The 138595-nt window shown below is 45.4% G+C and overlaps 9 protein-coding genes across 11 annotated transcripts; 6 read left to right on the top strand and 3 right to left on the bottom strand.

Annotated features, from left to right (window-relative positions):
• Positions 1-270: 270 nt before the first annotated feature.
• On the top strand, positions 271-42146 carry PHLPP2 (PH domain and leucine rich repeat protein phosphatase 2). Its single transcript, XM_086468866.1, has 19 exons — positions 271-420; positions 829-1073; positions 10622-10755; positions 14890-15080; positions 15523-15648; positions 16879-17033; positions 20771-20917; positions 23479-23709; positions 24417-24619; positions 25129-25189; positions 25933-26028; positions 28023-28178; positions 28944-29144; positions 32575-32737; positions 33238-33368; positions 33749-33859; positions 34326-34514; positions 34645-34876; positions 36551-42146. Exons 1-19 carry the CDS (start codon positions 271-273, stop codon positions 37688-37690), a joined length of 4062 nt encoding a protein of 1353 aa, XP_086324992.1. The 3' UTR covers positions 37691-42146.
• Positions 42147-43103: 957 nt separating this feature from the next.
• Positions 43104-44568, bottom strand: MARVELD3 (MARVEL domain containing 3). Its single transcript, XM_086468850.1, has 3 exons — positions 44517-44568; positions 43963-44115; positions 43104-43787 (listed from the first exon to the last, which is right to left on the bottom strand). Exons 1-3 carry the CDS (start codon positions 44551-44553, stop codon positions 43177-43179), a joined length of 801 nt encoding a protein of 266 aa, XP_086324976.1. The 5' UTR covers positions 44554-44568; the 3' UTR covers positions 43104-43176.
• Positions 44569-45284: 716 nt separating this feature from the next.
• On the top strand, positions 45285-61480 carry TAT (tyrosine aminotransferase). Its single transcript, XM_009955884.2, has 12 exons — positions 45285-45423; positions 54220-54462; positions 54640-54744; positions 55566-55633; positions 56017-56175; positions 56356-56494; positions 56989-57041; positions 57422-57574; positions 58496-58624; positions 59063-59146; positions 60545-60643; positions 61337-61480. Exons 1-12 carry the CDS (start codon positions 45285-45287, stop codon positions 61478-61480), a joined length of 1515 nt encoding a protein of 504 aa, XP_009954186.2.
• Positions 61481-74060: 12580 nt separating this feature from the next.
• On the top strand, positions 74061-79202 carry CHST4 (carbohydrate sulfotransferase 4). Its single transcript, XM_009955731.2, is given in 2 exon segments — positions 74061-74145; positions 78014-79202. A coding segment is annotated over 1 exon segment (1176 nt). The 5' UTR covers positions 74061-74145; positions 78014-78026.
• A 7182-nt stretch (positions 79203-86384) lies between these two features.
• Positions 86385-89233, bottom strand: TERF2IP (TERF2 interacting protein). The gene is made up of 3 exons (XM_086468851.1): positions 88735-89233; positions 88559-88635; positions 86385-87959 (listed from the first exon to the last, which is right to left on the bottom strand). The coding sequence occupies exons 1-3, from the start codon at positions 89231-89233 to the stop codon at positions 87516-87518; spliced, it is 1020 nt and encodes a 339-aa protein (XP_086324977.1). The 3' UTR covers positions 86385-87515.
• A 49-nt stretch (positions 89234-89282) lies between these two features.
• On the top strand, positions 89283-97159 carry KARS1 (lysyl-tRNA synthetase 1). Of its 2 annotated transcripts, none has more exons than XM_086468885.1 (14): positions 89283-89352; positions 90036-90186; positions 90393-90558; positions 90974-91067; positions 91338-91524; positions 91699-91824; positions 92189-92308; positions 92552-92714; positions 92815-92988; positions 93716-93801; positions 94447-94532; positions 94855-94981; positions 96602-96745; positions 97051-97159. In XM_086468885.1, the coding sequence occupies exons 1-14, from the start codon at positions 89291-89293 to the stop codon at positions 97132-97134; spliced, it is 1770 nt and encodes a 589-aa protein (XP_086325011.1). In that variant the 5' UTR covers positions 89283-89290; the 3' UTR covers positions 97135-97159. The 2 variants fall into 2 exon arrangements, with proteins under 2 accessions (XP_086325011.1, XP_086325010.1); XM_086468884.1 differs by lacking the exon at positions 89283-89352 and adding an exon at positions 89486-89577.
• Positions 97160-97598: 439 nt separating this feature from the next.
• ADAT1 (adenosine deaminase tRNA specific 1) lies at positions 97599-121381 on the top strand. Its single transcript, XM_009959312.2, has 9 exons — positions 97599-98001; positions 98759-98827; positions 100503-100557; positions 101310-101440; positions 102877-103492; positions 107117-107262; positions 110023-110122; positions 112760-112846; positions 120628-121381. Exons 1-9 carry the CDS (start codon positions 97719-97721, stop codon positions 120758-120760), a joined length of 1620 nt encoding a protein of 539 aa, XP_009957614.2. The 5' UTR covers positions 97599-97718; the 3' UTR covers positions 120761-121381.
• Positions 121382-125540: 4159 nt separating this feature from the next.
• GABARAPL2 (GABA type A receptor associated protein like 2) lies at positions 125541-132442 on the bottom strand. The gene is made up of 4 exons (XM_086469587.1): positions 132365-132442; positions 131994-132049; positions 128159-128331; positions 125541-126119 (listed from the first exon to the last, which is right to left on the bottom strand). The coding sequence occupies exons 1-4, from the start codon at positions 132396-132398 to the stop codon at positions 126029-126031; spliced, it is 354 nt and encodes a 117-aa protein (XP_086325713.1). The 5' UTR covers positions 132399-132442; the 3' UTR covers positions 125541-126028.
• A 505-nt stretch (positions 132443-132947) lies between these two features.
• TMEM231 (transmembrane protein 231) lies at positions 132948-137605 on the top strand. 2 transcript variants are annotated; one of them, XM_086469247.1, is made up of 8 exons: positions 132948-133089; positions 133166-133335; positions 134368-134496; positions 134751-134792; positions 135803-135946; positions 136237-136318; positions 136455-136560; positions 137199-137605. In XM_086469247.1, exons 1-8 carry the CDS (start codon positions 132948-132950, stop codon positions 137386-137388), a joined length of 1005 nt encoding a protein of 334 aa, XP_086325373.1. In that variant the 3' UTR covers positions 137389-137605. The 2 variants fall into 2 exon arrangements, with proteins under 2 accessions (XP_086325373.1, XP_086325374.1); XM_086469248.1 differs by lacking the exon at positions 134751-134792.
• Positions 137606-138595: the final 990 nt, after the last annotated feature.

Here is a 138595-nt window from a genome sequence, read left to right on the forward strand (position 1 = left end):
CCTGAAACGTCAACGACGCGCGGAAGGCGGGCGCTGAGGCCGCCCTGAGAACGAGCGACGCGCGCTCGCGGGGCCGCGCCTCCTTCGGCCGCGCGCCCCCCGCAGGGGCGGCCGCCACTCGCCGAGGAGGGCGGGGCTGCGCCGCTGCGCCGGGCCCCGAGGCGGGTGGGGAGCATATCGCGGGAGGTGGCAGTCGCGCGCTTCCGGGGCGGGGCCCACGCGAAGCCGGGCGGGGCCGCCGCTGCCGGGCTTCTCGCCGTCCGACCGGCCATGGGGGAGGCCGGGCCGGGGCCGGGGCCCGGGCCCGGGCCTGGGCCCAGGCCCAGGGAAGCGCCGGAGCCTGAGGAGGACGAAGCGGCGACGCTGAGCGGCGCGCGGGGGCGCCGGGCCGGGCCCCGCGGCGGCATCCGGGTCCTGAAGGTGAGGAGGGGACCGGGGCCTGCGCGGCCGGGGATCGTTCGGGACCGCTCGGTAGGGCAGGCGCGCATCGTCGCAGCGGGGCCGCCTCGGCTGCTCGGCACCGCGCCCGGGGCGCTGCCCGCCTCGACCTTGGCGGGACCGCCGGGCGGGGTTGGGGCCTTCCCGTGCCCGCGTCCGAGCGGGGCGGCTCGGCGCTCTGTCCAGCGGCGCGGGAACCCCCAGGCGAGCGGAGCGGCGGGGCCCCCTTGGGCCCGGCCGCCCCCCTGGGCCTGGCCGCGCCTGCGGCCTGTGCAGGGGTCTGCCGGCGGGGCCCGGTCGGACCGTCCAGCCGCGGCCTTCGAGGAAGGAGGGCAGTCAGACACCGACTTGAAGGCGGCTGCTGACGCTCTGGTTTGGGCTTCCTTGTAGAGAAATGTGAAGCGCAACGGGAGCAGGAGCTGTTTGAACAGGAGTCGGTTTGGTTCCCGTGAGAGGGACTGGCTGAAGGAGGACGTGGGACGAGGCTGTGTGTATGTTCATGGAAGAGATTCTGCAGCTGCTGCTTCTTCAGACTTGCGCCTGGTCCTCTGTGCGGTAGACACACCGGCATCCGAGATCTGCGATGGAGAAGGGAGGAAGAACCTCTTTTTGCAACTTCATGGAGACCTGGTCAGGTGAGGGCTGAGAGAGGATGCATCTGCTTGAGAAGTACTGACTGCTTGAGAAATACTCCCTTTAGCCTTGCGGGGCTCTGTTCACAGATGCCTGTGTACATTAGCAGGACAGATACGGAACAGACAGAAGTGGTGGGTAGCAGTTAGATGCAGCCTCGAGTAGTGCAATTCATAAAAATGAAGTAGTGGGGCACCTTTTACGCATCTGTTTCTCAAGCCATAGATGTTTTAGCTGGGAGGGTTTGGCTGGTGCTTCAACCACAAATATGGCCTCATTTTGTAGGGAGAGGCTACTGTTCATATGCTCCTTTGTTATTTCTCTGTTATGGACGTTGTTATATCCAGAAAACTTAAGTTATCCAAGAGTCTGTAAATAGCTATTCTGAGCCAGTGAAACATGTAAGGTCCTTTCACAGTTACATCATGTGGTATTTATGTGTTAGTAATTTTTTTGTAAAGAAGAGTTGCCAGGTAAATAATTAAAGGTAGACAGAAAGGTAGTGTAGCAAGGATTATATAAAGAAGGCTTAAGCATCAGGTTATATGTTTTATGCCTGCAGTTGATTTAGGCTGAAAATAGACAGCTCAGGGTTTAATATGCATGAACTTTATGCTGTGGGTGTGTTATGGACTCCTCTAGGTTTACAAGCTCACATGAGCTTTGGTAGGGTTTAGACTTTGCGTTGAACCTTCTGAACTTAAGTTGCCACTTCTTGTTCTTGCTGTGATCTCCTTACTTGAAAGCTAAGCTGTAGAGGCAACACACGGTGAACAGGGCTAGTAGCTGTTTTTCTGATAGTGAAATGAAAGTCCTAAGTTGCATGTGTCCACATTTGAAAAACATGGCATGTGCTTGATTGGATAGGAGGCGGCAGTGCTAGTGTTGAGAGATGCAGACAATAGGATGTCATTAAAACTGGTTGTTGAAAAAAGTAATTTAGACCTGTTTTCCCTTGCCCAGCCTGCATTATTGGAGCCAGGGACAGTTTAGTTAGAAACACTGTACGAGGACAGGCGAACGCTTGAACATAGTCATCGAGGCAGCTGAAAATCTCTTATTTGTTGCTTGAAGAATTTATGAGGAAATTGGCTTATTTTGAACCCTAACAGTGAGCAGATTTTCTAGCATTTAGAAAGAAGAGCAGACCCTTTACTGCAGGTCATGAAAAAGGCTAGGTAAAGCCTGTGGATGTGTTCAGAGAGTAACATTTTTATTTTTTAGCTTTTGAAATTTCTTTTGTGTTTGAGTTGTTTTCAGTATCTGTGTCTCTTCTTGTGCTAGGTAGCCTTGCCTGTCTTTGATTGCAGGAGGCTTTGCACTAGATTAGCAAATTGGTCCTGCTGCCAGTGTTTTGGAAGCAAGTACCGAGTTGCAAACGTTTGCTTCCCACTCTTGTTGCCTCTTGGTGTGTGTAGCACTTTGTCAAGCTTTGTCTTAAGTTTCATGAAGCATTTTTGGTTACGGTGTGTCCATTCTTTGTAGTTCTCAGAACATGTTTGCCACAGGAGAGATCCCTGAATTGCTGCCCGCTGCAGGTGTCCTCAGTAGGGAAATGGGAGTTGCCAGTATTGCTTCGTTAGCATCTGTGTTGGTAACAGGAAGTAGGCCCAGGTACCTGCCTGCGCATCCACAGGAAGATGACAGAATGCTTAAGATATCCCCGTGCCCTGTTGAGATAATTCCTTCCTTGGACAAAGTTTGCTGATTACTTTAATAATGTGTTCGTGAATACAAATTGCTCTGTTAAGCATCTGATTGCGTTTTACTGTAGGTGCATTTGTTTCCCAAACGACTTCTGAATTCTTTACCCTTTTAGTATCAGTAGGTGACTTCCTTTCAGAGGCTGGGTATGGCTAAGGTTGATTTGGCACCTGACTCAGAACACTGAGAGCTGGACAGTAAATGGAAGAATAACAGAAACCTTTTTTGTGTATTCACTTTAAATATTCAGTGGTTTCCTTGTGATCATTCTGTGTGTCAAGTCTGCACAGGGGAGTCAGTTTCTGTCAGAACGTTCTTTTCTCCTCAACAGTGCACCACAAGGATCTTTAGAGTTCTTCTAGCTAGAATCTTTCCTCATGTTAGCACCCTTTCAAATTCAGAAATTACACCTTCCCACAGAGGGGGGGGGGGGGGGGGGGGGGGTGTTAAACTAAAATAGCAGAGATATCTTCTTTGGTCTGGGCACCACTCACAACAAGAATTTAACCACAAAGATTAGAAAACTTTACTGTTTCTTATGAAGAAGAGCTACAGTTGCAGCAGGAGTTGTGGAACTGTTGCTACTCTTTGTTGGCTTTTCTGTCTCCTTACCTGTTGCACCTTCACTTAACGGAGCTGCGTCTCTGACTAGTGGAAGCGTCCAGTACTTGATAGCGATACTGATGTGGATGTAACGGGCTGTTTGTGTCAAATGGCAGCCGCTGTGGCAGCCAGGACGTTCTCCACGTGCGCTAGCATTCAGCGTGTCTCGCCCTGGGTGCAAGATGAAGTTTTACATTTCTGATGTGATCGCATGCTAGTTTGGGTTTCACACCATATTAGTTTCTCTCAAAGGGAAAGCACACTTGACTGCCTCCAGCTTTAACTGTCGCCTCTGGAGCCTGTCGGCCTTGATCGTGTTAGTAAAGAAATTCGGTGTAGAAACTGCCGTTCCAGTTTTTTTTGGGTTTGCCTTTCCTGGCCTATCCCATGTTTTGTTAGTGGATCACATGGCTCTTGACAAGAACTTCCAGTGATCCATTCAGTCAGGTTTCCAGAATGCCTTCAAAGGCATCCAATGAATTGCTCCCTTTCCTGGTTTGAATATGGTCCGTAGGTAATGAGCTGGTTTGTTCTTTGCTTGATTTACAAAGCCCCGTGCCGGACCCGTGAGTGTCATTAGCCACATCCCTGGACTCGGCGCTGGTGTTTCCTGGGTCACGGACCCAGCTTACGGCCCGTGCGAGGAGAGCAGCTCGGCTGCGGGCTGGGAGTCGAATGCCCTTCCTACCAGGTATTCGCGCTTGGAGCGCATGACACCAAGCCGTGCTTCATCTGCAGAGTGGCCAGTCATTGCATCCTGCACGCGTGCGGCTTCTTAGGTATGGATTTTTCTGTAAACTCAGGCTGTTTTGCCAGGTAGTGAGCTTTGAACTACTTGTGGTGTTTTGCAGATGACATGAAGAATTCAGAAGACTTAACTTTTTGGCAAGGCTTTTGTCTTCCAGCCAGTGGCAAGCAAACCTCGTTGGTACAATAGTACGGACTGCTCTTTTGATGGGTTTTCAGATAGTAATGGTACTATGCCAAGAGAGATACGTTTGTTAGGGGATTAGATGTTACTGCCAGAGCTCCCTTGGTGCATGGCTTTTTTAGAAAAGAAACAAAACAAAGGCGTTGTGTTTGATATCTTCGAGAAACGTAACAGTTCGATTTATGCAGACAAGAAAGAAAACTAAGGGGTTTTTAAATTAGCATTTTGAAACCCTTCACTTCTCGCTGAAATGAAAGATGAGAAGAAAAATAATGAAAAAATTGTATCTCATCTCCAGAAGGGGCAAGTATGGTGGGACAGAGTATCTAGCTTTTTCAGTATGGTACTTTGTTGAGCAACCTGCAGAACTGTGATTTAATTTGTGTGATGTGAAAAGCCCTTATTAAAGTTCTTCCTGAATTCTGACGTGCAAGTATATTGTGCTCTCAAAAGCTTCAGTCCATTCAGCAACTAAATTGTAGTGTTTGAGTGCTTGGGGTTTTTTTCCGAGGAAATCTAGACGCAGACTACTTGAAAGTGTTCTTTTTGTGAGTGACGCTCAAGCATTTATTGTTCCTGAGCCATGGGTCACATGCTGGAAAAGCTGTTTTCTGGCAAGCGTAAGGCTTTAGTAGCAGAAAAAGTGGAAGCTAGAGGTAGTCAAGGGAAACTTGAGCAAGGTATTTGGAGATCCAGTCAAATGTCTCATATTCTTCTTGGATTCTGTACTGAAGGGTATAGAATACATCAGGGTCTACTGTATTGAAAGTCAGCATTGTTTGGTGCAATCTATTATTTATTCCAGTTTCTAGTAGCTTGCCTGTTGTAGGAGACAGATACACAGGTTTGTCATTTCCAAGATTACCTCAGAAAGCTCTTTTGAAAGTTTGCTGTTATGTTCACTGCTATCTGTTTCTTTAGCAAAAAAAATGAAGTGATAATGTAAACCTCAGTTATGTATTTGCAGAAGTGCTTGGCTCTAAACTTCTAGGTCTTGACAGGAGGTCCTAAAAAGGCTGAGGGCCTGTATTTGAACTGAAGAAATCTCTGCAAAGAGAGCAGTATTGATGGCGTTACACTCTTTTGAACCAACGCCTTGCCCCGTGTCCATCTCACAAAGCAGGGAAAGAAAAAGCATTTCATAAATTAGCTTTTCATGCTGATTGTACAAAGAGCGCTGTTGTAGCTGGACTAGGATCTTTTTCCAGGAGTTCCAAGATGATGAGCAGTGTCAGAGTGATTGGTAGTGGTTCAGGTGACCAGCACTGTTTGGATTTCCATTCTTGACAGCTGTTTCCCTTTTTGGAGGTTTTTGTTTGTTTTGGGAGCTATTTTACATTTTATTTTGAAAAGCATGGTGTCTGATCCTTGCTTGTAGGCTCTTAAAGTTACTTCAGAAGACTTCTTGTCTCACTGAAGGTGTAAAGTGGATGGCATCATCAACAGTGAAGTCATCCCAGTTACAGAGGCAAGTTACGCTTTGTGTGATACTGAGTCAGATTCGGATTCTGCTTCTAGGACACATGGAATGGCACCCTATAATTGCCATGTGGTCCTGAGATTAAAATTTGATGCAATTAGAGCTAAACAGCTAAACCTGGACAGGCAGACAGGAGCCTCACGAAATTCAGCAAAATGAAAAGCCAGGTCTTGCACCTGGGCAGGGACAACCCCAGGCGTTAATACACACTGGGGGCTGTCTAGCTGGAGAGCAGCTTTGTGAAGGACCTGGGCATCCTGGTGAGCAACAGGCTGAACATGAGCCAGCAACGTGCCCTTGCGGTAAAGGCCAGCAGCAGCCTGGGCTGCATTAGGAGGAGTGTTGCCAGCAGGTCCAGAGGGGGGATTCTTCCCCTCTGCTGCTCCTGGTGAGGCCACGCCAGTTTTGGGAGTACAAGAGAGACAAGGACTTAATGGAACAAGTCCAGCAAAGAACTTCCAAGGTGATTAAGGGCTGGAGCATCTTTCAGCTGGGAGACCTGGGGCTGTTCAGCCTGGAGAAGGCTCAGGGGAATCTTACCAGTGTGTATAAACACTTGATGGAAAAAGATGAAGACGACGGAGCCAGACTTATTTTGGTGGTGCCCAGTGACTGGGCCAGAGGCAGTGGGCACAAACAGAAACACAGGAGGTTGCCTCTGAAAATCAGGAAACACTTTTCACTGAGGGTGACTGAGCATGGGCACAGGTTCCCGGAAGGTTGTGGAGGCTCTGTCCTTCAAGATATTGAAAACCCAACTGGACAAGGTCCTGGACAACAGGCTGTAGGTGGCCCTGCTTGAGCAGAGGGTTGGACTAGATGATCACTCCAGATACTTGTTCCAACCACATTGAGTTGGTGATTAAAAAAAGATTTTATTTTTCTTTTAAAGTTCAGAAATCTGATTTCCATTTTACGAATGCTAATGGATGGACTGACTTTGGAAAAAGTATGTATTTTAAGTCATAAATATTTGCATTAGTGTTTTGTATGATTTAATGCTGTACTTGCCATGGAGATTAAACTCACTTTCTACTCAGTGTAACAGGGCACAGAAATATCTGTACTGAACTTTTGGCAAGTTGAAGAGCAGTAGTCATCTGAGCTCAGTAATTTGGCATTACTTACCTTAAATTCCTGTAGATTCTGAGCATTCATTGAATTTGTTTTGGAAAGTTTAGGTGCATTTGACTTTCACAAAATTTTTTCTTCAAAAAAGGCATTACAAATAATTGGGAACGTGGCAGAAACTGTGTCTCTGTCATACGTGTATGTCATAGCATCTGATTTAGATTCAAGAGGAGACTAGTTAGGCCTGGGGAGGGCAGAGTGGGGAGGGATTGTGCTTTCTGCTGAAATTTATCTAACTTTGCATTAAACTACACTAGTTAGCTCTTTATTTCCTTTTCTTTACTGATTTAAAGAAAGGGCAGAAAGAAAAGGCAGTTTTCCACATGTTTTTTCAATTTAAAAAAAGCACTGGTACAAAACAATCCCAGTGAACCATCAGTAGCAGCAGCAATGGCATGCATTGCTGACAGTCACTTGATTACATCTTGAACTTTAAATTAAATTGATGCATGGGTATTACTCTCATGTATGAGTTTTGGTGTATACTTATAGTGCATATCAAATTGTAATCTCTGACGTTGCTTTTGGTCACATTGGAAGCTTCATAAAACTAGGGTAACTCCTAAAAATCAAGAAAAATTATGACCGGTGACGGACAGTGGGTGAATAAATGTTTTCTACTGGTTAAGGCAGCTGACATTTCGTAAACTAAAATTTAAATCCTAGTAGTCCATTTAAGGAAGGATTAAAAGCTCATTTCCGGGCAAACCAGCTCTATCAGGAAGTGATCCTTTGGGTGGATTTGAAGACACAGATTAAGGTTTTCCTCCTTTGTCTGTTAAATAAAGCCTATTTATGAGTTGAAATTTGCCAGTAACTTTCTGATTATATTTGGGACTGACTAGAGTCTGCAAGGCCTGACATCAGTAGAAGCTCCAGGAGACAATTGCTGAAGTGAGAGGAAGGGGGTTGGGGAGGAGTAGCTGGAGAGCTGCCTGGCGGGAAAGAAGCTGGGGGTGCTGGTCGACAGCCGGCTGAACATGAGCCAGCAGTGTGCCCAGGTGGCCGAGAAGGCCAACAGCATCCTGGCCTGTGTCAGGAATAGCATGGCCAGCAGGAGCAGGGAGGTGATCATTCCCCTGCACTCGGCTTTGGTGAGGCCGCGCCTCGAGTACTGTGTCCAGTTTTGGGTCCCTCTCTACAAGAAGGACATGGAGGTGCTGGAGAGGGTGCAGAGGTGGGCTACCAAGCTAGGAAAGGATTTGGAGCATGTCTCGTAGGAGGAACGGCTGAGGGATCTGGGGCTGTTCAGCCTGGAGAAGAGAAGGCTGAGGGCAGACCTTATCGCTCTCTACAGCTGCCTGAAAGGAAGCTGTAGCAAGGTGGGGGTCAGTCTGTTCTCCCTAGCAATGAGCGCTAGAACAAGGGGAAATTACCTTAAGCTGCACCAGGGGAGGTTCAGGATGGATATTAGGAAGAATTTCTTTACTGAAAGTGTTGTCAGGCATTGGAACAGCTGCCCAGGGAGGTGGTGGACTCACCATCCCTGGAGGTGTTTAAGAGACAGGTAAGTGTTGTACTTAGGGACATGGTTTAGTGGTGTTGGTAGAGCTAGGACAAAGGTTGGACTTGATGATCTTGAAGGTCTCTTCCAACTGAAACTGTTCTATGATTCTCTATACAGCCTTCTGGCTAGCAAGGTGATGTGTTTCTGTGTAAAACAAAAGCGGGGGGAACAGAGTTGCCCTAGTCAGGCTTAGCAAACATTGAGCGGTAAGAACTGGTTTTCTGCATCAGCTGCATATCGACTACATTGACTTTTCAGGCTAGGAACTTTGTTGTTTTGGCACTTAACTTTGAGAGTAATCCTGTTTCTGGTCCAGAGGTCCTATGGTGAAGTGAAAGGGTTGCAATGCATGTGTTTGAAATACCTGAGGTCATTTTACTTCTTGAGGTGTGTCTTGCTGACTACAAAGGAAGTCGGGATGACTAGACAGTTGTAAATGGTGCATGTTTTATGAAATCAGTCCTGGCTTAATTATGAGATGGCATTTGTAAACCTGTCAGTAATAGTGGAAATACTATAGTATAATCATGAAAAAGAATCAGAAATATTTTTGTTCTTCAGTTGAGAAGAGGTGGAAAGGTTTGGTGCATACAGTAATAAAATATTTCACGTTAAAACATGCAGTATAGATGATGTATGCAAGTCAACAAAGTTTAGTAGAAAACAGGTCTTACTGAACAAACTTGATCTTGATACTTTGAAATTTCAAGCTTGGTCACCAAAGGCCTTAGTCATTTGTTGCAGCGTATGATGTTGGACGGGGCTCTGAGCAACCTGATCGAGTTGAAGATGTCCCTGCCCATGGGATGGCCTTTAAAGGTCCCTTCCAACTCATTCGGTGATCTGGTGTCACTGGTAGAAAAGCAATGCACAAACCAATAAAATGCCTTGACTGGTATCTTACAAATTGGAAACTGTTGTTCAGTGTAAGCTTTTTTTTTTTTTTTGGATGAAGGATCAGTGTATGTCTGAACAAAGAAGGGTAAACTGGTTCAGTTGCTCTGTTAATAATCTATGGCTAAAAGAAAGGCATAGGTGGAGGGAGTGATGAGTACTGAGAAGTCAATGCAACAGGTTGATCTAGATGGTTTAGCACACAGTATTCTCTGGAAAACACTGCTTTTCAACATTGCTGGATATATTTGTGTGAAAGCCAGGTGTACTAAATAATAAAGAGGAGAGAAAGGAGGCTATAACTTGCAAAAACTGCAGTTCAGGAGGACTCACAATTTATAAACACTTGTTTGAAGAACAGGTGACAAGTTCAGGTCCAGTGACTAATCTAAAGCTGGGCACTTTTAGATTAAAAATTAGGGTCTTTATTGGCCTAATTGGTGAGTGGACCGCTGGAGCAACTTATTTAAACTCCCATCTTACATTTTCAGTGCTTAATCTCGTACGCTAATGTTTTTTTTTTTCCTAAAGTAAAACTTCTAATTTAGTGAGAAACTGTTATTTTTGTTGCAGAAAATAACAGTTTATCATCTCTGGAAGGAGTGAGATGAGAGGATCAGAAAATGTCTTTGTGTTCTGAATATATTAAAACTTGATGTTTCAGGAGAACTTTCTCTTACTGCCATTTATTCAAGTTAGCCATTGAATCCTTCCTGTGATCTGTTGTAGTTCTAAAAATGTCTTTTCTTCAAGTGTACCATTTGAGTTAATTTACCAAAGCACGAGAATCTTGCACTGATGAGAGCTAAAGAGAATGGGAAATTTCTTTTTTCTTTCTTTTTAGAAGTCATTCTTCAGGAGGATTCTCATACACTTTGCTCCCAGCTGCATTTGGAAGAGAAATTTAAGTAGAGTTCTTTTATATCTTCCAGTCATTATACATAGGTTTTTAAAATTCTTTGGCGTCCGCTTTTTGTGCAGTATTTCTGGTTTTGGTTCTTGTCATCGTTTCCTCCTGGTGCTCCTTAAATCATGGAATGGAAATGATCACCGTGGATTGTATGGCTTATGCCTATTGCTTTTCCTCTCTGTTTCCCTTCTGCAATGTAATTCTTCAAGTGCTACAGTTCTTAAGTGCTGCTTGACAAGCAGGAAGCACAGACCCCAAGGATGCGTGCTTGACAGACCTTTTCAGAGGAGCAGAACAACCAGTATGTCAGTATTCCTTACATTTTAGCTGCAGTGAGACTTGTTTAATCTTTTTTGCATTCTCAAACTACTTTCTTGTATGTTTTGACAGGAGGCTGGAGCCCACAGAAAAACCCCTTCAGATTGTGTATGACTACTTGGCTGGGTTGGGTTTTGATGATCCTGTCAGAATGCAGGAGGAAGCAGCAAACTCTGATCTCAGCTGTATGATTCGCTTTTGCAGTGGTAAGAAATTGTGTGTGTGCATGCTGTTGCTGTTCCTGCAGCTTTAACTATGAGGTGGAGCTCAGCTGAAGCCCGTGTCATTGACCCATTGTGTAAGAGTTTTCAAGATTAATGGAAAAAAAAACATAATCCTGTAGTTCTCTTGATCCTATCTATGGCTTGAAAAAAGGCAGCTCCACAGAAAGACACAAGATGGGTCTGTTGTCTTTAGTTTCCGGCATTACAACAAATGCCTTAGAGCTCCTAACGGGGTCAGAAACGTGTTGCAGTTCAGTCTAGATGTGCCTGAAGACTGCATTTCCGAAAGGTGTGTGTGGATATGGGGCAAGGAAGGCCCTGGTCAAATACCTCCACAGCCTGTAAATAGAGAGTGAAAGTGCCAGCTCGTTAATAATAGCAGGCTGCCATTAGAAACCCAGTGCATTTCATTGCAGAAGCAACACTTCTGAGCGAGTGGCCTCTTGAATCAGTTTGGGCAGGAGACCATGTGCATAAGGAGCAAGAGAATGATAGTCATAGGTCCATCGGCATATGATGCTAGCAGTCAGAAAAGGAATTAACTGAAGAAGAAATAGAAAAGAAACAAGGGGGAGGAAAGCTGATAATGAAATTAGTTAATTACTTTTAAATAGTCCACCTGCATATTTTTGGCATTTCAGAAAAAAAATCTTAAGTGCTTTTAACAGTAAGTTGTTCTTGCATAGTAGAGCTGGGTAGCCTGACTAAGCTATTTGCCATTGTTTGTTTATTCAGTGTCAAAAAATGGAATCGTAAGAAATCAGCTTCTCCACCCCTTCACCTGAGACCAACCCTTTCTGTCTGGGAGCTGCATGCAGAACAGGCAAAACAGTGTGGAAGCACACTAGAGATGGAAAGAAGTGTGATCTGCATACAGTCTGGATTTATAGGGTGAGGAGTAGGGAGTCAGAAGTTACTTCAGCGGGAACTTCAGCTGGAAGGAGGAGAGGCATCAAGCATAGGGCTGTGGAGGACTTCTGAGGGAAAAAATGAGCAGTTCAGTTTGGGTATGTCAAGCAGGAACTGCCGACGATTCAGAACAGTGGCACAACCTCATGGAAGCAGGCAGGTAGAAAATGGAGGTGAGTAGTGTCGGTCAGCATGGGAGGGTAGTGCTGCTTAGAAAGAGGTTGTGCAGGAAGAATTATAAGTATTGAGGAGTGTTCAGGAGACCTGTTTTAAGAAAGTTAAAGCAAATGGTGGCAAAGCGGTTCTTAAAGGTAGGGGAGGAATTACAGGGAGTGGTATGGAGGATTATGTGATTATTTTGCAAAGCCTGCAGCTGAGAACATAAGGGACAAAGTAATGCATTTTAGCCAGAGAAACATTACTTAGAATCATAGAATCACTGCATGGTTTGGGTTGTAAGGGACCTTTAGAGACCATCTAGTCCAAACTCCCTGCCATGGGCAGGGACACCTTCCACCAGACCAGGTTGCTCCAAGCCCCATCCAGCCTGGCCTTGAGCACTGCCAGGGAGGGGGCAGCCACAGCTGCTCTGGGCAGCCTCTGCCAGTGCCTCACCACCTAATCCTAAAATATTTCTTCCTTATGACCAATCTGAATCTACTCTCTTTCAGTTTAAAACCTTTGCCCCTTGTCCGGTCACCACAGGCCTCAGTAAAAAGTCTCTCTGCGCCTTTCTTCTCCCTTTATATACTGAAAGGCTGCAAGAGGGTCTCCCTGGAGCCTTCTCTTCTCAAGGCTGAACAAGCCCAACTCTCTCAGCCTGTTCTCACAGGGGAGGTGCTCCAGCCCCCTGCCCATTTCTGTGGCCCCCCTCTGGACCTGCTGGAGTGCTGAGAGCAGCCTTCATATTTCTTTCACTTCTTGGGGATGTCTCTTGGATTTCTCTGCTCTCTTCCCACATTTGTCTGCCTTTCTCATGTGCTACATCGTGTTTGTTTCCTTCCCTCGTGCATGGTGAGTACTTATGCCCAGTTGGGGTGATGGGACTACAAGTGGATTAATAGAAATCTCACCTTAAACAGCAGTAAGAGGGAAGCATGCTTCCTGAAGTCTGGCTGTTGAGATACTTGTAGGAGCCCAAGAGTTTTATGTGGGGAGAGGGTGTCTTAGATTTGCTGGGAGCATGGAGGGAGGCTTCCTTTCAGTGGAAGCTGCTTGGAGAATGGAAGCCAGGGACCCAGCTCAGAAACCAAATGTTACAGAGCCTTTACAGGCTTCAACAGCAGATCAAATGGAAGAAGCGCTTCAAACTGTTCATCTGTGTCAGCTGTGAATTGTAGAGGGTCACACACTTTCTCTGGTGGGGAATTGTCTTGATTCCTTGCATTGCTATAGCTGGAATTGTGTGACTTCCAAGGTGCTCTTAGAGGTGCTAGCTCTGTCTGTTGATGACCTGTATCCTTGCTCTCCATGGGAAAGCCTGTGCTCACTAATTGGAGCATGGAGTTAAGCATGATCGTGGTGACATTCAAGGCCAAGCTCAAGAGCTGCCAAGAGTGACAGGAACTTGCCTATCCCTAGAGGGTAAGACTATTCTTACACATAGCTTGAGGAGTTGTGAAATAGCTGGGATTCAGAGTAAAGTCCTTGAACGTTGCCCCTGGTTGTTTCCTTAGCACTAGTACATAGGTGTCTTGGATGTTTCAGAGCAGAGAGGGGAACTGGAGGGCTGGTGTAGCTTCTCAGTAGTATCCGGTGCTTGGAACGATGCCGCTGTGGCAGTCAGTAGGCTACCACTTTTGGTCCTATAATACTGTTTGCACTTACAAGTCTGGGGCTGATCTTTTCAGCTGGATGAAATCCAAGCAACTCTTTCTGTGGGTGATTAGAGTTTCTCACCATTAAAGAACACCTTATGCCAAACTTCATGTCCCTGAAAACAAAGCTACTGTTGTAAATAAACAGCTAAATGTTTCAGCTAAATTCAGCCTGGTGTAGACATCAAGATAATGCTTTAAATTTGGCAAGCTGAAGATCTTGTTTTCTGACTGAGAAATAGTGTAACAACTTTAGTCAGTGGTTAACTTTTTGCTTTTAATAAAAGTTTGGAGTATGGTATGTGTCTGGAAGTGGAGCATGCATAACCAGAACTGAGAATGTTTTTTCCAGCTGATCTTGCATTAGAGTTTTTGTCATTGTCTGGCATACATGTTGGCTACTCAGTTCCTCTGACCTCAGGGAGGAATACAAATACCTGCAGGTTCATGCTGCTTATGGATGTCAGGACAATTGCAGGACAGTTCACGATAAAGCAGCATGTCAGCAGCAACTTAAAAAAAAAAAAAAAATCCTTTCCTAAGTAAAACAAAGGACCTGTTGCCAGGACCTGTCTTAGGGATTATTTAGGATAAAATTAGGTATATAAATTTAATATGAGGAGATTCTTAACACTTGAAACTCATAGGCCATCAGGTCAGGCTTATTCCTCCTCTTTAAAGTATTTAATTAAGTGACTATTTGGAAAATTTTCCTTGCCAGTAAGATAGTATAAACAGTGGGCAGAATCTTGAAAAGCATCTGGGAGATCTGTCATTATCTTGGGGAAAAAAAAAAAAAATAAATAAAAGGGACAAGGAGGTAGGATGACCTGAAAGTAAGTGTACGTGGATTAGAAGGCTGAAGTAGAATTCTACTTTGCTGGTTAGTCGTAGCTAGCGGTGCACACAGCACAGCTATAACAGTCAGTGCTGGAGTCCTTTCACTTGAATCATCTTCAGGGAAATAAGTTTCTTCTGTAGCTGATTTTCCAGGCCTTCCTTTAAAGCCCAGTAGAAGCTACTTACTTGATGGTTTCTGTGACTTTAGCTGGCGCAACAAGAATTTGAAATTGCTTTTCTATTGCATCTGAATGAAGGATGTTTGGCAAGTGCATACGTTTGCTAAGGTCTGCAATTACCTGTGGAATAAAGACACACTACATGGCAGCCGTTATAACATTGTAGTGAAAGGCGTACACAGCGGTTGCTTATCAGACACTACTGCACTGGGGAAGTTGCTTGTTCTTTGCATGAGGTTTTTTTTAAAGTGCAATTTGTCTTGTCTTGTTCTTTAACTGATTTTGCACTTTACAGTTGTGTTGCTGTTTGTATTCACAGCTGAGACTGAGGAACAAATGGAAGTAAATGTTGATGTCTGCTTTTTCTTCAGAGAAGCCATGTCAAGTGGAGCAGTTAGATCGCATCCTGCTCTCTGGAGTCTATAACGTACGCAAAGGAAAGACCCAGTTGCACAAGTGGGGAGAGCGCTTGGTAGTTCTCTGTGGCACATGCCTCATTGTGTCCTCTGTGAAAGACAGCCACACAGGGAAGATGCACATCTTGCCTCTTGTTGGAGGGAAGGTAAGACTTTTTTTGGATAGCTTTCTGTGGCTCAGAAAGGAAGAAGGGATTGTAAGGATGGGTATTATCCACAAGAGGTTAATCTAGGCTTTTGTAACAAATTACTGCATTAACATGTGCAAAGAGTTGTACGACCCCTTTGACTTGCTTTGCTTAGATAGTAGTCTTGAGGCTGATAAAACAAGAGGCACTAGTTCTGCTTTCCTGTTAGTAGCCGTTGTTGTGAATGGACGTTCTGGAAAGTATTACTTCTTGGATCTACTTCAGCAGAAGGATGTTAAGAAGGATTTACTTCTGTGTTTCTCTCCAATAACTTTACATTTTGCTGAAAACACAGCATGTAATGTTCCTGGCAGTCAGTAATACCTCACCCTAGACTTCGGGTCCGTTGTCTGCCTAAGCTCCAGCAGTCACTGTTTTGTTTTCAATTCTCCCTTTGCAGGTGGAAGAGATGAAGCGTCGGCAGTACACACTTGCTTTCACATCTGCTGGAGCACAAGCTCAAACCTACCACGTTTCCTTTGAAACGCTGGCAGAGTGCCAGCGGTGGCACCGACAGGCGTCCACGGTGAGGCCCTGGCGACTCCAGTAGTCCAGGTGGTGGGTGCAGGGGCAAGAAGGGTTTTCTGATGCAGGCTTGGTATGCAGGCGGAGATGAAGCCAGAGTGCTGGAGAAAGTACCCAGGACGCTTTCTGGCTTGCTCAATTTCTTATGTGCTCAGAACTAAAGAGATTCTCTTTTAGCCTCCTCTTCTCTCTGCCTGGGCAACAGTCTTGAGTAGTAGTTCTGCGTTTTTTTCACCCCTGCTGCACATATTGCGACTAGCTAATCACAGGTCACTAGAGCAAACCCCAGGGACTGGCTGACTTTACAGCCTTAGAAACCTATAAACTGCACCGGTTGCCATACTTGAGTCTGCTTTGAACTGTGGCCTGAACTGGCATGGGGCTACCCTGATAGGTTTGAGTGAATACAGAGATCATAGGTCAGCGAGGGAAGTGTAGTTTGTTCAGAGCTGTGTCCTTGTTCCCCATTAAAGTAGAGGTAGATGGCGATAGCTTAATGCTGAGCCACACTACGACCTCATATGTATATGTGTGTGTATATATAGGTATATTATTTCACAGTATGTATAGATATTTATTACATGAGTTCAGGATAAAGCAGGTCATAAAATCTGGAATGAAGCACCAAAGACCTCAAAACAAAGCATACTTAATGAAAGGAGATTTGATATTTGCAAAGACTTTGTTTTGCAAACCATAATTTATGAAGCCTTTTCATCGTAACAGGTTACTTTTCTGATATTATACCCCAGACAAGGTAACAAAAGAAGGTCAGAAGAAGTAGCTAGGTCAAGCAGAGGTTCTGTAGACCTTAAATGACTGAACTGGAAAGTCAGCTGTTGCCTGTTGCTGCTTGCAGCTTTGGAAGGCACTTGGAGATTATACTTTTGCAGCAGTTTCCTCAGCCAGAGATATGGTTTTCTTCTTTAAGTTGGCTCTCTTACAGCCTAGCTTTTAGCAGCGCCTGTTGCACATACGGAGCAGGGCTTTCTGTGTCTCCTAGCTGTTATTCAGATACACATTCTTGTCAGAGGGCTTGCAGAAACAATAGCAGCAAATGGCATAAATTCATACTCCGTGGACTCAGTTTCCTGCATGGACGTTACCTGGTGGATACAAGGGGGTTCTTTCATGTTCTTGCAAATCGTTTACTGCTTGCATTCTTTGGCCTTCCATTAGACTTCCAGAGAAAAATTGTTGCAGAGCTGCAGTTCTTCCTTCTTCTTTTCAGGTTGTGTCTATGCGACTTAGCATGGTTGATCTTTCATGCTACAGCCTTGAGGAAGTGCCCGAGCACCTCTTCTACAGTCAAGACATCATCTACCTCAACCTACGACACAATTTTATGAGATCCAGTGGAGCAGGGAGTCTTGACTCTCTTTGCAGGTCTGCAAAGAATTATTTTTCTTCTACATTTGGAGTTCCTGATGTGTACATCCAGGGATATTGAGGAGGGGGACTGTGTTGCCTGTTCTTGGGGGGCTGGTAAAAAGATTGATCTTCAGGAAGCTCTAACAAATGAAGGGACTAGGAAGCAGAACTGAACAGTGCAGGCAGGCATAAGCTGACAGCATTTTACAGTATTCACTGACTCCCTTCTACAGACTCTTTGTGCTGTTTGATCTCAGGTGAGCCTTGTGGAGCAATATGCCATTTGTAGGGACAAGATGCAGTAGTAGTAAAAGGCTGCTTGCTAAACAGAACATTTTAAGGTATAAAATAAAAGATGAGGGAAAGAAGCCTAATGCTGCTGTTGTGGGTAAGTGTAGAAAGAACTGCAGATCTGAAAAAGTGGTGTTTGGAAGTTCTTAATGTGTGTTTGGGATTGGCAGAGGGCCTGTGAGACTCCAGCTTTGTTTTGGGAACTTCTAATGATGTGCTTTTAAGAGAGTAGCAATTCTATGATGGTGTGGAAGCATGATGTAGTCATCTTAAGGTAAGTGAAGGAGTCTTACAAAAATACTTCAAAATTAGTTCCTGAAAACCTTAAAAATCTATTCAAAAGAGTCGCTCTATGAAATCAAAAGCCATTAGGAAGCCTGTAGTAATATTGTCAAATGGCTCTGTTTGTAACACATTGTGCCTTAAGAAAATTTGTTTGGAGAAACTTTGCAAAACTGCAGGGTTTTGTTTTGGTTTGTTTTTTGTTTTTGTTGTGGTTTGGGTTTGGTTTTGGTTTGTTTAGTGGCCTATTACCAGGTTATTTCATTGTTCATCCTACAGAGTAATGAGATACCTAGGTATCCTTGAGAGTATATGGGGTGGGGGTGTGGGCGGAATTGCTCACCTGTGAGAATTCTTTGCAGTTTCATTGAGAGCCACAGTCTAGTCTGGCTTTGTTGTAATTCCAAACTTGTTTAAATGTTTCCTGACTGCTAATTATAATAGATTCTGTTATTGGAAAAGCTGCTTAAAATAATTCAGGATTTTGCTTTCCACTTCTCTCTTCAAATATGTTGTATGATGTTGAAAACCATATCAGAACTTTATTTTCTAAAATGCGGTATCCTTGGTTCACAGGATCAGCAAAGGGGCTTGAAATTTCTTTTGACCTTGCATGTAGTCAACAAGAGATCTGACATGTCAGAAACTCGACTCTTTTCCTGGCAGTGACTATGTCTGATGAAGCTGAAATCCTCAAACAAACAAAAGCCATAAAAGAAGCCCTCACTTCACACAGTCTTGAATGAACAGGTAGCATTAGGTAGCCCACATAAGGCTGCTCATTGGCTTTTGAAAAGATTTTCTTCATGAGGTTTTTAGAATGTTTATCAGGTCACAGCCCCAAATGAAGAAACTTGCTCGCTTGCAGTAGGTGTTATTAGTGCCTAGAGAGTGACAATTTCAAAGAACAGAGTTTTTTGCGGTGATCAGATCTCTTCCTCTGAGGAAATCTTTGAAGCTCTAGGAGTCTAATTAGCCAATGGAACAAAAATAATTAACTAAAAGGGAAATGTTAAGCAAAGGAAACTACATAACTCCACCTGTTTTGTTACATCTAGATTATTTTTTATGTACTGTACTGCCTTTCAGCTACCTTTTTCTGGAAAACATTATTAAGTCTGATCTTTGTGGATAAGTGTCTGTGCACACACGCATACATATGCATGTCTATTACCGCTGTTCTGGCCAGGTGATACGTCGTTGTACTGGGATGCTTTGGCGTCAGAGCAGGATGTTGTGTTAAATCAGGAATATTTCAGCCCAGCACCAGTTTGGGCTGCCGAACAGGGGATGGTTATCCCATTGAGGATTTGTTACTGTGTTTCCATACCTCTGTGCTGTAATCTCAGTATGCCCTGTGAGAGTGCAGACCAAAACTTGAGGAGCCATAATGATTTCAGGATCCATATTCGCTATAATACATGGTTCATGTGTACAACTTCAATGAGAGTTGGGTTTGCGTTCCATTGCTACATCCCTGCTGCTTGACAATATTGGTGCAAAGGAGAAGGAGCAGAAGGGGAACTGAAAAGGCTTTTGGGTATCGTTCTCCCCATTGAATGTGGCAGTCTGCTGAAGGAGCCTCAGACCGTGCTGTGTCATGTACCAGTTTCCCTCCAGCTTTTGGAAACTTTTTTTTTTTGTGTTTCCTTTGATATTGTTGGCAGAGGGATGAATACTAAAAACTGGTTATGCTGTTGTGTTTAATGCCATGCTCTTAGGGCAGCTTCTCACCATATGCTGCTAACGACAGAGAAGGAGCTGCTGGGTGTTAAGGGCAGGTGCCATAGAAAAAGCCATTGTAGAACTCCAGAGAAAGCAGTTTCATTAAAGCATTTTGTGATTCCGAAACCCAAGACCCATGATCCATCCTAAGTCCTGTATCGTTGTTAGATCTTTGCATCGTACAATATGTTCCCTTTGGGAAGGCTATTACCAATATGGCATCTTTGTCTTTGGCTTTCAGTTGCATTGCAAGAGTCTTGTTTGTAAAATGCCTGTGCCCTTGTTTATATGACAGGGTGCTTTCTCAAAGCAAACAACCCATGTCCAAGTTTCAGACTCCCTCTTTTAAAAAACAAACAAACAAAAAAACACCACCACCCCCCTGCCAGGTTATAAAGCAAAATGGAGAAATATAATGCATGGTTCTTACACAGATCATTGCAAGTATTCTGAATCTGAAAAAGGAGTTGCTATAAAGAAGAAAAAATTTCAAAACCTTTCGGTCTTATACTTCAAGACATCCCAAGCTAGAAGTAATATTCTCCCTCAAGCCAATTAACCATGTTTTTGTTACCTATATTAAAACGTTTGCTTCAAAATAAGAGTTATTCACCGTTGCCTAGCAAAAAGTGTGGTACAGATGAATGAACTGTATGTTTCCAAGAAGTACTTCTCTGGTACCTTACATTAGATTTGCAATTGCCTCACAAAAGTGTGATATTAATTTCCCCACTGAATTAATTTCTGATAGTTTCAGTTTGGGATGAGGAGGTTATTACTTGGGGAAAAATACTTTTATTTCTTGTAGAAAGAGGTAGGAACCCTTTGAGAAGAATCTCTTGCATATTACCCCAGCCCATGCTCAGTTTCTTCTCTCTATTTGGACCCAGCACAGAGGTAGGAGCTGGAGTAGGCAACCGGCTGTTGAGGACAGGTGGGACCGTAGTGATTGTGCGGGCTGTGTCAGTACTTGTGTGGCTGTACCTGCGGTACAGTGTGCCAAGAAAGTGGCACTTTAGACACGGAATCTCTTCCAGGGACCTCTGGGTGCAGGTTTCTGGGCTTCCCAGCATGAAGCTGGTGCTTTCCTGGTTTTTCCTTTTACAGCTCTGCTAGGCCTTCTGTTGTGCCTAGCTTGAAAAGGGTATTCCCCTCTTCTGTTTTGTTCTTAGAATAGTTCCAGTAGCAGTCACTAGGAGGAAGCCTGTCAAGAGTCAGGGTAGAAGGCTGTTACCAGTGTCTGCAGTAAAACCAGGGTGCTTGATCACTTTCAGCCTTACCACTGAGACACAAAGTGTCACTGACTTAAAACCAAATTTGTGCAGAAACTCCCGTATTGTTAGCTGACTGTATAGACAGTGTGCAAAGACTTACAAATTCTTTGTGACTCATTTCGTACGTTTTTGCTTTGAGACCATGGAGGTTTGTAAATTAACTAGTATTCTTGCCAATAGGTTTTCTCAGTTGAAGAGCCTGAACCTGTCTCATAATAGACTGGGAGAGTTTCCTGTGTCACTGTGTGAGATCTCTACCCTGACAGAGCTTAATATTTCCTGTAATGGACTTCATTACTTGCCAAGCCAGATTGGCAGGCTGTTGAAGTGAGTATATTCTTTTTATCTGTGGTCATAAACATCCTTGGTGCTTTGGTTGAGCACAGCTGATAAGAAGGTACTATTTAGGAAAGTACGAGTGCTGGGGCAGCCTGTTCTGCCTGGGAAGATTGATTGATGGATGTGACTTGAGCAGAATGATGAGAACCAACATGTCCATTAAGGCTTGTTTTTCCTTGAAAATGAAGATATCACAGTATGTTTATACAGTTGCCGTTTTCAGTCACTGGTATATAGCAAATTATTGTTCATCATTTGTGACTTCCTGCCTATTCTACTAGCTGTGTAAAATATATTAGCATGAATCAGTTTTCTAATAGAGGAGCTTAATGGATTTTGCCTATTTTGGAGCGGCCTAGGCAGGCACTTAACGGTCAGTTATGATGCCTTGAATCACAGGCGCCACCTTGCTGAACTAGAGTAAGTGTGAAGGCTTCCAAGCATGTGAACACACTCTCACTTAAAATTTAGTAAACTTGAAGCTTTTTAGGATCTCTGTGGGCTGTGTGTTTTGGGGTTTTTTTGATTGTTTTTACTTTGGGGTGAGTTGTATGATTTCTTGCGGGTTTATGTCCAATTCTTAGTAAATTTGAATGCATCTTGTTCTCCGTCTGCTGCCGTCTTGTATTCCCTTGCCTGCTTTCTTGTTGTTTCCTTCCTGTGTTCTCATCTAAATTTTTTTTTAACTACTGTTACGGTGGTGCCTTATTGGTAAAACATAAATGTTATGTTTACATAAAAACACAGAAGAGTTTCTAAATACCATGCTGTCAGGGGCATTTCCAGAAGCTGCAGATTAGTACAGTGAAACCTCTGGAGATCAGCCAGGCTTTGTAGAACTAGGGAAGAATATACGTGCCTCCCAAATTCTGAGGCCTAGCCTGTGGACCGTATTTATACGAGCAGGAGCATGCTGGTTACATTGCTGCAGTGTTCATATATGTCTTACACAAAACGGACTGCAGGTTTCGTAACTGTATGCACGTTTAAAGTGCAAGCGTACCTTATAGGACCAAAGACCGTCTCGGGTGCAATTCCTTAATCGCTGCTGTTAAAACATTACAGCTGCTGATGTAGAAAAGATGAGGAAACATGATGCAGATGAAGCGTTGTCTGAAGACAATTGTATTGTTTCTCTAATAAGTTAATGAACATTTTTTGTGCAGCTGCGGAGGTGTGTGGCTTTCTGAATTTGTTTGCTGTTTCTATTTATTTTCAATACTGATGCAGTTTCTGTTAAAGTTTTAATTTATTGTACAAAACTTTTCTGTGGTACCATCTCACAGAGGTCTAGTGATTTTTGTCAGCACTAGTATGTTTGATAGCTTTCTACAGAACTGGTTGCTTTTTGTTTTGGAAAGAGGAGTGTAACATAGAAATACTTGGGTGATCCCCTCTGAAAATTTTGTCTTAAAGTGTTTGCTGGAGGAAAAACCTCCGTTTTCCCCAGCAGCTACCCAGAATCCATAAAAGCTTAAGCTTAGGTAAATTTGTTTGCAAGATTATTATTGCATTTGTTTAGATAAACATTTATATTGCGTTTTTGGTTCATTGCGGCCTGCTTTTCCTCCAGCTTATATCTTTAAAAAAGGAGGGTCTGCAGCTACATTGGATGTAGGCAAGTAATTTCCAGAGTGATCTTTTAGCCATATGCAAACTATAAGGAAAAAGCTGTATGTAGGCTTACAGTTGTCAGAGGTTTACAACTTATTGTAGGTACAGTCATCTTTATGACCCCTTGAGCCCTTATTCATAAGAACTTTTTATGGCCTGAGATTGCATTTCTGCTGCTGCTAAACACGGTTCAGAAAGTCCTTTGTTGGAAAATAATCATAATGAGGGAATTTTATTTTGGGGGTTTGAGTCTCAAAAGCCACCTGAACTTTGAAACAATTCATCTTGCAGCAGAGGGCTACCCTGTTCTTCTCTGAGCATCTGAAAGGACAACTAGAATGTGAAAATCTGTTACCAGTGCACTAGTGTGGTAGGAACTGTGATTAGACTGTGCCATAAGTGCCATAGAAGTGACTAAGTGCCACAATAGTGGTATGAGATTCCAGCAACTGGATGGTGAAGGTGCAGTTGGTTTTTATTGTTTCTTACAAGCCAGGTCTGTTCTGTTATCGCTGTAATTTTTGGGTTTAGTTTGTCATAAGTGTTTTAAAGATTGTCCAAAATGTTAAGTGAGAAGTTATCAATTTGTAGAAAACAAAGTGATTACAATATATCTTTAATTTACGACCTAAGTACTGATTTGTATTTTGCTTATGTTACCTTAGAATCTGTGGCACAATGGGAAGTTTTCCTTCAAAATAATTTGGGAACTAATTGGTGTTGGTATTGCATACATGCATTCCAAGCCCGTTACCTGTGTGATAAAAGTACTCCAGTAACTTTATGTGCATAAGAATAAAATTAGCTCTTAGGTACTTCTTAAAAATAGCCACACTGAGACCAGCTAGCTATACAAGGAAATTCACTGAAAATGCTAAATGTGATGTTCACTACTCTTTGCTGAATTATTTTCTTTCTCTTTTTCACTGCTACAGTCTCCAGACCTTCTGGCTTGATGGGAATTTCCTCACGTCCTTACCAGAAGAACTGGGAAGTCTGCAACAGCTCAGCTGTCTTGGGCTTTCCTTCAATAACTTCTGTGAACTGCCAGCAATTTGTGAGAAACTTGTCGTCTTGGACAAACTAGCCCTGGCAGGGAACTTGCTGGAGACCCTGGACCTTGGAGCGCTGAACCGTATGAGTCACATCAAAAGCGTGGACCTGAGGTGAGGGGGCGAAACTCACGTACATTTATAAACCAGATTGCTACTTTCCACTTACAGCGTAAGAGCTGCGTAACTTCTAGTACATTTTGCAATAAATTGTGTAATTTTTTTCTCTTACAAATTCTTTGGCTTTTAGGGAGTTCTGTTTCTGACGGTTTGTAGAGGGTCACTTAGAGAAGCAAGGTTAACTGAGTAATGACTCAGGCCACTGAACTCAGCCCTCTCATTCCCTCTTTTGATATGCTGTTACCATAGGGTTTCTTTGATCTCTCCTACTCTTGTTTTGCCGCCCCATCCCTGCCCTAGAGATGTGATCCCGATTCTGCGGGCTGCTGACTGCAGAGCTCTCGGAAAGGGACAAAGAACTTCTTGTCTGTGGCAAGGCAGTCCCTGCATTAGCGTGCTGTGTTTGTGCAAAGTAGCTGTCCCTTGGCGTGGCTTCTAATTCCTAAGCTGGTCTTCAGAATCTCTTAAACATTGGGAAATGAGTAATGGCTTCACATAGCAGTGCAGACAAAAGAAATGTTTTTCTTTGTATTCGCTGCCTGAAATCCAGCATTGCTCCTCACACGTTTCACTGTGCTCACCTTTGGTGTTAGCCATCACCAGCACTCTTCCTTTCCTCTCCTTTCTTCTCTCTTCTTACTGATGTCCGGTGTTCAGTGTCCTATTTTATGACTTTGTAACTTGCGTCTCTGAGTGTTTAGGCTGAACAACCTGAAGAGAGCAGCAGCTGACACTCTGGAGGGGAACAAATCTGTGACTTACATGGATTTACGAGACAATCAGATGACAGATCTGGATCTGAGCTCCTTGGGCAGCCTGGAGCAGCTGCACTGCGAGCGAAATAAGCTGAAAGAGTTGACACTGAGTGGCTTCTCCCTTCGGGCCCTCTATGCCAGCAGTAACCGTATGTCTCTTTGTCTTCTCAACCTGCCTTCTTCCTTCAAGCCCTGGGAACAAAGGAAAAAGCCTTTTACCCTCTCCCACATACAAAAAAATACTTCTGCTGATGTTACAGTAGTGAGACCTGATGTGATGGGTCTGCTGAGGTCAGCTTCTAGGGGTCACGTGTGTATGTGCGCAGGCTGTGTAACAGTGGGGAGGTTGTGGAGTTGAGAGTTACTGTCCAAGGAATTCATCTTCCAGTGAGATCTCTTTGGGAGTCCACAAGTGAAAATACAGTTCTCCCTTGTTCCAGTGCCCCGCATGCCAGTTGGAGAAATGGGATAGTGAGAAGCTGTAGTGCTATATGGCAGATGTATGAAGTGTGAACTCTGTCTTGGGAAGGATGAGTAGAGACCTTGAATATCTATAAAGTAAGGCTGTGAGTCTTGCTTGCTAGCTAGTCTGTCTGCTTCTCTGTCCTGTTTTCCCTCTGAAGCTCTGCAGTCATAATTATTTTCTTTACTTCATCAGGTCTGACTGCCATCAATATTTATCCAGTTCCTGGTCAACTGACATGTCTAGAACTCTCTCAGTAAGTGACTGTACACCACAGAATATAAAGCAAGTGTCTGGACACCTTTGCTGTTTTCTGCAGAAATTTTGTGGAGCTTTTAAGCTTTTGAAAGAGTTGAGAGCAACTGAGGGAAGGCACTCCATCTTCACAAGGGAACTGGAAAGCCCAGCACTAAAGAATGATGAAAGTGTCCCAGACCAGAAGCCCCTCTGAACCAGTGTGACCTGTCTAGGTGACTGGCTGTCCTTCAGCAGCAGGCCGTAATCAGCAAAAAAGCCATACAGGGACCGCTGAACTTGTGGCAGCTTACTGAGCTGGATGGTGGGGATCTGTGGAGCAAACATTTAGAGTAGCTGCCAGTGGTCTCTACTGTTGGCTTCGTTGCCTATGTTTGCCCTTGGAGCAGCATTGTGAGACTTGTGAGAGAGGATAGGATGCCCAGAGGACCTGATCATCTTTTGCTTCAGGTCTAGGTTGAAGCACAGGAGCAGGATAGTGTAGGGTGGCCTGTTCTGCTGATGTCACTGCTGCAAACAAAAGTCTGATCATCAGAGCCTCGCATCGGTACTTTCTACCAGTCGTGCACCGGCTCAGTTTGCGTTACACAGCTAGCCAGGAGATAAATTCCACATGACTAGCTTGGATACTGTTGTTCATTTTCTGCCTATTGTTTTGGCTGTCACTAATGTTGTGCAGCGTTCAAACAGGGTATGTTCCATATAGAGTGCTGGTGTCTAGCTTTTTCCCCTTGCTTTTCTCAGCAATCAACTGCAGTGTGTCCCAGACTGGGCCTGTGAAGCAAAGAAACTGGAAGTTTTGGATGTGAGCTACAACCTCCTTGTGGAGCTTCCATCGAGGTCAGCAAACCTTCTTATATAGAGCTGAGCTTTATTCTGTGGAGAGCTGACAGGGGAGAGAGAAGCAGTGCTGTTGCAGTTGCTTTATTCCTTGTTGTGCAGAGATATAATCCACTTGATTTGTCTGTGCAGCGTCAAAAATTCTCAGTTCTTTCCAGAATTTGAACACAGACTTCTAAATCAGCTTCTTGAGTAACAGAGGCCAGGTAATTTCATCCTATGCCCCTGGCTTCTACTGCAGCTGTTTGCACCTGAAGTAGAACACACTGCCGTAATTTATTTGTGTTACCACAGTGCCTGTGAACAGTGGTCATAGGTGAGGCCCTAACAGGCCTTGCATCGCCCCACAGAGATTTCGTCTGTTACCTTCCATAGGGAGACGTTGCAGAGATGTGGTATAGCTGATCCCAAAGGTAGCTTTCACAGCACATCAACAGCCAGCTCCTTTCTCCCTGTTTCCCATTCAGTTTCTGCAGAAATGCAGTGAAGGGGAGCCCAGAACTAATGTAATTTTGCAGATATTTATAATGATTTCTCCATGGTACCAGGGATATCATGGGAAGAAGCAAAGCACAAATATTCTTAGCCTAACAAGTGTGTTTGGTGGGGGTGTGATTGTGATCAATGAGACGCTGTCCAGGGTAAGCTGTACTGAAAGTGAACAGAAGGGTGGGTTACAGTGAAGAAATGCAGAGGAGGTTGAAGTAATTAAAGCAGCGGGCGTAGGAAGTGATCTTAGCAGTGACATCCTGATGGTTGTCGGAGACAAGACTATATACACATCAAAAGCAAGAAAAGTGAGTAATAAGGATGTGGTAATGAGAACTTAGAAAAGAATTTTAGCCATGCCAATGGATGAAAAAGACCAAATTTTATAAGTATGTTATGCAAAAACAACCTGCAGAATTTAGTCACAGAAATACATATTCTAAAAAGAAATTTAATCATTTTTAAAGATTCCTAAGTGCTGGAATTTGCTGTATGCATTGGGGATCTCTCCCAGTATGTGTTTGTCGTCAACACTGTATGTCTTGTGAACGTCACCAGTGTTGACTTTCAGCCGTTGATCAGGTTAATCCAGCAGACTAAAGCTTAAAAGAGCCTTGCGTGAGGGGATATAGTTCACCATGAAGTTGTCTTTTACACTTAGTAGTCCGAAAACAGAATTGTATCAAAGTGGTGCACAGCAGTTTTGAGTGGAGATACCCAAGCCAGCTCTGGATGAATCAGCTTGAATATGGAAATTGGTGTATCTGCGTTTGAATGTGTTTTTTTTTTTTTTCCCCCAGTATAATTCGCTTTGAGAAGCCACAGCATACAGAAAGAAACTGAATTAATTGGCCCGCATGGTGCAATGCACTAATGCAGCTTTAGTATTTCATGCTTCTGTACAGGGCTCTTGTAATGTAGTCCCAAATTATCGCCTCATGCAAATGGGCAGGATGGTTCTAGGCTATGTCCGGATATGTTCAGGTACCCTTTCTCAAAATTCCTGCAAGCAATTCTCTGCAGTTCACGGGGATAGAGGCCTTTTCCTTCAGTAAGCACTGCAATTCTGGAGAACATAACAGCCTCAGAAGTAATACACGAGTGCTGAGCAGCCTGTTAAAGCTCTGAATTTAAGTTGGCACAGGGGAAACACTTCTTTCTGCATACGAGTGAAAACAGGCATTTAAATCCATCCTTTGTGACTTCTCTCTTTTTGTCTGCCTGAGAGAATGCCAGGCCTGTGCACAGGGATGGACTCACACAAGTTACTGATCTGCAGTAGCCTAGAGGGAAACGTAGATACACTTCCAAGTATTCAGAGTGACTGAGGCACCCTACCATGTGTTTTTCCTGCTTTGTCATTGTTTATGTTTTATGGATCAGTGTATTTTGTTTTTTCTCTGCTGTACAGTCAAATTATAATGTGTTAAATACTACCTTTTCCCACTTTGTGGATGTGAAGAGGAATGAACCAAGCTGATAGAGAAAACCCTGTGTCTTTCTAGGATCCTCAGCAGCTTGAGCCTTCGGAAGTTGATGGCGGGGCACAACCGACTGCAGAGTCTTCCACCTCTTTTAGAACACATTCCACTGGAGGTGCTGGACCTCCAGCACAACCTGTTGACCCAACTCCCAGAGATGCTCTTTGTCAAGGCTCTGAAGTGAGTGGCAGTAGCGAGCAGCTTTTGTCTGTGTTAACCTTTGGAGCTGTAAAGACTGATAGTGGCCTCTGCGTGACTGTCCTTGCAAGGTGCCGTTTGCATAAGAGATAATGAGGCGAGCACTTTACAAGGAGGTAATTTGGGTGCCATAAGGGAAGTCATCAAGCTGATTGGAGGGAGTCAGTCCGTATTACTGTTTACTACCAGGAAAACAGAGGCTTGCCTAACACAACAGACAAGTGAAGAATTAGCTTAAGTTGCAACTGTTTCTAAGACAGTGTTACTGCCTGAAGAGCTTTGTATCTAAGAGTAGTGCATAAATTCAGGTGCAAAGGAAAGAAGCCATATAGATTTTCAGATATTACGGCAGAAAGTGCATCAGGTCATTGGAGAGCAGCAAGAGACCTGTACAAATGAACAACCCTTCATAACTGTCTATTCAGACATGAGTCAACCCCTCTGTTAAAGACTCTGAGTAAGAGTTTATGTAGTCTGCTTCCACCAGTATTACTCACCCCCTCCACAGGCTCTTCAGTACTTGCTGTTTACTGTACAATGCTGTGTGCATCCGCAGTGCTATATAGCTAATAAGTCGTTAGTAGACTCACAAATCTTAATGTGAGCAGGGATGTTACACTCTGTTGTCTGGCCTTCTGTCTAATGCTGTTACTCTGTCCACACTGGAGTTTGTATACCTCCTTTTCCTGCTGTTCATGTAGTGGTTTCAGTGATGTGAAGTCTGATTTTTGCACTTGCTGTGGTTAGCCTCAGGTACCTGAATGCATCTGCAAACAGCCTGGAGTCCTTGCCCTCTGCCTGTACAGGGGAAGAGAGTCTGAGCATGCTACAGCTGCTTTACTTGACCAATAATAACCTCACAGATCAATGCATCCCCGTCTTGGTGGGACACCCAAGCCTACGGATCCTGCATCTAGCAAACAACAACCTACAGACTTTCCCAGCAAGGTAAGGAAGGCTGGTGGGCAAGAGAGTGCTCCCCAGGAGGATGTTGCCTGCCTTACTGCAATTGTGTGTGAATGGGTGTCAAATCAAGCTGCTGTCCCTGCAGCGTCATGACAAAGCCTGCCATTCCTACACACACACACTGAAGAGTAGCACGTCAAGGGGGTTTGGCACAGGGTGCTGTTAGCTGCAATCGTTCCTGTCCTAGTTGTGATGGACAGGGGCGGGAGATGGGGACAGTATTTCTTTGCAGCCTCAGTGCCACTGGCATGCAGCTTGCTGTGCTGAATTTCTTCACCTTTCAGTTTTGCCAGAAGACCCTCAGACTTGTCTAAACTCCTCCCCGATGCAGGTCATATAATTTCATCCATTAATGCACCAGGCTTATGATTTGGAGTTGAAATAGAGATCAATCTATGCTCACTGTAGAAACTTAAGAGGCTGGAGACTCCCATGTGTTCCTACTAAGTTATTCCAGTTGCTCCCAGTTACATAAGTGTGCATCTTACTTTTCAGTGAGAATTACTTACCTGCTTCTTGAGTAACAGAGGCCAGGTAATTTCACGCTGCCTTTCTAGTATGAAAACTGCGTAGTATCAGATTTTTTTTGTGGTGCAGTTGATTGGCTAGAGGGAAGAAATGTCATCCAGAGGGACCTTGTCCAGCTTGAGGAGTGGGTCCATGCGAACCTCATGGGATTCAACAAGGCCAAGTGCAAGCTCCTGCACCTGGGTCAGGGCAATCCCCAATTTCAGTACTCAAGAAGAGTATAGGGAACTTGTTAGGTCATGCAGAGGGAAAATTAGAGAGGCAAAAGCCCAGCTGGAACTCAGGCTGGCCACTGCCGTGAGAGACAACAAAAAATGTTTCTACAAATACATTAATAACAAAAAGAGAGCCAAGGAGAGTCTCCATCCTCTGTTGTATGCGGAGGGGAACATTGTCACCAAGGATGAGGAAAAGGCTGAAGTAGTTACTGCCTTCCTTGCCTCAGTCTTTATTAGGCAGGCAAGCAATCTGCATGGTAATCAGCCCCCTGAGCTGGAAGACGGGGACCGAGAGCAGAATAAACACCCCGTAATTCAGGAGGAAGAAGCTGATGACCTGCTTTGCCACCTGGACATCCACAAGTCTATGGGGATGGATGGAATCTACCCGAGAGTGCTGAGGGAGCTGGCAGAGGAGCTGGCCAAACCACTCTCCATCATTTACTAGAAGCCCTGGTCAACAGGGGAGGTCCCAGATGACTGGAGGCTTGCTAATGTGATGCCCATCTACAAGGAGGGCCGGAAAGAGGATCCGTGGAACTACAGGCCTGTCAGCCTGACCTTGGTGCCAGGGAAGGTTATGGAGCAGTTCATCTTGAGGGCGCTCACATGGCACGTGCAGGACAACCAGGGACTCAGGCCCAGCCAGCCTGGGTTCATGAAGGGCAGGTCCTGCTTGACCAACCTGATCTCCTTCTATGACCAGGTGACCCACCTAATCGATGAGGGGAAGGCTGTGGGATGTCATCTACCTGGGCTTTAGTAAGGCCTTCAACACAGTCTCCCACAGCATCCTCCTGGGAAAGCTGGCAGCTCATGGCTTAGGCAGCTGCACACTGAGCTGGGTTAGAAACTGTCTGGATGGCCGAGCACAGAGTGGTGGGGAACGGAGTTCGGTCCAGCTGGCAGCTGGTCACAAGTGGTGTCCCCCAGGGCTCAGTGGTGGGACCGGTCTTGTTTAACATCTTTATTGCTGATCTGGATGAGGGGATCGAGTGCTCCCTGGCGACACTAAACTCTGTGGGAGTGTTGATCTGCTCGAGGGCAGGAAGGCTTGGCAGAGGGATCTCGCCAGGCTGGACTGATGGGCTGAGGCCAATGCTATGAGGTTCAACAAGGCCAAGTGCCGGGTCCTGCCCTTGGGTCACAACAGCGCCCAGCAGCGCTGCAGGCTGGGGATGAGTGGCTGGAGAGCTGCCCGGCGGGAAAGGAGCTGGGGCTGCTGGTCGACAGCCGGCTGGACGTGAGCCAGCAGTGAGCTCAGCTGGCCGAGAAGGCCAACAGCCTTCTGGCCTGTATCCGAAATGGTGTGGCCAGCAGGAGCAGGGAGGTGATCGTGCCCCTGTACTCAGCACTGGTGAGGCCGCCCCTCGAACACTGTGTGCGGTTTTGGGCCCCTCACTGCAAGAGAACACTGAGGAGCTGGAGCGTGTCCAGAGAAGGGCAGCGAAGCTGGTGAAGGATCTGGAGAACAGGTCTGTGAGGAGCGGTTGAGGGATTTGGGGGTGCTTAGTCTGAAGAAGAGGAGGCTGAGGGGAGACCTTATCGCTCTACAACTACCTGAAAGGAGGCTGTAGTGAGGTGGGGGTCGGTCTCTTCTCCCAAGTAACAAGTGATAGGACAAGAGGAAATGGCCTCAAGTTGTGCCAGGGAAGATTTAGATTGGACATGAGGAAAAGTTTCTTTACTGAAAAGAGTGGTAAAACATTGGAACAGGCTGCCCAGGGAAGTGGTGGAGTCGCCATCCCTGGAGGTGTTCAAAAAAAGTGTTGATGTGGCACTTGGAGACGTGGTTTATTGGGCACAATGGTATTAGGTCAATGGTTGGACTTGAACTCAGAGGTCTATTCCAACCTTATGATTCTATGATTCTGTCTTTCTTATTAATCACTGATCTACTGACTGTCATTGAATCAAAAGTGCCTCCCCACAGAACCCTGTAGAATTCAGTGCTCCCTAAGGTGACAGAGTGGGCACAGCCTGGTCTTCTGAACATGAAGTTTCAGTGAGACACTAGAAAGATTCCTTTTTTTGCTTTGTTGCAGAATGATGAGTCTAAAATATATTTGTCAATATATTTGTCTGAATTCTTAATTCATTATTACATTTCAGTATCTTCTGCAATCCACTTTTGGGGTATTAAATATATTTTCTTTGGAATATAGTACTAGTACTATATTGGTAGACTTCTGTGTCAGCTTAATTTGTAGTCACATGGAAACCAGTACATTCAGTTACATTAGCACAAAAATCCTAAGGATTTTTGTTGTATTAATGATGTCAGCACAATTAATTCGATATTGATTGCATCTGTGCAAGCTTTGCCATGATTCTTCCTGGTGCTGGTCAGGCTAAACACTGCTTTCATGTAAATCTGTTTATTCCTACAAAGTACACTGACACAGCTTAGGGGTTTTTTTACCGTTTTTAAAATCAAGACACTACAGTCTTTTGCTTTAGTGTTCTAGAAGTCAGGGGTGAAGGGATCCGTCTGTTGTATAAATCCAAGCCAGGCTTGGGGATGCTGAGCTCTTATTAGAGCATTTGGTTTTAGGACATTTGGTCTCCTATCGCTCAATTAGAAATGTAGCTCATAAAGTGTGGTATCTGTAGATACCTTATCTGCACATTCAGAAAGTGACAATATTCTGTTGTTTCCCTTTCAGCAAACTTAGTAAGCTGGAGCACTTGGAAGAGCTGAATCTGAGTGGCAACAGACTGAAAACAATTCCCACAACAGTGGCAAACTGCAAGCTACTTCATACACTTATTGCACACTCTAATGAAATCAGCATCTTTCCAGAGATCCTACATTTGCCATGTATTCAGGTATTTGTATGGAGAAGGTAAAGAGATATCAGGAAAGTTGGGTTGCAGAACGAAGAGTAATTGCTAGGAGAGGAACTGGAGATGGCAGCGTTTTGCTTGATCACGTGAAGAGGGCATGGAATATGTGTTCTAGATCTGTCGCCTTTCTGAGTTGATCAAAAATGGCTCATCTGTCATTCGTCTTTACCATCTGTCTCTGACTTGGAGTATTTCTAGTTTACCATTTAGACAGTAGGGAGCGTTGTATAGCTAGGCAGGTTTCTATATATAGGCCTTCTATTATCTTTAGTGTGACCTATTCTTTTCAGTATTGGAGTCCTGGCTATTGCAGATTATAAGTATTTGCTGCCTATAAATCATTCTTCTACTGATAAGTCAGACCCATTTTCATGACCTGTTTGTAGGGTACAATCAGTAGTGGAAGGAGCATTGGAGTAACTGATCACATGACAGAACAGAGAATATTTTCTTTGTCATTGTGCTTCTTTTTGATACTGCAGTTTGTGGACTTGAGCTGCAATGAATTAACGGAAATCCTAATCCCTGAGGCGCTGCCAGGTGCCTTACAAGAGTTGGACCTGAGCGGAAACACAAACCTGGTGCTAGAACACAAGACACTGGACATCTTCAGGTGAGCCATGGAGATGTCAGCCCAGTAGTGACCTGCACAGGGAAGGGTAACCCTTCCCAGAGGGCAAATGGGGTAGTAAAGTGAGTATCATGGCACTGCATAATCTTACCATGTTCCTTGCCCGAGGCAGCTGAAGCTTTCTATCTTGTAGGAAGGGAAAAGTCTGGGTCCAGAGCAAGCAGACAGTGTCTCAGGTGGTGAGGTTCTCCCAGCTGTCTCTGGCATAAGAAGCCAGACATCTCCAGAAGGCCAAGACCTTAAACTCCTCTCCTTGGTGCAGTTCTTTCAACAGGCTGCTGTCTAAAACTCTAGACTGGGCAAGGTGCTTTGGCCACAAAATGGGGTCTAGGAGAGAGTGATTCCTGTTCTTCTCTCTGTAGTCACATTACCACACTGAAGATTGATGCTAAGCCCTCCCTCATGGCAGACTCGGCACTCACTTCTACCTTCTGGAGGCATGGAGTAGCTGAGATGGCAGGCCAAAGAAATAAGTGAGTATTGTGGTCTGCTGGATGCTGACGCTTTGTCTTCTCAGGCTGCTAGGTGGAGTGCACTACAAAGTACCCAAGCAGACCTGTTTTGCTCAAGAGCTCATCCGTCCCTTTGAGCAAGAGATCTGGAGAGACAGTCTTGGTAACTCAGGCCTCCGCATTGACCTTTCACTGAGCTTTCACACTTGTCCTGGGACGCTTGGACTTTGCTTCCCACCCTAGCAGAGATGCTTTTTCTTTCTCTTGCTGGCTCTGCTCACTGCCCTCTCTGGAGTTTGATCAAGGAGTGTGGGGGAGTTCCAATAATAAAATGCAGCTGTACACCTCCTGGGGTAGAGAATGTAGGCGCAGTGGCTTTGCTGCCCTGTGAGAACAGCACTCATGGCAAGGTGCCTGATGGCTATGGTTTTGGGCACCATAAAACCTTTTGAGACATGTTAACTTTGCTTGTATGCTTTTGTGACAGGTTGTGTGTGTCATCCCTGGCACTGGGGAGCTTCGCGGAGGGGATGGAGGCTGTGTATGGCATGTTTGATGGTGACAAGAACGAGGAGCTGCCACGCTTGCTGCAGTGCACCATGGCCGATGTGCTCCTGGAGGAGGTACAGCAGTCAGACACCATGTTCATGTCCAACACCTTCTTGGTCTCCCACAGGTAGGACAGTGAGCAAGCTGGTCCTGGTGGGACCTGCATAGGTATATCACTGTGTTAGGTGGGGTGAGGTGGCCCTCCAGAATGCCTGTCACTGGAGTCTGGAGCCTTCCTACACCTTCTCCTCCAACAGGAAGCTGGGCATGGCTGGGCAGAAGCTGGGTTCCTCTGCTGTCCTTTGCTATATTCGTCATGATGTGGCTGATCCAGCCAGCAGCTTTTCTCTGACGGTGGCCAATGTGGGGACGTGCCAAGCCATTCTGTGCCGAAGTGGAAAACCACTGCCTCTCTCCAAAGTCTTCAGCCTTGAACAATGTTCAGAAGAAGCCAAGAGAATCAAGGAGCAAAAAGCCATTATAACAGAGGTTGGTTTGGACCTTCTTCACTTCAGCTTCCACCCTACTATAGAAGTTTGGTACAAACACATGAGCTCTGCTGCCTGTACCATACTACAGAGGGGAGGATGGCATGAAGGTGTTCGAGTGACTTGTTTGTTGCTTCCTGCTCTGCTTCTCTTGCTGATTAGCTATTTAGAATGACGTGTTCATGAAACACCATTATGGGCTGAAAACTGCAGGTATAGGATGCCAAGGATGGCTTGGGGAGAGAGGGAAGAAAGATAATGGGTGTGGAGCTAAAGGGGGGGGGGGTCTGCAATACTGTGCATGACTTGGGTGAGTGTGGAGAGGAGCCACTGAAGAGCAGAGCAGGGCCTGGGAAGTCGTCTTGAAACCCACAAAGTATCTTTGGTGTTTATTGAAAAGTATGACTCAAGTTATCTCTCTCTGGATTTCTTCCATGTTTTACTCGGTAAAGGTATAGGATTAGTGGCCCTTGAGATATGCAGAACATGGATATAAAGTATATCACAGGTAAAAATTTTAACACAAAAAGACAGAAATGTTCATTGGTTTTATGTGAAAGTATTAAAATGATTTCTGGAAAACTGTAAAGGTTAACTTTCTGAAAACTTGGAAATAACAGGGAAGTTCCAAAGAACTGGAAAATAAGTCATCAGTGAAGATCTGAGAAATTAGTGCCAGTCATATTAGTTTTAGGCTCAGCAGGTCTTTTAGAAAGTGTTGGGTTGTTTGATTAAAGTGTCTCTGACAGGGATAATCTGTAACGTGTTATAGCTCTGCAAGGTGCTATATTCCATAGCACTCTGGCTAAAAGTAACTGTGAATCAATGTAGCAAGTTAAATGGTTTAAAAAATGGATGATGAATGGATTCTGAAAAATAAAGATGAAATCACTGTCTAAGGAGACTTCACTGCACACGTCTTCTGCTGGTTTTTAATACTTAGCAGCAGCAGCAACATTTAACACCCAGAGGATGCAGAAATCGAGAACACTAGAACTAAATTCAGAACACTGGGGAAGCTATGTGCTCTGTATGCACTGACTTGGAAAAGGAGCTGAGGGCTGTAGGCAACTTTTCTATCCAGGAGACTAGTGCCAGGCTGGCCAGGGGACTATCTAGCAGCCACAAGAAGGAGGTAATACCTCTGGGTTACAGCAGTAGTCTGAGATAGCTACTTGTTCTTTTCTTCCTCAGGATGTAGTGTCCATGCTTCAGAATGCAGTTATATGTTAATAAAGAGGGAAGTAGTTCAGTAAGTACACAGAAATTATTTAATGTCTGGATAATCTGTCTTGCAATGAGAAAGTAAAAAGTCACAATCTCGCTCGTACTGAAAAAGTAAGTTTCATGTAAGACTCATGAGTGAGATTCTCTGATCAATGCGCTGCAGATAGTCTAGCTGTGCATTTCAGAATAGTTTGCCACAATTTTTCAGAATGTGACAAAAAGTTGTGTGGGATAAAAGTGTCTTATTGCCAACATGGGTGATGGGCTATACCTGATGATCAGGTGTAGTGAATGTCCGCGCTGTGCTACCTGGACCCGGATTCCTTTCTTCTGTACTGTAGCTGTGTACTGGCATTTCTCAAGGCTCCAAACCAGTATATGGGCAGGGGAAAGACTGCTCTCCAGATGATCTAATAGCAGATCTAATGCTTGATTCTCTTGTCTGCAGGACAATAAGGTCAATGGTGTGACTTGCTGTACTCGGATGCTGGGCTGCACATACTTGCATCCTTGGATCCTGCCCAAACCACATGTCAATTCCATTCCACTGACGGTACAAGACGAGCTGCTGCTTCTAGGGAACAAAGCTCTCTGGGAACATCTCTCTTACACAGAGGCTGTCTCGGCTGTGCGCCACCTGCATGACCCACTAGCTGCTGCGAAGAAACTCTGCACTTTAGCCCAAAGTTATGGTTGCCAAGACAATGTAGGGGCGATGGTGGTGTGTCTGAACATCAGTGAGGACAGCTGCACATGTGAGATGAATGGCCTCACTCTGCCAGGTCCTGGGGGATTTAGTTCCGCCATCACCAAGCCAGCAACACCTTCCTCTAGCAGTGGAATTGCTTCAGAGTTCAGCAGTGAACTGTCTGCTTCTGAGGTTAGCAGTGAGGTGGGCTCTACTGCTTCAGATGAACACAATGCTGTTGGTCTTGATGGCGGTTTGCTGCCACGACAAGAGCGACGTTGCAGCCTACATCCTGTGCCCCCTTCAAGCATCTTTCAGCGCCAACCTTCCAGTGCCACCTTCTCTAGCAACCAGTCTGACAATGGTCTCGATAGCGATGATGAGCAGCCTGTGGAAGGTGTGATGACAAATGGCAGCAAGGTGGAGGTAGAGGTGGACATCCACTGCTGTAAAGGAAAGGGCCTGGAGTTTGAACCTCCTGCTGCAGAGTACAGCTCCTCTGCTCCAGGGCCAGAGGATGACTCTGGGCTCGTCCTCATCATTAGGAGACAGAACAGTGTAAACAGCAACACTGTGCAGAGGGGGGTCAAGGAAAAGTGTGAACTGCAAAAATCTCTTTCCACGTGCTGTCTCTATGGGAAGAAGCTTTCCAATGGCTCCATAGTGCCCTTGGAGGAGAGCCTCAACCTCATCGAAGTAGCCACAGAGGCACCCAAGAAGAAGACAGGCTATTTTGCTGCTCCATCCCAGGTGGAGCCAGAAGATCAATTTGTGGTGCCACCTGATCTGGAGGAGGAAGTGAAGAAACAAATGAAGCAGCAGCAGGAGAGTGGAGCAGATCAGGAGCAGAAAGAGGAACATGCAGTGACTCTGCCAGGGGAGTTTGACACAGCTTTGTAACCCTACAAGTACTGCTCCCACATTGTCTGTCCCAGAAAGCTCTGTCCTGTAAGGGCTGCCTTCCCCTCCAAGGGGAGCTGGGATCTGCAAGGAGTACAGGCATCTGCTGCTTCCTTAATGGAGTCGAGGAAGAATTGGGAGCGCTGAGGTCTCAGCTGTCCACTTTGCACTGTAGAGTCTCAGCTGTTCTGTGAGCACTCAGACCAGCAGCTGAGCTCTGTGTTAGGGACTGTCTGGAAATTGTGCAAGCACTAGGAAGAAGGCAGGTGTTCCAACACCTGCCTGTAACTCCTTGAACCCTGAGGTTCTGCCAGCTCTGCAGGAAAGGGGCTGGCATATGTGTTTGGGGGGTGAGGAGGCTGCTGAGGGGGCAATGTTTAGTGTTTGGAGTCCTGTGAATATTTCTGACGCAGCCCCCCTGCCTCCAGCACCTGACTTTGTTACTCATTGAAAGAATACAGCCAGTTGCAATGAAACTGACCCAAGAATGGTTTCCTACATTAATTGCAAGCACTTTTATTGATTGCACTTAAGCTGTTCTGCTCCCCTTCAGCCCAGCACTTTATTATTTAGGGTTAGGGGAGAGATCACTCCACAGTAGGTGTGGTGGGGGCTTTTCCTAATGGATATTGTTAGGGCAGTGGAGGACTCAGGGTAACAGTGTTCTGATGAGCGCTGGCGTAGGGTAGAGAGCCTATGCAGGATGAGAACATACACGGCTGAGTGAGAAGGAGGTGCCTGCTGATGCATTTTACATGGAGCATAGGACAGATCAGCTTTGGACTGGTGGATTAAGATAGCTTGTAGAGCTAGTTCTATCTGCAGAGCACAGCCTCAGCTCAGCAGCAACTTGGCCACCTCCATCGTGGATACTTCACAGTAGAGGCTTCCTGTATCCAGAAGACATGGGATGAAACCAGGAGCTCACGCTTGTTTCAGTGAGGTACTCTGTCTAAGAGGAAGCCACGTTGTAAGTGGTATGCTGCTCTAAGGCTAATGAGCAGTGGAGCTGCCTGTCATGTGCTGGAGAAGCATTCAGAGCTCTGTTCCACCAACACAAACCTCTGCACTGTCAGCTACAGCATCTTTGCTTGCCTCTGAAAACAGGAGTCGTATTCCAAATGCACAGCAACCTGCATTTCATGGTACGTGCCCAATTTGGCCACAAACAAGGTGAAAGCATACTTGTTTCTGCTTAGCTTTCAATGCAAAAGGAAGAATAGAATGTTTCACCTTAACATCTTTATCAGCACTGGAAAAGATGTTTACAACAGTCCCACTAATGGTGAACTGGCCAGTTTGTGCTTGGCAGATGCATTGTGTTTCCATGAGGATTTTTGGTGCAGGGTAAGTTGGCTGCCTATGTCGTCATCCTGTGTAAGGGCTGTGAAAAGCCCACTGCCCCTGTAGCGTGCAGATCTGTCTTCCTTAACTGGCAGAGAGCTGGACAGCAGCTGCCCCGGTCATGTCAGTGGTGCAATAATCCTGGCTGTGATGTGGGCTAGTGCCTTTTCTTCTTTATTAATAGTGTTTATGAGGAAAACTTGAAAGTTTCTTCTCAAGAGCTCTGAGGAGCTTAAGTTGTGTATTTTTGGATCAAATTCAGGCCTTGCTCAGAAGGAAATACTGTGCAGACTACTTGTGGGATTCTGTCAATATAGATCTTTTGACAAAATCTAATGAAGTTTTACTGGTATTTCAAAGCACCTTGAATTTCTTCTCACTAGGAAAAAAACCATATTTTTACCATGCATGAGAGCGCAACATTTTAGGATATGCCTTCTGCTAGTTACAGCATAATCAGGAAACAACCCAACTTTTTCCAAATTTTAAACTCAGACAAATTTTGGCTGTTTAAATGCCTGTTTCATTTGGAAATGGAGAGAAAAGCTAATTCTCAGAATCACGGAAACAGCAGCATTTTAATCCCTTAGGCAGAGATTCAGAAACTAAAGAAAAGATTCAAAAACTAAACCCCAAACCTCTTTCATGTTCTCTTCCTATAGCTATGCAGAAGAGGCTCATCCCAATGTATTTGACTGTAACTTTTAACTCTGTCACTGGTGATAATTTTACCAAATATCTGCCCAGCCCAACACGTTCTGATACCTGACAGGCCTGGAAAGCAGCCTCTGTTCAGTGTGGGACTGATGCAGAAACAGATTCTTCTGAGTAGGACTTTGACAAACCTTGCACTAGGAGAGTGGCAGATGTTAGTGCAGATCAGGTCTACTTCTTGCACTGATGTGGAAAATCCAGCGTGTACTTGCCAGTCTGATCCAGTAGCATTGCACAGAGGGCTGGCATTGCCACAGGCAGTTAGTCCAGAGTGGCTCTACCTGGCTCTGGGGAAGGACTAAGTGAAATAAAGCTCTGCAATGGAGCATGCAGATTGCTGAGCTGCTCCTCTTTGATAGTGGCAGAATGGAATGCAATGAATTCCTACTTAGCCTTTTTCTCCAGTGCTGTTTATGATTTTGAAGCAAAAAAGGGAGTTTAATGTAGACAGCTCCTGTTTTCTATGGGTGTGAACTGTCATGGTAGAACATGGCTCGTTCTCTTACACTAGGCAGAGTCCACAGCTTTCTCTGCTTAAGCTGATACTATGAACTGTTTGTCCTACTCTGGGCAGCACAGCCTGAGTGCTTCCCTCCAGCAAGACCCTTTCTTTTCCTGCTTTCTTAGAGGCAGCAAGCTTCTCCTTTGTCTTCCTTACCTTACTTATTAACACCACCTTAGATGTCAAGCTCCCTAGGAGCACTGCTGTAGGTGGAACAGGTATGAGTGGGCAGGTCTTGTGAAGGACTCATAGCAGGGGATAGAAAGTGTTTTCCCAGTTCTTTTCCTGTTCTCCAGCCTCTTCCCTGAATTTTGTATGTGGTTCTTGCACAGATACATCATCTCCACAGAGCCACATCACTAAGAATGTCCCATTCGTTAACAGACTTGCTATTAGAGAGAGGTTCTCAGCTTGGGATCATCAGGCTCTCTTGTCCCTGGTGAGCAAGGCCAGACCTGCCGTGCTCCAGGCGGCCACACTCAAGTTAGGCTGGTGAGTTGGTTTGTCTGTCTCTTCAGTAATTCTGGCTCCGCTGATGAGCGTGCTTGCTGACAACAGGTACTCTAATGACACTGACCTGTCTGCCCTGTCCTGTCCAGAAAGGCTTCTGCAAAAGGAACCCATACAGGTTATATTCGGTGGCGAGTAGTTGGGGCCCAAGTATTAAGGATAAGGGATAGCCTCCAAGTTGCTCCCAGCACCAGAAACAGGCCTGGTGGAAGCAGCACCACAAATTGTGGGGACCTGATCAGAATCCTCAACTAGATGGGAGGATAAAATCCTGTTCCAAGAAGGAGCAAGTATTTCCCTTTCTTGGAGACTGGCTGCTGTGAGGCCGGAAATCCTTCTCGTAGTGCACAGGACATTCAGCCACACCTACGGCCCCTGGGCTTCAGGAGTTTCTGCACTCCTTCCGGATGGTGATGGCTTTCCTGTCACTTTGCCAAAGGCCTTCTTGGGGCAGTAGGTTCACCTCTTTGTTTTGTGCAATCGTTGTCTGCTGTTTCATTGCTGTCTGAAGACTCTCGTGTATTTTTTCCTCTTTTTCCACATTTTTAAAATGTTACCTTTTTTTAACTTGACTCATATGACCCAGCGCATGTTAAAGAAATATTGCAGCGCACCAGTTGTTTACTAAATAATCTTTTTTCATGTGTTTTGTTTTAAAAAGGAATATATTTTCTGTATCCTGCTCTAGCATGCACCTGTGATAATCCCCATTTCTATCATTTATGGGAGTAGATTGTCCAATGAATGCACCTTCAGCACTGTGGCCTACGTTTGTATTGCTTTGAGGAGGCAAATAACATGAGATTGCTGGAAAACACTATTCCATTGATGCTTTATTCCAATGTATAGAGCAGTCCAGGAAGGAGGAATATTTTTGCATCAACTTTTCAGCTGACTTAGCAATAAAGATTTTTACTTTCATCTAACTATATATTCTGATTCCATTACTGTGCTGGAGGGAATTTGTGCAGTACCGCAGTCAAGCATAGCTGTGCTGTAGGTTCTTCACTGAGCTCTGTGTGCTGCTTCACTCATCAGCCTTCTGTACAAAAGCTGCGTGCAGAACACTCTGAGGGTGGCAATCGTAATACCAGTTACTAGGCATCTTTCTGTATCCTGCCAGAGGAATCCTGCCCTGCAAGCTTGCTCTTAGTAGTACCATACAGCTCTAGAAGTAGCTGCAGCAAGCAGGAAAGACAGAATCATTAAAGGAAACAGGACCACAGTGGCCTGTCCACATAAATCCCTGTGCTGAGACACTCAAGGCATCTAGCTACTGAAAAGGAGGAGAAACCAACCCAACCCTAGAGTACCTGGTGTGTTCCTCTTCAGCATTTGTGAAACCAGAGGTAATATCGGAGACAAAGAACATTTCCTTTATTTTTAGTTTGGTGTTTGGGGTTTGTTTTTTGGGGCAGAACTGGTTTGTGAGACCAGTGGTGGTTCCATCTTCATATGGACAATGCACACAGCGGGTACTGCTCTGAAGTGACATTTCATTCTGAGGCATGAATTTGTGATTCTAGTGCAACTTTCCCTGTTAAATTTCCTATAAAAGGGGGGGGTTTTAAGAAGTAAATTTCACCCTTTTTTATAAATAATACAAGAACAGCATCTCATTTCTCCAAGTTGTACATTAAAAATTTATTTTGAAAACAATATACATCTTTCTTAAACCACCTGTTCGAGCTCTTAAAACTTTTGTCTGATTATCCCAACTCAGGGCATCTTTTTAAGCCAAACTGTTGTATACAAGTTATATAAAAGACCATTTCATACAAAAGTGTGCCCTCTCCAGGAGTTTGAAAAGGCATTGTGTCACTAATTAGGCTGAGTGTATTCATAATTTTGCAAGTTCATTTCAGGATTCCCTGAGGGCTGTATAAATGCCATGTTCAAACTACCCTGTTAGTTCTGAGAGACCTACAAGAAAGCAGTAATTAGCGGCCGCAGCTATGGGCCTCTGTCAGCCAGGAGCTGTGTTCTCGCTCAACAGTCACTTGCCCTTCGTAAAAACAGCTTCAGCTACAGAAGCTGCTCCTCAGCAGACACATGTAGTAGCAGCGCTTGTAGCAAGATCTCACAGGAGGAGCACAAGATGCCCGATGTGGGGGGTGGAAAGGCAGCCGGAGAAGCAGGCAGCTTGCTCATGAACTACACTAGGACGGTCATTCTCTACTGGGACGGCCACCGCATGAAGACAAGCCCTCGGACTACCTTTGTGTCCGCTAATAATTCAGTAATACAAGTTCAAATTGGGAACAGCTCGACTCTACCCTATTGAGAGCTGTACACTCAATGTGTGTTCTGCTGCGGCCTTGAGGAAGCACTGCACAGAAACAAGGAAAAACATACTGCTTCATCTCAATAGGGAGGCTGGCAAAAATCATGACCTTACTGGAGTGGAGGAATCGCTCTAACGCTCACAGTGTTGTACTGGCTTCTGTTTCAGCTTGTGCACTGTTCTGTACCCCCTGACAGCTAGGCCTGCGCTAAGCAGGTATGCCAGGACAGCTATGCAGCCTGAGAGGCCAACAGCAATCTCTGCCCCATGTGGACTGCACCCAAAGCCCGGATAGCCTTTGCTTTGATAAAGCTGCACTCTCTCTTTGCACACTGATGAATTATAGACCCCCAGCAGAAAATGGAAGAAATAGTACAGAGCAGGCACTATGCCAACTGCAATAACTACGTCCAGGATGCACTCGAGTAGCAGCCATGCTGGGAAATGCCATGGTAACCGCAGAACGCCAACCACAATACGAATGCAAGAGAAGGCCAGGAGCCCCCCTCCCACGGCCATTGCTGCCCTTGCAATCGGCAGCTTTAGGAGGTAGAAGCGCTGGTCAAGCTGCCGGGCGTTTTCCGCGTCGGCTCCACTAAAGCCGCTGTAAGCCCCGCCGTACTGGTAGTAGTAGACGCCCCCGAGGCCGGGAAGGCCCGTGTAGCCGCCAGCGGCGCCGCAGGACACGGAGCTGCAGACCAGGGTCAGCACGGCGAGCAGCGCCTCCACCGCCTGGCACCAGGCTGGAAGGGAAGCGCGGGACGCGTCGGCGGCCGGAACCCCCGGCCGCCGAGCCCCGGCGTCTGGCGGCCGGGAGGGAGGGAGCCTCTCCCGGGAGCGGTGAGGGGGTCCCGGCGGGAAGCCGAGCCGGGCAGCCTGCTCCGGCGGGACGAAGGGAGCGGCTCCCGCCCCGCTCACCCCTGCCCGTGCGTAGGTACCGGCAGCGACGGCACTCCAGCAGCCCCGGCGGGGCGGCGCGGCTCCCCGGCGGCCCTGCCCCGGGCACGGCGCTGAGGGGAGACGGCGGCGGGGATAGCAGCGACTGCCCCAGCCCCTCCGCCGCCCGGGCCCCTCACGGCCGCCCTCCCCGCCGGACCCCGTCCAGTCCCGGCCCCTCGCCCGCCCCTCCCCGCCGGACCCCGCCCGACCCCTCACGGCCGCCCTCCCCGCCGGACCCCGTCCAGTCCCGGCCCCCGCCCGAGCCCCTCACGCCCGCCCTGCCGAGCCCCGTCCAGTCCCGGCCCCTCGCTCGGGCCCCTCCCGCCCTCCCCGCCGGGCCCCAACCCGTCCTATCCCGGCCCCCGCCCGGGCCCCTCACGCCCGCCCTGCCGAGCCCCGTCCTGTCCCGGCCCCCGTCCAGTCCCGGCCCCTCGCTCGGGCCCCTCCCGCCCTCCCCGCAGGGCCCCGTCCCGTCCTCCGCCCGGGCCCCACAAGGCCGCCCGCCGCCCCTCCCCCCCCCCCTCACCGCTCGCCCGGCCGCGGGGCGCGGGAGCTGCTCCGCTCCGCCATGGCCCGGCGCGGCCCCGCTCCGCCGGCGCTAGGAGCGGAGGGCCGGGCCGGGCCGCGGGTCGCCCGACGCGGGGCTAGTGCCGGCGCGGTGTGGGGTCGCGCTGCGGGCCGGGGCGACCCCCGTCCCTTCCGCCCGGGGCTCGCCTCAGCCCTGCCGCGGTCCTCCCGAGGGCGGTGAACGGCTCCGGCCGCGGCCTGTCCCTGCCCCGCCCGAGGGAGGTGTCGGAGGCCGCGTCGCCCGCTCCCTGCGGCGCCGATTCCCGGAGCTGTGGTCCACGCGTGTGCCCGCTGCCTCTCCCTTCGCAGGGACACTGTCCCCAAAGCCCTTGTGGCAACAAGGTCGTGCAGTTCCCACCTGCCACAGAACAAGTACCTATTCGTACCTGTTGAAGACTGAGCACTGGCTAATTTTCACAAGTGCCCCTTTTTCTTGTGCTGTGAGTTTTGGTGCGCGTTCTGCAGTCAGCTTGTCTGCCACCTCGTGCCTCTGCAAACCTCAGTCCTGCCCCTCTGTTCCCTGCTCAAACCCACGTCCCAGGCTTTTTCATCTCTCCTCACACAGCAGTGCCACCATTCCCCTTCTATCAGCTGCCCTTCTCTGGACCTTCCCTAACTCCTTAAAATCCATCTTGTGATGTGGTGACTAGACCTCCGTGCAGCACTCGAATGCACCAGGGTTCTATATCACAGCAGAAAGACTGCCTCTGCCATGTCCTGTGCTTCCGCTGGCAATGCGTAGAATTCTGTGGCTTCTCAGGCTGCCCTGGCACGCGGGGCCTGTGTCTCCAGACAAGAGTCATCAACACCTTGGGATCTGTCCTGATGTGCAGCTGCCCAGCTCCCGTTCAGCACTCTGCAGGCCACATCCAGGTAATTTTCTTTAGATATATTACCTTATATTTATCCATACAGGACCAATTAGACCTCTTCTGTGTCTGTCTGCTGGAGGCCACTTCAGACAATATGATGTGATGTTTTTACTGGCTGCCCCATTTCCATACACAATAACGTCCTGGTGCCCAGCAGGATTGGCTGCCATCCCATCCCAGGATGCTGCTGAGCACAGCCATCACCTCTCAGCAGAGAAGGTGACAAATTTATTGGTCCTTTGTTGATCGGTGGTTGCTGGAGTGAAGACAAGTGCCCAAGACCTCACCCATGCGCAAGCGTCAGCCTTTCCCAAGGCTGGTAAGGTCAGAGCTGCAGGAAAGGTGGGGAGGAAAGGACAGGACAAGGGCTGATGGTTTCAAACTGAAAGAGGTAGATTTAGATGAGCTATTAGGAAGAAACTCTTCATTGTGAGGGCGGTGAGGCCCTGGCACAGGCTGTCCAGAGAGGCTGTGGCTGCCCCCTCCCTGGCAGTGCTCAAGGCCAGGATGGATGGGGCTGGGAGCAACCTGGTCTGGTGGGAGGTGTCCCTGCCCATAGCAGGGGGTGGAACGGGGTGATCTTTAAAGGTCCCTTCCAGCCCAAATCATTCTGTGGTTCTGTGATTCATCCTTCTGTCCTTGCAGAAGCAACAGCAACAACCCTATAGATTGATACCATGAGAAGCCTATAAACTGCAGTACTTCTGCGCCTCAGCAGGAAAACACTCTCCTCAACATGTCACCTGTCCCCATGAAGGACAAGACATCTGAAAACTTGTCTTAAAATTTACTTAGTTTGAGGATAAGAGAGAAGCAAAATGAAAGAACTCTTTGTTCAACCCCCAGCTTAGATAGAGGGACAGGAGTTGTATGATGACAACAAGTTCGGACATGGGGAGACCATGAGGGCTCTAGAAATAGTGCAGATGCTCAGCAGCAAGGCTGTTGCGCACACCTTTTGGTATGCGTATGTTGCATCACACATGTTCACGTGCCAGAACCCAGGCCTTGCTGCCATGCATAGGATGAGCTCAAAAGCTTTAGCAACACCTTATACACTTCTAGGGCCATGGGTGGTGCAATTTTGCTTAGTAGAGCTTTTAACTGCTGTGAGGGAGAGAGGGACGTGAACAACCAAGTTGAATAATCATTAGTCACAAGAAGGGATGAAGTAAGAGTTTCTTATGCAGACTGTTGCTGCTGGTCATCCAGTAACATAAGCCGAAGGTTTCTTTGGAATTTGTGATGTGCTGGAATTACTTGTTCAAAGGCAGAGCTGGGAAGCACTGCTCTGTTGATTTGGTGATGCATTCAGTGTTTACTAGAGTGTTTGCTGCTAACATGTGAGGTACAAACTTCAAGGCATTGTAGAACAGAGTCAATCTCATTCCATTTCTGTTGCTGTATTGAGAACTGTTAAAAAATGCTTTGTGTCACTTCACCTTTGCTCAAAGTACCACAGCTGAACTTGGTCAGCATCTTCTTGGTTCCTATTCTCACTGCAACAAGTAGCAGTCAGCAGAAAAGAGCAACAGGAAGCTGAGGACCCCAATATTAATCTTCACCTCTGCTTTGGCTTCTCTCTTTTTTTTTTTTTTTTTTAAATTTTTGGCTCTTCTGTTTCTGGCTGCTACCGATGTCGTTGCTGCACTAAGCGAAGTGGCTGGCCTGGCTTGCCATGGGCAAAAAAGCTCTGACCTGGTTCAGTGCTCTCCCTGGGAACTTGGAGGGTGAAGTGGAAGGAGCAAGTCACAGACTGCCTCATATTTCTGCAGTGTGAGGCAGCTGGGAGCTGCAGCACAATCACTGCTTAACACTGCAGCCGGATTTATTTACTGTCCCACATAAAAAAATAATCATGGGAACAATATGAGCAGCACGATGACGATGCAGCAGCGCTGCAGAAAAGAACTGGAGGTTATTGTGAATGACAAACTGAACTCATGTCCACAATGTTATCCTGTTGCGAAAAAAACTAACATTGCTAGGGTGTATAAACAGGAATGTCACATGTAGGACACGTGAAGAAATTCTCCTGCCCCCCCCCCCCCCCCTTCAGCGCTGGTTAGGCCTCCAGCTTGCACGCTCTGTTTCCAGAGGCGAATGGATCAGCTGGAGGGGATCCAGAGGAAAGCAAAAGAAAGCTCTAGAAATACAACCTATGAGAAAAAGATTGATCCCAGTCCTCTCATTTGACAAAACAGGTGTCTGTTAAAAACTTGCAAGCTTGTAAAAATCTGCTGTCAAGAAGAGGGGAATATTTTGTTCTCCCTATCTGCTGTTGGCACGGTCAGGAAGCAGTGAGCTTTGCTTGAAGCAAAAGGGATGTGACTTAGGCACCCCAGAAAAAGACAATACTTCTCCCACACACACCGACTGCACCACTTTGTAAGGAGACGAGCAGTTGTTGCTGGAGCAGATTAGTTGGGAGGATGATGGGTTTCCATCACGGGCTCAAATTCAGTCATAAGAGGGGCTGGCCTGTCTGTGCTCTGAAAGAAGGAGGTGCCTGGTGCTGCCCACCCCACTCACTGGAAGCTCACGGCGTCACCTCACCCTGCGAAGCCACCATGCCCCTTTCCATCCCGTCCCCATTGGCTGGTCACTGTTCCGTGGCTTCAAAGCCACCAAGGGGGCAGCTGCCACAACAAAGCATGCAACAGCTTAAGTCTCTGAAGTCATAACCCAAGCACAGGGTGTGCACTTACATAATGTTTACCTGGATGTAAGCAAAACACAAGGCTGGACAAAGTGTTTCTTTTCACTGTGCCTGTACCCAGGAGCCACCGACGCTCACACTTTGTGGAGCACTCCTTTCTGTAACAGGGCTTGCAAGTCTTTCACTGTGGCTGTTGGGCCTCTGGCTCACCAGTGCTTCCAACTCTCCACATACCTGGAGCGCACTCTGTGTCTCTCACTATGCCTGCAAGGAATTTGGTGCCCAGGCTGTGCGTGGAAGGGCTCTCATAGCTGCTGGACTCCTTCCCCTCCCCAGGGCTGCCACTGGCCCGTGGCTGGGGAGAGCAGTCTGGACTGCCCAGCACGGCTGGGATCAGGCTGCAGCACTGCGTTTGCAGACACTGGTGCTGTGGGAGGCTCACAAGATGCCATGGTCATGAAAGCATTTGTTTTTTACACTTGCTAGTGTTCTTAACAGAGGGAAATTGCAATTGTAGGAGAGAGCGCTCATTAAGGCAGGTGTTTTAACGCAGCTGCTCTCAGCCTGGCCCAGGGCCTGCAGAAGAGAGCTCTACCAGGAGCCTAGGCAGAGTATCACTGTCACTACTGCAACACCCTGCATTCATGCGCCCTGTGAGACACCTTGTTCCACTTTTAGACTGCAGAGATCAGACAGGCCCCAGATGCCAGTACACCTCTTTCCGAAGCCCAGCTCACACAGGTGGCAAGAGCACACTGCAAACCACCTGCTGTACACGGGCTGCTTTTCCAGAATGAGACATCTCTAGCTAGACTGCACAATTTGCCTTTTAATGTCTTTCAGATTTTTATTTCTGAGACCAAATCAAAATTGAGCCTAAGTACAGGCAAATAGATAAAGTAGCTACTATGTATTTTTGAGTCACTGTTACTGGCTTTGAGTCATTCAGTGTGGATTGTGCCATCTTTCTGGCTCTGAAATACAATGTTTGCCCAGATTTGTACAACCTAGCTGGGGGGTTTTTTGAGCTGATTTTCTGCTCTGATTATGCAAAGAGATAACAGGTGATATGCTCAATTCAGGTGAATGTTGGACAATTAAGGTTGCTGGAGGCACAACCATCATCATGGTTTGATCAGAGACTTGTACAGGTATATGTAGATTTGGCACAGCAGCCCTATCCACACCGCAAGGCAGATTTAACTGTGAATATATGCATTTCCAGAGTGCCTATGTGACCTGACCTGTAACAGACAAGGTTTGTCCTTTGCATTTCAGGAAACCTACTGCAGTGTTATAAAGATAAATATGCTGTGGGAATCGATAAACAGCCACAAAATTCATGAGAGCCAAGGAGGCTTCATGGCTGTTTGCTCATCTAAATGAGAGATTAACAATAAAATGACTTAAAGAAAGAGGAAGAAAAATCATATATTTGGTTATTAAAAGCTGATTCAACTGGAAGTGCAGAGACCAAACAGAGATTACGCTAGATGCATATTCGTGGAAACCAGCCCTGAAATGGTTGGGGCTGTACTAGTGTCAGAAAGGAGCAGACAGAACTGTTGAAAATAGAAGCAAAATGTGAAGATGTAACTAGTAAAGTGATTTGTTGTTGACCCTGGTGGATTTTTGTGCAGAGTACCAGTTGGTTGCCTGTCCCTGGAGCAGTACACCCTGAATGGGGGTACAGGGCACACAGGCAAAACTCTACTGGTGCACGTCCTGCCTGCAGCATGACAGAGACACAGGTTTGTCAGCGCAGTGATGCTTGAGCCTGTGCTCCACTCGAGAGAGTCCTGCTTTGTAACTGTGGTGGTCCTGGAAGAGGCAACTGCTTGCTCTTGCTGGCTTGGCCTCCCTTCACAGAAACGGGGCTCTGGGCAGTCCTGGTACCAGAACAAGGCAGTACGAAAAAATACTGAAACCATCACCAGTTTCTCCTTCTGTTGGAAAGAGCAAAAATCAATTGGTCAAGCCACACAAGAAAGAGGGAGCTGAAGAGGTATGCAACAAGGTACCTGGGGGGGAGAGCTGCTGAGACAGAGGAGCAAGCTGCAGCAGGGAGGCTAGTAGGGCTACTGGGGTACAGAGGTCCTGACAGTCAAGCCAGCCAGCTGCCTTGCTGGCAGAAATGCATCCTGCAGGGTATGGCCACCTCTTTCACTGTACCATACAAGGGGTTGCTTGGCCATATTTGTACGATATGAAGTGCTGAGCTGTGTGCTCATGCTGTGGTTTTAAGTTAATTAAAAACATTAGACAAGATTCCGATTGGTCTGATTTTCTTTCTCAAGACTTGATCTGCACATCAGAATTTCTGTCACATCCCCCTAAATAAGCAATATGTCACATCCCTGTTGCCATGCTGCATCTGTGGGACTAAGTAGCCTTTCAGTTTCAAAGGGAAGCCTGCACCATGAATTTCTAGTTCTACCTATAACAATCCTACTTGATTTACCAAAGGCTGCTCCCTTAGATATCTGCTCAACTTGTCTGAACTGGCTCACTGGAAACATAGTTCTTGGCATATGTATTAGAAAAAAAAAAAAAAAGGAAAGAGCAGGAGAGTGGAAGGAAGGTGATCAGAGAAAAGGCAAAATCACTGTTCTGTACCAGTTAATTTCCAAGAGCTTTCTTTTATCTTGCATTTTGTCACTGTATACCTCTCAAATACTTAATAACATGAAGCTCTCTGACCACAGGGTGGTGGTGGACTGCAGACCCCATGTGAGAGCATCCAGAGAAGGACTGGAGTCATGCAGAGCTGGGAGAAAGGCACAGTAATAGCATGAGAAACCAGCTGACCCAATTGTACACCACTGTTCTCCCCCGCTTCTGGGCAGGTTCTCAGCCTTATGTAAGTGGGTCTACCTCTGTCTCCAGAGCCACATTTTTTCCCCTCTTGGCAGCAGGCTTCCACTGTGCCCTCCCCTGAACCCCACTGCAGTGTGGTAGAGCTCTGGTTGCATCAGCTTTGGGGTAGTTGCTAGGCAGACCATGCAGAGTTGTCCTTGAGGCCTCCCAGTGCTGTGTTTAACCCTGGCAGGGCTGCAGCATGGCAAAGGATGGGGCCAGCGGGGGAAAGTGAGAAAATAACTCACAGGTGCTTGGAGAGGGCCTGCATGACCTTCTCGTGTCAGGCTTCAGTAAAAAGAAGCGAGAAATAGTCTGTAACTGTGCAGCTCTCAACAGAAGAGAGTCCAAGCAGCTTCAATACAAGATGTTTCTCTGTGAAGCGTTTTTGAAAGGTGCTATTCCTTGTCTAAAGCCTCCGGGGGGTGGCTGCTGTGGGAGGCCTGCCATCCAGCCTGGGGCTGGGGACCCTGGCCAGACCCACTGCCTGCACCCCGCTGCCTCCCAGTCTGCCTCCAGCCCCAAGTCCCTGGCCCCCATTGTGGCCTCAGCTGTGCAATTACAGCACTGTGATCAACAGCAGGTCGAGATACCCCAGCAGTATCACCCCAGCCCCAATGCTGGGTGAACGGGCCACTGCTTGCACATGGGGAGGTGCAGCCTTATTGCTGACGGTGTAATGAGCATGGGTTGAGCACAAGTGTCCTTCCTCCTCCCACACAGGAGCAGGTGTAAACAGGCAAAAATCACAGCAGCCCTTGGAAGACAGGGAGGATGCAGATGCCTCTCTTATTTATCCCAGGCCTGCAGGAGTCAAGGGACAGGAAGGCATAGATTTCACATCAGTTAGCAAAAAAAGGGCCTTCTGGGAATGATGTCATCTGTGCTTTGCAGTATGATCAGAGCGGGAAGAATTGCATCATTTCAGTTAGCTGCCAAAATTATGAGTTTGCTTGGGCCTTGCAGCAACCAAAAAAAAACCCCAAAACCCGCCCCAAAACAAGCAAACAAACAAAACAAACAAAAACCCCAAACCTGTGGCAACCTGACCTTCCTTTAACCCTTCAGGTCCTGGTGCCTCCAAGACACTGGCTAGGGAGGTGCCTGCCTCCCTTCAGCCTGTGAAGGAACATGCCCCCTGATTGTAAAGGTGCCACAAACTGTTGTTTCTCAGCTGGTGCATTGGGAGCCCAGAGCCTTTGAGGTCAGGACAGAATGCTGCTTTCGGCAGGCTTTGGGGTCCATCAGCCCACTGTTGGTGCATTACAAGGTGCTAGGGCTAGAACACCTGCACTTTCTGCAGATTTGCACCCCCGCAGTCTTCGAGGACTGAGGGAAGCCGTGCCAAAGGGTGGCAGTCCAGGGCCTCCAAGAAGCCAAGCTGCGTCCCTCTGTAAGCTGCCCCCAGAAAGAGTTAATGAGCAGACATGTTCCAGGTGTTTGAAGTGAACACAGTTGCAATGGGGAGGAGAGGGCGGTTTTGGGTGGGGAGAGCAGCCCTCTCTGTGAGCCAATGGGTAAATGATTTGGTCCCAACGCCCAGTTTTGGGGCTTATTTCATGGGCAAGGATTTGCAGGGATTTCTTCTCAAGGGGATTTGTCCTGGATGAAAAGTAGGGACTGGACCCCCAAGCTTGTCAGTGTCTCCCTCTCTGTGCTCTAGAAGGTAAAGTGCTGTGCTCTGGTACCTTGCTTTTTTCAGGGGGAGAGGTGGGGAGGTCTTCCCTGGCTGCCTACATTGAAGGCATTCATTGGGCCTGTGTGTGCAGCTCCCTTTTGTGTGAGAACCATGTTGCAGGGTGGTGTGAAGGCTCTGCTGGGATATACTCTACCTTGTGCATTTGGGACTCAGCTCTGCTGTTGAACTGAGATATGAGACTCACGGCCCTGCTCAGTTCTTATGCAGCCCTGCTGCATGTTTCTTCAGCTGCATTTCTTTTGCCAGAAAGGAGACCCAGAAGGTCTTAGCAGCAGAGAAGCCAAGGTCTTGCTTTGTGACCCTGTTAAATCAGCCTGAGTTGCTATAAACAGGCTAATGAGGCGCTGCTGGCAGAGTAAATGCAGCAGCATGGGGCGTCTCTAGGCACAAACTTCACTGAAACAGTGAGAAGTTTTTTCAGATGGCAAATCCTGCCTGAACCAGGCAACGCTACAACTCTTCCAGCTCAGCCTCTGCAGCAAGGAAGAGGTAGCTGTTTGTGAATATCTGCAAGAATGGGGCTACCGTTCACCGAATTTTCCTTTCAATGGAGCAGAGAAATAGGGCAATACAGAGAGCATAAGCAGTTTGTGGCAGGATTAAAAGATAGTGTGCCAACATCAGCAAGAATGGGCTTGCTGGTTCAGGAGGTCTCTGCCTGCCCTGTGCCTGACCTACAGGTGGAAAGCCCTGAGTCAGCATCAGTTCACAAGTAAGGCTTTTGCTGGCTGGGTATGGCTTATGCTCTGTGAATACAAGTCACTTCTGTGTGCATTTTGGGGCCTTGAAGGCAGCTGTTCCTCTGCTGTGCCTTGCTTGTTACCCAGCCTCAGGCAGGACTATGTGCCCTTTGCTTAGGGCAGTGCCACCTCTGTGGTTTTCCTCTTGGCCATACCAGTCTTGCTCCATTTTCTAAGCACTGTCTTTTGACCTAGGGTCTCTGGGCTGGGCTGTTGCTTCCTGTTGCTCTGCTGACGGAGGCAAGTGTCTGTAACCTATACCCTGACACTGCCTGGTGCATTTTGATAACATTGGACCAGAACTACCTTTTTGGCATCTGGGATTTGATTTGAACAGTGCTATGTTTCTGTCTGCAGACTGGAGGGACATTCTGGATGTGAACACACGTAGCGGGCTGATCCTTGTGGTTGTGGCTTGAGGTGTGCTGGTTGATAGTTGGGCAAGAGGAGGGGGTGACCTGACCCTTCTGTCAGAGGAACATTTAATCTGCAGTCAAGCAATGACTACAACATGCTGCTAACTCTTGACTACTGGCTTTATTGGGGACTGCTCCTTCTCAGCACAGCAAGTCCATGCTAGGCAGTGGTGCAGCTAGTACAGAAAGGTGCCTTTTTTCTTTCCCACTGCATTGTGCTCTCACTTATGTGTGGGGTTTCACCCCATCCTGGCCCTGAATACAGCCCTACTTGCTGCTGCTGACCGAGTTGTCCGTAGGCAGTATGTAGGGTCTACAGCTTTCAAAAGTTTTACTTTTGGAGAGTCGTGGGCTGTGTTCCCAAGTGGGCAGATCACTTATTTGGCACGTGTTAACTAAGCCCAGGAAATCCACTTCACACTGACAGCTCTCAGGATGGACTCGTACCTGATCCAAGTGAATGGCTGCGGAGATCATGCCCCTATGCTGGATGTTCATCTCAAGACCAATGGGAACAGCATATCGCTGGGGAAGGTGAAGGGCCGGAAGCCAAGATGGGCTGTCAGGGCTTCTGAAATGTCAAAGAAGACTTTCAATCCTGTCCGAGCCATCGTAGACAGCATGAAGGTGGAGCCCAACCCAAAGAAAACTATGATCTCTTTGTCCTTAGGTGAGCATAGCGCTGTGGCTGAAACCTCCAGGCAGTGGGGTTAACTGTGTGGCTGGCAGATTGCAGGGCTCTGAAGCACAGAGCTTGTGCGAACACCCAGGATAGGCCAGACAACCACACAGCTCTGTGCATGCCACAGGTCATTGAGAACTTTACTATTTTTCAATCTTTGAAAAGGAGACCCAACGGTCTTTGGAAACCTTCCCACAAATGATGAGGTCACACGGGCTGTGAAGGAGGTTTTGGACTCAGGACGTTACAATGGTTATGCTCCATCTGTTGGTAAGTTGACAAAGCTCTTTGTATAAGGGTAGAATGAAAGCATGTGACCGCTCCTACCCCACAGCAGGTATATGGAGCCCACTGACATCCTTCCAGTAGCACCCTGCAGCTGCCCTCACCAACAGTCCCATGACCACACAAGCATGTGTATCCCCCAGATACACCTGAGTGGCCTTCCCTGCATGACCTGTTTGAGGCCCAGAGTCCCCTGCAGATGCTGTGTTTGTTCCTCCAGCCATTAGACCAGGCAGGGCTTCAGGCACCCAGAAGGGCTCAGGGCGATGTCTCCCTGCTGTGGGTTGCAGCCAAGTTCCTTTCTGATCTGCCTTGACCAAGAACTCCTGTTGGGCTCCTGACTTCTCAGACAACATGAGGCTTGCTTGCAGTTAGTACAAAAAGCATGCAGAGAGTGTAGATCGTGCCTGCCTCACAGGATGCTTCATGTGGTGACAGCAAGGTCTGCCCCTGTGCCATCACTATACAGTGACAGTGAAGGCCATGTAATAGCACTTGGCCTCCTACTGGGTCAGAGCAGATCCCTGGCCGCCCTCCACCCTGCCTCTGTCAGTTCTGTGTCCAGGACATGCTGGGGCCAGAGCCGCCTCCCTGCCCAGGGTCTGTCCCTGCTCTTGGCCTGCCTGGCCCAGCCTTGGGGCTGCACAATGCTTGGCCTGAGGCAGGATAGTCTCTCCCACCTTGGGACAGTGTCGCTAACTAATGGGCTTCCCTTAGCTGGGTGGCAGCTATGACCCTTGTACTGGCAAGAAAAATTAAATAGTCTGCAAAAACCTCCCTTCCATGTTTGGCTCCTCTTTCCTCAGGCTACCAGTCCTGCCGGGAAGCGGTGGCCGCATACTACAACTGCCCAGAGGCACCACTGGAGGCCCAGGTACTGGTGCCCAGCTGAGGCACTCCTGCTGCAGTGCAGGCAGGGTGCTGCTCCCCATGCCTAGACCACACGGCATGGGGGCCCTGCCCTAGCTCTCTCCCTCCCACACCTGGCTGTGGGACTGAAGGCTAGCCCGTGGCCTTGTCCCACAGTGGCCTTTTGCTGCTCTTATCCCTTGCCCCGAGCCCTTCAGCCTTCTTCTGAGGAGGGTGTAGGAGAGCACTCCAGCTGTTGGAGGTTTCCTGCTTTCAGTCAAGCTCTGGACTTGTCTTTTTGGCCGAGAAGCTCTCGCCTGGCAGAGCCTGGATGTTATGTCACTCCCACGTGGCCAGGGCACTTCAGAGGAGCCGTGCTTTCTGCTGACTCCTGTGTGCTCTTTGCAGGATGTCATCTTAACGAGCGGCTGCAGCCAGGCCATAGAGCTTGCCTTGGCAGTGCTGGCCAACCCAGGCCAGAATATCCTTGTGCCTCGGCCTGGCTTCTCCCTCTACAAGACTCTGGCATTGTCTATGGGGATTGAGGTCAAACTCTACAACCTCTTGGTAAGTGGTGGCAGGCCTGGAAGGGGCAGTCCTGACATTTCTGCCTCTCAGAAATACCCAGGCCCTGCCTGGAAAGTAGGTGAAGATGACCTGAGCAACCCTGGGCACTCTGTCACACCTCACCCTTTGTGGCAAGTCTGGTTTCTTAGCTGTTACTTCCCATTCTCTTCACTTCACTAGCCAGAGAAGGCCTGGGAAATTGATTTGGAGCACTTGGAGTCTCTGGTGGATGAGAAGACAGCTTGCATCATTGTGAACAACCCATCGAACCCCTGTGGCTCTGTGTTCAGCAAGAGCCATCTCCAGAAGATCCTGGCAGGTGAGCCTGCCTCCGTGTATCTGTGACATGGTTGCCCACATTTCCCACGTCTCGATCGCTGCAGCACCATGGCCCAGGGCTCTGCTTCTCTCATTATGACTGACTCCAGCTCAGGAAGCAGAGCTTGCTCAGTGTGAAGGTGTTGCCTTATCTGGGCAAGAACATGCCAAGCGTGTGTCTTGCCCTTCCTCAAACACTCCATGTGGCTTGGGCTGCTCATTGCTCTGGCTCCACAGAGGGACAGTGTTCACAGGGAGCCCTGGCTTGTCAGTGGGAGGGCTGTGCTGCCTGCCCCCACAGGTGAGAGCAGAACTAGGCTCAGCCAGTGCAGGGATCTCCAATGCTTGGGCTCTCAGAACCAACAGTCTGTATGAGGAAGATAGGAACCTTCTGCCCTGGGACAGAGCTTCTCTCAGAGCCCTGCCAAGCCTGACAGCAAAGGGCAAGTCTGCTGCCGTGCAGGGTGGCCAGGCTGAATGCCCTCTCTCCCACAGTGGCATCAAGACAGTGTGTGCCCATCCTTGCTGACGAGATCTATGGAGACATGGTGAGTGTCAGCTGAAGTCCCTTGCACCCCCACACTGCCTGTTCTTTCTGATGCACTTGCCCTTTGGCCATGGCAGCCAGGTCTCCAGAGGTGAGTGACAGCTCCACTCTCCTATACTGTGCCTGGGTCCATGCCTGGACCTCCCAGTCCTCTGGTGTGCAGTCCTGGGGCTACCTTTCACGTCTAGCTCCTTTCCTCTTCCCAAATGACTGGCTTTCATGTGAGTGTGCTTACCATTTCATACCTTGAAGCTGGGAGCTTTCAGTGTCAATTTCCCATCGCTTCTGTGCCTCATGCACATACCACCACCACTACCACCCCCCCCCCCCAGTTCTTGCAACAAGAGGCAGGGACAGCGCTAACACAGCCTTCTGTTGCAGGTGTTTACTGACTGCAAATATGAACCCATTGCAACTCTCAGCACCAACGTGCCAATCTTGTCCTGTGGTGGCTTGGCAAAGCGGTGGCTAGTCCCTGGCTGGCGGATGGGCTGGATCCTAATTCATGACAGAAGAGACATCTTTGGTAATGAGGTGAGAACTGCTGAGTGTTGCTGTCAACAGACCTACAGTGTCTTCAGTGTGTAGATCACCAGGGCTTTAATTGATACAGGCATGTACTTCTCTTTTGTTCTCTCACAGGTGTCACCCAATTGCTTACATGCTTTTCTGCACCTCGAGGCTTTTCACGTCCCTTCCTTACTCCATCTGCTCCCATGGGCCTTCTACCCGCATCTACACTGTAACACACTCCTTGTCTCTGCTGCTCCTTCATACATGCCTTGTCCTTTTTTTGTGTGCTTCTAATTCCTTCTGTTCTCAAATAGCTCCAGTGTGTATGGAAGGTGTTGCATGGCTTATCCAGCGTGTGGAGGCCGTGTGCGGTCTCTATGTGCTCTTATATGGTTTCTGTTAAAAGTAAGAACAAAGCACCTTTGCAGTGCTGCCAGTGCCTTATCTTGCTATTTGTTCAGCTCTGTTACAAGAACAACCATCTACCATCTACTGCAGTGACCTTTCCACCTAGAGGGCTTTCTGCAGAGGAAGAGGGAGAAGAGAGGACTAGCTAAGTGAGCAAAAGAGCTAATGTTGGTTGTCCCTACCTGGCTTTGAAAGTGTGGATTGTGAGCCAAAACCTAAGGGAAATGCAAAATGGTATTTAGAACAGCCCGGCTTTCTTTGTGTTATATTCCAGACTGGTTTGAGTCAGACTGGGAAGCTGCAAAGGTTGTCTCTGTCGGCATTAGAATCTGCAACTGAGGAACAGAGAATGACACCGTAAATAGTCTGCAAATACCTGGTATATAGTCAAGCCAAATATTCTTTAGTACTCTGTATGCTCACTGAAGAGAGGGGTGTGAACAGCTGTAGAAATACACAGAGTAGGCCTTGGAGCTATCCCTTTCCTTCAGTGATGCACAGTCTGAGATGCAAATATCACCACCTATTTTTCAGATCAGGGATGGCCTTCTAAGACTGAGTCAGAGGATCCTAGGACCCTGTACAATTGTCCAAGGAGCACTGGAACGTATATTGCACCAAACGCCTCCTGAGTTCTACCACAACACCCTCAGCATCCTCAAGGTAAATGGGCTGTAACAGGTCAGCATGGTTTGTTCATGGATTGTTTGATGGGAGTCCTATCTCTCTAGCTCATTGTATCTTCCCACCCCACTACAAGGTGCAGTTCTGTTTGTGACTAGGAGAGCTCAACAAACCCAGTTCCAGCAGGAGACATGGTAACTGGGGCAGAGATACTGACTGTGATAAGTTTCGGGCAGCCCAGCCCTGCAGCTGGAGCTGGTGACCCAGGGATGGGAGGTTTGGCACTGACTTGCCGAGCTCAGTTCAGTCACACCTGATGTCCTCAAGGCCATGATCACCCATGCTGTTTGCATTCGTTGACCCTTTATTTGCAGTGGGCGAACCTGTTTGTAGTCCTGGTCCAGAGCTTGGCTTCTATTTGCTGAGCTTCTTCCTGGAATTTCTCCTGTTTTGAAATTTCTCCTTTCTGCTTTTCAGTCCAATGCTGACCTTTGTTATGCTGCCTTATCAGCTATCCCTGGCCTCCAGCCTGTGCGGCCCGCCGGAGCCATGTACCTCATGGTAAGCAAGGGCACCAACATTCCATTTCCAGATCATCAATGCTCACCCTATGTCTTGTGGCCAGTGCTTGTCAAAGGTTCCAGTTATCCATTACCATGCATTTTCACATTGCCCTGTGTGGCAGACACATCCCTTGGTCACTTTTGAAGGCCTGAATATGTTGATCACTTCTCACATAGCAGAGGCGGGTACACTTCACCTGCTTGCTCCTGCACAGAAGTCAATGAATGACATGTACTTTGCAAGACAATGCTGTTTTACCTGGATTTGAAGCCAGCTGGCAACGGGAAGCCCCTACACAAGTCAGATTATCATACTTCCTGTTAAAGATGTAGCCGCCGTCCTACCAGCATGTCTGTCTCCTGCCTATGCTGTTGCATCTTTTTCTGCTTTTTCCCATACCTGTATTTTTTTTCAAACTTTATGATGTGGTTAAATTTCCTTTTTCATCTCAACAAACTCAATTGAGACATTTATTATTTTTTTTTTTCCTCTGTGTCTCCAGTTTTTCTTGAGCTTTTAAAAATGTGGGCCCAGAACTGGAGAACACTGCAACAAACAATCTCACCTGTGTTCTGTAGATAAATCTTTATCAGTTGACCCTGGTTCCAGTCTTATCCAGAGCTTACACAGGTCATTCTGCTTATGTTCTTTGTGTGGAGGTGCAACTCTTAAGATTCTTTCACACCTATAGTATTTCTGCAGTATCTGAACATTTGTTTCAAATTAAATAATCTGATAAAATTTTTTTCTTCCACTGGCTTCACCTGGTTTTTAAGAGTATTTTCATGAGATGTATAAAATATTTGGTTATAAACAAATGACCAGGATATCACTGTCTTTATGTGATAAACGGACAGCCTCTTTCTTTCCAAATACAGAACAGAAATATTTGCTGAACCTTTCAGCATTTCTGTGTCGTTTTCCCAATTATATCCTCCTACAATGATTTATTTTGTTTGTGATATTCTAAACCTTGCTATCTTTTTTTTTTTTTTAGAACCCAAACCATCAGTTTGTCTTTTTCTTACCATATGGATTTCTTGCATGACAGCTTTATTAGTGCATAGTGACTAGAGTTCTCTCCCAAGCTCTTTTTTTCATTATTTATTGCTTTTCACTTCTGATTGGTTACTATATCTTTGCCATCAGCTTTTTTTACCAAAGTCGCCCTTAACTGCAATTCCAGCTTTAGGTAGTTAATTACTTCTTAAAGAAGTCCCAATTTTCATTTATATGTTTCTGTTTGTGTCTTACATTCCAGTAAGCACAAATCATGAGCAAAAATTGAGGGCAGACAGCTGCACTTGACTGAAGTTGTTGGGCCATGTGGGTAAGCAGGGACAGTGCAGAGAGTTTTGGTGCCCTTGGTTGCCATGTTACATCCCTCTGCTGCAGGTTGAGATTGAGATGGAGCATTTCCCTGAGTTTGAAAACGATGTGGAGTTCACAGAACGACTCATCTCGGAGCAGTCTGTGTTCTGCTTGCCAGCCACGGTGAGCCTACCAGGGAGCTATGGGGCTGAAGCATGGGGAGAGAAGCAACAGGGGTTTGCAGCCCTGAGCTCTGGGGACAGGTTGGGAGTTATGTGTGCAGTGTCCATGGTGTGAATGTGCTGGCTGTGAGCTCCAAGTGCTGTGTGTAGGGATGGGGACTGGCCGCCTCTGGCTCATTAACAGCCCTCAGTCAGCCTGCCAGGCTCTTCCCAGCTCCAGGCTTGCTCTGTATTTCTCGAGTTGGCCGAGCTGTATCCCTGAACCCTATGTACCTGCACACCTCCTTGCTGAAGCTGCTTGCTGAGAGTGGGACTGCTCCCACCTATGGCACAGGGACAGACTACAGGCTGAGAACATCTGTGCCCGCCTCCTTCCAGCTCCACTTACAGCCTTGGATACTCTCCGGTCCTCCTTCCCTAGCTCCTTCCAGCCCATTTCCTGAGTCCTGCATAGTCCATGCAGAGTCCTGTGGCCTGTGACCCTCATAACATCTTGTCTACACAGATGGAGAATGGAGATTTGCTTCGAACAGAAAAAACAGTCTAAGGGAGCAAGAGCCCTGCCCTGCTGTCCTCCAGTCTGTCCTACATTGACCCTTTTCACTTGCTAATACAGCACATGGCCCCAGGGCAGGGCTTTAAAACTACAGCACTGTCCGGTGTAATCTGCCAGCCTCATCCTTTCTCATTTCAGTGCTTTGAGTACCCAAACTTCTTCCGTGTGGTGATCACTGTGCCTGAGGAGATGATCTTAGAGGCCTGCAGTCGCATTCAGGAGTTCTGTGAGATGCACTACCAGGGTACTGAGGGGGCCCAGGATCTGGAGTGTGACAAGTAGCCACAGCTGGCCTCCTGCCTCTGCCAGGCTAGACCTTGTGTGTGAGGCAGCAGCCGAGCAGGCAGGGCTGCTTCCAGCCATTCCCACATCCCCCTGCCTGCAAGCAGCCATTGTCCTGCTGCTTCAGCTTTGTGCTCCACAGACCCCTCAGCACTATGGGAAGAAGCAGCCACTTCTCTCTCCTCCTCCACTGCAGCTTGCACACCCTCTGGCATCCAGTACCCGTGGTCTCCATATACTCTGCATTTGCACCCTGTGTTGGTCTGTGCTGCCTGTGAATCGGCCGCAGGCAGGGGCACATGGCTGCTCCTGTGCCCAGGCCCCATGTGGCCAGTAGCTCCCATGCAGTCAGGAGCTCACATGCTGGCTGCATTTCCCCATTTCCCCTTGGGGACAGAAGGCCACTGTCTTGAGGACAAGAGAAAAGTACCCACCTCTCACTTAGCTGTGTTACCTTAGGAGGCCAGAGCTCTTTATACTGAGCCCTTTGTGTGACAAAGGGAGTAAGTTATTGTGACTTTTTTTTTTTTATTATTAATAAACATTCTGACATGCTAATCCCTGTGCTGTGCTCCTGTTGTGCCAGGTCTGGCTTGGCCACTGCGTGGGTCACCCTTGCTTGTCCCTGGTGTTGCAGTGCCCCAGGCCTGCCTCTGCCTTGCAGGTGGCTGTCCAGGGCCTGCCCTCTCCCCAGCAGGTGCCTTAGCACCTGAGGGCAGGATAGGCCCTGCAAGCCTGGCACAGACCTGAGCTGGCTGCTAATGCCAGAGGCTTGCTGTGGCAGCTTGGCCCCTCCCCACAGAACATTCCTGTCCGCCCTCACCCCCGCCCCTCCCCCCGCCTGTAGCCCCCGACAGAGCGGCAGGTCTGGGCCCACTGCTGGGGGGAGATGCTGCCCCCAGACTGGAACCAGCCATGCCAGGCGCTGGTGCCTAAGCGTGTGAGGCCAGGGCAGCTGGGCAGTTCCTGCTGCAGTGGTGAAGAAGGGGTGGCACCCTGAGAAATGCTTGTACTGTATGGGGTGTTTGTGACGTGCCAGGGTTACTGATTGCTGAATATGTCAACTCTGTAAAGTAATAAGGAACTGGTGGCTGATGTCTGTTCGTTCTGTGGAAACAGGAGCAGTGCCTGTGCAGTCAAAAGCTGATAATGCCCATCAGATCACCTGTTCTGGTGAGCTGCTCAGGGGCTTGGGGAGCTGGCTCTGAGCCTGACAGAGGAGCAGCTTGTGTAGTGCCTCACATCGTCACCTACAGCTCTGTTCACCTCTCCTCCTGCAGAATTGGGATCGATGGTCAACCCTGCCTCCCCAATGATGGGGGAAAGTGAGCTAACTCTAGATTACATGCTGACAGACCTCCAGTCAGGTTCTGTAGATATCTCTTGCCTCCCCTTCCGCTGCCCAGGACAAAGCTGGGTACTCCATTAGAGGGGAGGTATCTATATGAGAAAGATAGCAGTGTATGAAGAGGTCATTGACACATCAGGTGAGTGTCCATGCTATAAACTTTCCCTTCAAAGAAAGCAATCTCAGAACAAAAAGAATGAGAGAGAAGCTGGGGCTATGGGTGAATGGTAGATGGCTTCAGAGATTTCATGCCATTTGACCTCCAAATAGAGCCAAAAAAAATGAGCTGCTTAAGACAAAACTTTGACAAATAACAAGTAGGGTGGTGTGTGAGGGGTCTGTTGAGTCAGGAGACCTTTACAGCATGACATTGATGTATTGTTATGCTGTCTTGTGTCTACTACAGCTGGCAAGTTTTATCTGTTGCCTTGAACTCTTCTCCATGCACCTTGGGTTCTGTAATTCCCATTACTAATGAACAGATCCTGGTTTTAGAGTAAGCTGCTCCTTTCAGACTCCTCTCCTTTCATGGACCCCTTTTCTTTCAGAGCTCCCTCAGAGATGCCTGTTAACATGCAAACATTCTGCAATGATTAACACCGTTCTGTTTCTTTTTAGCCCAGCAGTATTTGGCTGAGGACGCTGAGAGAGCCAGAGACACAGGCATATACATAGCTCATAAATCTTAAGATATTTAGATTTCTCAAGGCCACATCCTCTATTGCCATCTTTTGCAAACATAACACTGCCTTTTGACCACACCTAGGTTTTCCCTGATGCAATAGTAAACTAGCATTAAACCACAAATGTGCTAGTGTCGTTTTTCAGGCATTATAGTCACAGATGTTTTGCGTCACAGTGTGGGTGTAGCCTCAAGCACCCTGCCAGCCATACAAATTAGCCAAAGCTGGTGTTTGGGAGTGCTTTGTGACAAAAAAAGCCCCTTCAGGACTGAGACAAAGAAAGAAGCCAAGACACAGGTCTGGAGCTGCTCTTTGTCAGATGCTCAGACAAGGTCCGCAGTGCTTTGATAGAAGTCCCTCTGTGGTTTTATGGCTGATCCACACACTGTCCTCCCTGTCTTAGCTGGGGAGCACTAGTTGTATATCCTGGAGCAGGCTTGCAGTGTGCTTCTGCTCTTCTCTGCACTGTCTGGACTGGCTGTGTTCAGGGGGAGGGTGAACCACCCCAGACATGGGGACATAGGCAGTGCGGCAACCTTGTGTCTAGTGTTTTCCTTGGGAAAGGAAGGAACTTCTCAGCTCATGGGCAAATGAAGGGGAAATGTACAAGTCCTCAGCTTCCAACAGGGGTGGCAGGAAGGCCTAGCTCAGCAGGGAAAACTGGCACTGTGGGCAGCTTGGGCCAGGCCAGATCACACCTGCCAGCAATGAGGCCATCACCTCCCCCAGGTGCCTCAGGAACATAAATGCAGCCCAGGCCCTGGCCTTGGCCTCACCCACTCTCTTCCAGCATCCCTGGCTGCCCCCTCAGTGGGGCTGCCGACTGGAACAGTCCCTGAGTGTCTTCCCGACATGGGGCTAAGGCTCTTGGCCTCAAGAGCCTGTCTGAAGCAGCCTGCTCTCCACCAGCGTGTAGCCACCCTGTACACCTGCAGTGCGAAGATGTGGTCTGCTCTGAGCTGGACCCAGAGTGGCTGCAGGGAGGCAATCTGGGGATAATCGGGGAGGCCCTGGTGAACCAGGGCCCAGCCAGCCAGGGAGTGCAGGTGAGGCTTGAGCGTCGAGGGGGAGGAGGACGCCCAGGGAAGATGTCTGTGCAAAACTTCTTTGTATACGGGGCCTGGCTCGTAACCTCATTTTTCCAGGCTGTGCAGGCCTGTCAAAGGCCAGATGAGCTGACCTGCTCTGGTGGCATTACCCGTGAAGCCTGGAGGAAGGAAATACTCGGAGCATGGCAAAGGGAGGCACAGATGGGTTTCCACAAGGAGGAGAAGCAGCCAGAGAGAGACTGTGGATCTAAGAGGAGGTGGCAGCAGTGGGATAGGAGACAATACCTCCTTGAGGTGACTGGAAGGGATTTTTGCAAACCAGACTGTGAGAGGGTACAGGAGCTCTGGAGGAGAAGGAAGGCTCAGCACGGGCAAAGTCTTGCTATTGACAGGACAGCCACAAAAGACACAGCCTCAGCAGACTTCTGGTAACTGGAAGGCACCTAAAAGCTGGCTAGGTAAGCTTCACAACTGGTCAGAACAAGGTTTGGGTTATATCTTCTATATTGACCTGCAGCCTGGGATCCCAGCACTGGGGAAGCCTTCTGAGGGGCAGAAGTCCTGGATCTTCCTCATGGTTTGGCTGTCTGGCATGGGTTCTCTTACAGTGCTGGCAGCCCAGACTTATACCACCCCATTGCTTTGTCATGTATTGTCTTCCATTAGTTTATTTGACTTGAGTCAGTGTTCCCTGAAGCCTTGCCAGAGCAAACGGGTGCTGTCAATAGGTCTGAATTACTTGTTTCCTGGGTACCTGGCAGAAGTAGCTGGTGCTAGCATAGGGTCTTCTGCACTCTAGTGCATTGTGTGGACTATGCATTCTTCTGCTTATTACTGCTATTCCTCTCAACTCCAGCTATTTTACACCAAGCTTCAGTGCATGTGCTGGTTTCTGGTTTTAGACTGCCTATGGGTGTAAAGAAAGCAGAAGCTGACCAGTGAAATGAATTCAAAAGCTGAATAAATACAATTTTTTTTTTACTATTTTTCTCTTTTCTGTAATGTGTTGGTAAAGTATTATGTGACCTCATTCTTAGAGCCTTATTTACGTAAGCTTCTTTCTTTCTCTCCTGTTTTCCCATTCCCCCACCACTTGAGATATTAGAGCACTGTAGCGCAATGAAGCCAATAGATGAATGTTGCCATTGCATTATTTTGTAAGACGGGGAACATGGTCCAGTAAGCTTCTTCCTGGGTTATGGATCGCTACTTCCTGCTGTTGAACAGACAGCTCTAGGGCAGAGCTGTCTTACTTGTCTGGCCATGGTAGACTACCTTCTATGTCATTCTGTAAGAAAATGAAAAGGCAGATAAACAAAAATAAAATCAGTTAGTACATGGGTTGGTAGTAAGAAGAAAATACTAATATTATCTCAAGTAATGGAAATGTAGGTGATATTGGAGGCCAGCCAGGAAATGGAATAATGTCAGGCAGATGTGGCCAGGTTTTGTTCACTAATGCAAGGAATCAGCAGTAAAATAGAGGAACTACAACTCCTGATGCTGGTCATAGAGTAGTGGAAACTTAGAGACTGCCATAGACTGGTAATTGTGAATGGAACATAGGTATTCAAGGATGTGTATTGTTCATGAAGGGTAGACAAACAAGTAAAAGCAATGTGACAAGTAAGTAACGATGGGGGTAAAAACCACAACTTCTTGTCTGAAAAATCTCTTTGTAGACAACTTAGTAGAAAGCATGATGGAAGGGGTCTTATTGGCCCTGTGTGAATACATACACTTCTCCGTGGTATCAGACTAATAAATACAGTGAGGGACTGTGTGATGGTGGAAGGCTTTCGGCTTTTCAGGTAGAGACTGGAAAACAAACATCACTATTAATAGTAAGAGTCAGTTTTTCCTGATGTGATGGGGAGAATTGTTCTCTGAATTAGTGAGCTAATAAGAAGTGACACTACTTTAAAATTGTTTTGGCAAACAGTCATCATCTTGTAGAAGACAGTCATGGGAAATAACCTCCAACCATGTGAACACAAATTGGATCAGTTTAAATTATAGGGAAACAAAGGTCAGGTGAAGTGAGGAGCACAAATATTAGCATGTGGATAAGGCTTCTAACTTTCCTAGACTATAATGTATCTTCACGTTCAACTCTGTAGTCTGGAACAAAGGGAACAGTTGTTCACACTCAGCAGTGGTGATTTAATGATACTTGCTAATGTCTTGTGATCTACTTAAATGTCTTCTGCTGGTCCAGACTGCTACCTCCTCAATAGCAACAGACATTGGCTCTATTTTTCTTTCTTTTCTTTCTACAGAACTAGGGCAAAATTGTTCCGTTAAAAACTATGCTCTGTTGCCTGGAGGTTAAGCATGTCTCATTATTGGAGTCTATAGATCTTAGAAAGAGGGGACGGCCACTTGTGAGGACTATAAGACTGTTGTCGGAGGATGTAGGGAGGCAACTAGGAAAGCTAAGGCCTCCTTGGAGTTAAACCTTAAAGGGAGGTCAAGGACAGACGAAAGGGCTTCTTCAAATACGTCGCAGACAAAACTAACACCAGAGGCAATGTAGACCCACTGTTGAATGAGGCGGATGCTCTGGTGACGGAGGATACTATGAAGGCAGGGTTACTGAATGCTGCCTTTGCCTCTGTCTGTACTGCTGCAGACTGTCCCAGTCCCAGACTCCTGAGGCCCTAGAGGAAGTCAGGATAAAGTAGGAGTTTGACTTGGTTGATGAGGGCTGGGTTAGGGATCAATTAAGCAAGCTGGACATACATAAATTCATGGGCCCTGATGGGTGCTGAGGGAGCTGGTGAAAGTCATTGCTAGACCACTCTCCATCATCTTTGGTAAGTCATAGGGAACAGGAGAGGTGCCTGAGGACCGGAGGAAAGCAAATGTCACTCCAGTCTTCAAAAAGGGCAAGAAGGAGGACCCAAGCAACTACAGAGGGGTAACTTAAGGGTAACTTAGCTCTTTTGTAAAAGAATTGTTTACAAAGATACTGTAACTGCATGCGTGGCGGGGAGGGAGAGAGTCGGCCACAATCCTTACTGTAGCCTACTACAACTTTGGGTCCTCCTGTGCAAATTCAGACAAGTCTACTTATCTCAAACTGCTTCTAAATCTTTGACTAATACAACTTTAAAACTTATCTCAAACACAAGGGAAAGGCCATAGCAACACAAGTGCAGGAGCACACCAGCCTGCCCTTGGAGAGGTGTCTCATATAGGACACCGTATCAGTCATTTGTCTCATCTTTCCTTGATCTGGAAGTCACATGGGGCAAGATCTCCTCTGGGTCAGGAGGAACCTGCTCTGATTGGAATTTAGCATAGACATTGCACATCTGCTCCTAAGCATTCTGGTGCTTGCCTTACTGCTGCATTTCACAGAATGGAAGGGACCTCTGGAGATCATCTAGGCCAATCCCCCTGCTGAAGCAGGTTCACCTAGAGCAGGTTACCCAGGGCTCCATCCAGGTGGGTTTTGAATATCTCCAGGGAAGGAGACTCCACAACCTCTCTGGGCAGCTTGTTCCAGTGCTCTGTCCCCTTTAATGTAAAGAAGGTTTTCCTCATGTTGAGGCAGAACTTCCTGTGCTCCAGTTTGTGCCCGTTGCCCCTTGTCTTGTCACTGGGCACCATTGAGAAGAGCCTGGCCCCATCCTCTTGACCCCCACCCTTTAGGTATTTATAAGTGTTGATAAGGTCCCCTCTGAGTCTCCTCTTCTCCAGGCTACAGAGCCCCAGGTCTCTCAGCCTTTCCTTGTAGGAGAGATGCTCCAGCCCCCTCATCATCTTAGTAGCCCTCCACTGGACTCTCTCCAGTAGTTCCCTGTCCCTCTTGAACTGGGGGCCCCACAACTGGATACAGTACTCCAGATGTGGCCTCACCAGGGCAGAGTAGAGGGGGTGAATAGCCTCCCTTGACCTGCTGGCCACACTCTTCTTAGTGCACCCCAGGATACCATTGGCCTTCTTGGCCACAAGGGCACATTGCTGGCTCATGGGTAACTTTCTGTCTGCCAGAACTCCCAAGTCCTTCTCTGCAGAGCTGCTCTCTAGCAGGTCGGCCCCCAGCCTGTAATGGTGCGTGGGGTTATTCCTCCCCAAGTGCAGGACCCTACACTTGCCCTTATTGAATCTCACCAGGTTCCTCTTTGCCCAGCTCTCCAGCCTGCCCAGGTCTCACTGGCATGTCAGCCACTCCTCCCAGTTTAGTATCATCAGCAAACTTGCTGAGGATACGCTCTGTCCTTTCCTTTCATCCAGGTCGTTGATGAATATGTTGAATAGGACAGGAGCCGGTACTGACCCCTGGAGAACACCGCTAGTCACAGGCCTCCAACTAGACTCAGCACCACTGATCACAACTCTCTGAGCAATGTCCTTCAGCCAGTTGTCAATCCACCTCGCTGTCCACTCGTCTATCCCACACTTTCTAATCTTATGAGGAAGTGGTGGGAGACAGTGTCAAAAGCTTTGCTAAAATCGAGGTGGACAACATCCACTGCTTTCCCCTCATCCACCCAGCCAATCATGCCATCATAGAAGGCCATCAGGTTGGTCAGGTAAGATTTCCCCCTGGTGAATCCATACTGACTACTTCTGTTAATCTTTTCCTCCACTTGTTTAGAGAGAACAGCCAGAATGAGCTGTTCCATCACCTTTCCAGGGATGGAGGTGAGGCAGACTGGTCTGTAGTTCCCTGGATGCTCCTTCTTGCCCTTTTTGAAGACTGGAGTGACATTCCTTGCCATACTCTAGGAATGATGATTTCTAAAGCAACCAGAGTGACTGTATACAGCATCCCTACCAAAAAAAAGCTCTTTCCAAAAGCCATAGTTCTGCTCTGTTGCCTTCATCCCTATGAAAGTGATGAGCAATTGACATAGACTTCCTCTTTTTTGAAATTTACTGCGACTTTCTTTTCTTCAAGGAGCAGAGTTCTACCTGTACATTTCAAAACACAAAAATGCAGCAGTATCTCAAAATATAGAGATTAGTACAGGAGATCATGCATGGCCCTCGTGTGAGCAGCCACATTGTTGCCTTCTGTCACACTCAGTCTTGCAGAGCTGTAAACTTCCGTCTTTCCTCTACAGCTTTAGTGGTGCCAGCTAGAAAACACCTAAACTCCCCCTGCTTTGAAAGGGAGATCTCCTTCTGCAGGAAGCATTCATCAGTGCATAGTCACCACACTGACTCTTAGGGCAGCTCCCCATGTCATGCCTTTGAGATGCAAGAAATGCGAGACATCCTATCACACACCTCTTTCAGGTGTATTGTGACACTAAGTGATCCCTCTAAATAGTAACAAACACACGAGACAGACTTGTAGTCTCCTAAGTCTGCCTTTCTGCCAGGAAGGTGAGAAAAAGCAGCAGCATATCAATCATTGTGTTTGAAAGTCTAAATGTTTTTCTAAGGTCAGAGTTGTGATCTGAGACAGACAGGATGTTGCAAGATAGCAAACTTCCCTTCAAATTTTAGAAGACAATGCCTCTCTCATCTTTGCCTGGAATCCTGTCGGTGAACAAACATTGCTGCCTCCAAAGGAGGGTGCTCCCAAGGGCAGGGCTCATGAGACAGGTGAGTTAATGTGTTAAAGAAGAGGGGAGAAGGATGCAGAACGTACGAAGGACTTTCATCAGTCTGAGTCCCCTTGTATGTTGCACAAGGTAGTGTTCTATCTTGCATGTGACAGATGGCTCCAGGCTTAGTAAGACTGTGAATAGGGAGAAATTAATCATTGTCTCTCTTGATTAAAAAAAATGGTGGTATTACCAAACACAGTTTTTATATGCCAGTTTCAAAATAGAGGGAAGTAGTTCTCACAACATGTAGCCAAACATACTCTCACTGCCATGGAATACTGTTGATGCCAAAAGTATCTGTAAGTTCAAAACATGATTGGACAAGTAAATAGAAAAAAAACCTTGTGCTGTGAAATGCAAAGACAAGCTTGATCTCAACTGATTTTAGGTAGCTTCAGTGCAGATGTTTACTCACATTTTGTCACACCCCCACTCTTGTCACAGCCAGCAGAAAGAAACAGGAATTTCTAGAGCATCACTCACTCGTTTATTTTGGACACCTACATTCAGAGGGGTGAATCGTGTGCTCCAGAGCCCACTGCAGGCCAGGAGAGCACCTACAGAGGAAACGTGTTTCTTCTCTTCCCTTGGCATCTGCTCTTGATGATGGCAGAAGACAGGGCATGGCGTTGGTCAAACCTTTCTGCTGAGCTGGTTCCACTGCTCTAGGTGTGCCTGTTTCTCTCATCAGACTATCGAAGACATGCCCTTATGGAGTGAGTCTCCTCCAGCGTCAGCACTGAGGAGTTACCTCTAGTCCATACCTCTGATGTTACCCTCAGCCTACTCCCGTTGCTGCTGCACTGGGCCAGGTGTGTTCTCTGTGTGTGCTGGGGAGCACAGCACATGATGCTTGCTTCTTCAGGGTATAAGAAATGGAAAGTCTGGATGCATGGGCAGTTCACAGGGCTCGCTAGTCTCAGAGTCCCCAGGAAACACCTCTAATCATGAAAGGAGGGTAGAAAGCAGAAAAGTGATCAGCCATTGTGTGAGGTGGAAGCAAGGTGTGCAAGGCCACGGGGTATGGGGCTGACTGCCATATACTTCTGCTTTGCTTCGCTTCATAAAACTTCTGAGTCAGACATAGAGGGAGAATGATACCCATTGTTCAGGAGCCAGAGGATCCCTCCTTGACATGTGCAGGTCTCAGGAAATGCAGAGTGTCAGAACAGTGTGCCCTCTCAAACCTGGCTTCCACAGAAGAGTACATTCTCCCGGTCAGCCTCACCTCGATCCCTGGAAAAGTGATGGAACAACTTATCCTCGGTGCTGTCTCTAGGCATATCAAGGATAAGAGGGTCATTAGGAGCAGTCAACATGGCTTCACCAAGGGGAAGTCATGTTTGACCAACCTGATAGCCTTTTATGAAGACATAACCAGGTGGATAGATGATGGTAGTGCAGTGGATGTGGTTTATCTTGATTTCAGTAAAGCATTTGACACAGTCTCCCACAGCATCCTTGCAGCTAAACTGAGGAGGTGTGGTCTGGATGATTGGGTAGTGAGATGGATTGTGGATTGGTTGAACGAAAGATGTCAGAGAGTTGTGGTCAATGGGACAGAGTCTAGTTGGAGTCCTATACCTAGTGGAGCGCCCAGGGGTCGGTACTGGGACCAGTACTATTCAATATATTCATCGATGACCTGGACGAGGGAACAGAGTGTACTGTCAGCAACTTTGCTGATGACACAAAACTGGGAGGAGTGGCTGACACCCCAGCAGGCTGTGCTGCCATTCAGAGAGACCTGGACAGGCTGGAGAGCTGGGGAGGGAGAAATTTAATGAAATACAACAAGGGCAAGTGTAGAGTCTTGCATCTGGGAAAGAATAAACCTATGTACCAGTCTAGGTTGGGGACTGAGCTGTTAGAGAGTACCGCAGGGGAAAGCGTCCTGGGGGACAGCAGGATGACCATGAGCCAGAAATGTGCGCTCACGGCCAAGAAGGCCAATGGCATCCTGGGGTGTATTAGAAGGGCTGTGGTCAGTAGGTTGAGAGAGGTTCTCCTCCCCCTCTGTTTTGCCCTGGTGAGACTGCATCTGGAACAGTGTGTCCAGTTCTGGGCCCCTCAGTTCAAGAAGGACAGGGAACTGCTGGAAAGAGTCGAGCGCAGAGCCGCAAAGGTGGTTAAGGGGGTGGAACATCTCCCTTATGATGAATGGCTGAGGGAGCTGGGTCTCTTTAGCTTGGAGAAGAAGAGACTAAGGGGTGACCTCATTAATATTTAGAAATACATGAAGGGTGAGTGTCAGGAGGATGGAGCCGGGCTCTTCTCGGTGATGTCCAATGATAGGACAAGGGACAACTGGTGCAAGTTGGAGCATAGGAGGTTCCGCGTTAACATAAGGCAAAACTTTTTCACTGTGAGGGTGACAGAGCACTGGAACAGGCTGCCCAGAGAGGTTGTGGAGTCTCCTCTGGAGATATTCAAAGCCCGACTGGTTGCGTCCTGTGTGACCTACTCTAGGTGGTCCTGCTCTGGCCTCTGGACTAGATGATCTTTTGAGGTCACTTCCAGCCCCTGAAATTCTGTGATTCTGTGCAACTGCTTGTGCCACGGAGGCTGCCTTCTGGAAAGCTCAGACAAGTAATTAGAACTTGGGATCTGTGCAACTGAAAAAAATCTGCTCAACCCTGTGACTAGAGGATTGTATGGCACTGCTCAGTGCTGTCATGAAGCCTGACTATCAGTGTCAAAGGACCAGCATGTCTTGAGCAAACTACGTACAGGTGGAACAGGAGCTTTGATACATCTCTGTTCATGCAACTGTTGGTCAGGGAGGAATAAGGTTTTAAGAAGAGCCACTCTAGTGGTGTGACCTTTACAAACCAACTTTGTAACAGTTAATGACATACAGGTAAATCCTTCTTACAAATGGCGTCAGTGCAGGGCATAGGAACACATAGCTGAAATCCAGGTGGCACAGAACATTGCATGGTTCTCACCACAGGGCCCCACCTGGACCACTGCCATCTTCTCACCTTGTTTCCCAGCCCAGGGTTACCAGGGCTTGATCATCTGTGTTCACAACGCAGCAAGCGAAAGGGAACATGACCTGCCCCGTTCAGGTTGTCCTTCCCGTTGGAAGGACCAGCCTTGCCCAGATTTTTTTTTCTGCTGTCTCCTATACTGCACTTGCCCTCAGAGCAGCTCAGTGAGATCCCTGGGGACAGAAGACATCATCAAGAGAAGGTCTTCACCTCTCCAGATGGTGTGACAGAAATGATGAGACCTGGAATAGGAATGACCCAAAATGACTGTCTCTGTGTGGTCACAGAATACCATATGTTTCTCTTGAGCCCAGCGCTGCTCTGCTTCACTACCTTACCTGGCGCAGCCCCATTGCTGCTGCAGCACCCTTGTGAATCATTAACAGGCCAAGTCCAGCTGCTCCTTTTACAACTTCTCCTTTCATTGAATTTTCTTTCCCAGCCCCAAAATGTTTAACTCAAGCAAGGCACAGACAGAAAAGCGTCAGACTTTATTTGAATCTGCATGGGTAATCCTTGCAAAAAGGGTTCCTGTTTGTTCTTTGCTCTGACACGCCACAGACATCCCTGTTCCTCCTTTTACAGAAAGCTGTCTCTTTTGGGGCTTGCAATGGGATGTAATATAAAAGCACCTCTCAGCCTCCTTCGTGTGTTTCCTGGCACTTCTCCTTCACTAGCAGTGTTTGGTCATCCGTGCCCCTGCAAGAAACTGCCGTTCCCATGCTTTGCTGCTTAGTGCAGGGTGGAGTTTTCTAGTTTCAGGTCAAAGTAGGCGGGCACTGTAGAGTAGTCAGTCTCAGAGCTCGGACATACAGAAATGAAGGGGACAGGAGGGAGGAGGCACAGGTATAAGTAAGAGCTGAGCACACATGTTTATGAGAGCCTGGCATGAAGGCAGAGAGCCAGTACGTGAACACACAGCCATTTCTGTGGCTGCCTGGAGGAGTGTGTACCGCAGCAGTGTACATGTGTGAGGGCAACTTTGCTTGAACAGGTCTGGTGGTGCTTCAAGAGGACTTGTTAAGGTGAGATTTTTTTCAACCATTTCTTGGTATCCGGTGTGGACGCTCTGGTGCCCAGAACTATAGTCATTGCTCACATCAGCAGCCTGAACTGGGAGATAATTTTTGTAAAATATTGTAAACGTATGGACGCCAGTAAATTGCTACACGATTCCTCCTGCAGACAGAAGCTGTTGCTCTGGCTTAGAGGGTAGTTCCTGCTTCTCCAGACTGTCTTCTCAGTGCCCCTTCTCAGCATTTCCCACTAGTGACAGTCATGCCATTTGTTCTCCTCTGAATGGGCAGGTGCTACTTCTACAGAATCTGATCACGCCAAATTGAAGTAGTATTTGATAAACTATGCGCAACGACCGATACCATCAAAGATCAGTGTCCGGAGCTTCCCTGGCACCAGATCCTCTTTGCTACACTACTGCTACTACAGCAGTGAGGGATCTGTACATGTCTGGGGAGCTCCCCCAAACTTGCAGAGCACTCAGCCACAGTCTGCACAGCTTGAGGTATTTGAGCTGTACTGTCACCCCCTTGCCCCAGACATGCATGGGTTCAACGAATGTGTACTCTGGGGGCATGTTGCCCATGCTCAGAGTGTGTTTGGTTAAGTCTCCCTGGGGCTGCTTGCTGCTTTCTGCTTTTTCTTTGCCAGGATCAAGCTTTTCCAAGGCCCCTGTGTGTTTCTGGAAAAGCTTAAAACTCTGTTCATTTTTTTTGGAGACTAGCTGCTCAGGCAGGCAGATCCCAGTTCTCTGCATTCTTGTATGTGTGCTGTGGGAGACTAACATGGTGACAGGATTACCGTGTTTTTCAGCAGTTTCTGTTCTTCAACCTTAATGCCTTGAGATTCTTCCTGTTCTCTCTGCTCTCAGCCAAGTCCTGGCTCATCTCTCTGCCAGCAGATAGTAACAGTGTGCCTTTTTTTGTTCTGCCGCTGAGATTGTCTCAATCATTCTTGGTGGCTGATCTTTACAGTTCTGTGAGGGCTTCTTATTTCACTTTTGCAATATGAAATGAAGTGAATCACGTGTGACTCTGGATGTTTGCTGTAGGGAAAATGTGGTCAAGCTTAAGATCTTGGTTTAGAAACATCCCAGCTGCCTTGATGGAGAGATACAGTAGTGAAAAATGGGGTTATGTAATTAGTATTTCTTTCATATTAAGAAACGTCTGATAGAACCTCTACTGCTCTTTGCTGTTCCTCTATTCCACTTCATCAGGCACACACAACTCATTTCAAGTCCTTCTCCCCTCCCTGTGGGATGGACTGATCAGGCCAACAATCATCACTACTTCTTGTGTAAGAGTGAAGAAGCTGTTGAGGCTGTGGCCTTACATGAGGCCGTTTCTACCAAGAGCAGTCACAGGGTTGGTCTGCATACTCTGTGAAATGTCTAAAACATCCAGCTGTCCCACCGTGGTTTGATTCAAGATAAAAGCACACCCTTGCTTCCCAAAAAACCTGAATCCATTCTTTTTGACTCAGACTATTCACACACGGGTTTCCAGAGAAATAATTGTTTCTGTGGGTTTAAATCTGCGAGTATCTTAACGCCAGTGTTTATGTCTGCTCAACAGAGTATTTCTCAATCAAGAGCTTCTGGCTGTAGTCCAGGGAGTTAGAATAATAATATTAATGGTGCCAGGTGGAAGAGATATTGTCAAAGTTCATTTGGAAGCCAGGACTTTTGGTAAACACTGCTATATTCATTTGCAAGGAGGAAGCTAATGTATGACTTATTTTTACAATAGTCTTTGTTTGCAGCTCCTCCTAGGCTTGGTCTAAATGTTACCTGAATCAGCTTGACAGACCTGAACACCGCAGTCCATTTATATAACCAAAAAAGACAGTGAGCTTCTTGTCCATGAGACCAGAAGCATGTGATCCCTCACTAAATGCACAGCCCTGTCCTTGCAAGACATCACTAAAATAAAATTCATAATATAGTAGCACTTTTTGGAAAAAAAACAGGCTTACCCATTGGTATGGGTATTGTCCTGGCTCTGAGAAGTTATAATTGCTGCCTTATAAAACCTAAGTTCAAAACAATTGCGCAGCAGGTAGATTAGATAAACAAGCCAATTTATGCACATATGCTAGAGGGAAAGATGAGTACTGTTCCTAGTTAGCAGCAGTGACTGTACCTGGAAATCTAAGCATCAGTGCCCCAGGAACTGAAATTGTGGGAGGCGGCACCTCCGTGCAAACTAGTCTGAAAGCTTCGTTGCAGAGGGAAATTGAGGCAGGGCACGAGGAGGTTAGGGAAATTTTAACTGGGGACATTCATGTATTATCATGGACCTAGAAGATAGCATGGTAAGCACATAGTGTGGGAGCAGTGTCTGCATTGCAGCCAGCTGGGGCACGCTTTATACCTCTGCTACTTTAGTGGGCAGAGCTGCCTGAATTCAGTGCGTATCATGGGCTGCACAAAAGCAGCATACAAACCTGTAAGGACCTGGGCTCCAGTGCTGCTCTGTCCAGGAGGACTTCCAGCTTGCCCTGCAGCCCTGTAGGCCCTGCTCTCTCTATCCTGTCTGGCTGTGGAAGCACCTGGAAGGACTGACCACGACTGAGAACCTGTGAGGTTTTTTAATTTTAGTTCACCTTGGGAATGTAAAGCAGCTGCACTGGCCGGAGAGGCCTGTCTCCACTGCAGCACAGCTAAACTGCCAGCCTGGCACATGGTGACAGGGGAGCACACCATACTGTGTGCACTTCCGCACTATTGGAGGAGCCTGTCCCCAGGGATGGTCAGCGCTGCACGCACCCACCTACATTCAAGGCACAATCAGGCGTGGCTGGGGGAGGTAAGGAAAGTGCACAAGAGAGGAGCAGTTGGCAGAGCATGCTTTAATGTACTTTTTTTAAGTTACGTTAATCCTTTCTGCCTCAGATCCCATCCCTGATGGTGTACTTCCTGCAGATTCCTGTGCCAGCCGGTACTCTGGCTATGAATTGTCCCCAGGCAGCACAATGGACATTTTCCGATAATGAAGTCATGCTCAACAGGCAGAAAAGAGGTTTAGTGTGAGAAACAAGGAGCCAGCTCTGGGCAGACCTTTGAGTTGGACAAATGCATTGTGTTGTACCTGTTCTCGTAAAAGACCTACAGGATGAGTGGGCTTGGAGGGAAGGGTGGCAGCAGACAGCCTTTAAAAAGGAGTTAGGCTAAGGGGTTAGTTGTAGGTAAGCTTGCCTACACAAAGATGGATGAGATAAGCCCTCGTGGGCCTTTCTAGCAAAATTGCCTGTGATGTTCTGACTGTGGACCAGATGTTGTGCTTGGAGTTATTACAGTGACAAATTACTTCCCTTAGTATGTGAGTTTTTGCCTGTGATAACAATAAATGTTTCCTGAAATTCAAAGAAGAATATAAGCAAAAGAAATGGAAACCTGTATCGTATTTTTACAGCATTCTGACATAAAAATGATTGTAAACAGTGGTCAGAGCAGGAGCTTAAAGGTAACAATGTAGCATTGTTGGATTCTCCACAAAGACTGTTTGTTCCATCTTTCCTCCATAAAAATTGCCAGGATCATGTCTGCAGGGATTGAGTACATTAAGTACACATTTGTGTGTACTGACTTATTCCACTACACTGAATTAACTCATAAACTTTGATAAAAGTGCAGACAAGCTTTTCAGTGATCTTCTAAGACTGCATTAGGATCGCTTTTGTTACAGAAAACTTTCGGTCCTGCAGTATTTATGTCCTTTCCAAAGACACCTTGTGCTGTGGTTGTCTCAGTATCAATGCTAGTGTGTCAACTTTCCAAAACCCTGAGCCTGCAAAGGGATTGGCAGGAGCCTGATGCACCACATCCTGCTTTCTTCATGATCCTGTGATGCTGAACTTCCTCTGTCTCTGCAGGTCCCTTGCTACCATGGTGAAGTCAAGAAGGGCACAGGTGCTCCTGATTCTGGCAGTTCTGTCCTTCCTTCTGATCCACTTCCACTTCCCACCCTGCAGGAACAATGCCCCCACGGAAGAAAAATCTTCTCCAGTCCACATCCTTATTCTCTCCTCCTGGCGGTCAGGATCTTCCTTCACTGGACAAATCTTCAGCCAGCACCCCAGCGTCTTCTACCTGATGGAGCCTGCGTGGCACGTGTGGGTTACGATGCACCAGAACAGTGCCAAGGTCTTGCACATGGCTGTGCGGGACCTAGTCAGGTCGGTCTTTCTGTGTGACATGTCTGTGTTTGATGCTTACATGTCTAGCCAGAAGAAAAAGTCAGATTTATTTCAGTGGGAGACAAGCCGAGCCTTGTGCTCCCCCCCTGCCTGTGACTCATTCAGTCGAAGTGACATAATCACTGCAGACAATTGCAAAACAATTTGTGGCAAGTACCCATTCAGCAAGGTGGAGGAAGCTTGTAAAACCTACAGCCATGTTGCTATCAAGGAGGTCCGGTTCTTTGACCTGAAAGTTCTCTACCCTCTTCTCACCGATCCATCCCTGAACCTCAAAATCATTCACTTGGTACGTGATCCTCGGGCTGTGTTCAAGTCCCGAGAGAATACAATGGCAGACCTGAAACGTGACAGTAACATTATTGTGGGGTCCCAGGGGACAGAGGGAGAAATGGGGCCCTACAACACAATGCAAGTAATCTGCAAAAGCCAAGTTGAGATTTACAAGGCAGGCAGCCAGGCTATTCCCAGCTTCCTGAAAGACCGCTACCTGCTGGTTCGCTACGAAGACATTGTCAGAGACCCAGTAGCAAGGGCTGCTCAGATGTACAGGTTTGCAGAACTCCATTTCACACCAGAACTTCAAAAGTGGGTGCACAACATCACCCATGGGAAGGGGCAAGGAGCACGGGCCTTCGGTATTGGGTCCAGAGATGCGCTGAGAGTATCCCAGGCTTGGAGGAAGACCCTTCCCTTCCAAAAAATAGAAAAAGTGCAAAATGTGTGCAAGGATGCAATGGACTTGCTGGGTTACCAGCTTGTTCAGTCTGAAGAAGAGCAAAAAAATATGTCACTGGATCTTTTGAACTCCTCTGAGTAACAAATTTTGAAGGCAGAAAAGCTGTTCTCTGCACCTACTCTCTGAAGGCTGCAGAGTGGAGAACTGTTTACGAAAACAAAAGAGGACAAGAGTGCACGCGTATGTGCGTAAGAGTGCGTGCACGGATGTTCTATGCAAGTAACACAGCAACCCTGGCTGCACTCAGGAGAGCTTTCTCAACAGCACAGGGTCACTCCCCAAGGCCCCTGGAGGCTCCGCAACAATGCAGGCTGAAGTGATGCAAGTCTGCCTTTGAAATTAAGTCCATGGTTTATGTAAAAGAGGAAGTATGTGTAGGTTGGAGCAAACAGAATGCCAAAGGAGTGGGACCAGCTAGCAGAGCTCTAACCCCTCGCAGCCCACACCTAAATACTAGTGAAAACACATGGAGCTATTGCACTGCAAAGGAAGAGGAGATATAAATGGAAGCTGAATAAAAAGAACATTATTTGCCATGCTGCCACCCAGGAGATGTAATAGCAGAAGAGACACAAGGATAATCGGACATTCATTTCTGAAAAGATCCTTTTTCGGAATGGCTGAATTTTCAAGCCCAGTTTTTCTCTTGCTCCATTCCTGTGCCTGGGCATCCAGCCTTGGTGGCAATGTCAGGGAAATGTTTTTGTTCATTTACTATATAATGAGAAAACGGAATAAACCAGCTATAGTTGAAAATAAAAACTCATGCATTTGCATATGGGGATTCATTTCTGGGACTATGTGAATCCATTTATTTTTCAGATGAAATAATTCTGTCTTTTAGCTTTCAAAACCAAGAATAGTTTTTTCCTGAGAGTTCTCACAGTCTGCATGTGTGGCTGAGAAGAATTCGTGCTAAGTTTGAGACTGTAAAGACAAGGTAAGGACACAGAGTCCATTGATATAAATAATGGAACTGGGAAGGTACGGTTTTGGCAGTGGACTGAAGCCGAGAGGAGAACAGCAAGTTATCCTATCAAATTATTTGGTGAGAGTTATTTCCTGTCTTAGAGCACAACAAAATTATGTTTAGTAGACTATGCCATTCTCCACATTTCCATTGGAGAAGCCATTCTCCCACCTCCAATGGGAATATGTAGCTCAAACCTGAACAACAGAATTATCTTATCTGTTTTTAAGTGTTCCGTAAGACAAGGAGAAAAGCCTGTTACCAGGCTTGGGGAGTGAAATGCCTACAAATACCTCCTTTTAAACATCCTCTTTCATGCGTAAGTTGCAGAGTCCCTTTAACGGGCATCTGTTCAACAGTGCACGCAAGTATTGCTCCAGAGCTGAAATATTTCCACTGCCCTGCAGACAGCAAGGCAGCTATCCTAAGGCAGGATTACAAGCATCAATCAGGGATGAAGCTCGATTCTGAGGATGTGCATCCTTGGGAGAAGGTGATCAAGGCAAGGCTGGGCATTGGAGGTGATCTGAGCAGGCTCCAGGCAGGATCAGGGTGTTCAGAGCCATGGGAAGCTGTGTTCCCCTTCCCTCTCCACCAACAGCCCCCACACTCCCCATCCCCAGTTCACTGCTCCTCCTCCCAGTACTCCTCTTCCCTATCTGCCCTGGCCGCAGCCCCTTACCCCAAGGCCCTGTTCACTTTTGTCAGTCAGCTGCCCTCCTCATGCCAGTGTAGCTCTGGTGGGGAGTGCTCATACTAAATCTGTCAGAAGGGCATTTGGTGCCCACTATAGAAAAGTGGCAATGTCTAGCTGGAGGACTAGACTTCATTTGCATGTTACTAAAAAGTTGCAATATCTTCTTAAAAAGAGAAACATATACTGCTGAATTTTAAAATTAGGGAGTATAGTGGCTGTGTTCATGTTTGAAGGTGTATAGGTAAGAAACATTGTCCAGCCTCTACCTATTGTGTGTTTGAAGGGTGACAGAGGATTCACCTTAACCAAATAGCAATCTCTAATCACAGGAAGAAGGCTCTGCTGGCATTCACAGCAGCTGGGTTGGTTGGGGTTTTTTGTACCAGAGAATTAATGAGGGTTTTGTTATGTGCTGATTCTGCTGAGGAAAGTAACCTTACAGACAGAGACTGAGCAGTTATGTTGGTTAGCAAGAGAAAGTAGCTGCTAGCTAAAGAGCGGGCCTGTGGAATGAACCAGTGAGCCATCCTCAATTAACAGTCAGCTCTGAGACCACAAAGAGTAACAGCCTAGAGAAGCAGGAGAGCTTCCCAGCCCAGAAGCAGCTCTGTAGTCACCTTCACTGGGGTAGGCATCGGCATTCCAGCTCCTGTGTGTCCCTTTGGGGTAAGAGACCACTCTGTGGCAGTTAGGAAGAGAGTTGCAGGATGAATTGTGCAACAGCAAGCAGTGAGTAGGGGAGGTTAGCTGCCCAGTAAGGCAGATCTAGAAGCAGAATTGGTCAGCGGTGGGAAAGAGGGTATAGGCAGGAGCCTTTCAATTTCTGTTACATTCAGTATTACTGTTAATTATTCAGATTTCACAGGCCGGTCTTTTGTTGCAGCATTTCTTTTATCCATGAAATTCTATTTCATCAAATGCCTCTGTGTACACTCATGCCTCGTAAGGAGTGGGTGGGCAGGGGCAGACCTTAGCTTGTTACCCAGTTAGCAGGGTTTTCCTGCCTTCTGGGTGCAGGACTAGATGAATGTCACTGTTTCTGAAGGAGCCCTTTGGAACTGAATCCAGACATCTCTTGCCACTGAACAGGGCCTAGCACACTGAATTATTCAGATTCATAGCTAAGTCTGTACACCATACAAGCTGAATTCCTCCTATAGCTGCTGGCGAGTCCTTCAGCACAAAGTCGAGGGTAGGGCAGCTCTACAGAGGGATCTAGACAGGCTGGATCGCTGGGCCAAGGCCAATTCCATGAGTTTCAATAAGGCCAAGGGCCGGGTCCTGCGCTTCGGCCACAACAACCCCAGCAGCGCTACAGGCTTGGGGAAGAGCAGCTGTAGAGCTGCCTGGCGGGAAAGAAGCTGGGGGTGCTGGTCGACAGCCGGCTGAACATGAGCCAGCAGTGTGCCCAGGTGGCCGAGAAGGCCAACAGCATCCTGGCCTGTGTCAGGAATAGCATGGCCAGCAGGAGCAGGGAGGTGATCATTCCCCTGCACTCGGCTTTGGTGAGGCCGCGCCTCGAGTACTGTGTCCAGTTTTGGGTCCCTCTCTACAAGAAGGACATGGAGGTGCTGGAGAGGGTGCAGAGGTGGGCTACCAAGCTAGGAAAGGATTTGGAGCATGTCTCGTAGGAGGAACGGCTGAGGGATCTGGGGCTGTTCAGCCTGGAGAAGAGAAGGCTGAGGGCAGACCTTATCGCTCTCTACAGCTGCCTGAAAGGAAGCTGTAGCAAGGTGGGGGTCAGTCTGTTCTCCCTAGCAATGAGCGCTAGAACAAGGGGAAATTACCTTAAGCTGCACCAGGGGAGGTTCAGGATGGATATTAGGAAGAATTTCTTTACTGAAAGTGTTGTCAGGCATTGGAACAGCTGCCCAGGGAGGTGGTGGACTCACCATCCCTGGAGGTGTTTAAGAGACAGGTAAGTGTTGTACTTAGGGACATGGTTTAGTGGTGTTGGTAGAGCTAGGACAAAGGTTGGACTCGATGATCTTGAAGGTCTCTTCCAACTGAAACTGTTCTATGATTCTAAGTCAGTCGCTATCCAGATTTCACTTTCAGTTATGCTTTTCTTCTGGATGAAGCAATTAGCCCAGATCACCAAAACTAAAAACATTTTAAAGCAGCTGTGGACGATTACAGGATGTTTGCTCCTCACGTATATGGTTTCTTCCTGGAGACCCCTAAGGGTTCCTCTAAGTATGAATCTTATTGTTTAAAACAAAGCTCTAATTCTTAGTGGTTGGAAAGACTTAGGGTGTTATTTCTGTGTCTTTCAGGAGTCTGAACTTCTGTTTCGTCATCTGTAAAACTCCAATAATATTGACTCGATTCAGAAGAGACAGATTTCAGTCCTGTAGTGTGTAAATAAATGTTTGAGGCTAGATTCATAAAGGAGACATCAGAAGTTCTATTTGACATTTAGGCTTCAGTGACATTTACAGATCACCTGCTACCATAGCACTGTGGATATCTATATTCCTAGAGCTAAACCCGTAATCCCTGCAAGGGGGCTGTCCTGGTTTTGGCTGTGATCGAGTCAGTTTTCTTCCTAGTAGCTGGTATGGTGTTGTGTTTTGGATTTAGTATGAGAACAATGTTGATACTGCACTGATGTCTTTAGTTGTTGCTAAGTAGTGCTTATCCTAAGTTAAGGATATTTTCAGTTTCCCCTGTTCTGCCAGCAAGGAGGTGCACAAGGAGCTGGGAGGGAGCATAGGCAGGACAGCTGACCTGAACTAGCTGAAGGGATATTCCGTACCATAGAATGTCATGCTCAGTACATAAACCAGGAGGCAGTTGGCTGGGCAGGGGGGAGATCGCTGCTCAGGGACTGTCTGGGCATTGGTCAGCAGGTGGTGAGCAATTGCATTGTGCCTCCCTTGTCTTTTCTTGGGTTTCATTTCTCTCTCTTCTTGTTATATTCCTTTTGTTACATTAATATGCATTTTCATTACTATTATTATGATAGTTTAGTTATTAAATAGTTCTTATCTCAATCCATGAGGTTTTGGGGTTTTTTTTTCCTGATTCCCCTCCCTGTCCCACTGTGGGGATAGGAGTGAGCAAGCAGCTGTGTGGTGCTTAGTTGCCAGCTGGGGTTAAACCATATGGGATGTTGTATATTATTGAAATCATCGTCTTACTACTAGGGATCCTGTTGCTGAATGACAAAATCCATGCTGAGCAGGCAGCACTGGCATCATGGTACTAAGTCCACTGATAGCAAGGTATCTTCCTTTACACAGTGTTTATGCAAACTCAGAACGGGCAGGCTGGCATGAAGTAGGACTCGTACTGCACCAGAGATGCACAGAGCTGCTGTTTTTTCTTCTAAACTCCCTTTAAAATGGACCTTAATATATTCAGCTAAAAGCATGGAGTCTCAGAAGCCTGTTCTTACTGAAGTCATGGTAAAGAGCTTCCTACTTTAAGTGCCAAGAAGCCCATTTTGAGCAAAAATAGACTCTTTTAAGTACATTGCTAATCATATCTCTACATTAACCAATGTCAGCTTGAGTGGAATAAGTTTTAGTACAAACACGTGTTTTCAGTGGACTCAATCAATGCTGTGTATCAAATGTCCAGCTGAACAAAAACCTTCATAGTGTTTCCAGTCAGCGAGTAAACAAGTGACATAAAAATAACATATGATGCATTTTCTTAATGTACTGTTTTGAAAATCACTTTAACTTCTGCTTCCTAAGCTTAATCAGAGAAAAAACAGGGTTGTTGGTATCAGTCTATCTTTACTACACTCCTTTACCTGTGTTTCCTCAATACAGCAATTGGTAAGATTTTTTCTGGAAGCACCAAAGCCACACAGTATGGTCACTTGAAAATTTAAAGTTGTCGTAATGCAAACAAAGAAGACTTAAAATACCTTTTTGGAGGAGAAAAAAAAACAACGACAAACAAACAAACTCCCTCAAACTTTCAAGATAGTGACCATGACATTTGAAATGATGGCTACATCCTTTGGCACATGCATAAAATAAAGATCAGGGAAGTCTATTTATAAACGAAGGTAAAGTTTACATTGTGCAAGTTCAGAAGAGTAACTCTGCTTTTATACCAGTGAAGTGTAAGATGGAGAAGTCACCAATCAAAAGGACATTTAAAAACCAACTCTGGTATTCCTGTCTGTTGCTCTTCAACCTGGTGCATGCAATCAGTTCTTCACTGGTAACTTTTGTTATGAAAGGCCAGAATTAATCGATTTTGATGAATGCTGGCTAACTCTAAAAGGAAGCAAGTGGGAAATACCCGAATTTCAGATCATAGTTTGCAAACCCAGTATTTCTGCCTCTGGAATTGTCTTTAACTCAAAGTTCCAGCATGCGCATTGCCACTCTGCTCCAGATTTACAAATAGTGCTGCTCCAGGCAATAATACAAAGAAACTTGTATGCTTCGAGCTACGAAAACAGCATTCCTGACACTCCCTGATAGTACAGGGACCTGATCGGAACACGGAAAGCCAAACTGTCTCCAGCATATTGGAAGGAATGTAACTGTATCTTTGGTAAGACAAAGCAGAGAAAACAAGTATTTTTATTGTGGGAGAAGGCAGAGCCAGAATGCCCTGAAGCAGAACTATATGATACGGTGACATCTCCAGGTCCTGTTAATGGGGAAGTGGACTAAAGAGACCTAGACCCATGTGCCTCCACAAGCAAGAGTGTATCTGTGGATAAACAGTGCCTTTCAGGGGTTCAGAACAGACGAGAGGGCAACCTTGAGTAAGCTGTGCTCCTTCTGTCTTAGTTTCTACACTTCCTGAGTGCACCAAATGTATATGGAAAGATTCTCAGTGTTGGACAATGTGTTTGTATGGTTCTGCAAAGGTAAAAGCGCTCATGCAGACTCAGAAGTTTGCATTGCATGTCAGATTAATTGCCCTGAAAAGACAAACTCACTTTTAAAACAAGCATCACTTTAGAATTATAAAAAGATACAGACAGCCTTGCACCTGATCGTTTTATGTTGCAGCCATTTAATGCGTTGTGCCTCTCACTTTGAATTCTAGATCAGTTTTGGTTGAAGACCACCATTAAATTGAGAGGTTACTGTGTTGCTGAGATGTGTGTACCACCCAAGCTAGAATGGGATTTTTCTGGCTGCAGGAGGTGACAGGTCTCCTGTTCGTGAACCTGGTCATCAGCAGTCCTTAGATTTCAAAACAGGCTGGCAAAGTTTCTAATTTTTAAAACATCTTACTACTTTATTTACTGTGTTGTCTTGGACTCTCTCATTAAGTGCTTGTCTGGTCTTCCATGTAAATCTGAAGTAACCAGTCTGAGCAGCATGAATGCACCAAATAACTCTGACTCTTTCAGCAGGAATGACCTGTCCCATGAACCCCTGTACAGTCTAAACCAGAGTTTTGGCAGTTATTTGGTTACATGGTTAACTCCCCAAATAATCAGTTGGTGTTTCAGGACAGCGGTTTTCTGAAGTAGCAGTCATCTTACACGAAGTCATCATTGACTTTCAATATAATTTGAATTTGTCTTAAAATCAGCAGTTTCCTAATTAACTTTTTTTTTTTTTTTTGAGTGCCACAGTGCAATAAACAAACCCCCCAAAATATAATTCTATGGGGGGAAAAAAATTCTTGGAAAAAAAAAAAAATAAAATCAATCTTTGCTTTTACCAGCCCATTTAATTTCACCAAAAGAACGACTTACAGAAATTACACAACCGACTTAAACTAATATTAAAATAGTGACCAGAGCACAATTTCAAGCTGGAAGTACCGAGTTTTTCAGACTGTGACTGCATAGTTGCAGTGGTGCTCTCAACCTCTCTCAAACATCACTTGTACCTCCTACTTAAACTATTGCATGTGGCCCTGAAGGCTGGTCTACTTTTTCCAGCTAGACCATACGGTCTGTTACAAGTGTTACTTTGCCTGTGACTCTTCAACTGCAGAGGTGCAAGCTGGGGCAGAGCTATCCATTGCGTTTCAAATCACGAAGTGAGATGGCAAAGTTAGCATTATTAAACAAACCCTGCAATATTAGCACTGGAGAACACATGCTGGAATTGTTAATAAAAACTGAGACGACTGTCTACTGGTCTGAGGTTTTAACTGGCAGGTCTCTGTAACATGAGATTGAATATTATAATGTCATGGTAACCTTTTCTGGCAACTCGGCAACATCTCAGCATTCATGTATGAGACCAAGTTTCTCACCTTCTGGCATGAATGTTCTTGATCCCTCTTTTTGAACAGTTACATTTTCATTGTTATTATCTCCAAATGTCTGCTGCTAATCCAGGTTCATTAACAACAACCAAAAAAAGGTAGTAAGTGGCAGAGCAGGCTATTAAACGATCATCCACAACAGTCTGAAGTAAGACACATGACAGAGAGCAGGCTGCTATTGTGCACTAATAATGAGCATTACAGGTTAGAGCAATTAATGTGATTCTGTCAGATTCTGGTGTCAACCCTATTAAAAATCCTTTGCATGCAGCAATGTACAGGTAGGGGACTGACAGCTGGTTTATCCTTTAAAGCAAATTTTCAGTGAAAACTTTATACCTTATAGAAGCTGTCTGTTCACCATTTTCTTTTTTTACATGTTTAGTGCACTCAGTATCACAAATAAAATGTAAAATAGGCCTTCTGTAAAGAGTTATTTGAAAGCATTTCTGAAGCTTCAGAACGTTACATCAAATTTTCCATCACATTTGCATTTCTGAAATGACTTTGGTTTTTTAAGTCCCTGCCACGGTCCTAGATTAGTTATTCCCCTCTGCTTTGCTACCTAACTTTTCCTAAACGCTACCCGCTTTGCCACATTTTCAGCTCCAAATTTTGCTATCAGTTTATTTCTGACATGTTCATCATCTTTTTGCAATTCCAAATCATCCTCTCTGCTCCATACAGGGTACCCATCCCTGCGCTGCCCCGTCTGCAGAAAGTATAAAGTAGCCTCCACTTCACCGGTGTTTTTCAGAAAGGCCTGTGTAACTGTGAACAGGTCCATGCCAAACTTCTCCATGAAGTGCTGCATAGTTTTCACTACTTCTCCCACCACACTGGAAGAAGAGCAAGTGCTTGTTGGTCTTTCTTCCCTTCGTAACTGAGTGTCAGCGAGAGTGGAGTCCTCCGGTCCAGTTTTCAAACCAGATGCTGTTTCTCCTGGGGACTTTCCCCCTCCATCTTGTGCAGAAAGTTCTTCTGAAATGTGTGAAGTGTCACTTCCTGACTAAAAGTAAGAGAAGAGGAGTCATCAGTTAGACATGGTATTTTCTGGCAAGCTTCTTTTATCACTGCTACCCAACCACCTTCCACTGTGACTCTGCAGTATATAATAAACTCAGAAATCACTAGGCACCGTAAAATTCAGTGACTGAAGTGAGGCCACATGAGTTAACGAGGATATACAACATCACAGAAAAGTATGAAATATAAGGGACAATTTGAACAAATGAAGTATAAAAGGCAAAAGTAAATGTTAGTACAACTGCGGGAACATTTCATGCCTGAGGCGAAAGTGCGACCTCCATTAGCCAATGTAGCTTTTAATGCGACAACGCTGCGACGTTAACTTCCCCGAGTTAACTTGGGCAGGCAATCAGAAAGCACGCTGCAGCAAGGCACCGTTCATCATCACCGCGCAGGTCACGGCCCACAGGAAGCGCCCACTTAGCCATAGCACAAGGGACGTCAGGCGCAAAGCGGTTCAAGACGTTCACGATGCTGTGCCGGTTCGTGACAATCAGGACGGCTGCTCCGAGCCGCTCGCCCTCAGGGGCACCCCAGCAGCCGCAGCGCCGCGCCCCGCGCCAGCCCTGCACGCGTTACCTCCGCGCTCTCGAACTCCCGGTTAGCCGCCTCGAAAAGACCCGTGCTTTGTGCGGGCTCCTCCGTCTGCTGGCGCTCTGCGGGAACACACGAGCATCGATGCGAAGGCGCCCGCCGACCCCTCCCCCCCGCCCGTCGACCCCCGCCGCCCCGCCCCGCCGGCGCCCCCGGCTCACCCCCGAGCAGCGGCCGCAAGTGCCGCAGGTAGCGGTCGCGCATGGCCTGCCAGCTGTGCCGCGTCAGGCCGCCTCGCTCCAGCTCCTTCCAGAGCGCCAAACCGCCCGCCCGCGCCGCGCCGCGCCCGCGGACCGCCCGCAGCAGCGCCGCGTCCTCCTCCTCCGTGAAGGCCAGGCGGCCGCGCGGCAGGGCGGCGGGCGGCGCGGGCGGCGCGGCGGGCAGCCTGAAGGGCTCCAGCGGCAGCCGCCGGTTGCGCTCCACGCACTCCGTCACGTACTCGGTGGAGATGGCCCCGCCGGGCGCCGCCTCGCCGGGCTGCGCCAGGAGCACGGCCCCCGGCTCCTGCACGCGGCACAGCCGCCCGCCGCCCGCCAGCACCAGGGGCGCCAGGCGCAGCTTGGCGAGCCCGGGCCGCACGTAGAACCGCATCGGGCTCCCGTCGTCCCACAAGAACAGCGACCGCGAGCGCACCGCCACCGCGCCCCCTCCTGCCGCCATCGCCGCGCTGGGCGCGCAGGCGCGGGCGTGCCGGAAAAGCCGGCTGGAGCGGAGAAGATGGCGGCTGCGGCGGAGCGCGCGTGTGAGGCGGCGGAGACCGAGTCGCGCCTCAGCAAAAAGTGAGGGAGGGTAGGCGGTCAGGTGGAGCCGGGCCGTGCCGGGCTGGGGAGGCGAGGCGAGGCGAGGCGAGGCGAGTGGAGTGTCTGGCTGACCCGGTGCGTGTCTCCGCGAGGTGATCCGTCGGAGCGCGCCATGCTGAGCCCCGCCGCTGCGCGGCTCCGCGGCTGGGCCTGGAGGGCCGCACCCGCGCTCCGATGGCGCCAGGCACTTCATGACCAGAGCAGGTCGGTGCTTTGCGGTCTGACTGGGCCCGCCTCGTTCCTCATGAAGTTGCGGTCTGCGGGGTCGGGAGCCGCGGGAAGAACCGCGGTGCCTGCGGACCGCCGGACTGGGCGAACTCAGTGGGGAGTTTGCCTTATTTCTCATATATGTTTCGTGGGGTTGCTAGGCTCTTATGTATAAACTGACCTGCGGAAGGTCCTCGGGCATATAGGCGTGCATCCTCAAGGTCTGTTTACGTGATGTTTAACTCAGTTTAAACTTTCTCTGAGTATTTGTATGTCATAGGAGATGAACTGAAAGAGTTCAAGAAAGAACATGCTTATTCATGCTCAAGCATTATTTTGGCTTTTGGGCAGAGTGAGAGAAATGACAGGGTTATTTGTGCGGTAAGCTTTTGGCAGAATTCTGCCCTTAGAGGTATCGGAGTACCTGCTGCATCTGATTTCTTTCTCTTTTGCAGTGAGCTGAAGAGACGTTTAAAGGCTGAGAGAAAAATAGCTGAAAAAGAGGCAAAGCAGAAAGAGCAAAGTGAAAAGCATTCAAATAAGCCTTCCTTGACTTCTGACTCTGAGAATAACATTGGTGCTGATGAGGAAAGCTTGGATCCAAATGTGAGCATGTGGCCTCATGCTTATTAATGATCTGAGAATAAATGTCATTGATTTATATTTGATTTTTTGTTTAAGGGGAACTAAATGGTTAAAAGAGGAGGGACCTACATATTCCTACATAAGGGTAGCTGTGTTTTAATTTACAACCTGTAAAATATTTTTAGTTTCTAACAAAATAGTTTGGTTTTGTTTGTTTCTGGTGACAGCAATACTACAAGATCCGTAGCCATGCAATCCAGCAGCTGAAGGGCACTAATGAAGATCCCTATCCTCACAAATTCCATGTAGACTTATCTCTCTCAGATTTTATAGAGAAGTACAGTCACCTGCAGCCAGGAGATCACCTGACAGACGTTACAGTGAGAGTGGCAGGTAAAGGCTTATCTGGGATACAGAAAGATGGTCTGTTGCTTTGCTAAGACAAGTCTTGTCTTAGCTGCTTTTAGTGATGGGGTGGTCTCCCTTCAGATTTTCCCGATCCTCCATTACTCAGTCATGAAGTCTGTAGCAGTGCTAGACCATTCAGGACATGTCCTTTCAGACTGAGTGCACCTGTGCAGCAGCCCTTACGACTACCAGATCAGATTGTGATATGGGCTCCAGACCCAAAGTTCTTACGGTCTTTTGTGCACTGGTATTAATTTTGAGACTTAACTGCTTCTCTTTCACGGTTAGTGATCAGTTCAGAGCTGATGATCCCTTGTCCAAGTGATAATATTGTGGCTTTTGCCCCCGTATCCTTTCTGCTAGGGACTCTTCCTGATGTCCTGCATACTTTAATATTTAGGTCGAATCCATGCAAAGCGTGCCTCTGGAGGGAAGCTGATTTTCTATGATCTCCGTGGCGAAGGAGTCAAGTTGCAGGTCATGGCAAATTCCAAGTAAGTAGGGGTATTCCCAGTAACATTCTAAACTGAACTGCATTCTGGGGCCTAGAGATCTGTATTTGGACGTTCTATTCCTTCATCTCCTTAGGCTATTTATCTGGGTTGGCTTAGGCAGCCAGGTAATGTTTGGCATAGGATGTTGTGGTTGGCTTCCCTGCTAGAAGGATCCTTTTTTTGAAGGAATTGGTCTGGGGAGAGGCTTGCAGGACAGTTTGGAATGTTGAATTTTAAACAAACCTGCTTACATTGGTTTTGTAATTACAGGCTCTACAAATCCGAGGAAGAGTATTTCCGTATTAATAACAAGCTGCGTCGTGGGGACATTATTGGTGTAGAGGGGAATCCTGGGAAAACAAAGAAAGGGGAACTGAGTATTATTCCTTACGAAGTAACTCTGTTGTCTCCGTGCCTGCACATGTTGCCTCATCTTCACTTTGGCCTCAAAGACAAGGTACTTGTCATCCCTGTCACTCTTGGAGGCAATTTGATGGATAGGTCTGAATGAATGACCTTTTATATCTGCTGATGGTATCAGTCAACAAAGGAACATTACTTTCCTTTTGGTGTTTTTTCCTTTGGCTGCACATTTTGTCTAGCTTGTTCTAAAGATATTTGTTCTTTTCAGGAAACGAGGTATCGTCAGAGATACTTGGATTTAATTCTTAATGATTATGTGAGGCAGAAATTCATAACCCGTGCGAAGATCATTACATATATTCGGAGCTTTCTAGATGAGTTGGGCTTTCTTGAGGTAAGGCTTCAGTGTTTGTTTCTGCATACTGAATGTGTTTTAGAGCTGCTGAGTTTCAAGGATGCTTTATATTCAGGCTCATATGCAAAGTATTTACAGAAGTGAGAATAATTACCTCAGCACGGTCTGTTTTATCAGTTTAATGTAATGGGAGCCATTCCTTTCCTCTCTTTTTAAAGTTAGGACTATTCCTCAGTTGGTGAGGTTATGACCTGGGAAACTTCTGCCAAGGTAGCACTTCAAACTACTGCTGTCCTTTCCTTATTTCAGTAAATTACAGTGGAAATAACGTCTTTGAAATGGTGTGTTTTGCCTCTGGAGGTAAATGCCATTGTTAAATTAATTTTTTTTTTTTATTTTACAGATTGAAACTCCTATGATGAACATAATTCCGGGTGGAGCTGTGGCAAAACCTTTTATTACGTACCACAACGAACTGGATATGAATTTATATATGAGAATTGCTCCAGAGCTTTACCATAAGGTAAAATACACGCCCTTCACGGCTGACCTTATGTTCTCTGGACTATTGTGATCTTATTCCAAAAAAAAGTAAATGTAGGTAAAATGAGGATTATACTCGAAGAAAGGTGGAGTTATTGGAACTGGAGGAAACAAAATGTGTCTTGAATGAGATTTGTAAGGTTGTATTGCAATTGCGTGTGTTTGAGCTCTGTTTAGTTCTTTTGAAAAAGTTAGTGTGTTTACAGAACTTCTTTTTGTTTAGATGTTGGTGGTTGGAGGCTTGGACAGAGTGTATGAAATTGGGCGTCAGTTCCGGAATGAAGGAATTGATTTGACTCACAACCCTGAGTTCACAACTTGTGAATTCTATATGGCTTATGCAGACTACCATGACCTGATGGAAATTACAGAGAAGTTGCTTTCAGGTGACGTATGCAATATTAATTAAAAAAACAGTAAGGATCTCTGGAAGAACTGCCTATTATGTGGCATATTCTTCATCTAAACTTCAGGTTCCTTTTGTAGGGATGGTGAAGCGTATTACTGGAAGTTACAAGATCACTTATCACCCAGATGGTCAAGACGGACAGGCCTATGAGATAGATTTTACCCCTCCCTTCCGGCGTATTAACATGGTGCATGATCTGGAAAAGGTCATAGGAGTGAAATTTCCATCAACTGATTGTTTTGAAACCGAAGGTTAGATGCTGTGTGTGAATGTCCTGTATTTCTTCCTTAACAGAAAGGGGGCAAAAGGTCTCGACTTCTCAGCCTGCAGTCTGTCAACTGCTTTTTCGAGGTGGTGCTAACAAACACATGGGATTGCTTTTCTCTGGTTTTCTCTGTTACCTAGGAGTCCTGAAAGAAGCCTTCATGCATTGCAGTCTTTGGCAGGATCTGACTCTCTTGCCTCTTCCTTTGTTGAGTATACGCATTGCTGTATACTCAAGAGGCATATCTGGGGAGTTCTTGATCTGCTGAAGTGACACAGCTTTTTATTTCTTATTTCTTCTGTCTTTTGTGCAGTTGAGTCTCCATGCCTGTGATTGTGGGTTAGGAGTACGATTATTTTGGCCTTTCTTCAAAATGTGCATATATGCTATGTTGTTGCTGGAATCCAGAGCCATGAGGAAACAAGTTCATACACTTTTTACTGATTTCCAGCACACACCCCCTGCCCCCCAAATAATAATGTCCGGCAGTCGTGTGGGGTTGTGCTAAGCTGTTGTCAAGTTCCCAAAATAAAATAACTTACATTTTAGTGTAAACTGGTTAAAAACAAACACTATTTTTGTAGAATGACATTCAAGCTCATGTTTTCCATTAAGATCTTATAAATCACTCTAAGACAAGTTGAAGGATGCAGAAGGGAAAAAACCATGGTTGCCTGGGTGGCTTTTCTAATTTTTGTCTACAACAATTTCAGAAACTCGCAAGTTCTTTGATGACCTTTGCACAGAGAGAAATGTTGAGTGTCCACCTCCCAGGACAACAGCCAGGCTTCTTGACAGAGTAAGTCAAGGTGGTGGTTTTATAATCCTAATGTCTCTGAGGATCTATCTGTATCAACAGAAGTCTCTTCAGATCAAAAGTTTAGTTGCATCTGGGAAAATACACTGAAATGCACTTCAGCTGTTTCAGTATAACAGTGAGAAAACTTGCTGTGTCAAAATAGTTTTTTGTGTTGTCTACACCAAAATGTAGTTTACTGATGCCTGCTTAATGTGAGCACTAGAGATTTTAGTTTGATAACTGGTCTGTTGTGCTTAAAGCGGGTATCTTATGTCAGTTTTGTCTGTGACATCTGTGTGTTTGTAGTACCTTACCAAACTGGTAGGCTTACTGTATAGATGTTCTGTCAATTGTATTAAGTCGTTTCCTTTGTACCCAAAATATTACCTGATAGCTGTTTTTTCTGCTGCTTTTCCTATTTGCCTTTGTTGTAACGTCCAAACTGAATTATGTAGTGGTTTTATACGGTTTTAGCTATGTCGTTTTTCTCACCCAACTAGAACACACGCTCTCTGTTAAGACATTACCATGATCAGGAATTATTAGTTGAGAAACTTTCCAGTTTTATGGTAGTTAAGAGAGGGAAGCAGGATGTTTGGGGAAGGCATTTGTATTCTACAAATTGTTTCGCTTTTGTTTTCCCAGTTAGTTGGTGAATTCCTGGAAGTCACTTGTATCAACCCTACTTTCATCTGTGACCACCCACAGATCATGAGTCCTCTGGCCAAATGGTAAGAGCGTGAGTCACAGTCATTATGTAACCCTTAAACCCTCTACTCCTACTTTATTAAAAAGGGGGGGGAGGTCACATGTGTGAAAACAGAGATTTTGATGTTGTATACTAGTCTGAATTCTGTCACCAACCAAGATAGACATTGGTTCCTGAGCTGTGAAACCTGTCATCCAGGGAAGATGTGTGCTGATGCTTCTCGGTTTGAAGTTTTGATCACTGTTACTGCTAAGTGTGGGCAATCCTCCTGAAGTAATGTACGTGCTCTTTGCTTTGCAAAGGTGTTTATTTTAAGGTATGGTTGTTTTGTCTTTTTCACATAGGCATCGCTCTCATCAAGGACTAACAGAACGCTTTGAACTCTTTGTAATGAAGAAGGAAGTGTGCAATGCGTACACAGAACTTAACGATCCTTTCCGGCAGCGGCAGCTTTTTGAGGATCAGGCCAAGGTACGGTGTCTTGCTGACAGTGAGTCAATGATATAGACACGTAGGCAAAGAATATTTCCCATTTGGGAATATTTCTATTCCAAATCTGTCATTAGTCCCTACTGCTGAAAAGGGTTGTTACTACTTTGACCAAGTATTTCTCACTCAAGTGAAAGCCAGTCATTAAAACGTAAGTCCTTTTAAAGGAACCTTTCTCTCTCAGGTAAACAAGTCCAAACACTGCTGTTGATAAGTTTTTTAGTAGTGTGACTTTGTTTTGGAACATCTTCCCTTTTATTCTACCTGAAGTGCTAATCTGAAAAAAAAAAAAAAAGCAAACGTGTTTTCTCTGTCTTGCTCGGGTTGAAAGTTATTTTTCCCCAATTACACATTTATGTAGTCGTACAACATCATACCGCTAGGTTCTTAAATAAATTTTTGTGTCTCGTAAGAGTTTGAATGGTGTGTTAGAAGTGGCCTAACTTCCTGAACTGAGTTATTACTATTTTAAATTAGCTCACAGAGTGGAGCTGGAGACTGGAAATTATTAGGCCTGCAAATTTATAATACTGTGTTTCTCTAGATGAGCCTCAGAAAGGACTGACTGAAACTGATTTTGTTATTAATTAGGTGTATGCGTCCATGAATGCGTGTGTGCCCGCACATGATTGAGGTCAGACAATGCAGTCTGTAGAAACAGAGTTCCTGTTCTTCCTGCTCTTCCCAATGGCTTCACAGTGCCTGAGAAGATGAAACAGTTGTCAAAACCATGAAAACAGACTGACGTTAACTAACTTATTTGATAGTAAACTTCAAAATACGTAGTCAGAATGAATAATATTACAGATGTCCTTTACCTTTGGTCTGTTGTGTATATATATGCTTGCTGCAGCTGTCTCTTATGGTTATAGCCAGACTTTGCAGACATGTGATTATATGCACTAAATGAAAATTTAATGTTAGGGTGGAGATTGGGATGAAGGATGGCGGTTTGCATTTCAGGATTTCAGACTCAGGCAGAAAAATTTGCTTTAACAGTCTCTTTCAAAGTCTTGAAAAATTGAGAGGGTTAGCTAGTCTGTGTTTTTATTATTATGACTTTCAGCACTTGGAGGCTGTCGGGGTCAGATGCATTACTTACCATCTCAGTGTAGGGTTTTTTAATCTTTCTACTTCAGGGGGAAAAAAGCCATCCCTAAGCTTTGTTTCATGAAACAACTACTGATGACTCAAACAATTATGCTTCTTAGTTGTTTCTGCAAATGTTAAAGGGGGGGTTGCAAGCTATAGAGAACCTGAGAAGCCTTTGACAGCAGTTTATTTCCCTGTTGTCTGCTGCCATATGGCCCTGGAGATAGCTTCTACTGAAGTGAAGGGCCTGGGCCTTTGTCCAGAAAGGAGACTTACAGATCAGAAGGGAGTCAAGTCTGGAGCTATTTTGGAAGCACGTGTACAAGTGACCTCCACGGTTCTCCAGGTGCTGAGATTCCTTCCTTTTATTCATGCAGCTGTATAGGGTTTTGGTTTCATCAGTTACATTGGCTGCTACAAATACCAATATTTCTCCTGTTTCGTGGTGGGCTTTAGCAGAAGTGGTGCTATCTAGCTCTGTACAACCCACCTTTTACTTTTATCATTTAGGCAAAAGCTGCAGGTGATGATGAAGCTATGTTTATTGATGAAAACTTCTGCACTGCCCTGGAGTATGGCCTTCCTCCTACAGCTGGCTGGGGCATGGGAATTGATCGCTTCACCATGTTCCTTACAGATTCCAATAACATCAAGGTAAACGTTGGAAATGGCAGTGCCTGCTGCTGGCTTTGTCAGAGAGCAGGGAGTGGGACTCTGCAAAGCAGGCCCTCCCCCTCACAAAACCAGCAGCAGGCAGCGTGGCCCTGCGAGGTTCTTCAAGACGGAGGAAGTCCCTCCTCTGTTGCGCTGGCTTGGAGATCCCTGCGGAGCGAGGGGCCCCTGCCCCACGGCGGGTGGCCGGGCTGAGGGCCGCTCTCGCCAGCCCTGCCCGCGGGCTCTTGCTCCCCGGGGTGCGGCGGGGCGGCCCTGGCGCCCGCTGACGGTGTCCCCTTTCGCAGGAGGTGCTGCTCTTCCCCGCCATGAAGCCGGAGGACAAGAGGGAGGCGCCGCCCGACCCGCCCGCCGAAGGCACCTCCGTGTAGCGTGCGGGAGGGCGCGCGCCGCCAATAAACGCCGCTGTCCGCTGCCCGTCTCTGTGTTTCTCTGTGTGCGCTTGCGCGGGAGCCGCCGCTCCCGGCGGACCCCGCGCGCGGTTGACGTGGCTGCGCGTGCGCGGGCGGGGTGTCGTGGAGGCGCGTGGGTCGGTGTCGGCCCGCGGGGGTCGCTGCCGCCCGGCCCGGCGAGGAGCGTCGGCACCGTGAGCCCGGAGGCCGGGGCCCGGCGCCGAGAGGGGCGCGCTGGGCGCAGGAGCGCTGCGCTGGCTGCCCCGGCGGTGGAGCTCTGTGCTCCGCGGCGGCTGGGGCAGGGCGGGGGCCCGGAAGGAGAGCGGTGGCGCCCGGCGCCTCGGGTGCGGTGCAGGGGCTGTACGGCGACTGCTGCGGTGCGCGGCGTTGAGTGCTGCATGGTGGGACCCTTGGGAACCCAGCAGTGCCGCCTGCTGCTGGACTATAAGGGTTCTAGCGTTGTTTTCTTATTCCTAGCAATTCGGAAAAGAAGCTTTTCCTTTCATATGATGTATGAAGTATGATATCATTTGCTGCAGTTAGGCCTTGGATTTTGGAATCCGATGCAGGAAGGTGTCATGCAGAGCAATGCGGTAGGATTTGAAGAGATGGGGGTTGTTAATCGGTGTTGTGACGGAATGCAATTCTGTTTAGAACCTGCACTTGCATCGGGAGCCATGTGGTCAGCTGATGAAATTGCTGAGCTATGTTACCTGCACTATAGGACCAGACTCCCTAAGCAGGGGAAACCAGATCCAAACAGGGAATGGACTTCTCTGGCAGCTGTTGTCAAAGTGGAGTCTGCAACCCAAAGAGAGGTTCTTGCTAGTCCAGGGAATCTGCAGGGTAAGAATGAGTTGTGGGGACTGGGGTGGGAGTGGGGGAAGCGGGGAGAGAAGGTGGCAGTCCTCGATGCTTTTTTTCAAGGTACCTTTTAAAAACAAACAAACAAACGTACACCACTTCATGTCCTATTTCTGTCTCCACCCAAATTCTTTACTCTTTGTGATCATAAAATCTTTTACAGCTTCTGTCTGGAAGGAGGTGGTTATAGCGCAGTGGTGCTCTTCCCAGACTGTGAGGAGATGAAAGCTTCCATTTGTATGTTCAATAAGTGGCAAAAGTCTAGGCAGGACTTGAATTCCTAATGTAAACCCTTGCAAAAGTGTGTTCGGCTACTATTTGAAAGAATGCTAGAAAGGTCTCGGTTCCCTGTCCTGTAACAAACTGCATTATTACGTTGTGCGTTTGTGTTAGTTCACCATCATCTTCTCCCTTACTGGCACTTCCATGTCATACGGGTTGTATCCCATGCGTCTTTCTTACATACTTGAGGTATCCTATGCCAGTGTCCGCTGTGTGTTGTCTAGCATATCAAGCCTGTGTTAGCACTTCTGCTATGCAATTAGAGACTTTTCCTAGCACTGGTGCTTCTGCGTGCTATGTTCAGTTCTCGGGCTGGTACTGTTTCCTTTCTGGAATGGTCTGCCTCCCTGTACCTTCCCTTCTGCACAATGTTCTGTGTGTTGTCTTACCAGAATGACTGTATGAGAGCAATGCTTCTGATGATAGTTTGTTCTGTTAATGTTGTTTCTTTTTTCAGTAACGAAGGAAGTTGTTGCTATGGGAACTGGAACAAAATGCATTGGCCAAAACAAAATGAGAAAAACTGGTAAGCATGATATAAAATCCAGGAACAGACTACCTATGCTACCTTCGTTCTTGCTGGTGTCATAGAACTGTTGAAAATATCCAAGGCATTGAGCTCAGACTTCTGGATTGAAGCCAGAAGTGTAAGGCATACCTCACCTCATCAAGAAGGGAGGGCTTAGGCAGCCAGAATGACTTCCCTGAAAGTTTGCTGCACTTGCTGCCTTAAAGGTCAATAGACTTTTCATATGAGGAAACGTGTAGTTTAGACCCTGAGTCCGCATACCCAAAGTTTTCATTACTAAAAGCAAAACAAACAAGCAAAATAATTGTGTTTCAGTCACTTGTTAGTCTAGTTTTATTGTGGTTTGATGCAAAAGATCCCACTGCTGAGTTAGAGTAGAGGTGACACTGGAAAGGTGCTAATAGGCTTTTTCTCCCTCTCTGTGTATTCTGCAGCTAGATAGTTTGAAGTGTTTGTATAATAAATATATGGGGTAGGTACATGACTTCTCACAGCTACCATTTCTTACCATTTATTGTAGGACTTAACTTGGTCTACATGTCCTTTTTTTTTTAATTCAGACTGTATCTGTCCCCTCTCCTAGGTGGAGGGGAGAAGCCATAGTAATTAATGCTGGAAAGTGACTAAGGAGAAAAAATGTTTGTGAACATGTAGGTACAGGGTTTTCTGCCCTCTTTAGACTTCAGAGGAGGAGTAGAGCAAGATAGGAGAAATAGTTTTGCATGCATCAGTTTTAGGCTGTTTTGTTCTGTATAATGTCCTTCATATTGAAGTAGTGGAGGAAAAGAGAAGAAACTAAATTCTGTCTCTTAGATTTTTGTGGACGTTTTGTATGGCTTAGTGATTTTAGAAGAGTGTTAGTATTTTTTCTGTTTGACTTAGGAAAATTGTGATTAAACTGTTGTACTGCTTACAGTCTAGGTATTAAAAGTCAAAGTAGAAATTTGACTAGAAAAAAGTAAAACTAGTTTCTCTCTCTGTTTGTCTCTAGTGATCTCAAGTTTATGAAGTATTTTCCTCTTGTGATAACATTATTTTTAAATTAACTTGGTTGGTAGGTCATGTTAATGGTTGTCTGTTAGAGAACTTTTAAACTGTTCAAGAGGACTTTAATCACCTGGCCTGTTATTCCTGAAATAAAAGCTGATCTACAGATCCTGTTCCTTTAGATACTGCAATAGGCAGATACTACTAGAAGTTTGAAGATGACGTGTGTAAACCTGGTAAATATCAGAATTATTTACAAGAAAAGTAATTTAAATTGCAGGACATAGTGCAAAAAGAAACTTCAACCAAAAGCTTAGCAAACACTTGAAATCTTCTAACGTTGTGCTTAATCTGAGACTATCAAATTTTACTATTAAGAACAAACATCAGGAAGTAAGCCAGTGTTGATTCAACTCAAAATTCTTCAGATATCGGAAGAGTTAAAATTTGGTATTAAAACAAGTCTCTGACTCGTTGCGGAGTGAAGACCTATCCTTCATTTGAGTAGGCTGTTGGCCTCCTCTTGTACTGATGGGAAGTTTAAATATCTTGCAATAACCTAATACCAATCTTTATTCTCACATGCTAACAAATCTGGAGAACTGTTATCTGTTAAATTCTGTTTGCTTTGTTTGTCTCCTTTCCAGTAATGATGTGCATTGTTGTCATTTGGTTGTGACTTTAGGAGACATTCTGAATGACAGTCATGCTGAAATTGTGGCCAAGAGGAGCTTCCAGAGGTGAGGCATGAAGTTCACATGCTCTTATTCAGTGCCACTTGAGGTTGGTTGTTGAGATACAAATGGTTTTGACCTATAACTGAAATAGCCAACTTCAGGGATGAGAATGTAATGAAAGAGATAGTATTACTTCTCTGTAGGCGACACTTTTTTTCCCTTTGTTAGCAGGAGTTTAACCTGACTTTTACACTTCCAGGTGGCATTAAGACCCTTTCACAAAAGCATGTTTCTTCCTCATTGTTGTAGAGCCTCTACAACAAAGAAGTAGGATCTGATTTCATGTGAAGTCAATGCTGGTCGAATGGGTAGCTGTCAAGGGTAGCCTTTTTGCCTTTCCCACATGCCAGTCCTCTTGTTCACAAGGGATAAGCTGGTTTAAGGAACTGAGCCAGGGGAATAGTAATGCTACAGAAACAAATACATTCCTTGCAGTTTGATGCCACTAAAGCGGTTCTCACAGAATCAGATGAGCTGCAGTGCTGGTAAAACTACAGAGTGGGAGGAGAGGACCATGATTTGAGGAGATAGTTAACTCTGCTGAATCCAGCTGTTTGAGGTCTGTTATTCAGGTGCCAGTGATGTGGTTGTGTTTATGGAGTGTGTTGGATCCCATCTATCTGTAGAAGCATAACTGATTAGCTCCTCATAGACTTCATCAGGAAAGAACAGGCACTAGTGGGCATCTAATTTTTGTTGTTTTCCCATGCATTAAAAATGAAATAAATGTTTCATGAAAACTTTCTGCCTAACAGGTATCTTTTCCATCAGATGTCGCTGGCAGCTTCCCATCAGCAGTGCAGTATCTTTATTCCAGGAACTGAGATGGGGAAATGGAAACTCAAACAGAATATCACATTTGTTTTCTTCTCCAGCCATACCCCGTGTGAGTATGCTGGAGTGGGCCAATTTCATGGCTCCCACTCATACAATCTTTTCTGCCTCTTGCCTTTCTTTGGTCTCTCTTTGGTCTGGAGTGAGAGTGAGGCGGTAACTCACGTTATCAGTATGGGCCCTAAGGTGTACTTGACTGGTTCTCCACAGGTACATTTGGCATTGTATCTCGCTGGATGTGGTTTGTGAGGACTCAGTAAATCAAATAGACTGCTCATTATATAGTAGAATGCTTCACTTTCTCTTTAAACAATAATGGCTACTATTTTCTTTTCTGGAAACTAACATACTTGTCAGAGGTCCTATTACATCTCCTGGTTGCTTTGCTTTAAATGTTGTGTCCTTGGATTCAAATTTAAAAAACCCACAACACTGACATTTACCGTGGTTTCTCAAAAAAAAAAAGCCCCAAACCAGCCAACTAAACAACAAAACAAAAAAATCCAAAAAACCCACACCCCAAAACAAAACAGGGAAAAAACCCCCAACAGACCAAAACGAAACTCCCCCAAAAAGCCCCGTCCACAAAACACCACCACCCCCCGCAACCCAAAACTTCATAGGGAATGGAATGCAACTTTATTGTTTTGTCACAGAAAACACTTTTTCTGTGTTTTAAAAAAACAGCACCACAAAGATGAGGATCTGTTGGCAAAATGTAGAAATGAGACTTCTTTGTCCACCAGCTTATTGGACATCTCTATGTTACCACACTTTTACCAGTGTGTTCTTCACTTTGCTCTGTTACCAGAGCAAAGAAGTCTAAGCACTCTCAAAATAGGCCTCATCAGTGCTTCGCATAGTGAATTAGCTGCTCATGCATTTTCATGATTTTGGTGGCATTGCTGGAGTATGCTATGATGGTTTTCTTTGGTAATGCAATATTAGAATAGAATCTACGTTGTCAAATTTAATAGCAAGAATAGTTTCCTGAGTGCCTTTTTTTCACATGCCTGTTGGGCTTTGTTTGCTTTGAACTGAGCTTCAGAATTTTGGTTTTGAGCTTGTGATACACATTAAAATTTCCATCCTTATTTGACAGGTTATTCTTTAATTATTCTTTTGAGGTTTGTATTGTTTAGTTACATCAGACTAGTTTTCCTCTGGGTCTTGAGGACTGCTTGTAGTCTGTCAAATGCCTTTGACACCTTCTGCTTTATAACTTTTGTTGTGAATCTTGCTTTTTTTTTATTATTTCTTAGGTAGAATGCAAAACTTGAAATTAAACATATATTGGCTTAAGTTTCAGCGAAGTCTGATTCATCATTGTACAGGACAACGTTGTTTGAAAAGTGTGTTCTCATCACTAAATTTTCCTGAGTCCATATCTGTGAAACCTAGTAGTAGTCATAATAATACTGGTGTCGTGTATTCCGATCATGCAGGATGCAGTTTTGGCCAGTTTTGATGTCATTTCTTTTGCTCTAGGTGGAGATGCTTCTATTATTCCAATTAGTGAGCCTGAGAACCATCTTTCTAAGCCAGTGACTGGAGATGATGCAGCTGGACAGTCAGCAGAGCGTAGAAGTAACTATGATCATTTGGGTCCAGAAGATAAAAGGGAATCGGAGAAAACTGCAAGTAATCATACAATCAAGAGAATGAAAACTGACGATGGCTATTTTTCCATGATCACTGAAGATGTGGCTGTTCAGCAAATATCTGTGAAACAAGAAGATGACACAAATCCAAAGAGCTGTGAATGTTCTGCAGAGATGCAAACAGCTAATAAGGAGACTGGCTTAGGGAGACCAAAGGTAGTAGATGTTTATAGAACGGGAGCAAAATGTGTACCTGGAGAGCTGGGCGATGCCCGAAAACCTGGGCTAGGGTATCACTGTGTGGGATTATTACGAGTGAAGCCAGGTCGTGGGGACAGAACATGCTCTATGTCCTGCAGTGATAAACTGGCTCGCTGGAATGTGTTAGGATGTCAAGGAGCTCTTCTGATGCATTTCCTGCAGTATCCGGTGTATCTGTCAGCGATTATCGTGGGGAAATGTCCATACAGCCAAGAAGCTATGCGGAGAGCAATTATTGAAAGGTAAGTGCTCTCCTTTGGAAATCAGCTACCATGTGTGGAGACAGAGTTATAGAAGACAACTTGTGTCACGCAAATATCAGGACTTTGCACCAAAGTCATTTGCATAAAATGTGATTTTCTGCAAATTTTCACAAAGTAGCCCGATGTAGTATGGAGAAAGGATAAATACTACCGATGGATCAGACTTGAAGATTCACAAAAGAATTTCCATTAGATTCAGGATCCCCTTGGTTGTCCCTTCATAGAGCAGTGAGAAATGTACTCACCTGAGTTTTTTCTAGAAGCCTTTCAGCAGAAAAAGCTGCCAGAAGGACACAAAGTCAGTGTAGTGAAGGTTTGGGTTTTTTTTTTTTTTTAGTGTAGTGAAGTTGAACTTTTCTTGCCCTCTTCCTGATTTTATTTCCTCAAACAGGGTCAAGGGAAGTTTTAGTTTATTCAGTTATCCATACTCCACAAAGCCATTCTGAATATCTGTAAATTCTCTTCTATAGATTTGTGTTTGTGAGCAAAAGCAGCTTTTATTTTTTGCAGGACCATTCCTAAAATTAAATTAAAAAGACCCCAAATCCATCCATCCTAAAAGCAATCTGACTGAAACGACTCCAAATGAATGCAGAGGTAGACTTCTGCACTGTGGAAAGGATATCTTTCTGGTTGTCCGTACAAACCTTTTTATAACTTAGCCTTCAATGAACTTCTTGGTTCTTCTGAAACTTTTGCTGATTTTAGACCCTGCTTTCAGACGTACTTTCCAGCAAGTAAAAGGGGCAGTATTTTAAACGTTGTTTGAAGGGAATTACAGTAAAAACAGTTTACTTTTTGCTGTCTTCCTAAGCTTGGGTCCGAACTTAAAATTTTCCAGGAGATTAATATTTAGGTTATTGCGTACGTGTACAAGTCCATCCCATCTAAAATTTCAAAATTGTATTGTCGGTCTGTTCTCAGTAGAGGTTTTTGAAAACTGCTATTCTAAATTTTTGACTGTATCTTGTACCTTCAGGTGTGCTGCGCAGCCCATGGAAACTGAGTTCTAGACCTAACACAGAAATTGCTTTTGAGTGGTTTGGCAACCAGATTGGAAAGTCATGATTTCATGTCAACACTTGTTTCTGTTAGTGTTAATTGTCAGTTTGTTGCTTTTTGAGCAAAACTTCGTGCTTCTGGGATGCTTGACAGCGATTTGGATGTGCGGTGCAAGCTGACCTTTTGATAGTCTTGCATTCTGAGGGATGCACTTCTGTAAAGGATGAGGTTTGTGGCTCTGCACCTGTGGCTTTGGCATACTTGTTTCTCATCCTCCTACTCTGCAATATAAAGAGAAATGGAACTTTTGAACCCGCCTTACCTTTAGGAATGATTCAAATGGCAGATAGAGGAGACAACGAGGCGAGGTACTCTGGTGGACCTAGTACAGCAGTGAGAGGCTCATTGGGAATGTGAAGGCTGAAGGGGGCCTTAGTTGCAGTGACCATGAGATAGTGGAGTTGATGATTCTGAGGGGAGGGAGGAGAGTAAAAAGCAGGCTCACAACCGTGGACTTCAGGAGAGTAGACTTCAGCCTCTTTAAAGATCTGCCTGGAAGAGTCATGTGCAATAAGGCCCTGGAGGCAAGAGAGGCCCTTTAAAACTGGTTAATATTCAAGGACCACCTCCTCCAAGCTCAAGAGTGCTCTATCCTGACAAATAGGAAGTCAGGCAAAAATGTCAGGAGGCCTGTGTGGATGAATAAGGAGCTCCTGGCTGAACTCAAACATGAAAAGGAAGCATGTGGAGGGTGTAAGCAAGGACAGGTAACCTAGGAGGAATATGGAGTGACTGTCTCTGTATGCAGGGATGAGGTTGGACTAGCTAAAGCCCAACTGGAATTGAATCTGGGAAGGGATGTCAAAGACCAGAAGGGCTTCTCTAAATACATAGGTGACAAAAGGAAGACTCGGGGAAATACGGGCTCACTGCTGAATGAGGTGGGAGAGCTGGTTACACAGGGTATGGAAAAGGCTGAGCTACTGAATATTTTCTCTGCTCAGTCTTTACTAGGAAGACCAGCCTTCAGGAATCCTAGGCCCTAGAGACCAGGGAGGAAAGTCGGGAGCAAGGAGAAGATCCCCTTGGTGGAAGAGGATCAGGTCAGGGAATACTTAAGAACACTAGACATGGATAAGTTCCTGGGCCCTGATGGGGTACACCCAGGAGAGCTGAGGGAGCTGGCAGGTGTCGCTGTGAGACCGCTCCTGTTAATCTTTGATAGATCATGGTAGCTGACCTCCGGAGGTCCCCTCCCACCTCAACTGTTCTGTGATTCACTGAAGTGGTTCAGGACACCTAGCATGCGACAGCTTGTACTGGTCAGCTGGAAAAAGACCAAGTTGTGTTAGACTGGAAAGCCAAAGCTTATGTGCATTTCCATGGTGGTAAAAAATTTGTCCGCTGCTTTGATCTGAAATACATCCAAGATTTCATTTTTCTCCCTGCTGTGAGTAGTAGAGCTCTGATAACCCAACCTGGCACCTCAGGGAAATTTGTGTGAGAAGTGAAGGGCACAGCTGCTAAATGAGGAAAGTAATCTGCTGTGCACTGGCTTTCTTGCTCCTCGGATCCCCGAGTTGATGAAAACTGTCCCAGCAACAGGAAGATAGGAAGTGGATATTTTTCTTGCTTAGGAGGTTGAATCAGTGCAACAAAGGAATCTGCAAGCATTAGGGGAGAGCTTGAGCAGAGCAGAACTGAGCAGAGTGGAGGGACAGCAAGAAAGAAACCGGAGAGCTGAACTACTCCCTTTAAGAGGCAGTTACTAGACCAGTTCACCTGAAAGGTTTCACTTTGTTTAGTAACTGTTTTTCTCCACAGCCTTGCATCCTTCTAGGATGGTTATAAAAGATGTCATAGTATATTAATAGGGGAAACGCTAGCTACCTGTCCAGTGGAGTTTACTGGGTAATCCTTTCCTCACTCTGTAACACATGGGACAAGAATTTGCTTAGCCTCATTAGTCTTAGGTTGCACTTCAGGCACTTTTTCAGACTATTACATCTGATAATATAAACCTCAGTCTTAATTCATTCCTGCACTATGTAAACGTTACGATGATTAAACATATGCCCTTTTTTTCGTATGATTCTAATCCCGTTCAGTGTGTAATGGTAATTTAAGGTAATAAAAGATGAGATTTTACATGGAACCGTAAGTATATTTTTTTTTTACCTTTGATTATGAAACTTTAAGTTTATAAAACAGTTGTTAATGTAATATGGTTGACTAAGTAAATACTTCATTATTATTATTTTTCATTGTGATTGCATAAGTATATTGCAGTTTTTATCCTGCATACTTTATCTCCATTGATTGTACTAGCTTTTAACTAGTCCTTTTTAAGAATCAATTTTTCGTAGTTTTTCTAGGATGGACAAGTTCTTAATAAACTATGTGGCTTTCTTTTTTTTAACAAATACTTTTTTGAAGGGGAAAATGCCCCCGGACATCCTTGTCTTTCTTCTGCAACTTATGTTGATTTCAATTTTAATGTAAAAGTGACATATTTTAAGTTATGAAGGGAAATTGCACGAAATTGGCTTGTTTGGTAAGATGAGACTTAAAGTCACTTACATCTTTCTATGTTTACTTTAGGTGTCAGCACATCTCATTTTTACCAGATGGTTTTCTTGCTCAGGAGGTTAAGCTGCTGCAATCGGATCTTCGCTTTGAACATAGCCGTCAGGCAATTCAGGAAATTCAAACTAACAGCAAAACAAAACTTGTTCCTTGTGGTGCAGGTGAGTTAACTTGGGCTGGTTGCATAACTGTGTGCAAAAGGTCAAAGAGAAATTAGGTGGTTTTGGTGGTTTCCTAAAATGGAACATCATTCATTGCCAGTGCTGGAGGCAAAGTGTGACTTAAAGCAAGAAATTAATTTCAGGCCAGAACTTAATTGTTAATAATTAATAATATTCAGCTCAGCCTCTAGTTCCCTGTAGGGAGTTTTCAGACTGAATAAACACTTCGTTGATGCCATTAAGAATTTATAATCTAAGCAAAGACAGAAAATACCCAGTGAAAGCAAAAGTTCTGAGGGCAATAAGAAAACAAAAATATCAAAAGACTTCTTGTTCCAGTTAGTTTTGCATTCTCCTTGGTAATGAACAGAAGACGTGCCACACTGAGTTATGCTTGTAATTGCTCCAGAAATCTGTGAATGTAGAAAGAATACAGAGTAGTATAGTGTAAAGGTTTAATTGATAGAGGTTTTGGACATTGCATTTTTTGTCATGGTGATGAATGAATATGCAAGTCACGTTGTGATTTAGCAACATGGTCTAATTTGGGGGGGAAAAAAACAATGGAACTGCCACTGTATGTGTATGGTTAAGCAGTTTCTTTAAACTTGGACATGCGTACTTTCTGTGGTATTTCTTCCATTTTTCTGGCTTAACTGGAACTGGAAGTTATTTTATTACAGTAAAGCTGATGATAAAAGAGAATGGAAACAAAAGGTTCCTTAATGGAATTGAGATTAATTAAATTGGAGTTATTTACAGGTGCCAGGAAGGAAAAGATTTTGATTCTGTGAGGTAGGAGGCAAAAATCCATCATCAAAAAGTGGTACCAGTTCACTTAGCAAAAAAGATCTGAAGCCAACTGTGACTAAATTCCTGTGTATGTCTGTCTTTCTGTACATTTACTCGGGTAATTCTGTTAAATAAGGATGAATGATGCTTTATGACACTTCTTTGCGTATGTGAATTATGCCTGGTTAATTTTTTCTTGAAGGGGTGAAAGTCAGGGTAAACTCTAAATTCAGGGCTGTTAGACTGAGTATTGAAGTATGCTTGATAGGAACACTTCAACTGGTAATTTTAAAAAGAACAATGTGTTTGGTTTAATATTTTGAGGTTTGTGATACCTATGAAGAAATGAGAAAATAGAAAACATTTTCAGTTTTAAGTAAATTTTTGTCTGCTTGCCAGAATCTGGTATCCTCTGACTGTGTGGTTTTAGATACTCCACACACATGGAGGGCTTAATGTTTAATACTAGTTGTATGTATGTAATGCTATTTGCCATTACCCAGGATTTTAATTTAGCAGAGTGATACAGCATTGTACCTAAATCACAATGCAAGTATAGTTTACACTTAGCAGAGTATAGCAACTGCAGCATACAGTTGAATCATAATACAAGTGCGATTAACACAACTAGTGTCTATAATATGCTTTATAATGTGTAGGTTTTGAGCATCCTTCTGTCATGAAAGACGTGATGGTGTCATGAAGGAGAGAAGCTGTGAAAATTATCATTAGAGTTAATGCATGTGCAACTGTTTTGCCCGTTAGGAACACAGAGAAATGGGAGAACTTGGGGAACAAAAAATGTCTCAAGGCAGTAGAAGTTAAAAGAACTGTTGTTAGGCTATGGAGGGAGAGATTTGGCATGTCAATCAGTTTTGTTTCTATTAACATGCTACTGATCCTTTGCTAGTTATTTATAAATACATAAGGTATGATATGCAGAGTTTAAGCACTAAGAAGTTCACAGTCTAAAATGGTAATATGGTTACCAGAATGGGGTAAAGGGTAAGGTTGTTGGCGCTTGCTACCTCTTCCAACAAGTTTTTGTTTGACTACTAGCTAATAACACTTTTCAAGTAAAGTCTATAGATATTTGATGTAAGTCAGTTAACAAACATAGAGAGAACTATTTAGTATACAATACACAAAATAACAGCACACAATAAATTAGTAAGGAAAACATAGAGTGACTGGTGGAAGTAGCTTGGGGGAGTATTTTGCAGCCTGATACAAAAATACCAAAGAGAAGGCTCCGGGGAGACCTTAGAGTGGCCTTCCAGTACTGCCTACGGGAAGGGTGGGGAGGGACTCTTTATCAGGGGGTGTAGTGATAGGATGACAGGTAATGGTTTCAAACTGAAAGGGGGTGGATTTAGGTGAGTTATTAGGAAGAAATTCTTCGCCATGAGGGCACTAAGACACTGGCACAGGCTGCCCAGAGAAGCTGTGAATGCCCCCTCCCTGGCAGTGTTCAAGGCCAGGCTGGATGGGGCTTGGAGCAACCTGGTCTGGTGGGAGGTGTCCCTGCCCATGGCAGGGGGTTGAAACTAGATGGTCTTTAAGGTCCCTTCCAACCCAAACCACTCTGATTCTATGAAAATAAGCTGTCTGACTTGGAAATTTCTTCATGCTTTGTCTGGACAGGATGCACAAAGGAAAGTAGAATCCCCCTAAAAAGGGGAGAATTGCAAAGCTGGAGACCATATATTCAGAGGCATGAATTTTTGGATGACCTGATTAAGATGAAAGCTTCATGTATATGTGTATTTCTTTTTTAAAAATTAAACAGAGTTTACGTACTCTCTTAGGTGGTGGAATCCTGGCCCTAGAGAACCGTGATCCTCTTTCTAGTTTGAATTATCTTGGGAAGAAGCCTGGTGTCATGTGAACACATATAATGAAAGGAACTGTTAAGTTCTGCTTTTGTGATGGTAGCACCTCCCTTGTTCATAATCCTTTCTTCTACAGCTATCAGTTGGAGTGCAGTCCCTGAGCAGCCCCTGGATGTCACCTCAGATGGCTTCCGGCAGGGAACAACAAAGAAGGGGATTGGGAACCATCAGAGCAGGTGTGAGAATGTTGTGATATCTGGATACATACGTCTTATTTGTTAGCATACATGCCTCTTGTCAGCTCTATGATGTGTAGTGCATTGTCAGAGCAGAAGTAAATCTGGGGAGTGGGGGAAAAGGAAGAGTCACTGTGCAAGGGAGAGAAGGGGAGTTGGAATGACAAAAGTTTAATGAGGGTTAACAAGTTTATCCTATTTCTTCTTTGTCACTTTGTTGATTAAAGAGAGTGTTGTAGATAATGGGGAGGGGGGGCTTTTTATTAAAAGATAGCTTGCTTATTGGTGGAGTTATCTGAATTTTTGCTTTGTATCTTTTGGGTTGATGACTGTGAAGGAAATGTGTGTGTTGCAGGTCCTCTGTAAATCTGTAGATTTCTTTTTTCTGGAAGAGTCAGGCCAGCTGACCTGGATGTATGGTTGTTCAAAGTCTTGCTTTGAAATGTGACTTTTTGCCTTAAAGTTTGAAAATGTTATGAAATGCTTGCAGCAGATTCCTAACACAAAAGATGTCGCCTTTCCAATTGTCGTCTTGACACTGTGCTCTTTAAGAAACATCATAATCTTCTATCAACTATTAAATGTTTAAAAAACCCAGTTCTGTATTTTTCTTGTGGTTGAGAGGAATTACTTATAAACATCTGCAGACAAATTTCTCCGTCTCTCTACGCTTTCCTCAGTTTAGGTGAGGTGACTGAAATTATCATTGGGCTGTGGAAGTTCAGCTTGAGGGTTGGGGTCACATTTTGATTGTTGGCTGTTAATACTACCAATTTATCAATGGTCATATTGTTCATTTTTCCCAGGCTTTCTGGGAGAAGGAAGATAATCCCAACAGTAGAGAATAAAATGATAAGTAGAGCACATACAATTCTTGTGGAGAATTCATTCACATGCCTGCGAGTTGCACATTCAGAGCTTCTTGAAGTTAGGCCCGACTGGACTGACATTTATCCTAGTGTTTCCAAATTTTCCCTGGAAAGAAGAGGACCAGGAACTTTGTGGTTTGTGACCAGTATTGGTATCTGGGGTGTTGTTAGCACAGGTGACCTCGGTGACTTAGTGTACCTTTTAAGACAGGGTTTATGTGCACTGTAGAATATTAGTTTTCAATATGTGGTATGTAATGTATTCCGGGAGACGTGTGAAAGATCAAACCACCCAATCCCTTTTTCTCAGCAGGCTAAAATTTGTTACATAGCATTTGTTTATCAACTCTAAAACTTGAGAGCCATGTGCTAGCTGCCAGTTTGCTCGAAATGGTAGGAACTCAATTATTGTTGAGAGGTCCTCCTCTCTTTTTTTTTTTTTTTTTTTTAACATGTGCTCAAAATTCACTAAAGCAAAGTTACTTCAGAGGGCCTACAAGACCATATGATTGCAAAGGTCTCGTTTCCTTAGGAAATCAGGAAAAAAAAAACCAGTGTCAAGGAATAAGTAAACCATTTACACTTTTGTGATAAAAGGTCACAAAAGGAACTTTTATCATGAAAATGAGGAATTTATAGCCTTATTGGGGGTGGCTGGTATTTAGTAATAAACAAAACTTGTATTTCTACCCTGGGGTTTTTTTCCCTCAAGGAATCTCAGGGTGATTCGTGGGGGCTGTTGTTTGGGGTTTTTTTCTCCCCTCAATATGCTAGATAACAGTAAATATCAAGGAAGGTAAAGCTGACTGACTAAAAGGAATTTGTACGTAGATGTCTGGTATGTGCTTTTGTTAATGCTTAATTAACTAAACCACCAAAACCTACAATATGAACCTTTGACAGATCAACGTGAAGGTGAAATTTTGTACCATCTTTGTGCCAATTTGGGGATTCTTAAAGAACGTACTAGCAAAATAGGAAGGTTTTTTGATTGGTGATGTTTTGAATGCTTCGAGAAAATCAGCTTGCACATGTTGGAGAACTGAATCCAAGTTATAAAAATAATTTAATTAAATAGAGAAAATAGTCAGGGCTTTCAAAAACAAACTGTGCTTTTAAACAGCTCTTCTGGATGCCTTCTCTTTGGGGGGAAAAGAAAGGCTTAAAGCTGACAGAGATGCATATGGTATCTTCAAAAGACCTTTCAAACTTTTGACTTACTTTATTTTTTGATGAGCCTCTTTGTATTTAACGGCCCTGCAGCTGTTGCCAAATGTGTCCTCATCACCATTGAGGTGCTGTGAAAAGGACAGCATTGTTCCAGATATTTCTGTAGTTCTTTTATTCTGCGTAATACCAAATTTGCCGGTTTGAACAAGCCTCTGGAGTCCTTCTAGCTTGTTTGTTTGGTTCTGGGACTAGTCCTTCTGGCTCAATGTTGCTGTAGTTGTGAGCAGATGACGGTGCAGTCTCACACAGATAACAATGTGGGGATATTAAAATGTTCTCTCTGCAAACTGACAGAGTGCTGATTGGGACAGTGAGGGCCATGCGGCTCTTTGTCAATATAGCATTTAAAATGAAGGGAAAAGGAAGGTGGGCAGCTCAGATGGGGTAGGAAAAGTTAAATTGTGGAGAACTTTTTACATTCTTTGAGAAGTGGACATAATTGGTTTTATCAAAAATGTTCAGCTAGGATGTACTATGAGCTATAAGAGGAAGTGCATTTCTGATTTTTTTTTTTAATTTTATTTTTTTTTCCCTTCAGATCCAAGATCTGTAAAGTGGAACTCTTCCACACATTCCAAAAGCTAGTGACAAGTATTTCACAAGAGGATCTACCAGACACTCTCCGGTAAAGACATTTTCATTCTCTTTAAAAGAGTGAATTTATCTTAATGGGACTCAAGAATACTGTGATGATACCAGAAGCTGCGCATGTGTCTCACTTGAGATAAGTTCATTGTTAAAATTTGGTACTGGAAAAATATGGCATGTGCTTGATGTGTTGGGAAGAGACTCTCTTTGGTCTTTTTAATGACCTCCTTGGAGAAATAGCTGTCACATCTCGTGTATTAGTGACAGACAGAAGCAATTGCAGGTGGCTTGTTTGTTTGGAATTAAGGTAGGAATTTGGGGCAGCTGATCTTTCTGAAGGCTTGCTACTTTTTGAAAGGGTAAAGGCTGTTCTTCATCAGTGGAGCCTTGTGCTTCCCTTGCACTAGATTTGGTGTCCGTTGGACACATCTGTGAGCCTCTTCAACTTGCTGTCTTGGCAGAAAACTACATTTTCAGGTTTTTTTTCTGAGTTAAAGTGGTCTTGTCTGAAAGTGGCAGTGGACAGCTGGGGAAGGAAGAGTGAAGAGGGAAATGAGAGGAAGAAGTGTTTTTTTTGAGAATGTGAGCTGTTAGATCAGCTGTCTGTAGCACTGTACCCTTAGTGGCATTCAAACCCTCCATCCCAAAATGGTCGTGGGGTTATTGATATCTGGTTGGTGTTTAGTAATTCTGTCAAGTGACGCTTCTTTGTTTCAGAAGAAGGAAGAGTTTGATTTTTAAAAAAAAATATATATTTTTTTTTTAAAGTCTAGGCTAGAATCTTTTTTCATGTAAATGTATGACAGAGTAAGAGCTAGTAAGGTGAATATCGTGTGTAGGGCCCTTTCTGCAATGCATATATTATGTAGATTTGAGGCTTCCTGGAAAGAACAGACAGAAGCTTTTGTCTGAGGAAGCCATACTTGAAGGTTTCTTTTACATTATTAGAAATAAGTTTGGTTTATCAGACTGGAGTTTCTTGCAGAAGTCATCTGGTCTGGCATTGCATTATGTGCATTACGTATTTGGTGGTATTCCAGCCTGAATAGCTACCATAGAGCAGGGCATAGTTGCATATATACAGAAACTTATCTCTCACTTTGGCCAGAGATTCTGAGAGATGTAGGAAGTTCCAAATCCATTGCCTTGGAAAGTTTATTTTATTTTAGACTTATTTCCAGGTATGCTTTCACCAGCTCTGAGGTGCAGTTATACGGGCTGTTGAGCTAATTTGTAATTTGCAATTATACGAGCTGTTGAGGCTTGTAGCTGCTGATGGGGATAGTCCCGCAGCAGTCTGCTGCTACTGGCTGTAGATTCCTGTTTTCTGCCTTGTATCAGTAGCACTTCTCCAGCCTCATGGTGAGCCAGTTCAACTAGCTAATGTGGCAGAAAACAATTCCTTTGTCTACTGTGTTTTCTATTGGACTAACGAGCTGAATTGGCTCATGGAAAGCTAAAATAGATAATAAAACCGTGCAAAGGAGGTAGGAGGTATGTGTGGCTGGAAGCAGGGGAGATAGGCTGTTTCTGCTTCGTGGTACCAAGACATTAGATGAGGTGAACTTGGCCAAAGTAAGCGCATCTTTAATTAGTAGATCTTGCTTGCTTTTGAGTTTTGTGGATTAAAGATTGCAGTTACCTTCTATGTCTGTAGAAGTGCCTCATAACTATTTTAAAGTTCTGATGCCAACATAAGCCATGCTATTGCTGAAATGTCTTCAGCCAATTCTATAAGTAGAGATACGCTTTTTCCTTAATTCACTTTTAGATGTAAAATTATTAGCCTCTTTTGGGTGGGAGTTTGTCCTCACTTGTTCAGCCATCATAATTTCCTCGGAATAAAGTGTGAGCTGATGCATTGTTGGGTAGGTGACTCATTGTGCTGATCATGTGTTTCTTACATAAAGTCATTTCACCTCAGGGCTTTTCTAGACTCCAGTGGCTTTGCAATTTCCTTTGACTTTTTTGACCTCTACCATTTTTTCTGTCTGGGCTTCTCCTGACAACATCCAGCTGATACGCAAATGTGGCATCATTTTTAGGCTGCACAAACTCTATTTGTACAGTAGAGGTGCTAGCTCACCAGTTAGCTTGTCCAATTGCTTTCCTTTTGAAGTCTTTGTTTTTCCTACTTTTCGCTTCAAAGGCAAAATGAAAAAATGTCATTGTATTGCTGTTTCCTTCTTATTTGCTTTCCCATTCTACACAATATTCTGATGTTTTCTTCCTTTTTCTTCCATTCCTCCCTGTAGTCTGAATTTGAACGGTCTTCAGAGAAGTAGTCCCACACTCTCAAGTTGTTTCCTCTAAACTCTTGTGTATTTAACACCCAGTTTTGTATTTTTTTTTCCCCATTCAAATGTATCTTACTGTCTCCTCCCACAAATGGTTGGCTCTAGTGCTATGCTGTCACCCAGTTTCCTTTTCCTGCTTTGACCCTAAGTTCCTGCCCTGCCTCTTCTAGTCCAGTTTTTGGTCTCTTGCCTCCCATCCTTTCTGCTCCATCGGGGAATCTCATTCTGTAGTCCTTTCAAATTTGCTGAACAGCTTGTCTTGGTAAGGTGTAGGTCATATTAGGACAAGAATCATTCTTGACTTAACCCTTTCTTCATCTGCTGTTGTCCACTGTCAGACCTAGGATACTGGGGCAGTTAAAGCTTTACATGGAACTAGTATACTGATTCTGATGTTCTTTTGTTTTCTTCTTTCCTGGGTCTAAAGCTGCTTCTCCTGCTTTTTGTGCCTTCCTTTCATTCTTCACTTCTCTCCACTGGATCAGTACAGGCAGTGTTAAATCGCAACAGGTAGAGAGCCTACTGGGGGCAGAGCATTGTTGGCTCTCCTAAAAAGCAAGTTCAGGAATTTGTAGTGGTGTCACTTAGCTAAGATGCTAAGCATAACATTCAGCAGTTGTTTTTTTTAAGGATTTAGTTTATTTGCTTTCAGGTGAGACTGTAAGGAGGAGGCAGCGTTTGGCTGGCATTAGCTACTTCTTCACCAAGAACCAGATAGTGCTGTATTGTGCTGTCCCACTTTCTTTCTTCCTTTCCAGTAATTTCTGTGATCTCTCTCCTCTGTCCCTTACTTAAATTCTCACTCATCTCTCTAGCTAGACTGTCTAAAACGTTACTTGTCTTTTTATAACCTCTTCCCTCCATCTGCCATGCTTCATTCTCTTGTATTGACTCCCTCTCACATGCTGTTTCTTATTAATGTTTTGAAATTACTGGTACATAAATCAGTCTCTTTTTTTTTTTTCTTTTCATATTTTCAATGCTCACTGTCAAAGGAATGATGACACACGGTTGGGCAGTCTTGTGCCATTGCTAATCTGAATTGTTATGTAAAAATCTCTGCAGTATTATTGTTGTTTGCAGATCACTTGGTGGTAATATGGCAAAGGAGGTTTTTTGCATTGTTTTATTTTCCTTGTTGGTAGAAAAAACCCATGCCTTATTCATCACCTGAGGAAATGAAAGCCTTCTTTTGTCATACAGTGGCATCCACCACACAGAGTCACCGGGCACTGCTGTTTGTGCTAGGCGTGGCTGGCTGTGCAGCCCTTTGTCTGAATCTAAGGGAGACTGTAACATAAACCTGCCATGAATTTCTTTCTGGGCTTGTTAAATGGATGACTGAACCTTTTTTCTCTTGGATTATAGGTAGCAACCGTCACAATTAAGATTGTGCTTTCTTCCTCCTTCCAGTTCAGTCTGCAGTATGGATGATTCCAGCTCTCGTGACACCTAATTGGAGGGGGTGGGCTGTTGTGCAGAGGGGTGCACAGACTTTCAGATGGCTTTGAGATTTAAGTATCTAGACTAAAGTGTAGAACCTTCACGCTTAAGATTTTTTTGCCAGTGTTCATTTGTGAACAGCAAAAGGATTCTGCCAGGTGACTGTTGGAGTGGCTGAGGATGATGGTAAGGAAGTGTCAGCCTAATGAAAGTAACTGTCACGGGATGGGTGCAGTTTCACTGTTGCTGCTGTTCTCCAATTAGGAAAAAAACAAACAAACAAACAAGCACATTTAGCAAGAATTCTGTTGCAATTTTCTAGCACCTTTGCAATTTTCTTTTTTCAAGTTTGTGCATTAAACAATTCCCGTGATGGTCCTACCACTGCATAGAGGCCCGTGGGACGGTTAGGTCCTCTGATCTAACTAAAAAAATCTTTTCTGTACTGCACGTCACAGATGCTTGTTAACGTCTTTGCCGGATTGAAGAGACTTTTATTAAGTACTATTTTCTGCGCCATGAAAATACTTACAATAATTATCTCAAGACTTGATCTTTTTTTTTAATTACTCTATTGAGCTTCTACATCTTTTCCTCTGTGTGATACTTTTTTCCCACCATTTCTGATGACATTGGAAAAAGCCACAAAGCTCACTTTCCCATTTTTCAGTAATGAAAATTGGATTTCTGAAGCTAGACACAGCAATGCGGCAAAAATCTTCCAAATGCTGCAAAACCTTACATTACTGTTAAAACTTCTTTTATTTGAGTGGAACTCAAGTATTGAGTTAGCTCACTCTGTGACTTTGTTCTGTATCTTCTGAACAATTGGTGTCAATTATGAAGTTTGCCTGCAGCGACTGCATTTTATTTGAAGCATTGAAGAAGATACTAATAGAATCAGGCCAAGTATGGTTTCCTGGCCCCCTATCATTATGGATTCACAACAGATTTTTTTACATATGGAAGATCTGTGAGCTTTTGGCCTCTTAGATGCGATTCATTAATTTTTGTAATGTAAGAGTAATGTTTTGGTTGATGCCTTGTGCTTATGTCAACGTTTTTCATGTGCAATATGTCTGTAATCCCAAAAGTACACTATGGGTTGAATGTAAATGTTTGAAACTGAATATGGGGTTAAAGGTAGGGTTTGTTGCTGAGAAGGAAGTCTTGCAGCAGTGTATTGCTTTTCTTTGCAGGCTGCCTTGCTTGTGAGCCAAATTTCTGCTCAGCTTTGCACATGGCTGAGCACATTAATGTTTTCAAGCATAACAGTGATTTGTTAAGACTTTTTCCAAGAGTGTGATACTTTTCAGAATGAAATCTTTGGATCACCTCTCACATCTATGGCACACCAGAATCAGAATCGCTCTCTCTCTTACACAGTAGTGTGGGGGTGAGATTGAAATAATAAAGGGAAACATAAAAGGAATGTAGTCAGACAGACCTGGATAGGCTGGAGATCGTATGATTGTACTGGCCTTTGCCTGGGGCAGCAAATTAGAGTTTTACTTCTGCCAAGAAAAGTCACAGGTTCTTCATTACAACTGCTCAGAGCCTTAGTGGCCCAACGAAAGCCGAAGTACAGTCAAAGCATGTGAGGTTTTTAGGCAGATGTAATGTACTTTGAATTTGAAAACATTTTTCCTGTATGCGTGTTGAAAATTTCTTAGAAGCCTAATGCAGAAATTGAGCATGAGTTAAATAAATGTTTGATTTTTATCAGCTTTTTGAGGAAGCTGTTTAAAATGCAGATTTCTGTTGCATCCACTGTTAAATCCTGTAGTGATGTTGTCTGCTTGGAGAATGAGACCCCAAGAGGCTGCAGTCACATGTGCTCTTGTGGCTGCTACAGTGGGATGAAAATACTGAGCTGCTCATTACTGTCTATTCTGATTTTGTGCTAGCTATGTTTTCCCTTACTGTCTACTGTAACAGTTTCCAAACAAAGGTCTGTTGGAATAATCTAGGTTAGAAAAATCCCATATTTCTGTTAGTTAAATTGCATGAGACTGCTGGATACGAGTTGAAGGGCCATTGATTTACCAGCAGATTCAGGAAAAAGAACAACATTTAGCAACAAAGAAACGAAGAACAGCTAGGCATTGGAGTCTTTTTCTTGGCGTAGTGGCAGGTGCAATCTGTCTATCTATCTGTCTATATGTCTGTCTGTCTTTATTTGGATCTATATCTGTATATGTGTATCCACACCAAATGCAAGGAAAACAGCTGTTTTGCCTTGAACAAGATTGAGCCAGTCCAAAAATCTGTGTTCTATAATCATTTTTTGATCTTTGACCATCCTAAATGTGACCTCATAAGTATAAGTAGCTGTGTTTTGAAGATGTATCTGATACTAGCTGTTCTGTAATAAAGGACAAATGTAAGTCATTAGATGCATTTCTAGTGAGGAAAGGCAGGGCCGAAGTCTTAACCAAATGTGTCAGATATACTTTAAGTGCAAGAAGCTTGGTAACATAAGAGAGTTTCTTCACCAAGTATGATTCGGTCATTATCCTTGGGTATAAGCATGCATACTGCTCCCCAGAGAATGGGTTTGAGGTGGAGGAGAGGGTGCAGGTGGTTTGTACTGTGTCTGAGGTACACGTTGGAGTATGTGGGAGAGGAACAGCTTGCCTGGGATAGGGATTTGGAGCTGGTTGTGGTGAGTTGACCTTGGCCCTTGCACCTGTGGTGTCTCCTGAATACTGCTTATGCAGGTAGTTGCTGGTCTTCTGCCTGTTCAGTGATGCTTCTGAACCATTAATCTACCATTGATAATGGAGGAGAGTTGCAGTGGACCTTTCATTGGAACTTTCCAGAGCAGCTCAGAGTTTAATTAATGTGAAAGAGGTAAAGAAAGCAACATGGATTGCCTGTGTCAAAGAGTGCAGGCAGGTTTGTAAGAGAACCTACATCTCCTGTGTTCAGCAATGGCATAGACAGGTTCTGCTGTCTTGCACTTTCTGAACCTAAGGTCTGCAGGATAGGTAATATCTCATGGCTTGCTAAGCATGTCACAGTGCTCTAGACATACATTTATAGCTGAATGCCTGAAATACAATTGCTGATGGTCTGCTGTTACTTTTTTTGGGGGTGGGGTGGGGGGGTGGTGATGATCAATATTGCCTTTGAGCATGAAAGCCTGTTCTGGAAGTTAGCGCAGTGGTTCTCAGACTTCTTAAATTAGGGTCCCTGTAGCAGTTTGGCTCTTCCCTTTTCTTGATGAGGGTCATGTTGTCTATGACCTTCCCTTCATATTGGGTTGAATGTATAAACATTGTGCCACATGTGGCTGACAGACTGTTTGGCAAAGAGAGACGAAAGAGGCTGGGAAAGGAATGCAAGGAAAGGAAAAAAAGTCTTGATGAAATCGTCTTAGAGGTTTTTGTGTTCAGATACTCTAGACCCAAATTTCCCTATTTTGAAAATCAATGGCATAATGCTCTCAGCAGAGTGACCAATGGTTCTGCTGAGATTGTGGGGAGCAGGTTCTACGTGAGGAATGGGAACAGAGCACCAAAACTGCTGAGTCCCTTTTGCTTTCGGGAAAAGATTAAAAAAAATATATGTTCTTCTTTGTCTCACTCTTCCCCATCCATTATTTTGTGTTGGAAAACAGAAACGGTCCTGTTCGTCCTTGTCCCCTTCCCTTCCAGCCAGCAGTCGTATCCATTCTTCCAGCAAAACAAGGCTACTTCTGCCCAATTCAACGCACCTGTTTCTAGTCACCTTTTCTACTTTGCTTCAACATTTTCTGCTATCATGGAAGATTTCTGTGACCTATTGTCACACAGTCAGACACTGACACTTCTACTGCTGGAGAGTGTGTATGAAGCATGGTAGAGGAGACGTTTTGCTTTCTTTTGTAAGACTGCTGACAATATCTAGATACACTAGCTCCAGGGCCTGGGCCTTTCCAGGTCTTCCTAGAAGCACAAGATAATTTCACTTAGCAGCATGAAAGAGCTCATAGGGCATCATCATGTTCTTAGATGTTTGATTGCTTTTTTCATTTTGTGATGTTACATCCAATAGGATAATAGAAATGTTTTCATTGTTGTGCATTTTCTGTCAGGATGAAGACTCTAGAGACCTACCGGGACTACAAGGAAGCTGCATTAAATTATCAAGAAGCCTGGAAAGTGCTGCGTAGCCAAGCCCTGCTGGGTTGGGTCAAGAATGCCGAGGAATACCTGCACTTCACATGAAAATACATACAGCTATGTAAATCCAGCAATAAGCCGTGGTGCAAAGCAGATACCTCTGCAGTTCAAGGGCCAGGAAAAGATGTCCTCTAGCTCATGTGCTGTAAGGAGACAGGAGTGAAAAGGAAAGCAATTTAGAGAAGTCTTTATTTTTGCTTGAGCTGAAGCCCCCTTTTTATTGAAATATATGAAAGGATCATTGCAGACTTAAAGTTCTGAGCTGCATGAAACTATGCCTCCAAAAGAAAGAAAGCAGTGGTGTGCTGTCCTCTGTTACCTGAAGATGTGGTCTATCGGCCATAGTCCATTGCAATGGAAGTAATGTCGACTGAAATCGAAGCAGTGCTATGGAAGAAAGGCTGACATTGTAAAATTTTAGTGCTGCTTTTTTCTTCCAGTCTTCATAATGTTATGGTTGGTTTTGTGTTGCTGGGACAACCCTAATGTATAGTAAGTAATGTTTTTATAACTCTTGGCTCTCTTTGTCTGGTGTGTGGAAGAATTTTCCATGTCCCCAGTCCCATTCCTTCTAACTGGAAATACTAGTTCGGTTAAAGAGTCTCTTTTTCTGAGAGTCCTTTGTGTAAGCTTCTATTTACTAAATATAGCCAAAAGCAGAAGCAAGAGAGTGTTGGGGAGAAGGCTGTGTCGAACAATACCACTTACGATATCCCATGCATCTCTCAGTTTCAGGACTTTGCAAGATACCCCTTCAACTGCTTTGCTTCTCTGGGCAGCAAAGAAACCTCCTGAATTATCTGGTTCAAACCTGTGAATCTTGTGTAATTCCAGGCAAACATTTAGATACTTCTCAGTGTTTCAAGCACAGGCCATCTTCCTGTCCCCCTGTGATACATGGTTAATTGAAAGCAGGGCTGCCGTAGCCATTTATGTCACTGTTCCCTGGCAAGTGTTCATTAACAGCCTGACAAAGGTGGAGATGCTTTGGGGGGAGGCTGGAAGTAGTCTCTGGCAGTCTTATGCTTTATTACCAAATAACATCTGCATGGCAAAACCGTCAACGTTGTGAGCGGCAGGGAAGCAGCAGGTAATCCTCCTTAAACTTTTTGTCCCAATTACTGCCTTCTGTGAGCAAGTTCAGAACACTGTAACAGCTACTGAACACACTCCCCTTCTGTACTTTCTCTATTGTAAACTACAATTCATAAAATATTTGGACAAGGCAATGGATAGTGAAAGCAGTGGATAATTTAGAACTTAAGGATTCTTTAGTGATTTGAATTTTCTGTTCTTTGGTATCTTACTATAGTTTTGTATTTGAAAAATGGGCACAGCATTCTTCAAACAGCCTTTACAGTCAAGCTACAGAGCTACTTATGGGACTGAACAGTACATATTCAAATTACTGTCTTTGTAGAAAAACAAGCCATGAGCCCAAAACAAGGTGTAGCTTTTCACTAGGAGTTAAATCAGCTTTGCAATAGCCCAGTAAGCACTAGAGGAAAGGCACAGCTAGGGCAGTGCTGCTGAGGGCAGAAGGAGATGGAGCCAGGCTTCCTTTCACTTTTTACAAACTTAGCTGCTTATGAAACCACACCTGGTGAAAATGCTTGAGGCGTGAGTACGGAAATGAAGCGCGAGTTACCTCTGGGAAGCTACTGTTGGTAAGGAGGAAAGAAAGGTGTTGGAGTAAAATTGGGAGCCAAATGTAGTTGAGGGGCCTAGCAGTTCTTTCTCTCAAAGCATAACCATCCCAGGAATCTGATAAAGTCAGTGCTAAGAGGGTTACAGCAGTGGTTTGCAGGTGGAAGCAAGATAACTTTTGAGGAAATGCCATTTAAATTCATCCGGTACTGATTTAGTTATATCAGAGATGACATTTCAAGTTGGCTTAAAGATAGGTGATGTAAAAGTGTTGCTGTAGGAGTTGTGAGGTATTTCTTTGTTTTCCCTTCAGTGTATAAATTGACATGCCTTCCCAGTCCTGAAGGGTTAACAGAAAGTGAAGCTCATATGGGACCCAAATGCTTTTTTTAATTTTACAAGAGTGACTGTACTACCTAAAGAGATGTATTTCATGTGTGCATTTCAGGAGGAAATCTCTTGATGTTTTATTGCAATTTTAAGTGCATCTGCAGATAAAAAGTAAAGTTACTGCTGTGTAACACTTACCCTTGCATTCTCTGGAATTACTGGTGTACCTGGGCTCCCAAACCAGAGCTGATAATTACAGAGATGTTAAAGAAAGCGGTTATGCGGATTTTTTTAGAGGCTTATGAAGGGTATTCCGAAAGTCACCTCCATCGTAACATTGGGAATAAAACTTCATCTTCCTTTGTTTTGATTAGATATATCTATATGCTAGCATGTGGTTAGCTTTAGTAGCAGTTGTAAGTTACATTTCTTGCTCTCTTGTTAACAGCTAGCAAAAAATACTATTTGATAACCATAGACAAACTGTGAAGTTTTAGCTTAAAGGAAACAGAACATTTTCCAGTAATAAAAGGTAATTAAAAAACCCACAGATGAAACCACTTTTCTTCATTCTGAATCAAAAAATCTGTTAGGAATAAACGTTAATACTAAATGGGTGGGAAGAGGGGGGGGTGGAAGGAGTTCAGGATCGAAGCAGTGATGGAATGTTTACTAAAACACTGCAGTGCTATTCTGAATAACGAAAGGCTTATGGAAATCAGCACGTGTTCAGATGCAGTAAGTACATGCAGCACCTCAATAAGAGTAGTGTCAAGGTTTCACAGGCTCCTGCCTTCTCACTTTGGAGTCCTTCTGCCAGTACCTGCAAATAACTGTAGAGCCAAACATAATTCTAGGCATAAGGTGACTCCATGGGAATTTGAGTTAGTATGAATTTGATTTAAGCTTGGAAAGTGATAAATTTCCACTGTGACTGGAAACATTTTAGAAACTAAATTCTTCTGCACCAGGTAGTGTGAAAATTAAGTTAAACTTCTATTAGGAGTCTAGACTGTAATTAGTGTTTCCCTGCTTGCGTAAGCAAGTTCAAAGTGATGTTACTTTTCCAACCCAGTGTTATCCTGTAATGTCAAAGTGTGAACTCCAGTACAGTGCAATTCGGTCAAATTAGGTGTGTTGTGTGTCCACCCTGCCCCTGTCATTCAGAGCCACGTTTGCCTCTGCCTGTAAGTAGAGGGAGCTGTGTAAATACGATAAGCCCATTTGGAGAGAAGTTGAGAGCCTCGTGAATAACAACTTTTTTTGGTTTGTGACAGACCCTCTTTACTTTTGCTGTGCTGCGTACATGCTTTGGCAACAGTGCTTATAAATTGGAGGAACTGATGTTGAATTCTTTCTTACATGCAGCTTTTCTAATTTTAGTTGTCTGCCTCACCTAAGTAGAATCATGGAACGGTTTGGGTTGGAAGGGACCTTAAAGATCACTTCATTCCAAACCACCTGCCGTGGGCAGGGACACGTTCCGCCAGACGAGGTTACTCCAACCCTCATCCAACCTGGCCTTGAGCACTGCCAGGGACAGGGCAGCCACAGCTTCTTTGGGCAGCCTGTGCTAGTGCCTCACCGCCCTCATTGTAAACAAACAAACAAAAAACAACAACAAAAAAACCAAACCCCAAACAAAACAAAATAAATTCTTCCTTGTATCTAGTCTGAATCTACCCTCTTTTAGTTTAAAACCGTTAAAAAGTCTGTCCTCATCTTTCTTACAGGCCCCCTTTCAGCACTGAAGGCCGCTCTAAGGTCGCCCCGGAGCCTTCTCTTCTCCAGGCTGAACCACCCCAACTCCCTCAGCCTGTCCTCACAGGGGAGCTGCTCCAGCCCCTGAACATCTCTGTGGCCCCCTCTGGACCCGCTCGAGCAGGTCCGTTTCTGTCTTACGCTGGGCCCCCAGAGCTGACGCAGCCCTGCAGGGGGGGTCTCACCAGAGCGGAGCAGAGGGGCAGGATCCCCTCCCCCGACCTGCCGGCCACGCTTCCTTCAGTGCAGCCCAGGAGGCCATTGGCCTTTTGGGCTGCGAGCGCTCATCGCTGGGTCACGTTCAGCTTTTCACCCAACAGCACCCCAAGTCCTTCTCCCCAGGGACTGTCATCCCCCAGCCTGTATTGATACTGGGGGTTGCCCCGACCCGGATGCAGGACGTTGCACTTGGCCTTGTTGAACCTCATGAGGTTCACACGGGCCCACTTCTCAAGCTTGTCCAGGTTCCTCTGAATGGCATCCCATCTTTCAGGTGTGTCAACCGCACTGCTCAGCTGTATGGTAAAGTTGTTCTTTCACATACTTGGTTCTGTAATGTCCTACAACATTTACACCATGTTTACTTGAAAGGACATGCATATTTGTATAACTACCTGTAACACAACTAGTGCGCGCTCTTTTTTTTTTTTTTTTTTTCAGCTGCTCATGCAACTGTTTAATCTGAATGGCTTACCAATTGTTTCTCTCTCTGCAGCAACTCATGTACAAATTAGACCTTCCAGTTCTCCAGCTCTCTGGTCTCCTGTTTGTATCATTCCTTCTCCTAGGTGCCCTTTCCTTACATGCTATGCTTTTGTCACCTAGGTCCAGCTTTCCAAAGCCCGTGGTACTTACCATTGATGGCCTGTGGGCAGGCATAGCTCTTCTCCCGATGAGCTCTATTAGCTCTGAAGCTATTGGTTTTGGAACCTACACATAGCTCCTTGTTTCTTGTCTTATCCACATCCTGAAGGTTGAGAAGCTGTACAGTGTCTAGTAAATAATGTAAGTAGCTGTATAGTGTCTAGTAAACACGATGTATAATTTTCTGCCCAAAATTAAGGTAAAGAAATGACAGCACTGCCTGTTTGTGACAGGAATTTTTATTGTACTTGTTTGTTAATTGAGAAAGAGGAACATATTAGCTCAATTGAACATGATCAGCATTTTGCTCCTGCTTAGGATAAGCTAGCAAATCCAGTGTTCCCAATACTATTTTAATGTTTTTATTTTTCTTAAACTAACACCTCAAAACAGAATAAATGTGTATTCCTTTCATGTTTTAGTAGCCCAACTACTTTGCTGTATTATTTAGTCGGTGTCATATGTATCCCCCAAAGGAGTGAGGCTCTGGGAATTCATAGCCATGAGAAAAGAAATGCACAAAAAACAACAACTCTTTTTTTTTTTTTATAATTTAACAGTCTAATAAAACAAGACCTATCAATATATTAAGAAATAAATCCAGTTACAAATACATGTATATAGGAGGAACTTCTGTGGATGTCAGAACAGAAAATGATCAGCTATTTACAAGATACACAGCAGGATGGTATGGTAGCCAAGACCCACCATTCAGAAACCGAATGTGTTCTCTCCACTGTAGGCAACATACAAGAATCCATCCTCATCCTTTTCCTTCTCATAAAGTTGTCCCATAGTTAAGCTTAAAGGGGAAAAACAGAAACAATTTTCTTGGATCATGACAGTTGCAAATGGTAACAGTTAGAACCTCACATTAACAAGGATTAATAAAAGCTAACACTTCTAAGTCTGGGTAAATTAAAATACAAAACCGAGAATCTATGAAAAGCAGTTGACTCCTGAGTTAGCAAAATTATCCTGGGTTCCTGCAGAATGTCTAGGTTTTTATGTTACTTCTTCACAAATTTGTTTGTCAGAATGATTCCTTATTTTATTGGAAATTAGTCAAGGAATGCGACCAATTTCAGGTTCTGAAACATCCATTATTGATACCATGGCTAATTCCAGGATCAATAGCCTGATAGGCTAGCACCTTTCTTTAATGCAGCTGCATTAATGTCTTGCTGCTTCTGTGAGCAACCTCATTTTTCCCTCCATGTGGTGTAGTTGTGAATGTTCAGCTGGTCTCAAGTCTATCAAACTTGTGCTTTTTGGACTGTTTCTCTGAGGCCCAGGTTGTTTTGGGGAGTAAAAGCTTTGTTTTCTATATTGTTAAAAAGAGGTGACTTAAAATAGTGCTAGTACCAAAATGCGTGGGAAATAAGTTATAAGTAAGCCAGAAACTAGTGCTTTTTGAGTGGATAAGGTTTTGAACGTTTGATGAAATTAAAATTTTCTTAAGCTGAATAGGCATGTGGCCCATCACAGTCTAAGCAGTAGTGGTCTTCAGGGCATGAAAACAAAAAGAAACCCAAGCGATTACATGGCCAGTACAACTGCTCCAAAGATCTATCTGCAGATAAAACAGGCAGTTGACATTAGCTAGTTGCACAAACAATGCCTCCTCATCTCACCTTTCTCTGAATTCCCAAGGCTGAGAAAAGGCTAGTGAACTGAAAGATGCAGACTGAATGTGAGTGATAGGGAAAACAATCGTGGCTTTTTACCCAAGGAAGGAGCTGGAAAGAGCTGCAGGCAGTACTTGAAATGGAAGGGTATTGGTGAGTAGTAGATAAACTTCTGGATGAGGAGAGAAGGATGTCAAGAGTTACTGGTCTATGTAATAAACTCAGCCTATGAGAGGAGCAGAGCCATTAACAGATTAGATTTTTGTTTATCTGTTAAGAAGTTACCATTTTTGCATTAATACTGAATGTTAAAGGCCGTGTTTTTCCAGCAGAGATGTGATGCCTCATCGTGACTATGTGAGATGAGACAATGTGCCTTCTTTTTTTTTTCCTGGATGACATATAGGCATTCCTAATACACTTGGAAGAAAGCAAGCAGAAAAAGATGGTTCTCACAGGTCCCTACTGTGTATCACAAAGTAAATAAAAATATTCCTAACCGAGTCTGGGCAGATTACCTGGAGGGACTGTTACTGTTAGACAGCTAAGGATTAATAAGAATAATGTTTTATCTAAGCCACATAACATCATGACGTACTATTTCCTCAAATACTATTAAAGCATCTCATATAGAAAGCAGTTGTAGTAGATGCTTGTGCTATGTTATTCTGCATGTAGCGGAGAGCAATGAAACTTACTCCTATATAAAAGCAATGTGAAAAACCTTTTTATAGTAATTTTGTGCTTATAGAAGAACATAAGCAATTTTTAAAACAAGTAACAGCATCTAGTCTGTAACGTTATAATTTCTTTGTGAGCTGAGAGGTTAATGTTTTTTCAGAATAACGTATAGCGTTTTCTTTCGAGTATTTAACATGCAACTTTTTTGTTAAATTGAAAATTATTATTATTTTTAGTGTTGATGATGTGAATGTTCTTGCACTCAATCAAGATATCACAACAACTCCAGAGCTCACCCTCTTGCCATGGAAGTAAATCATAATATATTTTTGAGTCACCTTTCCTTTCAGCCTAGCTCAAGAAATAAGATGTTTATCAAACTCATGAGAAAAAACCCTATCACGGTGAGATTAAGATGTAACCAGATACCTCCTAAAATCACCAAATAAGCCCCGAAGAGGGGAGTTACTGTCCTTCTGATACACACAATCTTGCTGAAATGGTTCTGAATACTAAGTGACTAGCCTCTCACCTGGATTGTGGGACAGTCTTGTCTACAAAGAGGAATATTGCTTTCTCAGATGGCAGTTGAATCCTCTTCCTGATGATCCACATGAACTGGGCCACGGTGATGTCAGATGGAACTAGGTACTTCCTCTTGTCAATATCAACGATCTGAGATCCTGAGACCTTCTCCACTATGACCTGTAAAGCACAAGGGTGAAGGTCAGGCTTTTCAGGATTGGTATCAACAGACAGCTTTGGTAAGTCGCTTGCTGGTACAGGCTTACAACAGCAAGCAGAGGGGAGGAACAAAAAATGTTCTTGACCACAACCAAATGAGAGGTAGGACTGGCTCAGCACTGTAAAACCTGATTTTAAAACTGTACTGAAACCTGCATTCATATACACAATGTCTCAAGGCTTCCTATGCCCGAGGTTGACAGCTGTGGGGTAAAAAGATGCGATATGCCTAAAAGAAACCTGTGACAGGAAAGTATACCATTTTTCAACTTTCTGTACACTGCTATGAAATTACTGCAGTGTGGACACCAAGTTGAACATGAGGCAGCAGTGTGCCCTGACAGCAAAGGCAGCTAGTGGCATCCTGGGCTACATTAGGCAAAGTACTGCCAGCAGGTCCAGCAAGGTGATCCTTCCCTTGTACTGGCACTGGTGGGGCCACACCTGGTGTGCTGTGTCCAGTTCAGGGCTCCTTGGTACAAGGGAGACATGGACATGCTGGAGAGATTCCAACAAAGGGCCTCAAAGACATTTAAGGGATTGGAGCATCCCTCATACGAGGAAAGGCTGGGAGAGCTGGGACTGTTCAGACTAAAGAGAAGGCTCAGGGGCATCTTACCAGTGCATATAAATACCTGAAGGGAGGGTGCAAAGACAATGGAGCCAGGCTGCTTTCAGTGGTGCCCAGTGACAGGACAAGAGGCAGTGGGCACAAACTGAAGCAAAAGAGGTTCCCTCTGAACATCAGGAAACACTTTACACTATGTGGGTGACAAAGCACAGGCACAAGTTGCCCAGAGAGGTTATGGAGTCTCCCACCTGGGGATACTCAGAAGTCATCTGAACATGGTCCTGGGCAGCTGGCTGGAGGTGGCCCTGCTTGAGCAGGGAGGGGTTGGACCAGATGACCTACGAGAGATCCCTTCCCACCTCAACTGTTCTGCGATTCTGTGATTTATTCATATCAGAACAGTAATGTCCCATTGTGTTTAAATATGGCTAACTTTAAAAATGTTCGGAAGTTTCAAAAATACCATATTCTGTGACAAAAGCTTGAGGGACAGGAGCAAGAGAGGAACGGGCATCTACTGAGACATTCAAAGCACAAGCAGCTTGAAAACTTAAGGTTTAGGAGTGGCTTGTCTGCACTACTTCCCTTAAGCTAACTGGTGATTGAACGAAGGAGTCCAGGACTTAGGTCTTCTCACTTACTCCAATTTATAGTAACAAACTGAGGAATCCATTTAACCATATGCCTTCCTTGCACCATTCAGCTGGAGTGCAGTCATGAAAAATTCAACTGGACTGGAGTACTGGTACCTGAGCAATGGCAGGTGATCTGAAGAAGTGCATTGCCTTTGTACAGACACTGCTTATTTTGGTTTTAGCACTATCACAACAGAAAAAGAAAGTAGACTAGAACAGAATAGTTCAGTTGCAAGGGACCTACAACAATCATCTAGTCCAACTGTCTAACACTGGAAACCAGAAATTTTTTTGTTAACATGTTATTCTGAATATAACTGCATTCTAAGGCATGTTACTGTTGTCAACGTATGACTCGGTGATGCTATTCTGTGCTTTGTATTATGCCGAACTGACATGAGAGTATCCTACTTCATATGTTAAGAAATTAGAAATTGACTACAGGAAGGAAAAGATGGCAAGATGGCCACAAAGAAACAAAAAGCAACAGGTACAGGAGGAAGGAGAATTAAGCATTACTTGCGGAAAGGACCCAACACCTACTGCTTCACGCAGCCTTGTTCCTGAAGGAAAAATGCAGCACGTGGGGAAATAAGGCTTACAAGAGGTTCCAGTGTCTCCATTCCTTAGCTCTGCATTCCCCGTTGCTACAGCATACAAGTAATGCTCAAGTAAATTTACAAAATATGCTGTCTTATGATTTGGAGAGCATTTTCCTTATAATTTCTTCAGCTATGCCAACAGAAACAGAAAGAGGGCATAGCAGCTGCCCCTTGCAATTTAGTATGAGGGAACTGTAAAGAGGACCTGTCAGGTCTACTGAAGCCTTAACAACTCATCCTTTTTTTTATTATTTTTTTTTTAAATATTACAATAACACACTAGGTATTTTAGCTTCATATTGCAGAAACTGTCATAACTGGAAGTCCAGGCTGTTGGTAAACTGCTTCTAGTAAAACTTAATAGATACCTTTGACCCTTAGACAACTTGATTCCCCAGGCAAATTCAAAATCGCAGTGCTTAGCAAGCAGAAATTTCTTCCACCTCCCATTTTATTCCTAAAAGGTCTAGCCTAGGACAGCGGCAGACTGTTCATCTATTATCTTAATAGGTTTGAACCACTGAAACATCTCTAAATCTAGGTAGATACAGCAGCTGAGAGCTGAAGTCACTTTGAGCTATGTCACTGTGGATGCAGGCTGTAACCAGGAAAGCAGGAAACATACATTAAGCCTGAAAAACATTTTTGACTATTAAATGCCAAAAAATGTATTTGATACCAACTATTTTGTGAAAGGTACGTGGCTCAAGCTGAATCATCAAGCAGGACACATCTATCAACCCAGACAAAGCATCACCCTGAAATCTGAGATTTAATTCCTGTGTGCATCCACACCTTGCTGTCCATTCTTGATACAGCATCATGTGATTCTGACTCACACTAAGAGTTTCAGTGTCTCTTTTTCCCCTAGGGTTATGAAAGATATTCTTGAAATGGACAAATGGGTATCTGTGGAGCTGTATGGTCATTAGCATCCTACAGTCTAAATATGAGAGGGTAGTTAGCCAAGCAGACAATGGCCAGGATCAGATCAGCTTGCCACACTGCAGCTGGAGAAGATGCTGTGACTAGGTGCAACTCAGCAGCAGAGAAAGTCAATAGGATTAGAGGTTCTTCTCTGGGCTGTGCTGCCTAACAGACCAAGAAGTCAGACAGGAGTGTCATTAACTGGCATGTGGTTATATGGGATATGGGAAATTTTACTCTCGAGCAGGTAAGTTGAGATTGTGTACATGTTGCCAGCTGTTACATAAGGACATGAAGCTTGGTCATTTCACTGACTGGAACATGATAAAAGAGATGATTGTCAAGTGAAGAAGAAAGGTCATTCACTACTTAGCAGATAGGCAGGTATTAATGCAGAAAAGAGGGGGTCACCAGTTGCACTGGCTCTTCAAACAACAGGCTTTGCATGGGGAGCTTCACTATAAGAGTGGTTATAGGCATGGAATACATAAGGGAAAAATCACCTTCCTCATATAGTCATGATGGAAGACTGTCAAGGTTTAATGAATTTATGATCTTTCTTGGGATGAGGCACAGAATGAATCCTCAAGACACTGAAGGTATTTACTGGGACATAATTGCCATTAGAAGAAACAAGGACACTGATGAACCAAAAACATGCCTGGAAAGTGTTCAGAAAGTCACTCTTCCTTACTTGTCAACACGGACTCTGGCAGAGGAGGGAATGTCGGATTAGTTAGATGTATTTGGGGCCTCTTTAAAATACCCAAGGACACAAAAGGGAAGATGAATTTACTTAGTAGGCTCTGATCAAAGAGAGGGCAGGATGGAAACAGCTTATCCACCTTTGCCTCTAAGTACTCAGATGAAGCTGGCTTGGTTACTCACCGGGACACGGTCAGGGTATTTGGCTCGGATTTTTGCCGACTCGACACATCTGTGCTCTGTGAACAAAACTCGCAATTAGTCATCGCATAGTATTAGTACCGCCAGTGTCCTGGGCAGAGAGGGCAGCGCCCGCAGGGACGGGAGCCTGCGGGTACCGCGACCGTCCTGCCCCCCTCCGAGGGGGTCTCCAGCTGTTCAGGGAGGCCGTCCCCGGGCATCGCGCCACCCTTCGGCCCAGAGACAAGACGACCGCCTCGGGACGCCGACCGGGGCACACAGAGTCGGGAGGCCCCGGGACAGATGGCGACACAGGAGACGGAGGGCGGCGGCGGGGCCGCGGCGGGCAGCGCCTAGCCCGGGCCCACCCTTACCCAGCGCGTGGTCCTCCTTGAACATCCACTTCATGGTGCGGGCCGGCGGGAAGCAGAGCCAGCGGCGGCGGGGCCCGTGTGCGGGCGGGCGAGGGCTCGTGCCGGGCGGCCGGGCCTGTCGCTGTCACGGTCCCTGTCAACAACAACAGCCACGGCTCGGCAGGCGGGACTTCCGGCTCGCCAGTTCCCTAGCAACCACCCGAAATGCAGCGCTTCCGGCCGCGGCATCGCGAGGCGGGGCTGTAACATCCGGGCATGCAGTCACCCGAAGGGTGCAAGGCCACGTGGCCGCCTCGCCCGAGGCGTTCCCGGGTCGCTCGAAGCCGCATCGTGGGCTCCGCCGCCGCGGCAGGTGCCCCCGCCTCCGTCCCGCTGCCGTTCTCGGGCGCTCTCCCGCCTCGCCGCCGTCGTCGGTCCCGGGATGCAGGGCGGCACGCTCATTGGCTGGCGCGCTCGTGTCGTCCTCCCCCCCCCCCCCCCCCCCTCGGCGTCCTGACGTGCTGATAGGCGCGGCGTCCCGTCCGTCTGGCGGCCGGCCGTTGCCACGGTGCGGGCGACCGCTGGGGCGGGCGGCCGGCTGGCGATGGCGGGTGTGGAGCTGTTCTCGCATCCCGCGCTCCGCACGCGCTACCGGGCCGGGCTCTGCTCCGCCGCGGCGCTGGCGCTGCTGCTCATCACGGTGCTCACCTACGTGCCGCCGCTGCTGGTGGCTTACCGGAGCCACGGTGAGCGCTGCTCGGCCCCGCGCGGCCCGGCCCGGCGCGACGCCGTCCTGAGGCCTTGCGCTGTCTCTGCCCGCAGGTTTCTGGCTGAAGCAGAGCGCGTACCGGGAGCAGCCCACTGTGCGGTTCCGGTACGAGGTGCTCTTCGTGGCCACCACCGGGCCCGGCCCGGGCAGCTTTTTGGCGTGGAGCACGTTCCCAGCGTTCAACAGGCTCCAGGAGGACCGGCTGCGAGTCCCACTCCTGTCGGTAGGCCTGCCGGGGGCGGTCGGCAGTGGTGGTGGGAAGCGGGGCTGGAGAGTGGGGCCAGGGAACGGCAGCGGGCCAGGGGCAGGAGTGCTGGCGGCGCCTGTGAGCAGGCGGCCTGTCGTCCTCTGCTGCCTTCAGGTAGCAGCAGCTTCATGCGTAACCTCGTGCCTCACGGCGAAATTCGCTTGGAACAAGTGATCCCTAATCAGTTCAGTTTTACTCCCTCTCAGTGTTGCAGAACCTAGAATCACTTAGGTTGGAAAAGATCAGCCAGATCAAGTCCAGCTGTTAAGTGACACTGCCAAGTCCACCGCTAAACCATCCCAAAGCACTGCTGGTGGTTTGGGTGAACACATCAGTTTACCTTCCTCAAATTAGTTGTAGTCCCCCTGCTGTGTGGCTTATCATGATCTGAAGTTTGCGGGGGTTGGGTAGCCCCTGGTTTTGAAAGCAGGTATGTGCTTTCTAAAGCACATAATCTCTGCCCTGCAGCCATTGTTCCTTCTGTGATTCAACAGTGGCAGTTATTTTTCTGCATTACTTCTGAGTCCTGTTATGTTTGCGAATAGCTGAAGCACTGGACATTTGTGTCGGAGAAGTGTAGCAATCCTTGGCTCACAACCAGGAACTGGCATACAGAGACCATTAAGAGGCAGGCTGCAGTGGCAAGGGGCAAAAGCCTGACCATCAGTCACACGTTTGCACAGGATGTGACAGAAGATCCAGCACTGAGTCATGCTTTGTAGCATGCAGGGGAGATGGTTGGAATGGCATAGGGCGGAGGAGACCTTGAAGAGTCTGATGAGCTTTCCCCACCTGAGGGAATATGAGACATTATGTAACAGACAATGTCTCTATTCCTGTGCCTATAAATTAAAGTGGCTTTTTGTTGCTTTCCTAACAATGCAGTTTATTTGCTTCCTTGGTATGTGCATCGTGCAGTTTTGGAGCTCCCCTGGGGTTTTACCTTTTTGTTTTTTCTTTCTAACACAAGTTCCCGTCTTTAAAAAAAAATCTTACTGACTCTTTTAGGCTAGAGAAGAAGACAAAAATCAAGATGGCAAAGTGGATCAGTTGCATTTTAAGTTGGAACTTCCACTACAACCTACAGAGCATGTAGTTGGTGTTCAGCTGATTCTACTCTTTTCCTACCAGCTTTACGTGAGCATTTTTAATTTTGTTTGTTGTGATATGTCGACCCAGTATAATATTCCAGTAGCGGTTATGTGAAATGTGAAAGCACATTTCCACGTTTGAAATTCCTGTCTAAAAGATTTATTTTACTAACAAATTGTTAATTTTCTCCTCCTCTGCCGGCTCATTCCTAGTCTAGCTCTGTTGCATATTTGATATGTTTTGTTAGATTATTTTTTTGTTTTGTTTTGGGGTTTGGTTAGGGTTTGGTTTTTTTTAAGCAGTGTATTCTCTTGGGCTGTAGTGAAGCGCAGAGGACAGAGGTGCACAACAGTGGATATCAGCATGGGTGGCATCAGGAAATAACCGAAAGTCTTGTAGTAGGCAGAATGACGCACATTCTTACATATTGCTGTGTCTTGACATAACCAGTTAGTTTTCTGAGGTGGAAGGGCAGGCTGTTGTAGCAGCGTGAAACTCCATAGATTTGGCTTACTTAACTCTTGCAGCAATGGAAATCATCTGCCAGGATCTCCTGTATCTTGTAACTGGGAGAGGGGAAGAAGGTGTTACAGGGAGACAGGAAAATGTCTCATGGGTGCATTTGGAAGGAGCAGTAGTATAGAGCTGTGCTGGATGCAGCCATACAGACAAGAAGTTGTTTTACGAGGAAGATTAAGCTTGCTTTATCCAAGAGACTATTGCTGATTGCAGATGGACTAGCTTAGCAAGCATAGTGTGTTTAGAAAACGTTCTTAAACCTGTGAGGCCCAGAGTAAAGGCCTGACAGTCCTAAATTTGTGATGAAGTATTAGGTCAGTGATTAGTATCACAGAGGGTTCCAATATTGACAACACCTTTGTTTTACAGTACATACGAAAATTTTCCTTCAGATTGAGTGGTTGACGAGGGCTAAGGAACTTCCTTGTTTGGTCCTTATTGCAGAGCAGGAATCCTTAGCTGGCTTTGACTGCTGAGTATTTTAAAATGCATCTCCAATTAATGTGTTTACTCCTCTTGCTGCTTTTCGTCATTAGCCACAAACTGTCGGACTTCACTAAATTTCCTGTGGAACTCTGTTTGGTTTATAAAGTTAGTTAACTAACAACTAAGGTAGTTCACTTCAATATGAATAACTTTTTTTTTTTTTTTCTTATTTGGTCTTCCCTGGTTTAGACTAATGTGATGATCTGAAACTTGGGAGTCAGAAAAAAATTAAATCCATGCAGCAAACCTGTAGATACAAAGAGATAGAAAAGTGAGGTGCTGGTGGTGTTGTGTGTCCTCCCTGCTCCCCCTGGCTAAATTCCTTTTCTTGTGTTCACCATTTCAGAGAATGTCAACACTTGTGATGCAGAGCATGGCTTTTCTTCAGTTTTTTTCTCCTGTGCCAGGGTCTCAGCTCTATATGAATGGAGACCTGAAATTGAACCAGAGGCAATTACTTAACCATTGCGGACTGGATACCAGATACAATGTGAGGAAACTTTTTTTTTTTTTCCTTCTTCATCAGTTTTCCCCTCCTTCATCCTCCTGGTACCATAGGTGACACTCTAATTATTTGTACTCCTGCACAGAATGGACTCTAGAACTTTGGAATTGGTGTGTTCTTGCTAGGCTGAAGTGGAAGAGATCATTCTGCCAAGATGTTCGGTCTGATGTTTGTGTGCATTCCTTCAAGGGCATGGTTGCTTTGCATTAGAAACATGGTAGAATTACTTTCTTGAAGAGTGGACAAACAATGCAAGTATCTCCTTGTTGTAACAGGTGTCTGTGGTCAATGGCACAAGTCCTTTTGCAAGCGACTATGATCTAACAAACATCATTGCAGCATATTGGGATAGAAATGGTAAGCCTGAATGTATAGCTGCGAATTATGGAACAGCAGTAGTTAGCATCTTGGCAGATGTTGTGAGGATTTGAGTTCTGTATTAAGACTGAACCTTAACATCTCTTAACCTGGATGTTTCCTTTCCCCATTTTAGTGACAACAGTATTTTCAGATCCCAACCCTGTTTGGATGACTGGAAGAGCAACAGATATGCCATTTATCATTAACGCCACTATTCGTTACCCAGTGGAAGTTATCTTATATCCTTTGAAAACTGCATAAACGGTGACATAACTGTTTAGTAAGTGTTGCTTTGCTCCTGCAGCACCTGATGTCCCAATCGGTCATGGATGCCACTAGCAAAGCATGGTAATGTATTCTGTGACCTAAGCAAACCGTTAGAAATCTGTATGCAAGGTAAGCTCACCAAATAATAACCCCCACAGTGGATGTGGCACAGGATCTGTTGCAAGCGCAGACAGACCTCAGATTTTTTTTTTTTTTCTGTAAAAGAATTCTTTGTTCATTATGTTCTTTACTCCTTTTCTCAGACAAGAACAAGCCAATCTTTGAAAGAATCTGTGTGGAGCACATTTCTGACAAGGTTTCTTTACCTGCCTGAGTATTACCAGTAGCTTCTTGCTGATGAGTCAGGGATGAAATGGGCACTTTCCACAGAACTGGTTTAAATGTCTTCTAGGACAGACATTCTCTGCAGCTTTTGTTACATACTATAGTAAAAGGCTTTTGGGAGTTTCCATGACTCAAAGGCTTTGCATTTGCCACACAAACTGATGTCTAACAAGTTTTGTACCTTTCCATCTCCCAGTGCCTTTGTTTAGTTATTGCAGTGGTAGTATCACAAGCTTCTTCATTAACGCTCCTTGACTTTCTTTAAATATCAGCCAGGGTTTTGGGAAATTATTAAATTTGCCTGGATCCAGTATGTCAGCATTCTCCTTATCTTTCTTTGGCTGTTTGGTAGGATTAAAATGTTTGTGTTCGAGAATCAGGTGTTGACTACAACTCCAATATCACCAGTCCTACCAGTGTCTCCAGTACTGTCCTACAAACAGCACCAGTCTTGAGGAGATGCCTGAGAACACTTTAAAGAAATGCAGTTCAAAAATAGATGCCTGCTTTTATTCTTTGTACACTTTTTAATTTGGAAGATCAGAACTTTGTAAGTATGTTCCAAGTATGTTCTGTTCATGCTTCCTTTTTTAAAATACATGTTCATTCATCTGTTTCTCTGGGAATGCTGCTTTGGGACTGAAAATTTTTGTATTTTTTACTGTTAAAGAACCATCTTGTTGTGTGTTGTGGTTTTTTTTTTTTCCAACCAGAACACGCTTCAAAAACCAGTAGAAAGCAATGAGACTGCTTCTGCATGATCTTAATTTTGCTGAATCTTGAAGACCGAAAGTATTATGCTAACAGTAACGACATAAGCCATTTTTACTGTCTTGTAAACTAAGTCACTGCTGAGTTAGAGTTCTATCAAGAGCTATTTGTACAGACATGTGCATGATGAAAGGAGAAAATATAAGGAATGTGAAAAAAAGTATGGACCAGTTAAGGTTAGAGCCACACTTCTGTAACTGTGGCTATACATGCTCACTGATTTAGTTATTAAATTGGATGATGGATTAATTCAAGGTTGATGTGAGAAGCTGGGTTGTGGGTGATGGCATCTGCAAGGTTTGCACAATCATTTACTATTGGCATTATTACTGTAGCAGTAGACCACTAATTGTGAATTGGGAATAGTAACACAGAGAAGCCTGGTATTTATTTAAAGAAAACCAATAAAAGACCTACCAGAGAGGCTTCAGAGTTCCAAAGCAAGTGAATAATTACTTCCATAACTTAAATGATAACTTAGATAATAATTAAATCAATTATAATCACCTGGTAAGCACTGAAAGACTAAGTCCCTCGTTCTTGATGGGGGTGATTGTGGTAAGGAAGATTTAATTTTATTTTCTCTTTCTGGGCTTACCTTTTATGCCAGACAAGCTTAAAGGAGAAAACAACAAAATTTCCATTATGTTTTCAGTTTTGTACTTAAGATTTAACTCTAGCAAAGCAATGTTTTGCCAGGAGAGAGTCTAAAACAATTCTAGATGCTAGTTAACAAAATTCTGAGTGTCTTTGGTTCCCTTGAACTCTTAAGACACGGTGCAGCTATGAAATGTGAAAGAGCAACCTGTACAGCAGTACCCCATCTTTTGGCCATTATCCTCTAGAATTCAACATCCTGGCAGTTTGGAGACCTGACTACTGCTTTTTCTT

This window comes from Leptosomus discolor, chromosome 8 (assembly GCF_034619465.1).
Source record: "Leptosomus discolor isolate bLepDis1 chromosome 8, bLepDis1.hap2, whole genome shotgun sequence".
Lineage (NCBI taxonomy): Eukaryota > Metazoa > Chordata > Aves > Leptosomiformes > Leptosomidae > Leptosomus > Leptosomus discolor.

Excerpts from the sequence above, each read along its gene's own strand:
- PHLPP2 (XM_086468866.1), top strand. The coding sequence starts at position 271 with ATGGGGGAGGCCGGGCCGGGGCCGGGGCCCGGGCCCGGGCCTGGGCCC. Across the intron at positions 15,649-16,878 it reads GGCACCGACAGGCGTCCACG|GTTGTGTCTATGCGACTTAG; the intron begins GTGAGGCCCTGG and ends TCTTCTTTTCAG. Across the intron at positions 34,877-36,550 it reads AAAAAGCCATTATAACAGAG|GACAATAAGGTCAATGGTGT; the intron begins GTTGGTTTGGAC and ends TCTTGTCTGCAG.
- MARVELD3 (XM_086468850.1), bottom strand. The coding sequence starts at position 44,553 with ATGGCGGAGCGGAGCAGCTCCCGCGCCCCGCGGCCGG. Across the intron at positions 44,116-44,516 it reads CTCCCGCGCCCCGCGGCCGG|GGGCCCGGGCGGCGGAGGGG; the intron begins GCGAGCGGTGAG and ends GGCGGCCGTGAG. Across the intron at positions 43,788-43,962 it reads GTACCTACGCACGGGCAGGG|CCTGGTGCCAGGCGGTGGAG; the intron begins GTGAGCGGGGCG and ends CTTCCCTTCCAG.
- TAT (XM_009955884.2), top strand. The coding sequence starts at position 45,285 with ATGCGTAGAATTCTGTGGCTTCTCAGGCTGCCCTGGCACGCGGGGCCT. Across the intron at positions 54,463-54,639 it reads TATGATCTCTTTGTCCTTAG|GAGACCCAACGGTCTTTGGA; the intron begins GTGAGCATAGCG and ends ATCTTTGAAAAG. Across the intron at positions 60,644-61,336 it reads TGTTCTGCTTGCCAGCCACG|TGCTTTGAGTACCCAAACTT; the intron begins GTGAGCCTACCA and ends TTCTCATTTCAG.
- TERF2IP (XM_086468851.1), bottom strand. The coding sequence starts at position 89,233 with ATGGCGGCAGGAGGGGGCGCGGTGGCGGTGCGCTCGCGGTCGCTGTTC. Across the intron at positions 88,636-88,734 it reads CTTGCGGCCGCTGCTCGGGG|AGCGCCAGCAGACGGAGGAG; the intron begins GTGAGCCGGGGG and ends GTGTTCCCGCAG. Across the intron at positions 87,960-88,558 it reads GGGAGTTCGAGAGCGCGGAG|TCAGGAAGTGACACTTCACA; the intron begins GTAACGCGTGCA and ends TCTTACTTTTAG.
- KARS1 (XM_086468884.1), top strand. The coding sequence starts at position 89,486 with ATGCTGAGCCCCGCCGCTGCGCGGCTCCGCGGCTGGGCCTGGAGGGCC. Across the intron at positions 94,982-96,601 it reads TTTTTGAGGATCAGGCCAAG|GCAAAAGCTGCAGGTGATGA; the intron begins GTACGGTGTCTT and ends TTTATCATTTAG. Across the intron at positions 96,746-97,050 it reads CAGATTCCAATAACATCAAG|GAGGTGCTGCTCTTCCCCGC; the intron begins GTAAACGTTGGA and ends CCCCTTTCGCAG.
- ADAT1 (XM_009959312.2), top strand. The coding sequence starts at position 97,719 with ATGCAGGAAGGTGTCATGCAGAGCAATGCGGTAGGATTTGAAGAGATG. Across the intron at positions 103,493-107,116 it reads CGGAGAGCAATTATTGAAAG|GTGTCAGCACATCTCATTTT; the intron begins GTAAGTGCTCTC and ends TGTTTACTTTAG. Across the intron at positions 112,847-120,627 it reads GATCTACCAGACACTCTCCG|GATGAAGACTCTAGAGACCT; the intron begins GTAAAGACATTT and ends ATTTTCTGTCAG.
- GABARAPL2 (XM_086469587.1), bottom strand. The coding sequence starts at position 132,398 with ATGAAGTGGATGTTCAAGGAGGACCACGCGCTGG. Across the intron at positions 132,050-132,364 it reads CAAGGAGGACCACGCGCTGG|AGCACAGATGTGTCGAGTCG; the intron begins GTAAGGGTGGGC and ends TTTTGTTCACAG. Across the intron at positions 128,332-131,993 it reads AATACCCTGACCGTGTCCCG|GTCATAGTGGAGAAGGTCTC; the intron begins GTGAGTAACCAA and ends TGTGCTTTACAG.
- TMEM231 (XM_086469247.1), top strand. The coding sequence starts at position 132,948 with ATGGCGGGTGTGGAGCTGTTCTCGCATCCCGCGCTCCGCACGCGCTAC. Across the intron at positions 136,319-136,454 it reads AGCATATTGGGATAGAAATG|TGACAACAGTATTTTCAGAT; the intron begins GTAAGCCTGAAT and ends TCCCCATTTTAG. Across the intron at positions 136,561-137,198 it reads TACCCAGTGGAAGTTATCTT|ATATCAGCCAGGGTTTTGGG; the intron begins ATATCCTTTGAA and ends GACTTTCTTTAA.